Raw genomic sequence first — 123,472 nt, 5'->3', positions numbered from 1 at the left:
GGAGGAGACCCCAGTCGAAATTCTGTCCTTCCCCACAATACACAGGCAGGGAGGGCTTCCATGCAGACAAAACCTAGAGAGATTCTGTCCTCTCCTTAGTCCACGTCACCTTGGCTGTGCTTATCCCTGACTGCAGCTGCTGATGGTACCCTGGGCCCTGGCAGCCATGCTCTATGGTGCACTGTACACAGCCAGTGATGGCCTGGCCCTGACTCCCCACTTCTCCAAAATCTCCTTCACCCCCCCAGCACTGCTTTCCTTCACCTTCCCTGATCACTATGCAGTGTCATGGCTATTGGCCTGGTGTGCGTGCCCTCCTTTTCCACTGGGCTGACTTCTTTGTTCTTCACAACTCAACCTTAATAACACTACTTCCAGAAAGCCTTCCCTGATGTCCCCCAGATTGGGCAAGATGTCTCCCTCTGGTCTCCTGCAGCAGCAGGTCATTTTCTGCATGCGAGCTGTCACAACAGGCACTGAGTCTGTCATGGGGCCCAATGTACCCAGCACTCGGCCCAGGGCCTAGTTTAAGCAGTGCTAGAAAGCACTTGGTGAACAAAACAGACGTTCATGGACCTACTGTCTGTTGTTCACAAAGGACATCAGCCCTATAGGTGCTGACTGGGCCAGAATGTCACCCATGACCCCTCTACCTTTACACATGTTCCACATTGCAGCCCAGTCTACGCTGCAGTGTCTCAGAGGGACAAGTTTGGTCAACCCTCTCTCACCTGGTATGTCGAGGCCAGGGCCACAGCAAGTCTGATTGAGCCCCGAGGCTACTCCCTGTCACAGAGTTGTGGCCTAAGTTTCTCTGAGTGACCTTCATTCAGCCTGAAACCCTCCCCATTCTCCTTATCCCCCCCCCCCCCCCCCAGGCAGGCTTGACGGAGAGGCAGCAGTGCAGGAATGTTCCTGTGTGTCTGCTGCTGGAGACCCCTCTCACCAGCTCTCCTTTGACCCTTTGAGAAAGACCCAGTCAGCAAAACACTCTATATTGTTCAAGAGCTGGAATAAGAATGTTTACCCTGATGATTTGGGTTACTTCCTCTTAGCAAACAAATGAGATCACTTTCTGCTGTATCCTGGCTGCCAGGAAGCTCAGAGCAAAACTTTGAGCTGTGGCAGCTTCTCATACCCTGATGTCTCTGATTTAATTCTCCTCCTGCCTGGCTCTTTTCACTTCTTCTTATTCTTAGGGTTTTTGGTTTTATTTTCTGAATGCTTTTTATTTGTAAATTTGAGACTGGTGTCCTTATTTTAGAAGTAGTATTGGAACAGTTATAAATATTCTTAAAGTATGCTTTGTCTATGTAGTAATTAGGTGGAATCTTTGGAGTGTCTAACTATGAGCTCTGGACAGGAGAGGAGACCCTCAACTGCCTAGGGTTGGAAGCTCTTAGGAACAAACCCTTGCTTCTCCCTGGACTGGGGTCTCATCTTTGTCTTTCTTCCAGCGCTAGTTTCTTCATATTGCTGAGAGCAGACAGGCCTTTTCTGGAACATGGGTGTGAAAATCAAATTGTGGCATGCAAATTCTATTGCAAAGGGGCCTGAAAGTTTGCTAAGAGCCTACAAAGAACTTCCACCTAGTTTACTTTTTTTTTTTTTTTTTTAATCTTGATTCAAAGCTGGTTTTCACCAACTGAATGACCACAAAGCAAATTGAACCTCTGCTCCCAAGGAATATTCTGCTCTAGGCCCCTCTGGAGAGACATTTTAAATAATTAGTTTAATCTCTCTAAATCTTAATTTTCCTGCTTATAAAAGAAAGGGGCTGTGCTGAAAGCTTTCCTTGGGCCTTACTGACCACAGGTCTTTGTGAGGTTATCAGAGAATTTGCTGTTACATGAGGTTAAGTGTCCAGGGAGCGATTCTGAGGCCCTAGGATTTGGCCAGATGGAACCAGAGACGCTTACTTCCTGGGCTCACATCACCTTTTTTTATTTGTAATGAGTGGAAATCCTCTCCCCATCACTGTCTAGGCCTCACAGGCGGCCTTGGGGCCACAAGGTTGCAGCCTTCTGCGCACAGGTGGGTAACACAGCTAGTGGGCATAACTTCCCATCAGAACTATAGCTCCACAGTCCAGCAGGAAATCTCTGTGCCCGGCAGCCCCTCTTGGTAATCCAGCTTGGGTTTTCTAGAATGGATAGATAGACAAAAAGATGGGTGGTCAGCAAATCTCAGACGTAGTGGGAAGACAGAGAGACAGCTAGAGATAGGAATGTAGAGGGTGAAGAGTCCTGGGCCCCTTAGGTTTCCCTCCAGCACAGGCTGACCATGTCTGGTCACCTGAGGGGTCCGCGTCCTGTGTGGTCTCCAATATCCAGGGCTCTGAGAATCGGTGGTAGATGGGGTATTTCCTGTTGTCCCCAACTCACTCTAGTGATCCCTGGGATTCAAACTTCACCTGACTTTCCAGGCAATGATGGAGGAATGGGGACTCCCCAGAGCCCAGCTCCCAGTCTCCCAGCCCCCACCCTGGCCAGGCTCGGAGGCCCAGGGGTGCTGAGTCACCTGGTGGCAGTGCGGTCATGACCCTGAATGCTCAGTGTTCGCTTGCGGTTGTCATCTGCTGCTGGGGGCCCCCACAGCACGTTCTGGTAAAACTGGCCTGAGGTACAAAGGTGGGTCAGTGAGAGTAAAGATAGAGGGAGACTAGAGGGGCACACAGAGGATGCCCTGAGCCCAGACCATGGGCAGCATACCAAGGCTCCCTCCAACGTGGCTGGAGAAGCGATCAGTGTCCCGAAGGAGGAGCCGGAGCCCCTTTCCAGGGCCGTCCCAATACAGCAGGCCGATGGTCACTTTGTCTGGGTTGCTGAGCAGCAGGAGCCCTGCCTTGTCCATGGTCATCTTCAGGCTGTGGAGAAACCAGTGTGCTGAGCAGGAAGGCAGGCGCAGAGTAGGCCTGCATGCTCGTCCTCAGAAATTCCCAGTGGGAGCTTGGGGGCGAGTTCCTAGAATCGTCTAGGCCGCAGTTTCCTCGCTTGAAAGTTGCGACCACAGTTAACCTACTGATATCAAGTTATGCCAGCAGAAATAAAAAAAAAATAATGGTTCCTTTCCCTCTAGCCATCATAGATTTGGTTTCTCATTAATTCATTTCAAATTCATTTGAAATTCATTCATTTCACCCCTCCCTTTTGCTGTTATGGCTAGTGTCACTTTCGCTTGAAAATTAACGTTTAATCATGTGTTTTTATGTCTACAAGGACAAGTCCCTTCTCATCCTTTCCCCTGTTGTTTTAATCTTTTGAAATTCCTACCTTTCTGGTTTTGTTAGGAATCTTAGGTTCCTTCAAGCGTTTTGAGTAAGACTGCAGTTACTCTGAGGTTATTTTAAGTGGAACTGCCCTAAACAAACACTGCCCTCAAATCAATGTAAGAAACACAGTCTATTTTACTTTGTGGGTCTCTTCTGCAGCTCATGAGAGTATACTGCAAGTGTTAGGAATTTTTTATTCCACCTTCTGGTATATATATATATGTGCATTTATCGGGTGGATATTTGTGTATTTATCAGGTAGAGAGGAAACTAATCTATATTTTTAATGAAATTGAGAGGTTTTGGGCAAGCCCCTGGGCTTGTTAGGTGCACACTTGCTTGTCAAGTGGAAATGGGTCTCTGCCGAGCTGCTCAGTGAGAGGGCAGGCAAGCTCCCAGACTCAGGAAAGACAGGCTAAGGTCCCCACTGGGCATTGGATGCCCAGGTCCAAGAGGCCTGGCACCCTAAGCCCCTCTCCTAGGCCGCCTGTGACTTTAATGGGAGAGTTTTCTCTGGAAGGCACTGAGGTGGGGCTGCCTTACCTGGAGAGGTCTCCACTCATCCCCATTACCTACAGCTGCCAGATGGACTTGTCTCTCTCCTCTCTAGAGCGTCAAGCATTCATACCCTCCCCCAGTGGACAGTGCTGCCTAGCGTCTCATATTTTTACTTCCGCCACCAAGAGCGTGTGCTGGAGGGCACTGCACTGTCTCATGGCAAAGCCTCCTTGACCACATTCTCTTATTAGAGCCTCCCTCAGTCCTCTAGCTCAGGACTGGTGACTAGCTCTGGCTATTGAGAGGAAACCAAGGCACAGAGGACCTAAATGGTCCACCCAGAGTCACGCAACAGAGCTAGCTCCAAGCCATATTGCATGGGACATGACCTGGGTCAGGTATGAGGGTAGCCAGGTCCCCAGGACACCCCCTCTGTGCCCTCCAGAGCAGGAAGGGGATGGCACAGCTACCACTCTCATAGGTGCAGCCCACTGCAGAGAACTTGTGACAGGACGGGCCACCCCATCCCCAGGGTGGTGGCCTCAGGCCACCTGTCAGCAGTATCACCAGCCAACTTGGCCTGAGATGTCATGGTCGGTATCCAGGCTGGGGCTTACCCGGGCGTCACAGAGTACAGCGTTTCCTTCCACTTGTATGCAGAGTTTCTTCGGTTCCGAGTCACCACCACCTGCTCAGGGGATGCTCGGACCTGCAGCTGAAGGTTCTTGAAGTTCACCTCTATCCATGAAAACTGGGCCTTCTGTGTGTCATAGTCACCAGTCACCTCAACCCCTGAGAGGGCCAGGAATAGTGGTCAGAGCTGCGGCCTGAATGGGAGGGCTCCCTGCTTCTGTCCCTGGGAGTGCTCCTCACCAGCTCTCCCCTCACCCCCTTCCTCAGCATTCCCTTGCCCTGGGGGCCTGTTCCCACAATCTTGGTTTCACAGCCTTTGGAAGGGCCCTCAAATTCTCAGTGATGATTGCTCTGCAGGGTGGCAGGGGGGAGGAGGGGCTCATGAAGTTGAAATAGATTCATAAAGACCCTGTAGTGTACCCAGGCTTGAGCTAAGTGCATGACCAAAAGCATGATGGAAAACTGGTGGTCTCCACACTTAGGGACCAAATAAATTCCAGGCCTGGCATGATGAAGTGGGAGCCCATGGGGAACTGGGAGGAACGCGGGAGCTGTTCCAGCAGCCTGAGGGCCCTGCAGGTGTGTGTGTGAGCAGCCCCGAGTGCGATGTGTCCCACATCTGACCTGATATCTCAGCTTGACCAGGAAAACGCTTTTTTTTTGGGGGGGGGGCTATTTGTGACTGTCTGGCCAGCGCCCCTACCTCTTCTTACCACTCACTTCCTCCACACCCCATAATCCCATCAGCAGCTTGCAGGGCTCTGTGCTTCTCCCTACTCCTTCCTCTACCTAGTAGACCCCTGCTGTCTGCCAAGGCCCAGTCACTTCTGTATGACTTTGTTCAGCCTCCCTTAACATCAGACAGCTCGTGTCTCCTCCTCTGGACGCATCTCTAAGTCATTCTGGGCGCTGACAAAGGCCACCATGCTCCTCTGCTCTCAGGCCTGTCTGCCTACCCCCAGTGATGCCTTGGCATAAGCCCACACTGGTCAGCTAGGGTACCCAGGTCACACAGATCTGCACATGTGGGGCCCTGGGAAAGGTCTGCAGGGTGGGGGTGATTGCAAATGCAAATGTCCTGAGCCCACCGTGCTCAGGAGCATGACCATGTGGGACAGGCCAGCTCAGGCCAAGTCCGTACAGGTATGTCTCCATGGGCTGGGGTCCACTGTTGTCCCAGGGGGGTGGTGGTGGGGTGAATGGCTGGATGGCACCCCTTACCTTGGTCAGGGTCCGAGAGCAGGTTCATTGGTCCCTGAGCGTGCTTGATATCCACACAGAGCTGGTCCTCGCTCTGCCCAGGCAGGATGACGGGAGGAGCCTGGATGAGGTCTGGGACAGCAGGTGTTGTTCCAAGGGTAGATAGAGGAGGTTGGGGGTAAGAGTGAGGCGGGGTATGGAGTTGGCAACTTACCTGGGGGTGGGATTGTCACTGTTACTTCTGAAAGAAGAAAAGTCTGAGTTTAGGTAGCCCCTTCTTGGGGAGTTGGGAGGGCAGGAGTGCCCAGCGGATGGGTGTGTCCGGGGCCCCCACTCTGCTTCAACATTGAGATCCCAGGGACAAAGGTCTACCACAGGGGTTCTGGCCTGGTGAGCACCTTTGTCTAATAAATCCATGTCATGGAACACTTCAATAGGAGCAGCGGGTGCTGATGGCGCCGAAGCAGTGCAGGAACAGCCAGAAACAGAAAGGGAAAAGGCAGTCAGGGTTCAGAGCAATCAGCATGCTCTCCTGCCATCACTGCCATCTGCCACCCAACACACTCCAGTCCACAACCCCTGCCATGCTTAACCTCATCTAGGAGAGGCTTTACAAAGAGATTTTCAGATGAAGAACATGCTGTTAGGGAAAACGCTGAGGAGACAGGGTTAAGCCTGGCTCAACACTCTAGAGTTCAGATTTGGAAACTGGAAACTGTGGCTTTGTAAATGGAGGAATCTTTCCCTTTCTAGAAGTTTCCATCCTGAGTCAGGCCCCACAGTATAATGAATCCAATACAGGACAATAAAGGACACTTAATGATGTGGCCCACAGCAAGTCTTCCTGGTCTGTGCCCAGCCCTGTGCTTGGTGCTTTAGGTCCTCCAACTCTGGTCAACTCTAAGTGTCATCGTGGTCATTGTGAGGAGACTGAGGCCCTCAGAGGGGCAGACAGTGACTTACCTAACATCTCTTTCGTTAGCCTTGGCATCCAGTTCTTGCGGAAGGGAGAGAAGTGGGGAGGAGCAGGAGCAGCAGGAGGGCCAAGGAGTCCTGATCTCCTTACGTGGTCATATGCTTTGTTAGGAAATCCAGCTTTAAAAAAGTTGTCACACACAGTCTTCTCTCAAGCAGGGTCAGGTCCCCACCCGTGGGCCCCAGAACCCATTCCAGGAGAGGGATGTGAGGGGGCAGATGGCTCCCCTCCCCACACCTGCTACTCCTAGAGCCTTTCTCCCCATAGCTGAGAGAAATTCAAATCGGGAACTTCTCTCCACTGGAATATCAGGCTTGCCCACCCCACCCTATGGCAGTGTCCTCCACTTTGCCGTCAAACTTTTTTTTTTAAGTGAGGAGACAGGTAGTATAGCTGCCCCCTAATCAGACACATGTGGACTCAGTCATGGGCCCGCCACTGGCCAGACAGTCAAGCAAGTCTCGCCCTCTGCAGCCAGGGCACAGACTCCTCTGTAGTAGGGGACAGGGTTCTGTCAGCCTCCCCTCCCCCTCCCTCTGCCCCTTTGCTACCTTGTACTCTGGACATTCTGTTTGTGGTGGCTGAAGAGAGCATGGGGTATCTGAAGAGAGTATGACCTGGAAATCAGAGAGAGCTGGGTTTGCTTTTTGGATGCTCCTTTCTGAGTCTCCCAGACAAATGGGTACTATGCCCCAAAGCAGGGTACCATACGTGATGAACAGGTAATTAAGTCCACCAGCATGTTTAGGCAGAAGCCGCCCCCTGCTGATGGCAGGGTTGCGATGGAGAAGCCCTGGCCAGTGACCACCTGGGGCTGCTGCCCATGTCAGCTACCCTCACCCCAGTTAGTCTTTAAGGATATCAGGCCCCTTACCTGGGAAACTACTCCCGTGGTTTTGTTCTGGAGAGAGGGAGCGAGGGAGAGGAGAGAGAGGGGGAGAAAAAGAGATAGAGATCTCGATGAATGTGAAGTAGTTATACTTAACCTTACTCCCAATCTCAGCACCACTAGGTAACAGGTGCAGTGAATCGGGGTGGGGCGGGGGATTGGGAGTAAGGAGATGTGATCTCAGTTTCCTCATCAGTGATACAGGGTGAGTCTCCCAGGGTTCCTGGGAATCTGTGGGTGCCAGGGCTGGGGTCTTGGGCAGGATGCAGGGAAGGGTCTTGGGAGAATGCTGGTCCAGACTCTGCTACTGCGGAGTCTGGGACACCACTGTCAAACTCACTAGTTTCCACAGGCTTCTCCACAACATGAGACTGTTCTTGGTCTTCGGGTTTGGTGACCACCATAGATGTGAGGGGAGTGACAAAACTGTACTTGAGCGACAAGTTCAGAGCTTGGGCCTCAAGTGCTGGCTTCTCAGTATCTGATGCAGAAACTCTGCAGGTTGAAGACATTAACTCAGAGGACTTTGGATGCCTGGTCAGATTCTCCCTTCCTCCCAGACCTGCCAGAGTTCCCACTGACACAGTCTGGGGCTCAAATGTGACAATAGACCCCCCTTTCCAGGCCTAGGAGACCCCATGCCAGCTGCACTCGGCCGGGGAGGTGCTGAGGCTGTGCATGGCCACCCCAGCAAGCCCTCCAGGGTACAAGCCACCCACATCTGCTCCAGGAGTTGCTGGATGGTCAGGTACGCCCAGAGTCTCTCCATGAAGCCGTGGAAGATGTACTTGGGGCTCTGGAACACCTCCTCCTGCTCTGCCTTGCTGGACTCCATTTGGAAGGTGATATTCTGCAAGTGCTGCAACAGGGGGCCAAGTAGGGTAGGAGCAGTGAGAGCTAAGGTTCCCCACCTGGCTTGGTTCTTCTGAGCACACCAACAAGAAACCTGGTTGGATGTTGGCAGGCTCCAGGCCCTAAGCACCATATTTCCTTTGAGTGGAGCACAGGGAGGGAGCTTAGGGGTGCAAGGGGCTCAGCCACAGAGCCTCCAAATATGATGAAGAGATAAAAGGAGGTGGAGATAAAAGGTAGCAAACTATCCCAGGTGCACCATGGCAGCCAAGAGCCAAGAGTTCAAGTCAAATTATCAAGTTTGGGGGCCTCCCCGGTGGTGCAGTGGGTTGAGCGCTGCACTGTGAAGCTGTCCGCAGACTCTGCAGTGTGGGTTCGATTCCTGGCCGGCCAGGAGATTCCCACATGGTGCGGCAGACCTCTCCTGTTGTGCCTGCTGCTCCCCTCAGCAGTGTATTTCAGTCGTCTGCCTATTCTGCTCCCCGCTTTGTCTCTGGTGAATCCTCTCACCCTTCTGTGCCTCTGGCCTATACCCCAGCTCTTGTATAAAAATAAATCTTAAAATATATATATATATATATATATATATATATAAAATAAAACTGGATCCTTTAAAAAAAATTATCAAGATTGGGATAAAGGGAAATGAGGGAGGGATCTGAACCCTAAGCCAGTGTAGGCTGTGCCAGTGCTGTGTGGAGCAGAGAGGGTCCCTAGAGACAGCCCGCTCCAAAGACAGAGCCTCTGGGAGCAGGGAGGAAGAGCCTTCCCCAGCAGTCAGTGGTAGAGTTGAGAACTCAAGGGCCATAACCCTGATGGGGTTGGGGTCCCATCCACCCCAATGAGCTATCGCCTGCCCAAGTCGGTGTCCTCTCTTGGGTCACTGTGGGATGGGAAAGCAAGGTGAGTGCCTGCGCTCTGGGGGCACTGCCACGTCCCTCCCCAGGGAGGGGCCTCTAGTCTCAGGCTGACCTGGCAAATGGGTTGGGGGCAAAGGAAGCCTCACTCTTTCTCACACAGCTCTCCACAGCCACGGAACTTCTCAATCGCTGGGGATCAGATACTGCCACCCTGGCTGGAACTACCCTCCTGTCTCTTGGGTACAGGCCTCCCAGTTTTCCCACATGCAGGCCCTCTGCAAACTTTGTCCTCTCCACACATACAGCTATTGGATGGTTTCCCTTCAATGAATTTTAAATAGACTAAAACTTTTTATTTGACCTTGTTCCAAACAATAGCACCAGAGAAATATAAGGTCTGGGCTTTGGGTTGAGGCAGGCTGCGCCTCCCATGCTGTCTCTTGACATGGTCCGGGCATTGGGGGAGACTCCCGAGGAGAAGCGGGGAGTTCCTGTGCTTTCCCAAAGAGGGAAAGTTGTATTTCCCAGAAGAAGGGAGTTCTTGCACTTCCCAAAGATCTGAACTGGGAAGTCTCCATGGCAACGCCTGCTAATGCTCTCCTCTTTGTTCTTGGTTAATGCTGATGTAAGTTAGTTATAAATTGGCATGTGAAAACCTAATTCGGACCCAGGTGACAATTGGCTTATTGTTCTTAGGAATGAACAATCGCAAAAGAAGTAAAAATTGTTAAAGGTATAGTTAGGAAAGAAATGTTTTGGCCCTAAGAACTATGGAGAACAAGCTGCCCTGAACCAGCTGTGCTTGGAAACCATAGCCTAACCTGGGGGGGTACCTGTTTGTGGCAACAATACATTCCCTGGTGTATGCAAGAGGTCAACAGTTGGCAGGCCGTGTGGAGGTTAGGAATTTCTAGTTAAGAGTTAGACTTCAGTAGAACTTACATAGATTTGATGAGTTGTTTTAGACCACTTTAAATAATATATTAACCAAGTTAATTGACTGCTGGGAGATAGATTGATTTTAGTAATTGAATATAGAATAGGAATTTTACACCCACTTTGTAATTGAGAAAGTTTAATTGTTGCCAAATGTTGTGCTGTCTTGTATGATTGATCATGCTAGTCAATGAGCTGTACCTAGGAAACTGATTGTTCTTAGGTTACCAAAGAAATGGCCTACAGGTGTAAGGCCAAGGGAGTCTTTACATGATCATGAGAAAATATGTATTGATTGTCTCTGCTCTGCTTCAGTGCTTACGCTGATGTAATCCCACCAATCGCCTTAAGGTATAAATAGAGACCCGCTGAGACCCTCAGCAGGAGATACTTGCACCAGAGAGAGTGTCTGTGTCTACCTCACTTCTACCTCGCTCCACTTCCCCTCAGTCCTCCGAAAAAACTTCACCGACTCCGTCCTCTCCTTTCTCAGATCCCTGACACGACTTCTAGCTGGAGCTGGTCTCCAGCATTGGGTTATTTTTCAGAACCCACCTTAAAATAAAGACAGTAAAATAAAAGCATATTTGTTTGTGAACTACCCCAAGTCACAGTGGGTTCCACACTTAGGGAACCCCTGGCCTCAGGGATAACAGCAGCAGCTAACATGAAAGGACCAGGGTTAATCCTCCCCAGAGCTCTCCCGGTGGAAAGGTGAAAACAGGCACAAGGTGATTAAGTGACCTGCCCCAGCCTCCTCTCTGGGAAGTGGAATCAGGCAGGACAGGCACAGCTTGCCTCTCATGACATGTGGCTACTTCTGAGACAAGGTCCTCGCCCCACCGTGGCTTCCTGCTTTGCCCACCTGCCATTCTCCCCATGAAAGCTTCCTGCCTGCCACACAAGCCTGGAACATTCCTCCATCACTCTGCCATCTGATCTCTGCCACCTACTACTTATCCCTCAGTCTTAGCGGAGTCTCCTCCAGGAAGGTCTCCCTGAATGCCAGGCCAGGTTGGGGCTTTCAGTGCTTTTCTCCTGGGTCCCCAGGTTTATCCTGTCAGAGGTGTCCCAACCAATCTCTCTCTCCTGTGAAGCCAGAGGAGCTGGCACAGAGAAGGTGCACAGCTTCTTTTGGTGGAACAAGAGCAGCCCCTAGCACAGAGGCAGGAAGGCTGGGCAAGACAGGATACCTTGATGAGCCAGGTCATGGCTACACTGAGGCCCAGAGAAAGCTGCCTGCCTTCTCGCGGTTTCAGTTTGCTCATCTGTGAAATGGGAGCAGCCTTCCCATCCAAGAGCAACCTCAGAGGACTGGCATGAGCTTGGGAGGGGATGCCAATTGCCTGTGTCCTCAGGAGAGCAGTGTGTCTGACTGCTGAGTACCTACCGCATGCCAGACCGCACAGGTGTTCTCAGGTCACAACATTATCTCATCCGCCATAAGTCCACGTGATGGGGACCAGCGTCGTCCACAAGTGGCAGAGAGCACTTGGTGACTTGCTGAGGTCAACTAACTGAAACCTGGCAGGGCTGAGGTTTGAACCCAGCCCCTCTGGCTGCCTGCCCCTGCTGCCCTGCCCCTCCAGGATCACTGACCACACTCACCAGCTGCCCATTGACTTTGGCTGAGAGCACATCGGAGTTCTGTTTCTGGAGCTTCCCAGCCACTACCATCTCACTGCCCTTGAAGAGCAGTCGGAAGTTGTTCTGAGTGACCTCCTCCACAGCGTTGTCCGGGTATTCAAAGGTCACCCCAGTCAGCAGGGGGTTGGCCACCTCCTGGTAGAAGTCCTGCAGGGTGGGGAGTACCACAGGTGGGGCTGGGGTGGGTTCACTATCTCCGCCATCCCGTCCTCATGCAGCCCACCCAGGGCATGCCAGCACCTGGAGCTGCAGGGTGGAGTCTGAGTCCTCATAAATGCGCCGAGCCAGGCCGCCGTTGCTCAGTGCCAGCTTCTCCAGGAAGGGGTAGCTGACGTCAAAGCCGAAACCCAGGCAGAAGAGGCTGTACCGGCCACTTATAGCTTCCTGCACATTCTTTTGGATCTTCACAGGGTTGGTCTCCCCTGCCCAGCAGTTTGGAAATGGGGTAAGAAAACAGTAATTTTTTCAGAGCCAAGGGTCCCTAAGAGAATCCCCCTGCCACAGGTCCCACAGCAAGCCAGGGTGGAGCCCCAGTAGCTGCACCCAGGCAGCATGGCCTGGAGTTGCTGGTGGTGGCTCACCCACGGTGGGGTCGCCATCAGTGAGCAAGATGATGATGGAGACACTCTTGGCTGGCAGCAGCTCCTGTCGGTTGGCAGTTTCCAGCAGCTTCACGGCCATCAGCATCGCACTGTTGATGTTGGTCCCTGAGGGGCACACACTCAGGGTGGGTCCCAGCCTGGCACCCTGGATGCCCCTGGCCTGCATGCCTGCAGGGACACTCACCTCCCTGGGCCTGGATTTCAGCAGCATAGCCTTTGGCCTTGTTCACATTCTCTGCTGAGGCTGGCACCAGCAAGGGCTTCCACTGGGTGGCCTCTCCGCTGAAATCAACGAGGTTGAACTGGTCGTTGGCATTGAGGTCGCCCAGGATCTTGATTAGGGCTTCCCGGGTCTGGTCAGGGGGAGGGGAGACAAGGTGTGTATCTCAGTGGGGCCTCCTTGGGGGCTCATGTGTCCTTGGGCTGGCACTCCCAGACTCCTGTCAGGAGCGGGGACTTGATGAATGCTCTAGGGGCGGAACCTGCTACGGACTCTGACCCCAGAGATATCTCCATCCAGGACCTTGGAGAAGGGGGGATCTACCTGTAGACCTGAGTTTTCAGGTCCCTGCCCTGGCCCCCAGGACCCACCTGCTGGATTTTCCTGCCACTCATGGAGCCACTCCTGTCGATGACAAAGATCACATTCTTGGGTATGGTGGGCAGACCCTCAGGGGCAAAGTAGTGCACAAAATAGCCATTCTCGATCTGTAAACAGTGAGACCACCCAGGTAATGAGAGCTGCCGTCCTGCCCTGTCCCCAGCCAGGCCCTCTACCCTGAATCCTTGAGCTTTTGTTCCAAACCCCACTATCCCTGCCTACTGTTAACCTCCCCAAATGCCTGCCATCTGTTAGGACCCTTCCTACCTGGCCCATGGAACTCTACCCCTGTCTGCTTTGCCTCCTATTTGCTTTAGTATTTGAGGCATCTTATCCTTGAGATCCATTAAAAAGAGCAAAACCTCCAAATCGCATTCATCGAAAGAGTCAAGGGGAAGGGAAGTAGTGCCAAAAACTTGTGTGAAAAATACTACTTCAATTGAGCATAATGAGGCTGAACTGTGAACATTCTGGCAGCCAAGAAAATAAGAAAAAACAGGCAAGGCAACTCTTTAGCAGAAATGAACCATTTTTACTACTAAAAAGGAATCATTTCAAGGATAAAACAGCTACCCTGCTTTTTTTCTGTCTGTGTTGGCTCCTGGTTCACATTAATAAGTAGGGGTGGTTATTTTGTCTTTTCTTCTAGAATACCCAAGCTCAGGCCCTTGAAAGTGGCAGGATTCCCTGGTAACCCTGCTTTGGCCTAGAGCCCCTTCACCTGAATGGAGCCCCCGGAGAGGGTCCGGTCCACATCATAGCGGACGATGAAGTTGCCGTCCAGGACAGTCTCCTGCTCCTCAGGAGATTTTTGCTGCTGGGACAGTGTTGGCTTGAATTGAATGTGAGCCTGGAAAAGCAACAAGGGCAGCAAGGTCATGCTAACACTCCCCAGTCCACCTGCATAATGGGAAGTAAGAATTCTAGGAGGCAGAGGTAGGTCAGATTCCAGGGAATTTTCTTCCAGGTCAAGCTGTCATACTTATCAACACCCTCTATAGTGAGGTGGGGTGAGAGGGACCCCCTCCTCCAGTTGCTGTGTGAACACAGGCTGAGCTCAGGAGGTGTGGGATCCAGCTCACTCCTCTCGTTCTGGTCCTGGGGCCCTCACATCAGTGTCCACTCTATGTCCTTCAACCCCTATTTTAGGGTCAAACCAGCACTCTCTCTTCCCTAGGTCTTGCCCCTCCCCATCTGCTAAATGACAGCATAGTCACAGAAAGCTCAGAGTTCGGCCCAATAGCCCCACTCTCTGGAAACCCAGGCTCAGGGGTTGGCCCCATGACAGGCCCCTTGGTCCTCTGGCCTGGTCCCCTGGCAAGCCCACCTTGGTCTTATTCTGTGAGGTGATGAGGGCGTTCTCCAGTTCATTGGTCAAGAAGGAGCTTTCAGTCTCCAAGAAGCTGATGCCCTGAGGCTCGAAGATGTGAATGTCCATCTGGAGGGAAGATGTAGGTCATGCATGGGTCAGCGAGGGAGTCGGGGTTGGACTTGACCCGAGGTTGTGGGGGGAGGGGACCATCTGCAGCAGAGCACGTGTCATCCAGGGGGCCTCCTGTGAGAAGGCAGAGCCAGGTACCTGCAGGTGCTTGACCAGCTGCTGTGGCCGGACTTTCAGCAGCAGCTCATACGCTCCCAGATGCCGCATAAGCAGCTCCTCATATACCAGCTCAAAGGTGACCTTGGCAGAGGGAGCTACACTGACGGACACCTGGAACTGCTCTGTCTTTCTCCCGGTGGCCCTGGGGGAAGAAGGCATGAGGTCTACCCCTCCAGGCTAAGTGGGACATGGCCACTGGAGGTGTGAGGAAGAATAAAGGGTTGAAAGTGAGGGTGGAGGGCCAGGGGACCAAGGAGCCCCACCCCCACTGGGCTTCCTTCCCAAACCCCTTGAGCTCACTTGACTAGGCCAGCACTCTCTCCCCTTGCCACGGCCGCACTGTACTGCTCCTGGGCTGCCTTCTTCTCCTTGATGTTCCCTGGGTAGGTCACACCATCGATGATCCTGGGGCAGGAGGGAGGGAGTTGCAGAAAGACTGGCGGAGGGGCACTCCAAACTGCCTCCCCCAGGGAGACTTTTAGGGATCTGGTGTGCCTCTCGACAGAGTGACTCCCATCTTTGCACAAGCCCACTCCCGTTTATTATGTCCCTACGCTATACAAGACTGGGTAGGACCCCATGTGAGTGAGTGGGTACACCAGGCCCCAGACACACAGAATGTTAGCAGACACACATTTTACTGAGTGAGGAGAGGAGGGAGATTGCAGAAGAGTTGAGCGCTCAGTTGAGCGAGGTCATGGCCCCATATTCTAATTCAGCCCTTCCACCTCACAGACAGAGGAACCAGTAATGACCAACGAGAACTTTCTGAGTGGCATGTGCTCAGCCGTGTCCAGCTGTGTGGAGGATTGAGAAGCAGTGAAGTCATGGGGTAGAGAAGCTCTGACCCCTCTTGACCAGCTGCTGTGGCTGGACTGTGGCCTGTGACTACCCTTCTACCCCCGGCACAGAGCAGGAGATTAGCCTCCACACAGAGATTGGCCTCTGGGAAAGGAGGCTTTGGACAACTGATGGATGGACTCCTAGGGGTGTGGACACAATCCTCATGGTGTTTCTTTGAGGTCGAGAAAGACCTACTGGCCTGTTTTTCTGGAAAGTAAATGACTGCTGCAGACCACTGGTGGGGAGAGTCAGGCCATGTCAAGTCAACAGAGGCCTGCTTGTCTGGGGTGGCCCAAAAGTGTGGAAATGTGCTGGTGTGTGGTGGGGGTGCGGCCAGACTTCAGGACCAAGTGTCCCTCCTCCACACCTTCTTGGTCGTCTTTTAATTCTGGGGCAGGAATGGGGCCGGTGTGTGGGCCTCAGGCTTCCTCCTCCCAGGTACCCAGTGTGGCCTCCAGCAGGCTGCAGATCAGAGCAAGGTGCCCTGACCCGACTTCCCTACCTGATGCAGCAACAGGATCTGGGCCCAGAAAAGGGTGCCAGTCGCGAGTTCTGAGCAGATACAACAGAACCTTGTGACCTTTGCACCATGTGGGAGACCGGGCACAGCCTATGAGGCTCACCGTACAAGAAGGGCAACACAGGACCTGGGATCCCAGGTTAGGAAAGGTAGGGGCAACTGTGGGAGGTGGGGCAGGGAGAGAGGGAGGAGCCAACCACAGGGACTGTGCCTCCTCTGTAATTTTCCAGAAGTCACAGGCCACCATGTGGACCACGCCTGAGACACCAACTGTGCACCCCACAGCTCATCACCCTCCAGAGTCTCCAGGCTCAGCCTCTCTCTGGCCTGTGCTCCATCACTGCCTCTCCTGTGGGCTAGGGACAGAGTTCTCTTGTGGTTAGCAAACATTGCAAAACTGAGTTGGGAGGGGTGGGGGAGGACTGTGGAGGACAAGGTGAGGATGGTCACCAGCTCACAGTCCACAAAGAACATGGACACCTCCCAGCATGGCCTCAGACTGAGAAAGGACCCCAGTCAGGGGCAGGAGCTAGCCTGGCTTAGAGCTCCCTGTACAGAGGGCTCCCTCAGCTCAAGGTTTTGCCCTTTTGGGGAGCCGGTTAGGAAGCTTTGGTATGCTTGCCTTTGTTTTACTTTTCTGCATTCTGAGCTAGAGCCTGCCTTTTGGTGAGTCCCTCCTGTCTGTGCCTGACCTCAGGATGCCCAGTCTCTACTCCTCAAAGAGACACGGAGATGCCAGGGTCCCCACCTGCCATTTGGGCAGCACTTAGGGATGTAGATGGACAGGCAGAGGCAGGCAGGGAGGGAAGGGAGACAGACAGAGGGGTGGCGAGATTGAGGGAAGGATGGAGGGAGACAGGGAAGGAGGGAGGGGTGCAAAGGAAGGAGGGGAAGGAAGACTGGGGAGGACGGAGCAGGGATGGAGGGAGAGATGGGTGGAGGAAGGGCTGAGGGGAATGAGAGAGGAGGGGGAGAAGGGAGCAAGGAATAAAAGGATGGCGGGAGGGAGGAGGGATGGAAAGGCCTCTGAGGATGCGTGAAGTGGCCAGGTAAGTCCTGGTTACCTGTAGTGGAGCACACACACTAAGGGGTGCATCGTGGCACCCCTCACATGAAGGAGAGGGAGATGGTGCCTCAGTGCTGGATTGGGGGAGGGCGAGGAGAGAGGCTACCTACATGGAGAAGTTGGTGATGAAAGCTTTCTTGGGCAGCTCCATCTGGAAGATGGCCTCCTGCGCAGTGCTGGCCTTGTTGACCACCCGGCTGGTGACGACCGTGTGGGCAAATCGGGAGGAGACCTTGGAGTCCACGGTGAGGCTGTAGATGTCGATGTCATTCTGGAGCAGTGAAGGGGTGGGGGGTGGTCAGTGCCATCCCAGCTGGGACAACACTCTGCAAGGATGAGCCTCGGTCCCAGACCAAGCCCTGGTCCCCATCCAGATGGGCCCTCACTACCCAGACCTGAGGCTAAGCCCCCTGAAGTAAGCACTTCCTGTGTGAACATGTGCAGCTGCGTGCCTCCTTCCTGCCCTGCAGTGCCACAGGGCCCACAGTGCCCCTTGGGGACAAGCACATGTGTGGGCTGGCGTCCAAGCCCCAGTGTTTCTGGGAGGGACTCACACTTGTCCTTTGGGGGAAGGGGAGCGTCAGAGGGCCCTGGTGGGTGGGAAAGCTTCCTGTGCTGTTCGAGCCTTGCCCAGTGAAAGGGCAGTAGGCTTTTGACCTCTAGTGACTTTGGCCTCCTTAGAAACTGGGGAAAACAGCCCCCCAGTCTCTACCAGGGGCCTGCAGGTAACAAGGATGCAGTCTCCAAGAGGTGGGAATCTCCCTCTTTGCCTCCTTTCCCCATTACTCCCACCCAAGCCCACAGGGCATCCCAGCATCTGCTCTTGACCTCTCACCACAAGAGGAAGGCCACACGCGCACACACGGAGGCTCACACTCCCGCCTATGTAGCGCACTGTGCTCGCACTGGCTCTGCTCAGTGCACGTGCAGTTTAGCACAGAGTGTGGCCGGCCGAGAGGCTCGTTCACACGTTTACAGTGCCGGGCACTGGACTGAGCCCTTGTTAGATACAACAGGTTTGATCCTTATGATAAACTTCCCAATAGGTTCTATTATTATCCTGTTTCACAGAAGAGGAAACAGACACAGAAAACATAAGTTACTTTTTCTGGGTTGCAGGGCTGGGGAGGGGTAGCGGGAGATCCAGGCTCATAAAACCCATTCCCACCCACCCACCCACTGCTGGCTTCCAGGGACATCTTGCTAAGCTGCATTTCTTCACCTGTAACATGAGAATAGTGGGCTCACCCCTTCTGTTAAATGAGACAGTATCCATAAGCCTGGGGGAGTGCCTGGCAGATAGTGCCTTTCCTTTGCACACACCCTGCACTTACCTCTGTGTCTCTCACCACTCACACACCACACACACACACACACACACACACACACACACACACACACACACACAGGCACCCATGGATGCCTGCTACCTTCTGGGCAGTGGCGGTCTGGAGGACAAGCAGCAGTGAGATCAGGACCAGCCCGATGCCACGGGCACGGACAGGGGCTGGGGTCTTCATTTTGGCTCCAGTGCCTAGCAGGCTGCTTCTGAACTTGAGCGGAAGTGGGGAATGAATTAGTAACTTGCTTGAGGCCCCGCCCCTGCGGGGGCAGGTTCTGGGAAATTGGGATCCATAAGCCAAAAACTGCAGTGGCCTCCGATAAGCAGGCTAACTGGGAGTGTCCAGTGGACCTTGGCTGGGGCAGGACATGTACTGAGGACGGGCAGGCTGAGGTGGGAGTCGGGTATTGGAGCCCCTTCTGAAAGGTCCAGAAAGGCCCCAGGCTGCCACCCTTCAGATTAGCCATTCTACCAATAAGCTCCCCAGTGCTGGGGACACAAAGTGAGCCCCCCCACCTCTCCATTAGCCCCGCCTGGGGGAGACAGAGGGATGCCGAGGAAGAGTGCTAAAGGCAGCTTCTGGGGAGGGGGCCTGCGAGCCAGGTTAGTGTAACTGGACAGTGGGGACCCTAAAGGCACTGAGAAGCCCCTATGGGTGTGTGAGAGGGGCAAGAACTGCTGGGACCAAGGCAGGACAGATATGCCTTCTATCTAAGGTGAGAGGTGCTGAACCCAGCAGGCCCCCTTCTCTTGCCTGGGGTCCGAGGCTGCTGTTTGGGCCCCAGGGCTCTTGGGTCAGCTCCAGCAAGGCCCCTGAAACAAAACACATCCATTGGCAATACAAACTGAGTGACAAAGATGTCCATACCTGTGACCTGGAGGTCTCACTCCTGAGAATTTGAGAAAAAATTTATTTTTTTTGAGAATTTATTGAGAAGACAGAGCTTACCATGCAGAGATCCTGAGGGGGGATTGGGTGTGGTGTGTGTATGGGGAGGTCAGTTGTACTACACAACGGGGCCCAGGAATGTGGCTTGAGAGTGAGAGGGCAGCACATCCATTATCAGCACACCAAGGCAGTGCCCGTCATGTGCCCAGACCCGAGGGCCTAGATAGGATCACAGGTTGATTTTTTTCTAATTATCCTTTAATAAAGTTGAAACACTGTTTTTAAAATTCAGCAGTGAAGAGAAGAACTATTAAATGCTCTGAATGTAGCCAGTGCTGTGTCCCTGGGGGAAGTGTGTGCTGAGTCTATGGCCACAGGACGGGTAAACATGCTTCAGTGTGGCCAGGGGCCAAATCCTCAGTTGGGGAATACCTTGGGGACACAAGCCCAGGGCAGGTGCAAAGGGGCACACCAGGGGCCAATGCAGGGCTCTGGGGCAATTACTGGCTTCTGAAAGGCCAGGAAGGGGTCTCTTCAACAAGTTTAGCATCTGGCCCTGGGGAAAGGGCATTGTGGACTTTGGTGCCGTGTCTATGCTGCAAAGTTCCCCTCCTTAGCACGACTACAGCCTGAAGCCTCATCTCTGGGTACATCTATACAGTCTGGGCCTTTGGATTTTGATATGATTAGGAGTATACAGGACACACCCCTTCGGCAGTCCCCACAGAAGGTCTGTTCTCTTGGGGCTCAGAGAAACAGTCCAGCCTAGAAACAGCTAAATAAGGAGGCCAGGCTGTCCAGGGCCGTGGGAACGGCTCTCATCAGGCATCAGTCCTGAGCCAGGCACTGCCAGCCCAAGTGGTGCCAGTCCAGTCCCAGAGGAGCCACTGTCGGCCCATGGTCTTGCTGTCACAGCTGGACTGGCCGCTAGTCCCTGGAATGGCCTCTAGTCACTGGAATGGGACAGTTCCATGACACAGGGGACGGGACAATGAGGTCTGGAGGGAACATTTGCACATGAGCTGAGACCTCGTGTTTCCATATCTGAGGCCGAGTTGGGGTGGTTCACCCTGTTTGGGAGAAGAGTAGCTCAGGAAGTGGACTGCCACTGGCCAGAGAGGAGCCTCAGCCTGGCTTTCTCTTTGAGGGGATGCCAGCTGGCAAGGAGGCAGTGTGACCCGCAGTGCAGGGGAAAGGAGGCTCTGAGGTCCCAGGTTCCCATGGAGCATTGGGGTCGTTGGAAGAATCTCGGTTTCCGTAGAAGTGAGGGCTGAGCTCCAGCATCTGACTGGCTTTTCTCTGAGCAGTGTCACTGGGGCCTGTTTTATATAATAGGCTCCAGCTAAACTTGTCACATGAAAAGGGAAACCGAGGCACAGCAAAGGAGAGAAAGGTCTGAAATCACACAGGTCGGCGCCAGGACTCTACATCCCAGAATGGATGTGCCTTCTAGAATGTGGCAGTGGCCAAAATAGTATATTTGTTATCCTCTGGAACCCGCCCCCAAAGTTCATGAAGGGAACAGAACATGCCCTAACCCCCACCCCATACCCCCCACCCTGACACTTAAGTGAACACAGTTGGTGCCCAACCAACACCCTCCAAATGCTGGGCCACTTGGGTATCCTCTTTATTGGCATTTTCCAGGTGCAGGTGCGGAGTCCTAGGTTGTGGGGATGGCAGTCCCAGAGGTGGCATGTGAGAGGTACATACTGGCATAAAAAAAAGTTCTTGGGCAAGGCTCCTGTGTCTAAGCGTTGGCAGGTGCCAGGGGAATGGTATGTGCTTCTTAGCCAAAGACACTCTTGGGCGGTCCGGCTTTGGGCTTCTCGAAGACCGTCTCGGTGCCTGTCCTGGCACGGCTGAACACAGAGGGGGCAGTGCAGCCGGCTTGCTCTGTGGGGAGACAGGGAGGAGGTACGGTCAGGGGCCTGCAGGCTTCCTAGGGAGGGGAGGTCCATTTTGTGGGGAATGCCCTCCTGAGTCCTGGAGTCTGATCTCTCAGAAAAGCACCCAGGGGACTCCCCTTCGCTCCCCCTCCCAACACTGACACACATCCAAGCCCCTGCCCCACGGCCCTGGGGATCACTCACCACACTCCCGCATGACCTGGTAGGTCTTGGACTTGATCTCCTGGTTCTTGGTCAGGTTCCATCGAGCCCCCTTCAGGTCTTCCTCCTGCGCAGGAGGGCGCTTCTTCTTGATGGGAGCTTCCTGAGCCCCAGCCTTGGAGAGCCCAGAGCCTTATTTCACAACCTGAGGCCTCAATGCTGAGATCCCTTTCCAACCTCTGCGCTTTGGCCCCAGACCCCTTCCCTGTTCCCTGAACTCAAGCCAATTCAAGGCCCCACTCCTCTTCCAGGAAGCCTTCCAGCTATACTGATCCCCTAAACCCCCAAGTTTTTGCCCTTCTTTCAGACTGGGAGCTCTCTGAAGGTGGCTGCTGCAGCCTCATACTATCTCTCTGGCCAACTCAGGCCTGGGCATAATGGCATAGGGCTTTGAGGCTGAATCCAAGACTTTTGGTGAATCCAAGTCTCACTGGGTGACAGGGGTTCCCTTAGGGATGGCCCCTCCCCCTAAATTGTCAGTATTTACTTTGTTTTATGGTGGGAATGGGGTAAAAAAACCAATGTCCATGAAGTCACAGAAGCCCTGGGCACTCATGAGACTGGCGCCTTATTCCTTAAGCCCTGGGGGTAGGTGCAGGGACTCCCTGTTGTCAGCCTGGGCCAGGCTCCTCGGGCAACTCAGAGATACTTCCTGGTGAGGAGAAGCCAAGGCAGAGTGTTGTACACTTACAGCCAGTCTCGGTACATGCCACACATGGCTACAAACAACACAACTCCACACATCAAGTCATACAAGCAGCCCCCTCACACACATACAGAGGCACATGCCAAGGGATCTTGGAGTCACACGTTTCCCCTACCCTTCCTGAAAAACCAGGGAATACCACCCAACCCAAACTAAACAGGGTAAGCTGGGCTCTGAGGTGGTCCTCCCTGAAACCCCCACCTCCACCCCAGGGGTTGCAAAGCCTCCTGTTTATGCCTGGAGCTCAGCTCAGGTCGTACTTGCCAAAGATGGCAGTGTCCAGTTCTCCACCCTAACCCCTGGCACCACTGTGGCTTGTGTGGGGTTCTCCTACCTGGGACATGGTGGGTGCAGTACAGGGCTGCCCTGAAGGTCCTCGCTGGCAGGCAGGAGCTGGCAGGAGAGACTGAGCAGCGCCTGGCCCTCTGGAGCTTATATAGTCTGCTTGTCTGCGTGAGAAGTCACTCCCCTCTGACAGGCTCTCTGATGATTCAGGTCCACACAGCCACCGGCTTCAGAGTTTATTCTTGGAGATGACAGGGGCTCGCTGAGCGCTGTGCCTGGTGGGCTGCAGCCCTGGGGAAAGCAGACAGCTGGGGAGACTGTACCCTGGGAAACAGCTGCTCTATTTGCAGGTGGGAGGTGCTGGGACTGGCAGTAACTTGAGTGTTTATGAATGTGGGTCGTGGAATGTGTGTGGCGGGCTGAGCTGCCCGTCAGCAAGTGTGTGCAAGTGTGTGTGTGTGTTGGGGATAGGGTGTCCCTAAGGAAAGGGAGGGCTCTGAGCCAGATTGGACTGCTCTGAGCTTGTTTTCCTTCTCTTCGACCCCTCCTTGGATTCCAGCGGAAAGAGACTTTCCATTGCTGCGCAGCCGGGTTTCCTGTGTGGCGCTTGGGAACACTTGCTCTTGGGGAGCTCACTGAGACCTCGCAGTGGACTCAGAGCACTGGGGCTACTCCACTAGCTCACAGGTGGAAACAGTGAGGCCAAGGGAAACCTACGGAGCTATTCCCTCTGTGTTTTGACTGATGCACCCACCTCTGTCTGGTTCCCAGTGCAAATTCTAGCAAAGGGATGAAGAAGGCAGGGGGTAGAATAACCAGGAAGGATCGGAAGGAAACCAGGCAGTTTGGGGAAGGTGCTGTCAAGTTGAAAACACAAAACATACAGTGCCTGACTAGATGAGGTCGCTGGGAGGGTTCTGGCCTGAAGATAGGTTAGGCTGCTGACAGAGAGGCAAGAATGTGACCCGTTCCCAGTATGGAGCTGAGAGTGAAAGGCCCAAGGGCTCCCCTGAAAGGTGACATAGAAGCTCCGAACAGCCCAGCCTCGTCAGGGAAGACCCTGAGGCACAAAGCAGAGCTAAGCCTGGGATGAGTGTGGGGAGTGGATGTGGGACAAGGTCAGGCCCCGCCCTGTGGGGTGAGATATACTCTAGCTCCTCATCAGTTCATGACGGAGATTATTTTTATCCTTGAAGGCTCCAGGCAGACGGAACCCAACCAGGCACTGACATTCAGTTACCCCAAATGCCACTCTGCTGCTGTCATACCTCCGGTCCCCCACCCCCAGCCATGGTCCTTGGGGCCAGTACAAGGACTGCTAGGCTCTGAGAACAAATGCTGACATGAGGAATGCCTTGGAACAGCCCAGGTTTGTGGGCACAAACCCAGGGCTTGCAACAAGTCTGAGAGACAGCTGAGGGCAGCCCAGCCTGCTGCTGGCTCCCCGGATGCTTCAGCAATACCTATAGCTGGCCCTGCTCAGAGAGGACCTGCCGTCTAGCCCAGAGGTCTCCGGGACAAAGATGTGGGTTGTTCACTCCTTACTCTGCATGACCCCGGCACAACACGCTCTTCAGAGGGAGGCAGAGAAGCTTTTATGAACAGTAGCAGGGAAGTGGAAATGGCAAGAGCATGTTTGCTTTTTCCCTTGGTTGACTTTGGCCCTCACTTCTGCCAGGAGGCTGCGTCAAGGTTCACTTTTACCCTGCTTCCTGGGGAAAACCTTCCAACTAATTGGGGACTTTTTTGATCCCACTTAGCTGTTTCGCCACCACAGAACACACAACCAACAACCACAAAAGTGATGATTTCTTTTTTAAAAAATGGTAATAAGATGTCAATCTTTATTGTAAACCATTTTACAATGTAAGTACATCATCTTCCCTTTCATTTCAAAAATGCATTTCTGTGAATCACACCACCACTGATTAAACACCCCACCAGGAGGCAGCGGAAGTAGCCATGGTTTGCTCACATAGGTCTGACTTCTAATAAAGTTCATGAAAAGAGAAATCAAATCAAACCAACCCACCTACTCCCCCAGGAGCTCAAGGGGCTGCTAGCAGGTGAGACAGAAGTCCCTCATGAGAGCAATGCCACACATGCTGGCCTGGCCACAAAAAGGCCAGTGATCTTCATCTGGAGGGCAGAGTGGGGTCCCTCCAGGCTCCCGGGGCACCTTCAGATGGGGACTCTGGGCTGCAGTCCACATGTCTACATTGCCTAAGAGGAGTTACAACTTGAATTAGAGCCTTTATATACTTTCCCTTTAGAGGCAGGACAGGCCAACATTAACCCATGCCTCCCTGTTGCCAGGGAGGGGCACAGGTAAAGCTTGAGGCTAGCATCGCACCAAGGGCTAACTGACAGTCACAGACCTTCACCTTGCAGGTCTCTGGGCTGAGCGGACCACGGACTCACTGCTACCTCACCAACATCCTTCCTTGCCACTTTCAACATCCCAGTGAGAGTAAAAGGAAATAAGGGCAACAGTGATCTCTCCCAATCAGATATTACTGCTCTACGCCATCAGATTATTTCCATTAGTATAAGAAACTTGTTCACAGCTTTGACTTACAAATTTTCACCAACATCTAGATTTGGACAAATCAGATCAACAGTGCACAATATCCACTTGGTGTCCCATCGATTCTCAAGCACAGTGATGCTTACCATGTGGCCAGGTGAAGAGCTGCACCTTGTAAGGCACCTTAAAGCAGGTGGTGAGGAAACTCATCCCCAGGAAGGAGGACAGCTCGGGAGGAAATCCTGACCACAGCCCTCTATACTCACTCTCTAATGGGATACGGCACCGCAGAAAAGCCCCTAGTGACTGCAGCAAGCAAACCAGGGGATGCAAACAGACACACACACACACACACACACACACACACACACACACACACACACACACACACACACACACAGTCAAACACGCGAGCCCACGCTGTTCACACCTGCATACCATGAAGCCCTCTATGATCAGCACCTACTAGACAACCATCCCCTGGTTAACCCACTAAACAACTGTCATTTAGAAGCTAAAGCCCTTATTGAAAATTAGGATACAGGGAAAACCAGGCACTCACTCGTCACCTTTCTAGTTCCAAACCCACTGCCCAGAAGCAGCTGGGATGAGCCTCGCCATAGCAGATCATCTGAGGTCTATATAACGCGTACGTTCCATTTTTCATAGATTGTGGCTCCCCCAGCCCCATGTCACAGGTCTGGAAACATCAGGAACTCAAGACGGAAAGTGATATTCTAATTCTGAGCTTCAGGGAGGTGTGGGAATAGCTGTGAGCAAAGGTTATTCAAACCAAATGAAATATGAGGGATAAAAAAGGAGAGTGAGCAATGGCACGAGGGGCTGACGTCTACCAGGAACGCCAGCTCTGGTCTTCCCTATGGCCTTGCTCCAGTCACTCAGGGTTTCCAGTGGAGAGACACCCACTAGCACAGCAGATGGGAGGGGGCTGAAGAGAGTCAAATGAGAGCACAGTGATGTGTGAGTGGGGATGGAACCGAGTTCACACAAAGCCTGGTTTCACCTAATCACAGACACCTGCACTAACAGTCACTTCCTCCTGCAGTTAAGGTCTGGGGAGAACCTTCCAACCTTCTGTGGGGAGGAAGATGGGCTGAGGTCTCCCCACGTCCCAGAAGGTGGGACTGCAAGAGGTGGACAGGCCCAGGATGTGTGGTATAATAGCTTGTCTCACACACCATGATTAGACCCAACATGCTTAAGTGAAACACATTTTTATTTAGGTCTAAAAAGAAGGTTCTGGGTGAGGTGGCCTCCCTGCACCTGTCTCACTTCCAGCTCACACCTTCGAGGAGCAACTTCAGTTCCTAAACCTTCATGCTGCCTCTGGGCCATGATGAAGCACTGAGCCGCCCCACCCTGCTGCTTTCATAGCCAGACAGGTACCCAGGTCAGGCCCTTCCACTGTCAGTTGGCAGATTCCCCGAACACCAGGGCCCTGTGTCTATGCTAAGAGGTGGGGCTACTGTCCAAGGGGGGGCCCAAGCTTAGCAGCACTTAGTCCTGCCTGTGGACATAGAGAATGCGCTCTTTCACCTCCACCCACCTCACCCCATTACCCCACTGCTGTGTGGGGTGTGTGAAACAGGATCACTCGGCCAGGCAGGCGCACTCTAGACTGTTGTGCCATACAAGTGGCCAACACTGAGGTGACAGGCATGGGGGGCACCTGAGAGGCGGCAGCCAGAGGCTGGCTCTAAAGGCTGTGACTAGGCGGCCGAGATGGCACGTCGCGCGTTAGATTTGGATGCTCCAAAGACAGAGCGGGAACAGACAAGATGTCCTCAGGGTCTCCATTTCTCTGGACACAGAGACGCTGAGGATCCTTTCTTGGTCACATTTAACCAAGACCTCTAACCTGCCAGCAGACATGCCCGGGGGGCAGAGGCCCTCCTGGTCCACATGCCCCTGGGCCTGGGTCCACGCTCAGACCAGCTCCCTCGGGCTCAGGTCTGACCTTGACAGAGCCACTGGGTTTGCTGATTTCCGAGAGGATCATTTACCTCATCTTATTGCAGGAGATTACCTAACAATATTCCAAATAAAAAACTTTCAACTTTCTCCTCCCACCAGTTTGCATCCCACTAAAGGCAAACAAACCCATTTCTTTGGGGATTAAAAAGTTTTTAAATACAATAGTATGAAAATATAACTTAAAAATATAAAAGTCAACAGCGTACGGAAGACTTAAAAATCTATGTTTTGCCCATTAGTCCCATAGGAAATAAACACATACTTAAAAAACATTAACACTGTGACAGCTCATAAAACCGGCTTTAGAAATCAATAGTTACAAAAGCCATTTTGAGTAAGAAAGCATTGCGGTTCCAAGTTGGTCAATGAGTGACTTTTAGCCCCAAACATATTATGTCTCACACTCCCCGAGCCTTGAGGAAAGCTCCCCGGTCTAGGTGTGTCCCCTTCCTCAACGCCACCCCACCAGACACAGGATGGGCTCTGGGTCCCTCACAGCACAGTTCGGGACAACAACAAACAAACAAAATGCCTCGCTTGCATATTTGGTCAGTGTTTGTAGTGCAACTGAGTGGGGACCTCCGACTGCCACGACCCCTCGGCGCTGGCTCGTCATCCCTCTCTCGAGTCACAGTAGTCTGGGAGTGGGCAGAGACAGCAAGAGGAGTGGAGGTAGAAGAGGAGGGGCAGAGAGGAGGGAGGGACGACGCAGCAGAGCGGCCATCTGCTGACCCAGCAGCTGGCTGGTGCTGAACCTGACTCCCAGCATGGGAATGTGTCATACAGGCAGTCCAAAGCATTGCTTCTTTTTCTTCGCAGGCTTCAGGGGGGTCAGTCTGCGGAGGTCCTCCTCCATGTCGGACTCCTCCATCTCATCATCGGCTGAGATCAGGATCTGGGGTGGCAGAGAGGCGAGGCCTTGAGTCATCACCCGTGGAGCTTTCTCATTTGCCTTCCCTGGACACCGGTATTAGCTGCCAGTCCCTCTAGGAGGGCTCAAGTCTCACGTTTCTTTAGGAGAGGGTGTCGGGAGGGAGACCCCCCTTTATAACATGAAACAAGCTGGTCCACTCCAGACCTCAGTGACTCTAAGTTCATTTGCGGGCTACTGAAACCAGGGCTGAGCTGACATGATTCCCCTTAGCCAGTGCTCCCCTCTTGTCCATTCAATCTCCAGTTGGGGCTGAACCTGTCAGCAAACTTAGCAGGGATCCTGTCAAACACTCAATTTTTTTTTTTAATTTTTAAAAAGATTTATGTTTTTATGCATACAAGAACTGGGGTACAGGCCAGAGATGCATTGCGGGGTGGTGAGAGGACTGACCTGAGACAGAGTGGGGAACAGAACAGGCAGATTGACCAAAGTACACTGCTGAGGGGAGCAGCAGGCGAGATAAGAGAAGTCTGCTGCGCCATGTGGGTTTCTCCCTGACCCGCCGGGGATCGAACTCATGCTGCAGAGGCTTTGGATTGCTTCATAGTGCGGCGCTTAACCCCTTGTGCCACCAGGGAGGCCCCAAACACCCAATCTTGATACATGGAGTCCTTTGGGGTTGCTTTAAATGTTGTAAAAGCAAACTGTAAAGTTCCTTTCAAAAGAGAAAAACGGTGGAGCACACAAAAGGCCAGGAGATTTCAGAGCAACTGCCTTGGACCCACTTTGCAACTTCTGAGGATAAACAGCAGGCCTGTGCTTTCTTGAGCCCCTTGGAATGACTCAACCCCGTGGCAGAGGCATCCAGAGCAAACATGCCCTCCTGCAGAGGCACACACCTGGCTTCTCAGACCTAAGTACAGGAAAGTACGGGAAAACCCAAGTACGGGAGAACCCAAGCCAGGAAGTAAAAAACTAAGTATGGGAAAACCCAAGCCAGGAAGGAGAGGTCTGAAGTCTACCAGTGCAGGGGAACAGGGACTCATTCCTCTCCAGGGGCAGAGTGGTAACTACCTCTCCCTGGCCACTCCCCTGCAGGGCTGCAGGACTCCAGCTCAGACACTGGCTGACTACTGCCTGCACACGGACGCCCCTTTTTCTTAGCCTGGATCACAAAGCACCTGCCCATCTAGCTCAGACCTTTACTGATAGCTCATTTCTTGTCATTTCATCCTACCTTGCAGGATACATGCAGCTGTGTAGCAGATGCTTCTGCCTGTAGCACTGCCTGTCACTCACCCAATGCTCACGAGCTCTTACTCAAAGGCCTATGCCAGATACGGTCTTACCCGCGTTGCAGCTCATCAGGTCAGCTTTCCAGACTCCTTCCAGGATGCCTCCAGGAGTTAAAACAGACTGCCCCAGGGTTTGTCAGTGCTTCAAAACATTCTCAGAGTGTGATGATGAGCTGCTGAGGCTTTACCTACACCTCACCCACAAGTCTGCAGGCTTTTCAGGGAAGACATCACCTCGGCCATTTCCATAGCCCCTGCCTGTGGTGCAGAGCTCAGCATACCACCTGGCTGAATGCTCAGGAGACAATGCTGGCTCACTCCCAAGTATGGAAAGTGAGGGATGCGGGCTGTCTAAGACACACAGCCTTGTGTCCATGCTTAGTTTGTGGCCATCAATCTCCCATCAATCTCCAAACATTTCAACTTAGGAAACTTGAAAATAAAGGGAGGTGAGGCTCCCCTGAGAGATCTGGGTATCCCTACAACTCCAGAGTTTCCAGCTGGCTTAGCCAACAACACTTCCTTTGCTTGCTAGTGGTGGGCAAAGATTCAAACACCTTAATGCTTAAAGGTTAACCATCTGGTCTATGAGGATCATTGCCAGCTTCCCTGGAAGAAGGCACCTCCTCCCTTTCCTGTCTTTCCCCACTGACAGGAGGCTGATAAGGGCAAGATACGCCCACCAGATTGCCCCACAACCCCACCCTAGGGAGGCCTGTGGGACAGCAGCAATGGGTCCTGGCCAGGTGAGAGCTGTCGGTTTCCTCCCCGCTGGCTGGCATTGCATGAGACCAAAGACTCCACAGGAAGGTGGCCTGAGGCTCAGCCCTCAAAGTGAAGGCAGCCTTACCTCAGACTCTGACTCCTCATGGGATGCGGCCCTTCTGTAGCGGACCTTGCTCCCATTCCTCGAGTCCTGGTTGGCTCCTCTTTCTTCTAGTTTAGCTTTCGTCCTCCCTTTTCTCATGAGGAAATTGTCCACAACCCAAAACATCAAAGCCTGTGGGACGGAGAAGTGCAGGTTATTCTGGGATGAGCCATTTGTGAGGGTAAAGCAGAGCAACCCCTACCCCCTACCTTCCCACCCCCCATCATCCAGAACTAGGGAAAGAAAAACCTCACCTAGCCCCCCTGCTATCTCCCAGAGGCAGAGTGGGGCCTGGAACCCAGGTGTCTGCTCCTGGTCTAGGCTTCCCTCATGAGATTAGCGGGCACACTCTGCCATGTCTGTCACCCCAAGTTCCTCCTCAGTTTTTCTTGGAGCTCTATAATCAGGAATAAACAACTGCAGTAATTCCCAATGATCCTTGTCTAGAAGGTGCTGTTATACATGCGGGGGACTATTCAGGGGAAGGACCCCCAGCAGGGAGGCCCAGAGCAGGAAGCAATCCTGCCATTCCCAGGTCTATGGTGGGGGTGAGGAAGCAGTAAATGCTCACACAGAGGGACCCGAGGGCTATAAGGTATGTTTTCTCTCTGTCAGACTCAAAACTTTGACAGAACACCAGAAGGCAGGAAGTAAATTGGGGTAGGAAATGCAACATGGCACTGACATTGACAAAGAAGGGGACGATCAGCATGACGATGGCCAGTTTCAGGTCTGGGTTTTCAATGGGATTCAACAGGGCCACCTGTAAAGAGAAGCAGGCTTGGTGAGGTGGGAAAGACCACAGAGAAAGTACAGAGTGGAGTGAAGATGCAGTGGAAATCAACTGCACAGACCCCAGATTTGCCTGCTGGGAGGGACCCCCTCGGAGAACATGGCAGCATTTATTGCTGTAACTTTCCCCCTGAACATGGAAAGTGAAGGCCCTCCCTTCCATTGCCCAAGGAAGCACAGGGTGGAGTGTGGGCTCCAGGGAGCCAGAGGGAGTGCAGTCAGTAGACAATTATTACAGATACAAGCAATGAGGTGCCACAGACTACCTTCTAATGGAAACCCTGGACTCCAGCTGCCTCCTGAGGACAACAGCACCAGAAAGCCTTGTTTAATTTACTTAAAGCATAAATCCCAGGAATACTAAAACCTAAGGGAGGCCACGATCCGTGCCACTTGTTTCCGAAGGCTCTTTGGTGGCTTTCACGTGGGCATGGAGGAAAGAGGCAGTGGAGGCTTATATGGGCAGCACTGGGGGTGAGGAACCCTGGAACAGCTTGTGACCTGCACGCTGGTGGTCAGATTGGGCACCAAGAAGCTCTCTTAACCCTTTGGACCAGAGAGGTAATGTGAGGACAACAAATGGAGAACCCCCTCCTGACATTTAGTTTCCAGGCCTGAAGACTAGTACCAGATAGCATGCAACCTGAGGGCATGGTCTGTATTTTCATTAGCTTTATACGATCCCAGTTTTAATCTAGAGCAGATATTTGTATAATTGATTGGATGGATGCTAAGTAAAAAAATGACAAATGATTGCTCTTGAAAGGTAGCCAGTATCTGCTGCTAGACAGAATCGAGGGTACATTCATGGAATGGAGGGCTGGGGGAGGGGGAGAAGGGACTGTCCGGCTTAGCTTTGCAAGGAGCTGTTAACAAATTGACAAAAGGCAAACCTTTTTCCACTGAAGTATCAGGAGGACAATGAAGACGACAGATTTTTCAAAAATCATGATCACGATGTAAAGAGCGCACTGCCCAACCCAGGCTCCGCACTGCAGAGGGTCTCCTGCAGGGAGAGGTGGGTGCTTTTTAGTCACACGGGGCCAAACAGCCCTCACTCCTATGAGCTCTCACCCCCACCCCACACCAGAACCCTGGTTTCAGAGCTATTTAATGAGCCCCCAAAAATGACAAATCACCTCAGCTTCAACAGACAAATCTGGGTGTTTTAAACAAAGTCCAAAAAGTCCTAATTTGGAGATACCAGTGTGTTTTTTCTTTCAAGAGATTCTAAGATATAATTAAAAAGCACTACATTTAGTAAGAGCCCATTGCTGACACTGAGACAGGCTGGTTCTTTTCGTCTGCTGGCAGCAGAGCTGTGTTAAGCAAGACTGCTATTATTATTCATTGTTGATTATTCCAGTGACTATGGCACTATCCATACTTCTTCCCTCCATCAGTAAGCCGCCTGATGTTTTTGAACTATGAAGACCTCAACCGTCTTTGTTCTCTTGCCCCCATCCTTCTCACTCCCCCAGCCATTTTTGCAGCCCCAGCCCTGAAAAAAAGAAATCTAACTCTGGAGGAATTTCAATGGTCTGTATGGAGTACTCCAAACATCTTGGGTTGGGGACAAGGAAGAAATGAGAGAAGGCCTGAAGGTGAGGAGGTGGGAGTGACGAGTTGTGACAAAGGTGCACGTGTGACCCCACTGGTCACTATGCTTGACAAGCAGAGGAATCCAACAGTGGGACACATGGGTCCTGGAGGGCCAGCCCCTCCAGGGAACCATGTACTTCCTCAGTGACAGGCAGAATGCAGAGGGTGGCCCCTTGGGGAGAAGGGTGGGGGGAGGCAACCAGGGGCCTACTCTGGAAGCTCTACTGGAGCTGCCACACTACAGAGGGCTGGAAGGTGGGGGTGGAGAGTAACATTTCAGGGGAGGCAAAGGCCCCAATGAAGGCTGAGAAGAGAATTTGGCTCGAAGAGAAATTTCCAGCTTTTCATTTGATTCTATGTTTCCATAGCAATCCCTGTCCAGGCACCAGTGCTGGAGGCTCCAGGCCTGCCTGAGCCTGCCGGCACACAGTGGAAGTGCAAGCACAAGTGAATGCCTTAATGCAGCTGTAATGGACATAACACTAGGCCCTTATTCCCTTTTCTGGAAAACTTCAAGAGAAGCATGCAGAAAGCCTACAGAAAGCCGTCCTTGCGTCTTCTGAGGTTGTCCTATCTACTTTCACTTCTGGGATAAAGACACATTTGAGCCAAAACACATTTCAGAAGCACAAACTCTCCTAGTTAGATTTTAAATGGAGTTATGTAATCCTTTCCGTAAACTACCTGACCTTACTGAGAAAAGTTCTCAAAAACAACGGGTCAAAATATTTGTTAAAAACCATTAAGAAAGATTGGGGACAGTCAGGCAGAAAGTGCTAGTAGGAAATATCATGGAATTGGGAGTGGCATGTTTAAGAGTGAACAGAACACATGGCAACACTTATTATATTATCAAAAGAAAATCTCCTGGCTCGGAGTGTGCTTAACCGATCTGCTCTCAGGTTCTAAGTCACTCGTTGTTGCCTGGTGTTGCCCCACACCGCTCTGAGTTTCCACTCCATTACTTAGGTGCAGCTGCCTCTTTTTCCTTTTAAATGCCTTAATAAGTCTAAACAACATGGTGAAAAAGCTCAAGTGTACCCCCACACCTTTCCCTCCTGTGATCTGGACCCCACGGAGCCACAGGTGGAATGAGTGCACATGTGCCAGTTCGTTTTCCTGATCTCACTGGACAGTCTTTCTAATATTCCCAGATACCCCATCATCTGTCAAAGACAGACACGCTAGTTGTGTCCTACTTGGACATGCCAGTTGTGTCCATAATGGACACCTTCAGGTACAGAGGTGTTTTCTGTTTGTTGAATTATTTCCTCAGGATAAATGCAGGGATGGGGCCAACATGAGGGACCATGTCTGGTCTAGAGACTTGGGGGGGGGGGCAAGGACAGGGATGGGCAGCAGAGCCCACAAGTCACTGGTGCCTGTAGGACACAGACCTTGTTTCCAGGGCTTCTGCCAGGCTGAGAACAACCTGGTGATCACACGCAGACATCCCTTAACACCCTGGATGTTGTCTCATCTCTCAGAGGTGGTGGTTTATTCCCCCAAGTCCCATGTTCTTGTTAGCAATTTCATTCTCTCTCCCAGGGACAAAGGAAGCACCCAGAAAACCCTTCTTCTTCATTTACCGGATAAGAGAATTATGGAATCTACATGCAATTATTGCCTCAAATGGAAGGGCTGGTGAACAGGCCTCTCTGGAGATATTCACACCCTGATCCCTGAACCCTGGGAGTAAGTTAGGTAAGACGGCAGAGGGAAATTTAGCTGCAATTAGAATTAAGGCTGACAACCAGCTGACTCTACGATAGGAGGGTTACCTGGACGACCCAGGTGGACCTGATGTAATCACAAGGACTCTTCGTGGAAGGTGGCATAGGCAAGGGATATATCAGGAATACAACCTGTTGTGGCTTGGTACAAACCAAGGGATTTGAAACTGGAAAACTAGAAACTGGAAAAGGCAAAGAAACCAATTCTTCCCTAGAGACTCCAGAAGGAACTAGTCCTGCTGACACCTTGATTTTAGTCCGAGACCCTACTAGACTTCTGTACTGAATAATACAAATTTATATTGTTTGTGTTGTTTTGTGGCACTGGTTTTATGGGGGAATTGATTACAGCAGCAATAGAAAATAAAAGAAACAGATACAGAAAACAGGTAACTGAGGATACACACTATACTTCCTGGGAGGGTCCTTGATAAAGGGAAGTTTCTTCTGGAGATACCCTGGATTGAAGACTCTGGTTCCCAAAGGCAGTGTTAAGGACACAGGTCAGAGACAGTTCAAGTGGACAGAAGAGGCTGGCTTGGAAGCAAGTGGCTCAAACAACCACTGCCTTCTTCCTGTCAATCTTTTGGGGATGCAGATAAAACACACTTGGAACAGGTGTACCATGAGGCTGGATGAGTCAGGACTAGATCTGATCTCCACCCCCAGAAGACCCAGTGGCAAGTAACTGGCTGTAGGTGGATCTCCCACACAATGGACAGCTATGGAGTCAAGAGTTCTGCCTTCCAGGGGGCCTTACAACAAAGAAGTAGTTGTGAGCACCATTCCTGGAGGGGGTAGGAGGATTAGGTACCCCTAAATAGGAGGCATGAACCCCCTGAACTGTACAGGGGCTGGGTGCGCTTCCTGTGTAACTTAACCCCCTCCAGAATCCTATAATTGAGGATGATGCCACTGTGTCCTTCAAGCTGAGGAGGGGATGACTCGAAGCTTCTCAGAAGCTTTCCCTGGAGTCACAGGAGCACATGTCGTGGGCTGGACACTATCTTAAGCCAGTGACTCATCAGGCATCAACTAAAGGGGCTAAGAAAAGACCTCCCCTGAGCTCATCTCCCCTCAAAGGAGATAAACAATTACTTAAGATTTCTGGAAATACCCCAGGCACTAACAGCTGGCCCCACATGTCAGCTCCCCTTTTAAATGTCAGTCCCTGTGAGTCTTCAGCTATGCAGGAGTGAGCGGCCTTTAGGCCCAGAGCCATGAGTTCTTTGGGAGATACAACCAGGTAAGCAAAGTAGGGATCCAGCCACTTGCATTCCACTCCCTCCCTCTTGGCCCATGTACCCCATCATGGCTAAGGCTCCAGTGGTACTATTTCCCACTGAGAAGCAGAGCTGCTACCTCTGCACAGCAGGGGCCAGCTGTGGAGGTAGTGGGGGAGTGGCCGTCACACCATCCTGTGCTCTGAATCTCCAAAAGGTGGCAATGCCTGAAAGCACCTCTCACCAGGAGCCCTGATGAGGCCACATGCAGTCATTTCTCTGGAGGCAAAGAGTAAAAGCACATTTGTGCTCAGAGTCAGCATGAGCTGCTTCCCATGAGGTCTCGTGAGATGGGAGTTGGCTGTGGCAGGGCCAGGATCCACAGGGCACCTGTTTAAAGCTGTATCTCTGCGAGTGAGGCTAAACCCGGTGTCCCCAGTGACTGGTACATGCCAGCTGTGGGAAGGAGGGTCAGCTTATGGTGATGAACTTGGCAGTCCTGACCTTGTGAGCCCCAGTCATGGGAAGGCCAAATGATAGGACATGCACAGGCAGGCAGACAAAAGAATGGCAGGTGTGCCACCTCCCCGCAAAGAGCACCCCCATCTTTCCAACATGGTGGGAGTGATGTAAGCTTGGTGGGAAGCTCAGCAGAGCAAGGAGGCCTTCTGAACCGGCAGGTGGAATCACCGGTGCCCTCTGACAGAAGCAGCAAACGTTATGCTTATTCTGTGTTGGGGGTGTCTCCTGCCACTTTTCCTGCCACAAAGATGAGAACTGCCTCCAGGAAGCGGGCACCCATGTTTCAGAAGTCTAGCACTCTGACATTGGCAGGAGGGCAGTGCTCACACCCCAGACAGAGCCTCCGTGCCACAGAGGAGATAGCAACCAGCTCCTGAAACTTCTGATCCATCACCTGGAGGGACGCATGGACAAGGAATAGAGCCCCCACACCAGGAAGTTCCTTCTACATCCCCATTCAGTAGCCACGGGTATGTTACCATATTCGCCAAAACGCAGAGATTCCCACTGTTGCCACTCCACCAGGACGCTGACGGCACGCACGCCCACGTAGATGAGCAGCATGCCCACGGTGGCATCCAAGAGGAAATTGATGAGGTACCTGCAAGGGGAGGGCACAGCAACACGGTCAGGAAGAACCACCCAGGGGGGAAGAGTCACTGAGCTGGGTCCTGTGTCCTTACCAGGGCCAAGGTCAAGACTGATGACTGAGCACTTTGGCTTTGTTCTGGGGGGTTGAGAATCCTAAATGTGCCTGTGCGAGAGTGCTTTCTTCCAGGACCACCAGCAAAGCTTCCCCAAGACAGGGTACAGACACTTAATCCAAGGTGGAACAGCTGGAAGGAGGGGTGGTAAACCAAAAAGTCTCAAAAGGAGATTTGACACAAGACAGAGAGCCTGGAAGCAGCTGAGGAGGTCGGTAGGAAAACAGAACTTAACTGATAAGAAAAAGGCTGCTGTGATGCTGTTCACCCCCAACAATGCTGCTGCACTAGGGTGGTCTGGGAAGTGGCCTCTGGGTTTCTTAGTCCAAGAAGGGTCAGAAGAACATCCCTACACTGACCACAAGTTCCTATAAAGTCTGTTTCCATCTGGGTCCAAGCCATCTCTTTCTTCCCAAGAAAAGGCCCTTGCCCACTGGTCTTCCCCCAAAGGCTTGGACCCAGACCTCAGTAAGCAACACTGACCACAGGCTATAGCTCTTCAGACAAGCATGAGACAAGAAGGGCCAAGTACTAGTCCCCTGACATGACACATGGCTCAGAAAGCCCCAGATAAACTTTCTAATTCCACATGGACTCTGACATGAGGGAGCCTGCACTGCTCTGCTGTGATCTTAGCCCTGCCAGTACCCTGGAGCAGCCAGAAAACCAGAGGGAGAGGTAGTGTTTGCTCCTGCCTGCTCTTCCTCTTTAAGAGCACCAGGGGTCACCCTCAGACCAGAGATGGAAGAATAGGCACAGTCTCCAAGTTTACTGATGAGTGCTGGCCTTAAGCTAAGTTGCTCTTAAATCTAGGTGGTTTCCAGGGATTCTGCTGAGACCCATCATGAAAATAACAAGAACACCTGATGTACAAACATTTGTTAGTTCATTCACTCACTCACCCACCAAATATGTGAGCCAACTGTGTGTCAGATTTTGAGAATAAAGACAGAGAGCTCTATGCTCTGTAGCCAGCACAGGTGAGACGGGCAGAGAGCAGTGTCAGATGGACCCTAGAGGCTGAGGCTGGCTTCAAATCCCAGCTCCATCACTCCTGGGCTGCATGGACTCGATTACGTGATATGCTTTCTCTGTCCCTCAGTTCCCCAACTGTAAAATGATAAAGTATTTAAATTGCAGGACTGCTGTGAGGAACAATTTATCAAGACAGGTAAATTTCTTTATTTCAATATATGGAAACAGTGCCTACTATATAGTAAGCATGACACAAATTATGTTATTTAGAATCAGAGTCACAAAACCCTGGACATCATGAACTTTTAACTCCCACTCAAAGCAACATCCCCAGCACAGGGGAGCCTTGCAGCCACAGGAAGCAGTTCATTTTCCCTGTTTGTAAGTTTCTCCGCTTCCTGAGCTAGGCCTGCAGATGCCCAAGATGCTCCAGGTCCAGCCCATTCCCTTTCCCCCATCAGTAATAGGTCCCAGGACCTCTCCAGTTGGCAGCTCTTCAGTCCACTGCTGAGCTGTCATACCTTCTCTAAGCTTTAGCAACAATATGTTCCAACTGTACTAACATCTTCTTTGGTAGTACTCTATGGCTTCCAGATGGTGCTTATACTTGTCATCTCATGAAACCTCAGTAACCCTGGGGATCTGGCAGGACACACAGGGTTGAGAAAACAGACCCAAAGAAGGTAAGGTAAGCTCACGTCCCACAATCTGGCCTCTTGGTTAAAGCTCTGTTCACTACACCAAGCTCCATTTTGGGACATTTCTCCTCCAGGTTGAGCACTAGAAATCTGTCAACAGCCCCTTCTCCATCCTGGCTGTGTTTCAGTTTGTATTGAAGTGGGGCTGGGCAGTGGGGGCACTGCAAGGGATAGGCATGTGGCCAAGGCTGCACCAGCAATTAGGTTTCCTCACTGTGCTGCCTCCAGGGTAAGCAGCTGGCGCTCAGTCTATCTCAGGCAACATCGAGATGCTTCACTAGAAGATAACGTAGCTTCCCGCGGGACTCAAGGTTTGCAGGGGCAAGATACTTCCCTAACTATCTCCCTGTAAGGGACACCACCCTCCCAGTCCCCTGCTTTGGAACTATACCCAAATGTCCAAACAGACCACAATCTACTGGCTTAAGGAAAGACCCTGGGGAGGGAGACTTCACAACTCCCTTCTGAAAGCTGGACCTGAACTAAATCTCAAACTGGCACACTTGTCAAAAAAGAGCTTAAAGGAGCCTTCCAATTCTGCTCTCCCTCAGAGGTGGGGCACAGCAGAGCAAGGTCACTCCAGGCAGAGGGCAGTGTGAGCAATGGCACAGAGGCAGGAGACGCTTGGCAGGGCTGACTGGAGCAGGGAGCATGGCTGAAGTGCCTAATTTGAGCTAGGAAGGTAGGAGATGGAGCCACTCCATTTGCTACAAGAGGCACCGTTCAAGTGCTGGCAGCAAGGAGAACAGTGTATCCTGGCCCAAGTGAGGTTCCAAGGAGACTGTTCTGGGGGCCGTGTGAACAATGACAGTCGAACACAGCTTTGACCCACAATGGCTGATATCCCTGAGAAGCTCCATGTGCCCTGTCCCAGCACAGAGACATTTCTCCAGGGCACACCCTGCTCTGCCAGGGGCTGTTTGGAAATTGGGAGACATAAAGGTTCTAGAATGTCAAAGGACGGATCTTGGATTAATCAGCAAAGCCAGAGCACAGAGAAACTGCCTTCCAGAGAAGCCCTATGAACTGGCAGGAGAAGACAAGGTCAGCCTACCTTTTCAACAGAGCAAAGGGTGATGTTTGTATTCCAATATGGGTCACTTACAGTGAACAAGGGTCCTCCTCCGTGAGATCTGCCAGGTAAACGTTTGCAAAATGAATGAACAGCATTCCTATGGCTTGTTTGGAAGTGTCTAAAAACCTGTACAAAGTAGAATTCAGCACTTTGTCATCACCCTGACAGAAGTATAATGTCCAATCTGGGGAAAATAGTAAGTCTGAAGCAGGAAAAAAGCCCCCGGGAGACCCCAACTTCCAGTTACCAGTCACCTCTTTCTGGGATAGTCAGCATGACCTCAGGCTTGGTGTTTCAGCTACCTTTCAAAACCTTCACTGACAATGCATCAGAAATCCCTAATGGGGCCTCCCCGGTGGCGCAGCGGTTGAGCGCTGGGTTGCGAAACTGCTCACGGCCTCTGCGGCGCCGGTTCGATCCCCGGCTGCTCCCCGGCCACCGGAGGAGGGTCCCACATGGCGCGCAGACCTCTCCTGTCGCCCGCTGCTCCCCTCAGCAGTGTACTTCGGTCCTTCTGCCTGCTCTGCTCCCCGCTCTGGCTCTGGTGAATTCTCTCACCCTCCCGCGCTTCTGACTGTACCCAGTGCATGTATAAACAAAACAAACAAACCAGCAAACAAATAAATAAAGCATGCCTCTATTAAAAAAAAAAATAAAGTTTAAAAAAAAAAAAAAAAAAAAAAGAAATCCCTAATGGGCACTAATTAATAACACGTTTTAAATCTTTTTACTTTTACTGTTACTTCAAAATGAAATGCTTGAGGGCCTCCCTGGTGGCGCATGGGTTAAAGTCAGCACTATCAAGCCATCTACCAGCCACTGCAGCATGAGTTCGATCCCTGCCCAGGGAGCTCACCCACATGGCGTAGCAGACCTCTCCTGTCTCGCCTGCTGGGCCCATGAAACCTGTATCTCAGTAGATCTACCTATTCTGCTCCCTACTCTGTCTATGGTGAGTCCTCTCACCCCCGACCCCTGGCACCCCCTGGCCTACATCCCAGTTCTTGTATGCATAAACAAATAAAAATAAAACTTCAAAAAAAAATTCTCATGCACAGCTTTGTGATGAGGTCTGGTGCCTCTATTTTTAAAAGCTCCTATTGGACTTTGTTCACAATGAGCTGAATTATGTACAAGATTAACAAGAGCTGCACAAATCTACCACTTCAGCTTTCAGGTGCTGACATTTAAACAATGGGCTAGATTAGGAGTGGGGAAACTTGTCTCTGAAGGACTAGAGAATAAACATTTTAGGTTTCATGGGCCCATTGTTCTCTGTTGCTGCCAAGGTCACCAGAGCACTTTAGAGGGCCAGATCAGGCCTGTGGCTATAGTTTACCAACTCCTGGATTAGATGACAAGGGTTTCAAAAAAGAAGAAAGCAAGGTTGTTAGTCTTTGGGACACCTTGTCACTCCTGTCACATGACAGGAGAGTCACTCCTCTCACATGGCGGAGTTGACGTGGGGCTTTAGTTTCCCCTCTGCCCTCAATACCTGCAGACCACTTAAGGTTTGTGGTGGAGGAACTTTTGGATTGTGGCTATGTCTCTTGGCCCCCAAGACTGGGAATCCAGAGTTGGCCTGGCCACTGGAGGGATGATGAAGGGGTGCACAGACACGGAACCGCTTCATGGGGTTCAGGACCCTTAGAAACAATCCAGACCAGCCCTGCAACCAAGGCTGAAAAATCGATTCCTAAAATCTTGGCAAAGCAGGAGTCACAAAAGTGCAATGTATGCAAAACACAAAGAGCCCCAACGTCAGGTCCTCACCAGGTGCCCAGCCCTAGCTAAATGTGAGAAGAACCAACAGGGAGAAAATTCAATAGCACAGTGAAGATCAATCAAATATATGCTTGACATTTTATAAGGAGACTTTCATTACAGTGACTTCTTGGACGTTTTCTCTGGAGGGGAAATGGCTATTCTGTTAGGGCAGGTGCAAGTCTAAGGTTGCCCCAAAAAGATTCTTCTGTGGACACCATGTTGTCCTGAGGATCTGACTATCTCCTTCCAAGTGACTTACATTTTGGAGCCACTTCACAATATTGGAGCTACCATTTTTATGAAGGAAAATGGTAGCTGCCATTTTCCTGCCACCACAGGGTCAGGACCCAAAAAGACTAGTTTTGGGGACAGGAGCATTTACATGGTATATAACTACTGTCTAAAATTAAATTTTTTTTGCTTATACATAGACTGCAGAATTGAGGAATTTAACATAATCAAACAACAGGGAGACATAACTGAAGAAGTCCACAGCACAGACTAATCTGTTTTATTGCCCATCTTCTATAATTGGATAGCAGAGTGATAATAAAATAAAGGCAGGGTTCAAAAGTTAACTGGAGAAATATAAGTGCCTTCATAGCACACATTACTCCTGATAATTCAACTAAGAGATTCCAACACTTGATGTATAATTGCTCACATTTCACCCGCTAACCCCTCCCTTAACCCACTCCCAAATTAGTCCAAAGCACTCTAGGAGCAAGTTAATATTTAAATACGCACCATATCCTCCATGGCCGTCTTTCATGCTTTGGTTCTCTGAAACGTTTAACTGAAAGAAAAGAAAGATATTCAGTAGTTTTCACAGTGATAACAAGGCAAAATGCATATAAACAGCTGGGTTATCAGTACATTCATTGTTTACACTTCTAAGTTAAAGTACCTGTTCCAACAATGTATACAGTAAGTGGTGAGGGTCACAGAAGCCTGCACTGCTGCTAACCAGTATAGTTTCACAACTGGACACCTGGGAAGAATGATTTCTCAGGTGTGTGAAAGAGTATATATTTTTTCTTCTTTGTGACAAGGCTCTCCCAGAGAGGAACTTGAAGGTATAACGTGCGCTGTAGCTACTTTTAACTTCAGGGTATGTTCTACCCAACTACAAAGCCATCCTTCCACCCCAATAGAAGAGTTAAGCTGGAGACAGAGCAAAGGCACAGGAAAGGGTGACCAGCCCTGCTGGAGGAAGGGCACAAATCAGGAGAGGCTTCACTGGTGGGAGATGGCCAAGCCAGGTCCGAAAGGCTGGGTGAACAAACGGGCCAGAGAGGGACGAGATGGCAAACACCACAGGCTCATAGGTATAGGCGGATGTGGCAGAGTGTGTCTGGCATTGCTTCATAGACTTTCATACAGTAGGTGACAAGGGAGACAAACTGAGCAGGGGCCACATGAGGGAGGGTCTTGAACGCCAGGCTAAAAAGTTTGGAATGAATCCTGTAAGGAAGGAAAAGGAAGAGTCCTAAGTAAGTCAGAACATGCTTTAGAAAGCAGTTGTGTGGATGGAGGGCTTCCAGGGAGGAAGCTGACTGAGTCACCATACCAGGCAGCGGTACTCCCAGCTACACAGTCCTCAGTCACTCAGCAACGGTCCGAAGACCTCCAATGGCAAAGCTTCATCTCCAGTCGGCAGACATGCCACTGAACAAAAAGGAAACAAATGCCCACCCAAGCCCCAGCTGACTCTTTCCACAACACTCGTAAAATAAATGCTAAAGTGCTGCCCATGTGATGTCTTCCCACATGAGTAGTGAGAAAGAAACAGACGGGACACAAGCCCACAGAAGCTGCCTTACTACTACTGGTGACCAACTTCTGGCAGAGCCCTGAGCTACTGATGGGGGTGCAGGAAGAGAAGGAGGGAGAAAATGGTGCCCAAATCAATCCCCCTTACTTCTCTGGAGGAATACAGGCAGTCCAGGGCCTCCCTGGCGGTGCAGGGGTTAAATAAAGACAGTGCTATCAAGCTATCACCAGCCACTGTAGCATGAGTTGGATCCCTGGCCAGCCAGGAAGCAACCCACATGGTGCAGCAGACCTCTCCTGCCTCACCTGCTCCTCCCCTCAGCAGTGTATTTCAGTAGATCTGCCTGTTCTGCTCCCCACTCTCTCTGATGAATCCTCTAGCTTACAACCCAGTTCTTATATGCATAAATAAAGTTTAAAAAAATGAACATAGGCAGTTCACGTGTGCAAAGCAAGCACTGTCTTTTCAGAGAAATGAAATCAGTGTGGTATTTTCAGAGACATTTTCATAAAGACACCAAAGAGTGTGTAGAACTGTAAGGAGTCATTCCACTGACACATTACATCAACAATGCAAAAGAAGTCGAGGCCAAGAAGTGCTGCTCACCAAATGGCTCTGAAAGGTAAGGAGGTCTCCTTCCCGTAAGCATCCAAGTCTCACCAAGGGACTGGAGGCTCAAGAAGGAAAGGCTGAGAAAACTGGGCAGGGATAGAATGCCCTGGAGGGAAGCCCCAGGCAGGGTAAGGGCCACCTCATACTCATTTGTTTGGCATCTGGGGAATCTGTGCCCATGAGTATAAAATAAAGGACATCAAAACCAATCCCACCAAGAGCATCCTCATTCCTAGGAGACATGCTGAAATACCAGAACAGCTGCACTTTTAAATGGCTTAGGGGGAAAAAATTATACTTTATATGTAATAATTACATATAATTATTATATAAAAATGGTATATTACAAGTAATACAATTAATTATACAATAAATCTATTACTTATAATTATATTTAATGTGATACATAATACATAAAAAGCAAAGGTGGTGTTATGGGCCAAATTGTGACATTTCAGGAAATGGTTCCCCTCACAGGATACAGGGATTCGGTCAGGCTCCTGGTTGGGACCATGAAGCCAGCCATCCTTGTGTGAGCCCACCTCTCAGGGTAGCGGAGTTCCAGAGACTATGAGCTGGTCAGAAGTTTGAGTGCTTTCTTGTTCAACTCTGGGAAACAATACAAAACCCCCATAGTATGGAACCTTCCCAGAGGCACAATGCTGACCTGGACCATTCTCCTGAGAGCTTCTTTTCTCAAGCCTCCACTAACCAGGTGCAATAAAGGCTTCCGCCCGGGAAACCCACTCTGTGCCAGGGCCAATGGCTAGCAGCCACCCCAGGTCCACAGCAAGGCAGCTGCCAGGAATCCATTCATAAACTAGGCAGTGTTTCTAGGCAGGATTCTAAGTCAGAGCCAGAAAGGCCCTTGAGGGAGCTTCATCACAAGATGAAGTGATGGCTTAGTGCTGGGTTCAAAATCTTAACCTCACCATGTACATGGGGCCCACAGGAAGTTGCTTAACCTCTCTGGGCCGCAATGTGCCCCTCATAAAATGGAAGAAATTACAGTAGCTACACCTCAGAGAAGAATTAATGAGTATATATTCAGAGTCCTTAAAACTGTGCTTTGTTCTTTTCAACTACCGTACACATTTTGGCCATGTGGCAGGGCACTCCACAGTCTGAACAGTCCAGGACAGGAAGGTCTCAACCTCCAGCCTCACTCTCAGCAGAGCAGGGTGCATAAGAGATGCTCGGGGAACAGTGAAGGACTGACAGGAAAGAGGAAAGACCAAGTGCTTAAGGCTTAGAAGATGACCGGTCAAGATCAGGGACTGGTTCTCTTCCAGACACCTCGTGCTGCTCTCAGCAGATGACCGCAGACACAGTGATGGCAGTAGGACCCATAGGCCTTCTGTCCAGGCATCCAACACACAACAAGCTCCAAGCTGGCCCAGCACCTGTGGCTCGTGCTGCACCTTCTGTCTGGAACATTCTTCTCACAGTTTGCCAAGTGGTGGGATCTCCCTTTTCATTCCTGCTCGGCGCTCAGGTAATCATCTAGCAAGCCTCTCCCAACCACTTTGCTTAGGTGTGCACATCTTTTCTTCTTCCATCACTCACTCATTCCCTGCTTTATTTTCCTCGCGGCACTAACCCCTTTCATTACAGAAATTCTTAAGTCTTTTCTTGACCACTCTCCTCTCCCCACTAGGAAATAGGCACTGTGAGACCAGGAGCCTCTGCCCTGGAGCCTCTCCTACCACATTCCTAGCACATGTACAGGGTGCCTGGCTTGTAACAGGCAGCCAAACAAGATTTGTTGAACAAAGAAATTCATTTTGTCTGTCATGTAAAACACATTTATTGATGTCCAGGTATTTATTTTAAATTCAATAAGCTCCATGAATTTGAATCATGGGTTCTCCAGGACACTTAGTTTGAAAGCCATTAATTCTACAACAGGACTCAGATCACTTAGTTCTTTCTGGTTTTGGACAAAGAAAGCTACCAGCGAGATTTTCAGCAAACAACTACGAAAAACCTTTCTCCTAACCAACCACAGGACAGGATGAACTGGCCCACCAAGGTCTCCCTCACCATATTTGGCCTTAGACCCCAAAATCAGACAGTGTGGGTTTGAAATTGGTTTAAAATTGGTTGGAAAGGACTCAGCTGTTTCTTGACCAGAGGAAGACCAGGTTCCAAGTTAGCTGGCATCAGTCCTCCTACATGGAAGGTCTTCCAAAGGCTGTGGGAAAAAGGTTAAACTGTCTAGCAAATAAATATGCTTACTTTCCCTTAGAAGCACAGCTTCCCTGGGGAGCAGGCCATAGTGCCATCTGCTAACAATGATGATCCCAACAAGGGTGAGGGGTGTTGTTCCTGGGTGGTTCCCCAGGGAATTGCCTCACACAGAGAGATATGAACAGCTAGTAAACACCTAAGATTTGCAACATCACTAATGACAATTTTTACATTGTGATTTACAGTGTCATTTTACAGCAGAAGGAGAGGTATGTGAAGAGTGTCTTCCAGCACTACCTGTAAGAGTAGAAGATTTCAGAACCATCTAGATGCCCATTAGTAGGGGAGGGGTCAAATGTAAGTTACACAATGGAATTCAACTAGTAAAAAGTGAGATTGAAATGGTACTTTTTTTTTTTTAAAAAAGATTTATTTATTTATTTATTTATCAAGCACTGGGCATAGTCAGACGCACAGGAGGGTGAGAGAATTCATGAGAGCCAGAGCGGGGAGCAGAACAGGCAGAAGGACCGAAGCCCACTGCTGAGGGGAGCAGCGGGCGGCAGGAGAGGTCTGCGCGCCATGTGGGACCCTCCTCCGGTGGCCGGGGAGCAGCCGGGGATCGAACAGGTGCTGCAGAGGCTGCGGGCAGCTTCGCAACCCAGTGCTCAACCGCTGCACCACCGGGGAGGCCCTGAAATGGTACTTTTTATGGGTGAATTTTATGGCATATAAATTATATTTCAATAAAGTTCAAAAAGAGAGGTAGATTTGCATTATATGGAAAAATGCCCATGTTAAATGAGACAAAAGAGCAAGTCACCAAAACAATAATGTAGCTGTTGTATGAGCCTTTTTTTTTTTTTTTTTAATGGTGTATACATAAGGAAACCTGGCAACACACAATAAGCTGTGGACCATGGTTAACTCTCTGGAAGATGGAATGAATGGGAACTTTCACTTTTTATGCTATGCATTTCCTAAAGTTTAGGTTATTTATAACAAGCATGTATTATTTTTATAGATAGGAAAATGTGCCTTAAAAAGGCTATGTGGGAAAAAAGCTTCTGCTAAAAAGAATAACTGAAAAATTACAAAAGTACGATTTCGCACAGTAGGTAATTAATAGCCTTTCTTAAACCTAACTCATTTAGAACATTTCACTCTGAGAGAAGGAACTCACAAGAGATGGAAGACACGTCTCTTTAGCCCATGTAGTCCACACAAAGCAAGGTCTAGCATTGTGCTGTACTATTATCCCTGGTGGACAAAATGTCCCACCGTGCTCCTGACAGCCAGGTCAGGAGCTCCCCTCACACCTGGTGCGGACAGTTAAAATGTCTATGGGTCACATAGACTAACTCTGACAGAGCATGGGAGAAGACTAAACAAGAATATCAGAAAAAAACATTACTGAGGTGTGTCGGGAGACTGACTGCCACATTTGCATTGTAAGTTCTCAGGAAATCCTTGCCAGAATTTATCAGTAGTTCATTCTTTTTCACATGCATTCCACTAACTATATTGACATACTACAATGTATTCATCCATTCATGGTTTGATGGAACACATGAACAGTTTCAAGGGGAAACTTGAAGCTGTTGCTTTCAATCTCAGCTGACACTCATGCTCTCTGCCACCCTACTTAGCTAACAGCCCCCCAAGACAGAAGAACAAGGCACGGAAGCAGTCACCAGTGTTTTTTATTCATCCTTACAGAGGCTTTTCCTTCCCCTATTCTTTTCCAACAACCAAAATGGTGTTTTACACCAAATTCAGTTTCTCATTTATCCAAACAAGAGGCATCCCATTAATGTAATGAAGTCTGACAAGGGCATTATGGACTCTAAAGATGCCATATCAGGATATCAAGGAGGTCTTAGGGATTGGCACTTACAGCATGTCCCAGCAGAGTGGGGGAGGGTGGAGGAACTCATAATAAATAGGAGGCACTGGGATCACATGACTTTCCAGAATCGTGTCTAGGAGCACAGACACGTAGTTGCATTGCTTTTTTAGCGTGATGACAATAGTTTTCAAAGGTAGGAAAGCGACTCATTTTCTCCCCAGATTAAATAATAATGTCATCATCAGACTTACCTCTTGAGACTATAACTCAAGATGACAAAACTTGTAAAAGGGTTCAGGATCTGGGTTGGTATGGCAGTATATAAGGACTGAAATCACTTGCTTTGGGTAAGAGAGAATCAAAGCGCCCTCAAAAAACTTTTTCCCTGGGGCCTCCCCTGGTGGTGCAGGCTGTTGAGCACTGTGCTATAAAGCTGTCTGCAGCCTCTGCAGCGCCAGTTCAATCCCGGCTGGCCGGTGAGGGTCTCACATGGCGTGGCAGACCTTTCCTGTCGCGCCAGCTGTTCCCCTCAGGAGTATATTTCGTCAGTTTGCCTGTTCTGTTGCCCACTCTGTCTCTGGTGAATCCTCTCACCCTCCCGTGCATCTGGCCTGTACCCTGGTTCTTGTATAAAATAAATAAATCTTTAAAAAAAAAAACAAAACAACTTTTCCCCTGCCTTCATTTTGAAGACAAGATTTAGAATCTTAAATTGACATGTTCTTACTTCCAGTACTTTAAATATGTTGTTCTATTGTCTTCTGGCTTGAAATAATTCAATGAAAATTCTGCATTATTCTTTCATTTACTTACCTATATATTATGACTTTACTTGGTTGCTTTTACAATTTCTTTTCACCATTGTTTTTGGCAATTTGATGTGTCTTACTGTGGTTGACTTGTTGTTTGTCCTGCTTGAAGGTTATTAAACTTCTAGAATCTGTGTGTTTATAGTTTTCATCAACTCTGGAAAATGTCCACACATTAAACCTCAATTATTTTTTCTGCCCTTTCTTCTCCCATCTCTTTTAGAAATCCAATTACATGTTAGACTGTTGCTATTTTCCCATGGGTCACTGAGGCTGTTTATTTTTTTTTTTAACCTTTCCTTTCCCTGTGCTTCAATTTGTAAAGCTTTTTATTGCTATATTTTCAAGTTCATTGATCTATTCTTCTGTAGAGTCTAATTTTCTACTAAGCCCATCCAGTAAATTTTTTAGAAATTGCATTTTTAGTTCTAGACATTCCATTTGGCTTACTTTCATACCTTCCACTGTGCTCATCATTATGATCCAGTCTTTCTTTAAAATCTTCAGCATATGCACCAACTGTTATAATGCCCTTTTCAGGTGATTTTATCACCTCTGTAATTTCTTCATCTATTTATATTGAATGAACTTCCTCCCAAATACAGGTCACAACTTCCTGCTTCTTCACATGTCTAGTAATTTTTGGCAAGAAGCTATACATGCTTGCTACACACTGTTAGTTGTCTGGATTTTGTTGTCTTCCTTTAAGAAGTATAAAGTTTGGATACAGGGCCTCCCTGGTGGTACAAGAGGTTAAGCACTGCACTAGGGGGCAATCTGCAGCCTCTGATCCCTGGCGGCCAGGGAGCAACACACATGGCACAGCAGACCTCTCCTGACTCACCTGCTGCTCCCCTCAGCAGTGTACTTCGGTCAGTCTGCCTGTTCTGTTCCCCGCTCTGTCTCTGGTGAAACCTCTCACACCCCCCTGTCCCCACTGCATCTCTGGCCTGTACCCCAGCTCTTATATGCATGAATGACTAAATCTTTAAAAAAATAATAAATTAAGTTTGGATACACAGTAAAGTTTGTATGGTTTGGTCATTTCAAGGCTTTCCCCCTTTTCTTTTGTAAATAATTTTCAGGTATAATTTACATACCAAAATGTACTCATTAAACATACAGTTCAACAAGTTTTGAGAAATATGTACAATAATACAACCCTCACTACAATCAAGATGTAGTATTTCTACCACCCCCAAAAATTCCCGTTTCCTTTGCAATTGGTCCTACCCCTATCACCTCAAGTCAACCTTTAAGCTGCTTTTTGTTTCTATCGCTGTCCAATTTTGAGAATTTAAATGGAGTCAGAGTGTGCATTCTTTTTATATAGATTCTCCTGCTCAACATTTTCAACAAGATTCAACCATGTATCAGTAGTTCATTCTTTTTCACATGCATTCCACTAACTATATTGACATACTACAATATATTCATCCATTCATGTGTTGATGGGACATATGGACTGTTAATTATGCAATTATGAATAAATTATGCAATTATGAATAAGTTGCTATGAATATTCATGTGTAAACCCTTTTGTGGCTGTATGTTTTCTTCTCTTACAGAAATATCTAGGGGTAAAATTGCTGGGTTGTATGGTCAATTTAATTTTCTTTATAAGAAACTTTCAGTTTTCCAAAGTGGTTGTACCATTTTACATTTCCACTAGCAATGTAAGAGTTCCAAAGTTCACATTCTCTTCAGCTCTTGGTATTGCCAATCTTTTTAATTTTAGCCATTCTTGTGGGTGTACAGTGGTATCCATCATTATTTAATTTGCATTTCCCTGATGACTAATAATATTGAGCACCTTTTCATGTGCTTACTGGTCATCTGTATTATCTTCTTTAGTGAAATATTTATTCAGATTCTCTGCCTATTTTTAAATTGTGGTTTTTTTTTTTACTGAGTTGTAAGAATTCTTTACATATTCATACTGCAAATTTTTTTCCTGGTCTGTGATCTGACCTTTTATTTTCTTAACAGAATGATGTGAAGACAAGAAATTCTTAATTTAGATGAAGTCAAATTTATCATTTTATTTAATGGCTCCATCTTTCAATGTCCTTAGAAATCTCTGCCAAGCCTAAGGTCACAAAGATTTTCATCTGTTTTTTCTTCCAGACATGTTACAGTTTTCACTTTTACATTTAGATCTGTGATTTATTTCTAGCCAATTTTTGTGTATAGCATCAAGGTTTGTTTTTAAGCTATATACCCTTTTCTCTAGGGCTAGATAAAGCATGCCTCTTTTGAGGTATCTATGGAACGCTCCAGGTGTTCAATAAAGTCTCTCACTATAACTGGAAAGAAAAATATCTCCCAGTCCTAGAATAGTTCACCCCATGCACACATAGATTCAGAAAACAATCAAAGAAACCCCTATGCAAAAGTTGAGAGCTTTCTTTTGACATAGTTATTTTTTTGTCATATTGACCCCTGCAAGTCTGACTGCTTTGGTTTCCTCAAATTTGTCTTCTCAACTCAGCCAGGCAGCTAGACTCTACTTGGGCTTCAGCTCATAGTTTGATATCAGGAATTGCTCCCAGCAGGAAGTTGGGAGGAAGACCACAGGGTTCACCTTATTTTCTTTCCCTCAAGGATCATTATGCTGAGATGCCACTTGTCCAAAGCTTGTAAGCAGTTGTCTCATGTATTTTGGGCTGATTTCTGGTTGCTTATAAAAGAGGGTCAAGTTCTATATCGGCTGATCCTTCAGTGGCAAAGTCTCTTCATCCACTTTTGTACAGGCTCAAATGTTAGATTACCCCATATAGGAAAGATTCCTCTGGCTTCAACGATAAGTCCTACCAGATTCTAGTCTCAAAATGAATGGCCTTTTTGCTTTTCCCTGGTCCACCTATCACATCTAGAAAAATGTGCAGTGAGTCTCAGTGCAAAGCCAAGAAGATGAGGGGGCCTCCCTGGTGGCACAAGGGGTTAAGACACAACCTATGAAGCTATCTGTAGCCACTGCAGCATGAGTTTGAACCCCGGCCAGGGAGCTTCCTACATGGCGCAGCAAATCTCTCCTAACTCGCCTGCTGCTCCCCTCAGTAGAGTATTTCAGTCAATCCGCCTGTTCTGTTCTCCACTCTGTCTCTGATGAATCCTCTCACCCCTGCACCTCTGGCCTGTACCCCAGTTCTTGTATGCATAAATAAATAAATCCTTAAAAAAAAACAACAAGAAGATGAGGAACAGTAGGAACTAAATGATGTTGAAGAATAGACTGGAAGTCCACAGACATTAGAGATGTGTGTCCCTGTGTCATAAAACACGTATGAACACAGCAGGCAGGGAGAAGAGTAGAAAGCATTGAAATAAAGTGAGGCCTATGGGGTGTGAATTCCAGCATTTCACTTAGTGACCAAGAGGAACTGCCTCCTTCACCAAGTCATCAAAGAGAACTTCACCAACACAGATAAACCAACAGCAGGTGCCTCACGTACTGACATGGTGAGGAGGAGGCCACAATGTCCATCACAGCATCCATGCCAAAAACATATAACCTGAATGAAATCATGAGAAAACATCAGACAAACCCAATCTGAGACAATCTGGCAAAACCAGTGGTCTCCCCCAAGGGGCTGCTGTAGATGGCAAAAGGGCAGGTCCTGGGGCTAGACGATCAAGGTCATCTCCTGGGTACCTGTGACCATCACAGCCAAGCAAGTGCTGCTGAGCTGGAAGGTGTTCTTGTGCTATGAGGACATCAACATTTCTGGCAATTTCTTTTTTTTTTAGGTTTATTTTATTTATTTATGCATACAAGAGCTGGGGTACAGGCCAGAGATGGGGCAGGGGTGAGAGGATTCACCAGAGACAGAGTAGGGAGCAGAATAGGCAGATCCATTGAAATACACTGCTGAGGTGAGCAGTGGGAGAGACAGGAGAGGTCTGCTGTGCCATGTGGGTTAGCTCCCTGGCTGGGGATTGAACTTGTGCTGCAGTGGCTGGCGATAGCTTGATAGTGCTGAAACTCTAACCCCTGCACCATCAGGGAGGCCCATTTCTGGCAATTTCTACAGAAAGAAGTTGAAGTACCTGGCCTTCCTCTGTAAGTGTATGAACACCATCTTGTGGCCCCTGCCACTTAAGGGGCCTGCGGCTGCATCTTTTGGCAGACTATACATAGCATGCTGCCCCACAAGACCAAGTGAGGCCAGGCCGCCGTGGACCGGCTCTTAGCGTCTGATGGGATCCCATCACCCTATGACAAGAAGTGGATGGTGGTTCCTGCTGCCCTCCAAGTCATGCCTCTGAATCCTACCAAGAAGTCTGCCTCCCTAGGTGCCTGACTCATGAGGTTGGCTGGAAGTACCAGGCAGTAATAGCACCTTGGAGAAGAGGAAGGAGAAAGCCAAGATCCATTACCAGAAGAAGAAGCTGCTTCTGAGGCTACAAAAACAGGCTGAAAAGAACATGGAGAAGAAAATTAACAAGTTCACAGAGGTCCTCAAGACCCATGGACTCCTGGTCTGAGCCCAAACTGACTGATAATGTCTCAAAAAAATAATCTGTACTCTTCAAAGTGTCAAGGCTACAAAAGACAAAGAAAGGTTGAGGGACTGTTTCAGACTAAGGGAGTCTAAGAAGGGCTGTGACAACTGAATACAAAGCATGACCCTGGGTGAGCTAATAGCCGAAAAAGACAGTATTCAGATGAAACCTGAATATGAACCGTGGAGTGATAACATTGCATTTCCTAAGTTTTCTTAATTGTACTGTGGTTATAAAAGAGAACATGTGTGTCCTTAGAAAATGCACAGGGGGGCCTCCCCTTGTGGCGCAGAGGTTGAACGCTGGTCTCCGGAGCTGCCCGCAGCCTCTGTAGCGCTAGTTCGATTCCAGGCCACTGGCGAGGGTCCCACATGGCGCGCAGACCTCTCCTGCGGCGCCTGCTGCTCCCCTCAGCAGTGTATTTCGTCACTCTGCCTGTTCTGTTCCCTGCTCTGGCTTTGGTGAATTCTCTCACCCTCCCGCGCTTCTGACTGTACCCAGTGCTTGTATAAATAAATAAATAAATCTTAAAAAAAAAAAAGAGAGAGAGAGAAAATGCACCAGGAACTCTTTAGCAAGTAGGAGAGAGAAATTGCACAGTCTCCCCCATCTCTTACGTTGTGTTGCTCTCTTAACAACCAGCTTCCCTGTAGACAGCGCAGTGCTGCCTCTGGGCTTGAGCACACAGCCAGAGCCCCACCAGCTGCCAGCACCTACTTGGCAGGTCAGTCAGATCAGGCCCGAGGGAGGCAGAACCACATCATCTTTCATATATTAAGCAAAAGTGTCTTCTAAGAAAACAGAAAAGCTTTGAGAAAGGCACATAAATTTAAAAAAAAAAAAAATCAGGTTGGTCCCACACATGTCCCAACCTGCATGCAACTTTGTCTGTATAAAAGAAAAATGAAAAAAAGTAAGAAAAAGCATATAAGCTCTTGACACCAATCACTGGTTGGTGACAAGAAAGGCCACGGGGACTCCCCTGGTGGCGCAGTAGTTGAGCACTGGCCTGCGAAGCTGCCGCAGCCTCTGCAGCGCCAGTTCAATCCCCAGCCACCGGCGTGGGTCCCACATGGCGCACAGACCTCTCCTGCCACCCGCTGCCCCCCTCAGCAGTGTATTTCGTAGGTCTGCCTGTTCTGTTCCCCGCTCTGGCTCTGGTGAATTCGCTCACCCTCCCGCGCTTCTGACTGTACCCAGTGCTTGTATAAATAAATAAATACATATTTTTTTTTTAAAAGAAAGGCCACAAATACTGGACACCACATTGAAACAGAGATAAGAAAAACACTGGTTGTGTGCCCCCAGCTTTCTGTTTTTCCTCTATTATCATGCCCTTGCTGCAAGTCAGCCCCTGTACCCCAACCACCACTCCCAGGTGAAAGTATACACTAGGTAAGGCTGAACCTCACTTGCTCCGGCCTCTTCCCGCTGTTAAGCGGCTTGAGTGGAACCCAACTCTGGCTCAAAGTGCCCTTCTGAATGCAGAATTCACTCTAAATCAAGTAGAAGAGGAGTCGGGGAGGGCACGTCCAGTGACAAGATGGGATTGCAGTAGGTCAAGTGAGAAATCTTTTGCTCACAGGCACAAAGGTCAATCCGGCAGTTGATAATCCCACTATGGTAGCTACAGGATTTCTAGAAGGTATTGACAACTGGAGTTCTCATAAGATGTGTTTGTTAGCAAAGTCCAACCCCACCAAAGTCTGGGAGCATGCTCATAGGGTGGACTAAAGCATCCTAGAATTCGCCCACCCTGGCATTAGTCTCCGGGACCATGCCTGAAAACTGTTCAGAACTGATGCTGAAACTAACAATCCAGCAATAGAAGTATCTCGCTTTCTCTAACTGACATGGAATGTGGTGAACAGTCAATAAAAGCTAGCTAACAACAAAGAACTGCTTCACCTATTTATTAGTAAAAGCAGTGACTCCAGAGCCAGACTGCCTGATTCTACCATTTATTGGCTGTGCAACCTCAAGTAGGTTACTCAACTTTTCTGTGACTATATTTCCTTATCTATAAAATGGAGATAATATTGGCACCTACTCTCTCAGGGAGACTGTGAGGATCAAATGGGCTAATAGGGCCTCCCTGGTGGCGCAAGGGGTTAAGCACCGCACTATGACGCAATCCACAGCCTCTGCAGCATGAGTTTGATCCCCAGCCAGCCAGGGAGCAACCCACATGGCGCAGCAGACTTCTCCTGCTCCCTGCTGCTCCCCTCAGCAGTGTATTTCAATCAGTCTGCCTGTTCTGCTCCCCACTCTGTCTCTGGTGGATCCTCTCATCCCCTGCATCTCTGGCCTATACCCCAGCTCTTGTATGCATAAATAAATAAATCTTAAAAAAAAAAAAAAAAAAGGAATTGTATCTCAGAAAGAAAGTTGGAAAAAAAAAAAGGTGGAAATCTTTAAAAAATAAATAAACAAATGGGCTAATACATGAAGCTTGGTGAAGCAAGTACCCAGGCATGGCACATCATCACAGCCTCTTGTTCAGCAGGCACTGCGAACAGGACAGGGAGCTGGGAGGTCACTGGGTCCCTGTTTCTTCTCCCGCAGCAACAAGCATACGAACAGCTGACATTCCTCAGAAGACCCCATGAGATTTCAAAAAGGCGGCGCTGTGATAAACTGCTTCCTAAGAAAGGTTCCCGGAGAGGTAATCCAGAGAACATGGGGTAAATGAAGAACCCAACTTGCCACCCAAAAATTTATTCCACCAAGCTTTTTAAGCACAGGCTATAGAAAAGAGGCCTGAAAATTGAATAAGAAAAGCTCTCTGGAACCCCTACAAGCTCACTGCCTCTTCTAGGAAGCCTCTGCCCCCACACTGTCCTACCCCTAGAACTGTCAGCCATGCCCACGATCTCCTATGAGGGTCTTTGCTCCCCACAATCCTATATGGAGTGCCTGCCCCCCTTGCACCTGCTTTCACTCCAGTATTGTGCTCAAGTGGAACTTCCTAACAGATGCTTCCCCCAAGTCTCCAGGCAGAATCCCTTATCCCTCCTCTCAAGGTTGTTCCAGCTTCTAACACACTCTTCAAACTGCACTGCAGTTATCTGTCAGCACACCCACAGCCCACTCTTACTGTGAGCCCCTCAAGGAGTGGGACCTAGGTCCTTATAAATCCTGAGTCTTCCACACTGATCTTCTAAATCTGTTCCACTAGAGCTCATGAGAGATTACTCTGCTGAGTGATCTGCAAAATGAACAAAGTAGTTCTTAGTCTCAACAGGGGTGGTTCTGTCCTCCTGCCCCCAGGAAAGCTGGCTAAATCTGGAGATATTTTTAGAGTGTGGTGGTAGAAGGTAGAAGCCATGGGGCTGTTAAAAAATCCTACCACACACAGGATTGCCTTTAAAACAAGAATGATCCTGCCTCAAAGATCAGCAGTGCCAAACTGAGAAAGCCTGGCTTAGAGGGTTAACTTTTGAGTAGTTGAATAATCTAAAACAGATTCAAGGACCACTTCTACACATACATGAGGGAAAGGATGACTCGTAAGGGTTACTTTCCCTATAGTCACAGAGCACCAGGAAAACAAGTTCTGGGAAAAACAGCAGGTAACCTGAAACCACAGAGAGCCCTGGAAATCCCTCCCTACCAGTTCCTAGAAGGATACTGCCCTCCCACCTCTGCTGCTTGGGGGAGGCTCTGTTTCAGACACTGTTCTAGGGTAGACCACCATCCCCACATGGCCAAGGAAAACATTCAGCAAAGTTTAGGCCAGAAAATTAAACTTAAGATGTAATTCGTGTAGGCACAGAATGGTTGGTACATCATATCAAATAAATGGGCTAATACATGACATTTCTATTTTAAAATGTTATCACTAGTCATGAAATAATCTGAAGGTCCAAATGATATTCTGGGTCTAAGAAAGAAAATCATAATTGCTTAAATAGGAAAAAAATTAGGTGAAGTAGCTAGAGATACAGAGTAGTCAGAAAGTGACTATTTGGAAGAGGGGTAAAAAAGGCAGAGCAGAGGAAGTGGCTGAGAGCTCTTGGAGCATTTGATAAATAACCCTTCCTTCAGGGATTCCTCTGAGGTACACCAAGTGCTGAGCACAAGCGCTGGCACACTGGGCATGGAGCTGCAGGAAAGGAGCCAGCCCTAACACAGTTCTACCACCTGCTACCCTGGGGACAATAAAGCCAGGGACTCAGCCTTTGGTCCATGACCTGTGAGTGGGCTGCTCCTATTTACCCACTATCTTTTTTTTTTTTTAAAGATTTATTTATTTATTTATACAAGCATTGGGTACAGTCAGAAGCGTGGGAGGGTGAGAGAATTCACTAGAGCCAGGGCAGGGAGCAGAACAGGCAGAAGGACCAAAGTACACTGCTGAGAGGAGCAGCGGGCAGCAGGACAGGTCTGCACACCATGTGGGACCCTCGCAGGCGGCCTGGGATCAAACTGGCGCTGCAGAGGCTGCAGGCAGCTTTGCAGGCCAGCGCTCAACCACTGCGCCACCAGGGGAGGCCCTTACCCACTATCTTTATAAGACCCAGGGGAGAAGAATCTAGGTGAAAACACAAGAAAGGGTTAGGTGAAGGAGAGAAAGTATTTTACCTATGGAAAGCCACCTGGTTTGGTATTCATAATCATCTGCTGGCTTTTTTTCTTTTTACTCCTATGTATATAGTCAATGAAAGAAGGGTTAAAGGTAAAAATGTGCAAACAGACCTTACAGGACATGTTTAACTTAATTCAGAATACAAGTTACTCAAGCACTTGTAAATGTTCAATAGGATTTGTGAGTGCAAACACTGCAGTAACAATGAGGATGACAGCCTCGTCTGCCAACCTCTCAGACGACCCAACATATGCCTCACATTGATCCAGCTTCCTCGCTGGCATTCTAATCCTCAAAGTCTCAGAAAAATTATTTACATCTTACTGGGGAGGAAACTGAAGCTTCAAGAAATACATAGGTTGTTCAAGGGTACTCTGTGGCAGAAACAAATAGAAGGCAGGTCAGATTGGTTTCAGAATCAAGGATCCTGCTATTTTAAACCACTTATAAAACTTCAGTGCCTTCATCTTCATGTAAACATTATACTAATTGCGAAGGATTTTAAACAGATCATTAAAGCAGTAAAGATTTGATAAGCCTCTATCAAAGGAAAAAAAATTGACATTTAAAAGGCTAAAGAATACATTTCATTACATTATTCCACAACTCAGATCATCCCCTAATTCAGACAACTCCCTCTTATAGAGATTATATTCCAAATTAATGAAGTTTTATTATAAATAATGCAGAAAACCACCATGAAGGGTAAATGTCACTAGATAAATCAGTACTTGGAAAACCTGAACATTTTCTAAAACTCACGACCAGTCACCCTGCTAAGGATGGGTACAATACTTCTACTTGTACCCTCTTGGGTATAATATTACTACTGCTAGCCTGGAACAGAAAAAGGGATGTTCTTCCTTTGCCTTGGCCGCCACTCCAGAGGGAAGCAAGGAAAACAACACTTACTAAGCATGTGTTGGATGCAAGCCTGAGGGACAGGTGCCTTCACTCATGAGTTCAATCCCCAGCCAGGGAGCTAACTCACATGGTGCAGCAGACCTCTCCTGTCTCGCCCACTGCTCCCCTCTGCAGTGTATTTTAGTAGATCTGCCTGTTCTGCTCCCCACTCTGTCTCTGGTGAATCCTCTCACCCCCAACAACTTATATGCATAAATAAATAAAACCTTTATTAAAAAAAAAACAAAGTATGATCACTACAGAGATAATTTATTAATTGCAAAAGGGAAAATATACCCTTTATATTGGAAAGAGGACTACAGATCGAGTTCCTGCTGCCCATCCCGCCCCGCCCCAAGTAATAAACCTTATTATCACTAACAGTGGGATTGCTTGAAGTCAGGACCTCCAGATGTGAAGTAACGCACACACAGCACCGCTTACGGAATGTGCTTGTTGTAACAACGGTTATCTGAATCTAATGGCTCCTCCAGACCAAACTTAGGAAACACCTGGCTCAGTGAAACAGCTCAAATGTCACAACAAGGAAACACCCAGACAGCTGCAGAATATGGGACGTTTCTGAATCTAGGTGGAGGCAGACAGGTATCTGTTCATTGTATTCTTTTTCATCATTTCTGATAGTTTGGGTAGAGGTGAGCCTGGGAGAGGCTGACCCAACAGGAGTTTGTACAGAATGCACAGGGAGCCCAGGTCACCAAGAGAGAAAACACCAGGGACTCTCATTTAAGATTTCAAAGCTGGGTGCCTCCCTGGTGGATCAAGGGGTTAAGCACAGCACTATGAAGCTATCCGCAGCCTTTGCAGCATGTGTTAGATCCCCAGACGGCCAGGGAGCTACCCACATGGCGCAGAAGACCTCTCCTGACTCGCCTGCTGCTCCACTCAGCAGTGTACTTCGGTCAATCTGCCTTTTCTGTTCCCTACTCTGTCTCTGGTGAATCCTCTCACCACCAACCCCCCCCCCACTCCTCCACATACACACACCCCCGGCCCCACATCTCTGGCCTGTACCCCAGCTCTTATATGCATGAATGAATAAATCTTAAAAAAAAAAAAAAAAGATTTCAAAGCTGGGTGAACTGGTTTGTGCTGTTACTTTGGGCCACAGGAAAAAAGTTATCATTTCTCAAAGCCAGCAGCGTTTTTGTAAAACCATGACACCTTCCCCTAAATGACTGATCCTCATTTCTGTTAACAATAAAACTGGCAAATTTACCCTAGCTCTCAAAATGCTCATTTTATCAGAAACCAATTCCATTTACAGCCAGAACTCTGAGTCTTTGAGGTGAAGGAGAGTTGCTTTGCATTACAGTTTCTGAGAGTAAATATCCCAGTGCCAACATTCAACTGGCCAATACTTACCATTGGCTACTGCCCTGCACTGGAACAGTGTACTGGGCTCCAGGACAGCTCAGCTCTGTTCAGCTGTGATTCTAATCTGAATGACCTATCTAGTCAGAGACTACAGAGAAGCCACCAGAAGAAGAGGAATTACTCAGCAGGCTGATCATAACAAAGCCCCTTATTTAAAGCATTTCTTTCTAGGGCCTCCACGGTGGTGCAGGGGTTAAAGTCTTAAGAGCTATCTAGCTATCACCAGCCACTGTGGCATGAGATCGATCCCTAGCCAGAGAGCTCACCCACATGGCACAGCAGACCTCTCCTGTCTCACCTGCTGCTCCCCTCAGCAGTGTATTTCAGTCAATCCACCTGTTCTGCTCTCCACTTTGTCTCTGGTGAATCCTCTCAGCCCCTGCACCTCTGGCTTACACCCCAGTTCTTATATACATAAATTAAAAAAAAAAAAAAAAGCATTTCTTTCTACTCAGACATACTATGCCTTTCAATGAAATCCCAGAAAACCCAGAGTGGGTTTTATAATTGTGCCTGTAAGTTTGCCTAGTTTCCTGAAATACAGAGGGCACCTCAGCTGGAGCCTCTGGAAGGCTTATCCACTTAATAAGGTGGTGGTGCTGAGACTGGAACACACCCACAGATGGTGGCCTGTAATAGTCTGTAGGCTTATATTGTGTGAAAAATTGTATACCTATTTATCACTTGGCACAGAAACTCTCAACTGCCTGCACTTAGATGTCTGAGAACCCCCACACAGAGAGGTGAGGCAAGCTCCAGGAAGAGAAATCCTTGTGAAAACCAAATTTCTCCCCTGAAACATTAATAAAGGAGAAGTCTTCCTTCAGGACAAAACCCTCCAGATAAAAAACACAGCAACTTATAAATGTAGAAAAAAGTGATTTTTTTTCTGGGTAGAAAAGGAAACCCGGGCCTCCCCGGTGGCGCAGTGGTTGAGCACTGGGTTGCGAAGCTGCCCGCAGCCTCTGCGGCGCCGGTTCGATCCCCGGCTGCTCCCCGGACACCGGAGGAGGGTACCACATGACGCGTAGACCTCTCCTGCAGCCCGCTGCTCCCCTCAGCAGTGTGCTTTGGTCCTTCTGCCTGCTCTGCTCCCCACTCTGGCTCTGGTGAACCCTCTCACCCTCCCGCGCTTCTGACTGTACCCAGTGCTTGTAGAAATAAATAAATAAATATTTTTAAAAAAAAAAAAGAAAAGGAAACCTAAAGACAGTGGTCTAAGGAGTCACTATAATTAGGGATGTGAAGTGATGAAAAATACCTCACAGCTTGGCTGGCAGAAAAGTGGGTCCATTCTATAGAACAGAGCTGGTGCAACAGGGAAATTGGGAATTGTTGAAGAGAGGACCCATTTCTACCAGTTTTATCCATGTCAAGTCATCCACTGAAAAAGAAAATCCTTTTTACCCCAGTCTCCACATACAGAAAGTACCAATTTGCAAATGCTCTCACCCTGCAGATTAAGTAAAGGCCTAAGTATGTCCCTGAAGACTGGCAGGGTGAGCACCATCACTCTCAACACATTCAAATTGGCACACCTCTCAACTTCAAGCAACTCTGTCTGCCCTGTGATAATCACATTTGTCCCTCTGAATCACAAGTGTCAATCAAACCCAAGGGTTTATGTCAGGTTATTAGTATCAATCAAACCCACTAAAATATCCTGAGCTAGGCTAAGAAATCTTTACTTAGGGAACAAAATAAAAACTAAGCCTGTAGTTTCTTTAGAGAAAAGGGAAGGTCAGCTAGGAAGCGGGAAATGGAAGGGGAGCAGAGACTTGGCACGATGTTGTGAAGGAACATGCATACAATTCATGCACCCAAGTCAGCAACTGATTTTGGCAAAGTCATCACAAATTATTACCGTGAGAACAAGTGGGTATTTGTTCAGCAGGGAAAATGGAAAAGCAAGTAGAGACTAACAAGAGAAGAAAAAGTGGCAAACATCAAGACAGGCACCTGCTGTGAGACTTGTCATGGCCAGGCAACCAGAAGAAAGTGGTGTCAAAGAACAGCTTATTCACAGTTACCTAAAACCTGGAAGAATCCACCCAAATAAGGCTTGGGTTATAAACAAGTAAAATTGCAACTCTAGCACCTGGACGCTGCAAGATGCATTCACACAGAGATGAGTGACACATCCCTGGAGCAGAGGGGCAGTTTCTGCAGGAGCTTTTCTCTCTGCCAGGTAAACACAATAGCAAGTTTTAAGAACAAGTCATTTTGTAATTGATGCTTCTGGACAGATAGTTATATCCTCCCTTCCCCCCATATCACACCTCGCCTACAAACCATGCAAGTTTTCTGTTACTTTAATAAAAGGAAAGATGTGTAGTAAGAAAACAACCCAACTCCCCTCTCCCTACCCCTACTCACACTCAGCACATATGACAACAGGGTGGAACTTCTAATTTTCCAGAAGAGTCATTTGGGTGTTTCTTCTCTGTTACAAAACTCTCAAGGAAAGTCCCCTGTGACTTAGCACAGGGATTCAGAGACCTCCCCCAGACCTTCTAAGTTTCCTTCTCCATTAAACCACTAGGTTTCTCCCAGTGTCATGGAAAGGAAGGAAACTTTAAATATAAATAATAAATGTGGACTAGGAAAAGGAACAGCTAGAGGAGGCTTGGTACACAAGCTAGTAAAGAAAACGTGGGGCAGAGATGTAACAGGTGGAATATTCAGGAAGAAAAGAGATGAAAGAAAATGGGAGGGGTGAGGGGAGCCGATCTGGGTGGGTCCTTCTCTGACCGAAAAAGAAAATAACGCTGAGAAGAGAGGGGCTGTCGGGGAGAACAGCACTGGAAACCGAATGCATACACTAACAGTCCAGGTTAAGAAAGACAGCGGGGTTTAAATAGAACGGGATGTAGCAAATCTCTGAGTAAAGGTGCAGGAAAAAAGCTTAGCATCCGACAGAGGATATTACCATGCGGTCCAAGTCGCAAAGGGGAGGGTAAGAAGCAGCTCGAACAACGGGCAGAAAGGAGTACCCAACTGTAAAGCGGCGTAACCTTAATTTGCGATGACAGGTGGTAGAGGGCGAGGTTTGGGAGAGGCGCACCGGCAGGTAGGAGAGGGGCAGGGGCGACGACGTGCTGGAAGCTGCAGAGATAAGGAGTGGGCTCAGGACCCCGGGTCGGGGGCCAGGGCTCCCCCTATTCTGGAAATGCCCAGTAGGGGCTCCTGGGAAGAAGGCGCCTCCGCCGAGGGGCCCGGGTCCCAGGCCTCAACTCCTCCGCAGGAGCGCCCCGGGGGCGCGGGGCCTCGGGAGGGGCGGGGGTCCCGCACTCACGCATCAACGTGCTGAAGGCCACGACGCCGAGCAGCCCCTGCAGGAAGATGCCGAAACTGTGCATGAGCGCGCCGCTCTCGCAGCGGCCCGCCCCGGGCGCCACGGTGGAGGGCGGCCCGCCCGGCAGTCCGCGGCTCGCGTTCCCAGCGGGGCCCTGCATGGCGGGCCTGGCGGGGGGGGCGCGGGCCGCCGCGGCCCGCCCGGCCTCGCTGCCTTCTGGGGCCGCGCCGCCGAGCCCCGCGCTGGAGCCCGAGCCCGAGCCCGGAGCCGGTACCTCCGCCCGGCGGCCGACTCCGCGCGGCGCGTAACCCGACGTCTGAGATCGCAACGCCTGATTGGCCCCGCCCGGCGTGGGGGCGGGCCTCGCGCGCTCCGGTTCTTGCCTCCCCGCAAGGGGCGGGGCTCCGTCCGGGCGAGGGGGCGGGGCCGGGATTCCGACCGCAGGTAGCACAGACCAGGTAGGTGAGCCTGTTGCGCAGACGCGAGAGTAAGCACCGCTTGCCCAAGCTGCTGGTATAGAGGGCAAGAGAATGGAAGGTCCGTGACTGTTTTTCTCGCCAAGATAAATTCCTGCATAATTTATTTCAAATACTCCTGGATTCCAACCTCAAATTCCAGTTCAGTAGTTCTGACACGGGGCCCAACAATATGCATTTTTAGCGAACAGTCTAGATTCTAAAGCAGGTGTTTGAAAAACAGTTTCTGTACACAAGGCATATTCCTACCCACCCAGTCGTTCAGTCCTTCTACTTTCCTCATTAGTACCAATATCCTGTTCCAAAGACTTTGATTCATTAATCAGGCCCAAATGGACTTTTCTCCCCTAATCGTAATTTATTATTATTTTTAAAGATTTATTTTTATTGTTTTTTAAAGATTTATTTATTTATTTATTTATTTATTTATTTATTTATTTATTTATTTATACAAGCACTGGGTACAGTCAGAAGCGCGGGAGGGTGAGAGAATTCACCAGAGCCGAGCGGGGAACAGAACAGGCAGACCGCCGAAATACACTGCTGAGGGGAGCAGCGGGTGCGGCAGGAGAGGTCTGCGTGCCATGTGGGACCCTCACCGGTGGCCGGGGATCGAACCGGCGCTGCAGAGACTGCAGGCAGCTTCGCAGGCCAGCGCTCAACCGCTGTGCCACCAGGGGAGGCCCAAGATTTATTTATTTTTACACAAGAGCTGGGGGACAGGCAAGAGGCGCGGGAGGGTGAGAGGATTCACCAGAGACAGAGCGGGAAGCAGAACAGGCAGATGGACAGAAATACACTGCTGAGGGGAGCAGCCGGCAAGCCAGGAGAGGTCTGCCGCACCATGCAGTTAATCTCCCTGGCCAAGGAATCAAACCCGCGCTGTAGAGGCTGAGGATAGCTTCACAGCACTGGGCCACCAGGGAGGCCCCCACAATTGTAATTTAAATGGACGTTTCGACCCAATAGCCTTCTTTAGAATTTATACTGAAAACACATGAACATATCCCACTTTTGCTCATTTTGGACGTGATTGATAAAAGCCTAATTGTTGGTATTTGATAGTCTCCAACACCTCCACCACACACACACATTTACTTCCACTTAACCCTTTCTGATTCCTCGAAACCTGCTCTTTGCCCCTATCAGGGCCTCTGGTCTCCATTCTCTCTTCTACCCTCCCAGCTGCCTCTGGCCTCTCTCCAGACACCTCCATAGTGCTCTAGATACCCAGTCAGATTACATCCACTTAGTGCCAGTGTACATATGGTATCATTTCAGTAGACACTGGGCTATATTTGTTGAACAATAAATACCCTATTTAGGGAAATTTTTCCTTAGAAACTGCCACCAAGACATTCTTGTTAAAGGGTTAAGTGCTATCCTAAAGCTTTCCTGGTTAACAGGAATATTAATCTGATTGTCCAGAGGAAAAAAATGCTATTGCCTCTCTAAAGCCAATTCTCTGGCCCTTCTCTTAAAATATACTCCTCTAGGCCTTTAAATGGCATTCTAGTTGTACGGAATCCTGTTCCCTTCTCCCTGCTCCATGAGTGCTTACTAATGTTTTAAAGCCCATCTGACCTTCCTTTCCCCACCTTGCTTTCACATTACTTTGTGTGTATTGCTCAACTGTAACTTTTCAGGCAAAATTATACAGCTGTACACACGTCTCTCACAGCTGAGTGTGAACTTTCAGGGCAGGAACTGGTTTTTATTCACCCTTGAATCCAACATAGTGCCTAGCAAAGAGAACATGCAACAAAATGCTTTTTAAATTAAACTGAATTTTAATTTATAAAATTTAAAACTCTCCACAAGTATTGACCATGGGAAAATACACAAAATCAAGTCAAGAAAATAAACAGGTAAGGGAAAATTGTATTACTACCTTTAAGTCTAAGAAGGTCTCTTATGGGGATGCTCAACAGTTACAGTCCATGTTCAGAGAGAACCAAACAACAAGCTATGTACTTAAAGCAGAAGAGATTAATGTTGGGTAGAAGGAAAACTATTAATTGCTTGAGAACACAAACAGCTTAGAGAAAATTGCACATAGAGCTTTCGTCAAAGCGCTGCTCTGCATATTCAGATGCAAAGAATCCTTAAGGCCCATTGCTGCTGCACCAAGGAAGGCAAATGTAGATCAACAAGAAGCAGTCTTCAGAGATCAGGGCAGAATCCCTAAGGCCAGTAGCAAGGTCACTGTGAGGAAATTCTGCTCTTCCTATAATACTTAAACTAGAATCAAAAATTACCTAATCCAGAGGGATAATTCTGGAAAGGTTTATTAAGGTAGGAGAAACTTTCTCCATTCATAGATATGTCTGAGGCTCCACCGTAAAGAGTTTTGATGAATTTACTCTGGCTAAGATGCCTCCTTGCTGTCAAATGAAGTTGGACACAGTTTAAGACCGGTTTTAAATTTTCTTACAACCACTTAAAATTATAATATACCACACGTTTATGTGCACTCTTATTTACCAATAAGCAAAAGCAAAAACTAAGCAAACTATCCATCCAAAATAGTTATTTTTTAATCCCTTGAAGTTGTACCAACAACTTGATAGGAGTTAATAGGTTTAATATTTTAATAGGTATTCTTGTGCATATTACTCCTTAATTATACTTTATCCTCAATGCATAATTTTTTCAACTAAGAGAAAAACAAGCAGGAAAGATACAATGCAATATGCATTTCATTTTGTTCCAAACAGCAGCTTTAAAATAAAAAAAGGGACAAAATATATTAAACAAAGTGCATCAGTCCCAATGAACTAGTATTAGAAAGAAGCCTAAGGACTTAAGGACAATGCTGGAACCAGCCAGAAGTCCTGCCTAGACAGGCCTCTTGATTGTCTTTAGAGAATATTCAACCAAAAAGAGGAAGGAAGAGGAAAAGAAACTAGCACTTTAAAAATCTCAAGGGAAACATTCTCTCCTAGAAATTTCCTGTAAAAAAGCACTAAGGAACTGCCCAGCTTTAACTCTTTGTAACTGCCCTGTTATCTGCTTTGTGACTTGACTTGCCCCAAAAGCTTAGCCATATTCTTTCAACACTGTCCACCTTCATTCTGCCAACTTAGACATACAGTTAGATTGAATAAACCATGTAGATACGCTTAGAACTGAGTTTCTACACATGCTGAGAACAGGCACTACCAACAGAATGGCATCATTTCGCTGGTATGCTTTGCTTCTAGAAGTAGTTGCAGACACTTGCCTCCCATGGCACGAGTCTGCACTTTACTGCTGGCGTTGAAGACATGTCCAGTTGTGGCTGTTTCCCTTTAAAAACAGTCCTTTCTGATAAGCCATGCACCAGGACACCCCCAAATAGTGTTAAGTCAGAAAAAACATGGGGGAGGGAGTTTTAGGCCTGTCTCTCCATTCCCCCAACTCCAGCTCCTGGTTTTGTTGGTTCTTGTGAAAATTAAGACTTCTGAAACATCAGAATCAAGAAAATCAATCTCCAGTACATTTACTGCCTACCACATTTTATACCATCATCCCTAAGGCTGTCCTCAGACACAAAGCTACCTGTGTGTCTGCAACAAGTATTGAGGAAAATACCCCCCAAGTGAGCAGGTTTGGAACAGACCCATTTGGACTAGGATTTGAATGGAGAACACTTCTTTTAAAACTCCCAATTTGAATTTGGAAATTCAAATTTCCAAAGTATCACATTCACAGACAGTGGACGGAAGTCATCAAAATTCACTAGCAAAATGTTGTAAAGTAGTAATTATAATTGCATAAGTGCCTCTTTTTGGCTTTGCAGGAGAACCTGTCCTAGTTTCTGAGCCAATACATGACCATGATACATGGTTACTTATAATGAACCCAGAACCAAAGATACTTCAATTTTAAAGGTCCCCACTGAGATTTATACTTTATTCCTCTTAGTGATGTTGTTTCCATCTTCATTCAATAAGGCTAACTGATACACACAATACTTTTGAACTCACGCACACAACACCCGCGCCCCCCCCCCCCCCCCCGTCCACAAGACCAGGTTCAAACCTAGTGTGTGTTTCCAATGTTTAATCTGAATGAACAACTCTTGAGTTTCTGTGGGAATCAATTAAACCAGTCTTTGATTGTATGTGCTAAGTAAATATAAATGCCTATGACAGTCTTCCCAATGTCCCCATCTAGATAAATCTTATGTAACAATAACAATTCCTTTATGTCCTCTAGAAATATTTTTTGGCTTCAGATAGGGGAATGGTTCTGAGCACTATCCTACCAAAAGCCTCCTAAAGCTTTTAATCTGTATTTAGGCACCACATTAGTGACTGAGCTGATGCAAGCAAGTAAAATATATTTAAGTCCTTAGGAAGCCATGGTCCAAAGTCCTCTCTCTTGTAGTGAGGATAATTTTACTTCCAGGAGAAGAGGCATATAAAGGCCAGGTTTTGAGCTAGTTTTCCATGTCTGCCTTTAACATAATTTAATAAATATTTACCAAGCCCATTTCTTCCAGGGGTTGATAAATACCCCTCCCTAATCTTGATTGCCTATTTGTCCATGCATCTATGTATCTATGTATCTATCTACCTGTAACAGAGATGCTCGGAGGCACCTATAAACAGAAAAGAAATGCAGATAGGGTAAAAAAAAGTCCCTGCATTCCCTGCATTAGCCACCTACTTCAACTCTGCTTCAAATGAGAAGGTAGTTTATGAGGGAAAAAACATTTTCTCAGAAGTCCATAATACACAGTCAAAATGTCAGCAAATCTTCACGTGCAGTAAAAGGGTTTCCCTAACACACTAACATCATAGTAATACGTTAATATTGATCAGCCAACTTCAAGGTTGAGGAGGATGATAAAGTCCATTCACTTGTTTCCAAGCTGTCAATTGAGGATCAAAAATGGATAACGGAAAACTTTCTGATCTCAAGCAGGCTGTATGGCCAGCTCAAGTGAAATCCAGGCAAATGCAGTCCTTTCACAATGTACCTCTCATAAATTTAAGAGGCTGGTATCTTTTTAAAAAACAGAGTTCACACACCTAAGCATGACACACAAACTTTTAACCCCAATCTGGTGGTAGATTTCAGTATGAAACTAGATTTCAGTATGAAAATGCAAGAAATATTAAGAGAAACCCTATTTACTTGTCTAAGTTAGAGTCAGCCTCTCTAAGAAAAAGCTGAGCTTGAATAGTCATGGTGCAGAAAGACAAGAAGGTTGGGCCCAGACTCTCTCTGGGACTGCTTAGGACCATGTGTTTCACCTTTCAGGGACTTTGCCCCTTTCACTGGTGAAGGACAGTGGTTCTAAATTCGGTGGTATCTGGAGAAGTCAGAAGAGAGACAATATAACATGATTCCTATATTTGGTAAATTTCCTTTTATAGGAAATAAATTTCATTTTCCTGAATAACACAACAATGTTAATTCCAGAAGTTTTTTGTTCCACTGATCATCTTCAATGAACCTTCTTTGCCTTAGCGTCTAGACTACTGAGCTCACAGAAATGTTATAAGATACAACCTTTTCAAAAGAGTATCTGCTAATTCACAAACATCTTATATATGCTCCTCTTTCATGGGCACAGAATAAATCAAATTTTAAAAATTTGGATCTCAAAGAAGTTAGTTCAAACATTAACTTTTACTTAAGTGAAGCTCCTTCCAGGTGTATCTGGTAGTAACCTAAGCAAAGAGTTGATGCTTTAATATATATTATTTGATTGGAGGGCTTAAAGTGGTTTATAAATTACCCAGTGAAGTCTACAGAATGTCTATAAAAGCAGGTGTGTGTGCTAGGGGTGGAAATGGTAAGGAAAGGAAAATCACAGTCAGTTTAAATAATATTATATTTATATAGTTGATTAGAATTTACTCAGTTTGTAGTTTTAAGACATTTTCAAATCTTGAAGAGGAATGATTTGGTTATAAATTTACAGGTGACTAAGATAATTTTAAAAGAACACACTCAGTAAAACTAACCATTTAATGAAAACTGTATCTTTCCTCATCTCATGGCTCAAATAGTACAGCTAATGCTATCATTCTACAACAGCTAGCAGCACAATCATAAGTGAAATCTGCCTAGAGTTTCACATCAACTTGAGTTGGGTCAAAGGAAATAACTAAAAGAAAACCAAGTTGTTGAGTGGGAAACCTCACACTTTAGAATATATTTAATTTAAAGGTTTAAAGGAAGAAAAGTGTAAACATGACTAGGCAAAGAGTTTTCCACAATCCTTAACCACCTCTCAATCTTTATCAATCACTGAAGATGCAGAAACTCCATGCTCTGCATCACCCTTCAAAACATTTTCTGTTGTGCTTCCTTACTATATGCTTGTAGATACAAGGGGGGGGGGGCGGGGGCATAGGCTTTACTGTGGCTTAGTGATTTTTACCCAAATGACTCTAGAAATGAAAGAAAAACAACTGAGGAGAAAAATAAACACAAAATGAAAGACTCTAAGAACCAGCTGGGGATGGGGAAGAGTAATTAAAAAGAAATACCAACAATCTCTGAAATATTACTTGAAGCAGACAGCCTAAGCTAGGTCAAGATGGAAAATAATGACTGCAAAGTCCCTAGACCAGGTAAGTTATGGGATAGTATAAGTGTTCACACAATGTTTTTTAAGACAGCAAACTTATTTTCCTCCACCTTTTATCATTGTCTTAGTGTTTGTGTTGCTTAAAAATGGAATCATACAAAAAACCTCATACATGGCTGTAAGCTCAATTAGCAACAGAGGTAGTAAAACCAAGGAACTCCTAAGAATAGATTTTTAAAATGGATCAAAGTGTGACTGTACATTCAAAACCCTAGAGTCACAAAATCATCCCCCAAATGAACTGTTTTAATTTAAGAAAGCTTAAAAACACAATGACAAAGCAGCACTGATGTGCCTTAGGCACTGTCCCAAATCAGTGCTGACTTAAAGCTAGGTCCTCTCTTTCTAAGAAAGAGAAAGCACAGAACAAAGTTCAATCTACAATGGGAAGGAACAGAATAAAAAGAAAACCAAAAGGGTTCTTTCCAACAGCCTAGATTATTCCTTCTTTTCAGGCCACACCAAAGGAAATCCTTATTCTTCTTATGTAGAGTCCTTTCTTCACAACCTTTTTTTTTCTTCTTTTTTTTTTTTAATGGCAATCTGCTGAACAAGAGATGCCCGCATGTTCACTGGCAGGAGAGCCACTTCTGTGCAGATTTTGCTTCCTCAGTGTGGATCCTCCTTCCCTGAAAGTGCAAAGAGAGCAAGCCGACACCCATTGGGCCCAGAGCCCCAGGACTATTTCAGCTCCACTTGTAGAGCAGGTGAAGGATTTGCTGCATTTGTGCTTCAAAGACACAGCTCACTTTGGTTGTTCTCCTTAGTTGGCAAACTGCTCATAAAAAGCAAACTTGATCCTCTCTATGTGGTGGCAAAGTTTGATGGCAGGGCCCAATTTTAAGTCCATACACTCTTGAACAGTGGGAAGGGTAAGGAGCAACAGGGCCTGCCCATCAATTTCCTGTTAAAGCATAAAATACAAATTATCTATGATGTACACATGAATGGCAACTCAGATCATGATAGCTCTGTTCACTTAGGCTTTATCAAAATCAGAGTCCTTGTGCTTTTCTTTCATTATGTTTTATCATCCATGTCCTTTAAAATGTGTCTCATAGACCTTCACACTAATGAATCTTCAGAATTAGTAATCAAGTTTTATGATGAATAACAATTCATTCTAGTAAACCAACTAGACTTACAGTTGGCAAGAAAATGTGCCAAAAGAAATGTCTTTTTTAGAGGACTCTTTGAAAATCTGAAAGAAAATATAAATTGTAAACTCAATTTTTCCTACTCTGTAGGAATGTAATATTTATAAAACACTGATAAGTTCTTCAAAAAGATTTTTAACTCACCAATTAACAAAACAAACTTATTTCATACTTATTTAAGGCCACAGAACTATTTCAGAAAACTTGCCTTAAAATTAATCATCCCTTTATAGCCAAACAAATTACATATGTTATTTTTTTAAACAAACAAATCACTATTTTGGAAATTATTAAGCCTGGCATGCCTGATTTTAACCTTTTAAATATTTGGGGGATGGAAACAAATTCTAAGAAAAATAGGAATGCGCTGATGATCTGCTTTAGCTTTCAAGGAAGTCAGATATGTAAAACCATCTTTCTAATAAAAGGAAACTAAAGTAATTTTCTTTTGGATAGAAATACTTCTCCTAAGACTTGCTATTACATCCAAAGTCCTTTGCTAAAGAGACATATTAACTAAAAAGTAAAGATCTCTGTGATTACCTGGTCTAAGAATATTCTTGCTAAAGGAGCACAATCAGTTGATCTGATGAACCGCACAACATCTGCCACACTCCACTTCAGGGGGTTACTGTCCAGATGAAGCCTTTCAGCAACTTCAATCCTTATTTCCTTCATGCCCCACAACAAAATCAAACCAAATGGTGTAAGAACTATTTTATTCTAAAAACATCCCTAGAAACATTAGGTACTCAGAAATGCTTGCCTTTTATAATAAGAATTATCAGTGGGGGGTGGAGGGAAGTGGAGATTTATCTCAAAGTTTCAGCACATATAATTTGAACAATTCAACAGAAAAAAAAAGTTTCTAAATCTTCTATTTGCTCCTTGGTGTATTTCAACACACTCTCTGGTAGGGAGTTAAGTGGGATGGTATTTCTAAAGAGACAGTTTAACTAAATTATCAGGAGAAATTAGTATTTCTGTTCATAGAATATATTTAAACAGCAATCCAGTTTTAAGACACTAACTTAATTATCATTCTTTCAGTATATGTGTGTTATATAACATTAGAAAAAATAGTTTAAGGAGAATCAAAAGGATAATTTCTACCAAACCATATTACGAAAAACACTTAGAAAAAGAATTTTTCCAAAACTCAGTAACAGGCTACAAATAAACTAGCAATGCAAACATTGCTAATACTTAAAACTATTAGCCACTCTGAGAGGCCTTCCTCCTTAAGAAGCACCTGATTTCCAAACAATCCTTGAGACACAAATATATCAGTGATTTTGTAATCATTTACAAAGACCCAGGAAATTCACCTATAGTCTATACTGAAATAAATGGAATGCTGACATCATTAACAACTGGTTCTAGTGGGAAATTCTAACATGAGAAAAAAAAAAAACACTGTTTTTTAAAATGGGTACCTTTGGTGAAGGAGGTTTATTTTCATCATCAGAAAATGAAAAAGTACGAAGCTCTCTTTTTCTCCTTTGTCTATCTGGAGGCAGCGATGTAGATATCTCACTTTGGGTGGGAGAGGAGGAGCATGACTTTTTTTCTGACATTTCTGACTCCTCCTGCAGCTCATCTTGCTGCTCAGATGTACTGCCCTCACTTAGGGAGTCGTCATCCCCTTCATCTGGGTCATCCTCCTCTTCACCCCCACTTCCCTAGAGGAAAAGGGAAACATTCATTGAAATTCGGGACAAACCAGTTCCTGGGTCACAAAACCATCTATTAGGTCAAGACATCTAAATTATAAAGACCTGCGGCATTCTTTCTGTGTCTGTATGGGAAAGCAGTGATCTACTGGCTTCTAGATATTACAGATTACATCACAGATCAGATTACATCACAGATCTCTCTCCTTTAAATCATATAAAGATACCTGGGGAGATCCTGCTGGAGTATTATCAACAGATGCAGAAGAGCGTTTCTTCTTATGAACAAAAACATTTTTCCTCCTCTTTCTCCTTTTACTGGCTTTTTTCAGGGCACAGGCTAAATTACTGTGCCCACCAGGTGGCCTCCCAATTCTTTTATTTTTCTTCTTTCCATAATAGTGTGCTAAATGTGAATGACAAAGAAAAAGTAGTTTCACTGTTTCTGGGTACCTCAAAATCACAAGAATTCTAATAGCATAGCAAAAAACTGTTATACTTCATGTGAGTAAAGTTTAAATACCAGATCTTAAACATAGTTTGATTAGCGACAAATGAATAAACCTGAATAACCTTCCCCCATCAAGATGTAGAACATTTCCATCAACCCAGAAAGCTCCACTCTTCCTTCCAAGTTAGTCCCCCTCACCAAAAGCAACCACTCTTCTGATTTCCATCACTAAGAATAGTTCTGCCTCATCTCTGGAACCATTTGGTGGTATGTTTTGGGGCATGGCTTCTTTCATTTGGTATGTTTTTGAGTTTTATCTATGCTGTTGTGTGTATGAGTAGTTTTTTCATTTATATTAATAAATAGCTTTCTATTATATAATGACACCAGTTTAGTCTTCTGTTTATGAGCAGTTGCGCTTTTTTTCAGGTTTTTCAACATTAACTATGTTGCAATGAACATTCTTGCAAAAGGCTTTCAGTAGACATATTTTCCTGGGACAGCAACATATGAATGTTATTGCGGGACCAGGGATGGGCAGGTGTATGATTCACTTTTAAAAAACTACTGAACAGAGACAATAACAAAAACAAAGAGAAACCCCACCAACTGGGAGAACATTTTTGCACCCAACACTAATGATAAAGGACTGATCACAAAAATCTGCAAAGAGCTGATGAGACTCAACAACAACAAAGAAAATAATCCAGTCAAAAAATGGACAGAAGAGCTAAAAAGAAACTTCTCTGAAGAGGAAATGCAAATGGCCAACAGGCATATGAAAAAATGTTCAACATCACTTGCCATCAGGGAAATGCAAATCAAAACTACCATGAGATACCATCTTACACCAGTGAGAATGGCACATATTAAAAAAACTAGCAACAACAAATGCTGGCGAGGGTGTGGAGAAAAAGGAACTCTTCTGCACTGTTGGTGGGAGTGCAAACTGGTCCAACCACTGTGGAGAGCTGTGTGGAGATTTCTGGACCTACTAAACATAGAGCTTCCATATGATCCAGCAATTCCACTCCTAGGTATTTACCCAAAGGACACAGAAACATCAATTCCAAAGAACACCTGCACCCCTATGTTTATAGCAGCACTGTTTACAATAGCTAAGCTTTGGAAACAACCCAAATGCCCAAAAATAGATGACTGGATCAAGAAGATGTGGTACAGGTACATATATACCATGGAATATTACTCAGCATTCAAAAAAGATAAACACATGCAATTTGCAGCAACATGGATGGCGCTGGAAGGGATCATGCTCAGCAAAATAAGCCAAAAAGAAAAAGAAAAATACCGGATGGTCTCACTCATAGCAGGAATCTAGAAAACTTAAATAAGGGACCAGGAATAATGAATAACTATAAGAAAGTGAAAATCAAAATCAACAGAAAACTATGAACCAGAGACACTTTTAGGGGGGCGGGGGCGGGAGGGGAGGGATTGGGGTCAGAATGGGGGGGCTGCAATTGTATGGGGAATATAACAATAAAATTTATTAAAAAAAAAAAAAACTACTGAACAGTTTTCTAAAAGGGAGGTGAATTTTATACTCTGACCAGTAATGAATGAAAAATCTAGTTGTTTACTATCTTTGCCAACAAATGGGATTGTCAGTCTTTTTTATTTTAGCCAATCTAGTGGGGGAGTAGTAACTTCTCTTTGCAGTTTTAATTTACATTTCCCTGATAACTAATAATACCGAACACCACTTTTTCATGTGCTTGTTATTGGCAATTTGCCTATCTTTTTTTGTCAAGTGTCCAAGTCTTTTATTCATTTGCTAAAGCTGTTTTGTTTTGCATTTTTAAAAGATTTTATTTATGCATGCATGTAAGAACTGGGGTCCAGGCCAGAGGTGTGGGGGGAGGTGGTAAGAGGATTCACCAGAGACAGAGTGGGGAGCAGAACAGGTGGATAGACTGAAGTACACTGCTGAGGGGAGCAGCGGGCGAGTCAGGAGAGGTCTGCTGTGTCAGGAATTGAACTCACGCAGCAATGTGGCTAGATAATGGATAGCTTGATAGTGCTGAGACTTTAACCCCTACACCACCAGGGAGGCCCTTGTTTTGCATTTTTTGAGATATAATTCTCATAACATAAAATTCATCATTTTATTTTTTTTTTTAAAGATTTATTTATGCATACAAGAGCTGGGGTACAGGCCAGAGATGCGAGGACTGAGTGGAGAACAGAACAGGCAGATTGACTGAAATACACTGCTGAGGGGAGCAGCGGGCAAGTCAGGAGAGGTCTGCTGCACGATGTGGCTCTCTCCCTGGCAGGCAGTTGGGGATTGAACTCATGCTGCAGAGGCTGTGTATTGCTTTACAGTGTGGTGTTTAACCCCTTGCACCACCACGGAGGCCCAAAATTCATCATTTTAAAGTGTACATATTCACTGGGTTTTAGTGCACATTTTAGTATATGTTATACAACCATTACTACTATCTAATTCCAGAACATTCTGATTCTTTTTTTGAATTGAGGCAAAATTCACATAACCATTTTTAAATGAACAGTTTAGTGGTTTTAATGTATTCACAATGTTGTACAGATACCAGCTTTCTCTAACTTCAAAAATTCTTATTGTGTTGTGAGAGTTTTTAATATATTCTGGGGATAAGTTCTTTGTTGGATATATACACATATATGAAACAATACATATATATGTATATACAGGATACAGTGTATATAATTTTTATTTGTTAGATATATAGCAAGAACATTTTCTCCAAGACAGTGACTTGTCTTTTCCATTTTATAAACAGTATTATTAAAAAGCAGATTTTTAATTTTGGTGATGTTTATTAATTTTTCCCTTTATGTTGGTGTCTTGAGGATATCCTTGTTTTCTTCTAGAAGCTTAATAGCTTTAGCTTTTATATTAGGTCTATGATACATCTTGATTTTTGTAGAAAGTGAGGTACAAGCCAAGGAATTTTGTTTTTTTGATTTGGATAGCAAATTGTATTACTGCCATTTGTTTAAAGAATTTCCTTTCTCCATTAATTTTTTTTGTCATCTCTGATGACAATCATTTAACCACATAAGTTGTTTCACATTTTTTGGCTCTATTTCTGAACTCTCTATTCTGTGCCATCACGCTGACTACTGGGTCAGCAATACCCCACACTCTTAATTACTATAGCTTTCTTGTAAAATTTGAAGTCCTCCAATTTTAATCTTTTCTAGAATTGTTTTGGCAATTCTAGATCCTTCACATATTTATATATCGAGTAGAATACAGAGACTATTAAAGAAATGAGACATATATTTTAGCTGAGTTAGATATTGAAATATAATTTTTGCAGAAAAAACCTAAGTTCTTCTAAAGGATGTATATAGAACATACATCCATTTGACGTTACTCAAATTACTAATTAAGAAAAATTACAAAGACTGTCTCCTAAAATCTAAGCTAGTTTCAATGTATCATTGTTAAAACAGAAAAAAAAAAGGCATAACAAAATCCATGCATCTTCCAAAGGCTCGAAGTGGTGTGCTAAATATGGACTTACATGAACAGGGTATTTCACTTAGCTACTAAAAGTTTGCAAAGTAAGTGCTAACTCTGACATAGTAAACTAAGATAATCTGTGCCTTTAAGGAGTTAACAATCCAATAAATAGAAACTAGAAGGTTACATTCTTACATGAATTTGTAATATTTATTAGAAAGTTCATTTTGCTAAAGTGGATCTTGGAACTAAAACATCAACATCTTGTATCTTATTGAAAATGCAGACACTTTGGTCACAGACACCCTCAGATCTGATGAGTCAGGACCCCTATTTTAACAAGACCCTCAGGTGATTTGCATACATAAAACTTATGAGGCACAGAATTAGAAATCCCTATTCTGCATTATATTGTGGGATTTAAGAAAAGGTTGAACAAAATTTTGTCTTTTGGTAACAATACCTTGAAGAGGCTCTGAATTGGAAATTTCAACCTGTATGACTTTTTTCCTTTTTGCCATTTCACAAGGAAGAGAAGCAATGAGAAGGAACAGGTGACGGTTTGGTTCAGAGGTTTCCCATTACCTGCTCCACACCCTCCTACCTCCTCAACCACTCCTGCTCTTTGCTGCTTTTTAAAGGGGCCTCCCCGGTGGCGCAGACGCAGAGGGTTGAGCACAGTGCTGTGAAGCTGTCCACCACCTCCGCAGTGCCACCGGTTTGATTTGGTTCAATTCCCGCTCTGCAAGGGAGATTCCCACATGGTTCGACAGACCTCCCCTGTCGAGCCCGCTGCTCCCCTCAGCATTGTATTTCAGTCCTTCTGCCTGTTCTGCTCCCCAGTCTGTCTCTGGTGGATTCTCTCACCCTCCAGCCTCTGGCCTGTACCCCAGTGCTTGTATATATAAATAAATCTTAAAAAAAAAGAACTTATAATAAAAAATAAAGACACTAAGCATGTTCTTTCTTGCCACATGCCTGTGCTCCTGCTGCCCTACCAAGAACAGTCTCACCCACATGTCTGCACACAGTTGGCTCTCTTGCTTCAGATTGTTACCTATCAGGAAGACAGTCCTGACCATCTGTATAAACTTCGCCCAACCTCCCTGTCTTCCTCACACTCCTACTTTACTTGCTTATTTTATTTCATTTTTCTCCATAGTACTTACCTCTCTATATTTGTTCACTTGTTTATTATCTGTCTTCCACATAAAAATGTAAACTCAATGAAGAAAGGGATTTTTTTCTTTACTCCTGTATGCCATGCCAATGCTCCTATAACAGTGGTGGCACACAGCGGACACATAAAATATACTTGCAGATTATGTGAATGAATTATATATTATTATATATCCCATTACATGCTTTATATACAATGCTCATATTATTATATTACATTACAGTATATTTGTGTGTGTATATTAGCAAACTAGGTTCTGTGGGCCAAATGTAGCCCACGGCCTGCGTTGGTATGGTACTCAAGCTAAAAATGGTTTTTACATTTTTAAAGGTGTTCTTTAAACAGTGAAAACAAAAAATAAATATACAAAAAAGATCATATGACCTGCAGCCCAAAATATTTACTATTAGGTCCTTTACAGACAAAGTTTGTATATCTCTGCACTAAGTGAATGCCTGTGAAATAAAAACTTACCAGGATAAAAGGTACAGGTAACAAATATGAAAAAATGACTCACTATATTTGGTCTTTGTAAGTACAGAACAGTTCTCAGAACATTTATCCAGAACCATCCGTGGACCGAAAAGATTAGGACAGCACTCCAGTTTGATACAGGTCTGCCGGCAGAATTCAGTTACCCGATCTGCTGTTTTCACTATTTCAACAGTAGCGCGATAACTCTTTCCTTTGTATCTGCCATTGGAAGACACCAGATACTAAGTTTAATGGGCCAGTTAATAACCACAGAAAAATCAACTATATTAACAGACGTAAACTTTTTTTTTTACTACTTAGAATATTCTTTAAAGTTTAAGAACACTGAAAACAAGTTTATGCACATTGTAAGTAAATTTATAATTTAGTAAGCTATGATAATTAAAAGCTGGGGTATTTAAATTAGCAAAATATAGTTCTTGCTTTTGGTTCCTAAGTTTAAGTTTCAAATAGTAACTTCTACACTAACTACTGAAAGAACAATGACTTTTAGTAAATCTTTCTTTACCCTATGATAGTGACCCACAGTGTATGACCCATGGACCAGCATAACCTTCCAAGTGTCACCCATCCACGACAAAATCAGGTCAGGTAATAAGAGTAAACGTTTATAAAACTTTCATAGTAGTTTGCGAAAGTAATTTTATATTGCTCTCAAATTTAATAACAAAAATTGTTCTCATATTTTTGTGTCTTTCAAATTTCTTATTTCTTATAACTAATTTTTATCATATTTAATAAAAATATTGGCTCATGGCAGTATGGAAACTTAAAAAAGAAAACAACTGCTCCTTCATAAATAGCTGAAAAACTAACCAACAGAATGTAAGTATTCTAATATTATCCAAGAAGACCTGATTCCATGACCTGTTAGGGACAAATAAGAATAAAGTGCAGAACCTACTCACTTGGCTTTAAGGACTTCCCCACATCCATGCCATACAGAGTCTTTGTCCAGCTGCAGTTCCCGAAGGACTCGACTGGGTTTATAGGCTGCATTGATAAGTAAAGTGAGGACCTGAATTCCATTTTTTTAAAACCAAAACAAGAGTTGGGAAGGAAAAAAAAAATAGACCATTAGAACCCTAGAATGTCAATTAGGAGATCAATGCTAGCAATATTAATAAATATTAACAAAATAATAATGGTGAAGATGAGGCAGAGGGCCAAAGTTGGAAATAAGAAAGTAACCAGATCCTTCTTCAATATTCAAAACATTTTAGTGAAAAAGAAACAGGTACCATGAATTAAAAATCACTTTAATATATGCTTCTAAATCCTTTCCAAGTCAGTCACATCACACACACAAAAAAACTGTATTTGTTTGGGACACTTTGTAGGCAGCTGAGTCTTCTTGTTGCTGCAAGTATCTGTCCCAGAAGGCTCCAAGCTCCCACAGCATGCCTTTCTACTTTAATGACTAAGAGGTATAATACCCCTCACATATATTACTGATAGTATAGCACTGGCTGGGAAGTTCTGAAAGGCCAATGGATGTGTAGCTTTTTCAGGGTTAACACCACACAGTCTCTCAAGAACTAAAGTAAAACTGCATATTTTCTTTCATAGTTCTCATGTGGACTCTGACATTTGTGTTGACAGAAGTGAACCTGTTGTGTGTAGAACTGCTTAGGTGAATGACTTCTAGGGATCAGAAATAATTAAGTGCCCAATTTTCTTATCCAAAACATGAGAAAAGTTAGTCACTTTAAAACATATTTATTTATTTATTTTACATCATTCTTCATTTTTGTACAATGTATGCTTTCTCATCTCAGTTATAGTGCCCATGAAATTCTCACCACCAATTCACCTGTGAACCATCACCCTAGTCCTTTGTGCTCTTCCCTCCCGTTTCGATTCTACCCCCTTCTCTCCCCTGGCAGAATGTCTCTGGTTTATAGTTGCCTGTTGATTTTGATTTTTACTTTAATAACTTTTTCCCCCCTTAATCCCTGATGTGGATCCCCTACATCCCTCCTATAAGTGAAACCATGCAGTATTTTTCTTTTTCTTTCTGGCTTATTTCACTGAGCATGATCCCTTCTAGCTCCATCCATGTTGGTAGAGTTGTCACATCTATGACATACAGATCCTTGTATGAGTAAATCTACAAGACTGCTGTGAAATTTCCAAGTTCCTTTGCTCTAGGCAAGAACCTTACCTCTCTGAGGACTAGGACACAGTTTCCAGGTCCTACACATTGAGGAAGCTCAGCAATTCTGCCTTTGTTAAGATATGGCCCTGAGAAACAACGGTGGTTGAAGTATATCTTTGGACAGCAATATTTTCCATTAATCATAACTGGGAAATGAAAAAAACAAATATTCAGAACAAAGTCATTGTCTACCTTTTGTTTCCAAAGATGAATGGGGAAGTGACTGGGAAACAAGAAGTCTATTTACCATCATATAAAGTTAGGAATTACATATTTTGAAGCTTAACACATTGTCTGAGAATACCCTTCTGGGTAGTGCAAGGGGTTGAGCACCGCACTGTGAAGTGATCCACGGCCTTTGCAGCACGAGTTCAATCCCTGGCCGGCCAGGGAGAAACCTGCATGGCAAGGCGGACCTCTCCTGTCTCGCCCGCTGGTCCCCTCAGCAGTGTATTTTGGTCAGTCTGCCTGTTCTGTTCCCCACTCTGTCTCTGGTGAATCCTCTCACCACCACCCTACCCCCGGCATCTCTGGCCTGTACCCCAGCTCTTGTATGCATAAATAAATAAATCTAAAAAAAACCCCAAAACAACCCTATGGTGGCTTCCCTTAAAAAAAAGAAATACTGATAACTATTTATAGATTCATCTGCTAATATCAAACAACATACTGAATTATGTGCAGATTAACTCCTGGGTAAATGCAATAATGTTCCAGGGGCCTGTATTTTTAGCACTAAAGGAAGTAGAGGATTTACTTTAAGAAGGCATGATGCTTCCTGATTGCCAATTATTCAATAATCTATTCTGAAATATTTCTAAGGGCTGAGACTACATTGTGACCACATCTCTAAGTTTTTCTTTTTAAAGATTTATTTATTTGCATACAAGAACTAGGGTGCAGGCTGGGGGCGGGGGTGGGTGAGAGGATTCACCAGAGACAGTGGGAACAGAACAGGCACAGTGACTGAAAAACACTGTTGAGGGGAGCAGCTGGTGACATAAGAGAGGTCTGCTGCTGCGACATGTGGGTTAGCTGCCTGGCCTGGGGTTAGGGGATGGGGCAGGTGTCAAACTTGTCCTGCATTGGCTGACAACAGCTTGATAGTGCTGTGTCTTTAACCCCAGCGCCACCAGGGAGGCCCCCATATCTCTAAGTCTTTTTGGCATTATGGAATGTACCTAAGCCTTCAACTATTTTTCAGTATGAATACTGTACTGCAATGTAACTTTTTCATCTATCTCATAGTGGTTGGAAGTTAGCTAATAAATATAAAAAATTCAAAGGCACTAAAACATCTTCATTTTCATATAGAGCAGACAAACTCTTCTGATGATACTGCCCTATTAATCCAATGTTAAGGAAAGGAAATATGTATACATTGCCCACATTGCCCTGAAGTACACAGTATTCACTCTTTCATTAAGAATGTAGTCTTGGGCCTCCCTGGTGGCGCAGCAGTTGAGCTCTGGGTTGCGAAGCTGCCCACAGCCTCTGCAGCACCAGTTCAATCCCCGGCTGCTCCCCGGCCACTGGAGGAGGGTCCCACATGGCGTGCAGACCTCTCCTGCCGCCCACTGCTCCCCTCAGCAGTGTACTTCGGTCCTTCTGCCTGCTCTGCTCCCCGCTCTGGCTCTGGTGAATTCTCTCACCCTCCCACGCTTCTGACTGTACCCAATGCTTGTATAAATAAATAAATAAATCTTAAAAAAAAAAAAAAAGTAGTCTTTGGGCCTCCCTGGTGGCCTAGGGGATAAGTGTCAGCACTATCCCCTCTATGGCCTGAGTCTGATGCCCTGCCAGAGAGATAACCCACATGGTGCAGCAGACCTCTCCTGTTTCGCCCGCTGCTCCCCTCAACAGTGCCTTTCAGTCAGTCTGCCTGCTCTGCTCCCCAATCTGCCTCTGGTGAATCCTCTCACCCCCTTACCCCCACCCTGCACCTCTTGCCTATACCCTATGCATAAATAAATAAAACAAATCTTTAAAAAAATAAAAGAATGTAGTCTCAGCACAGTGGTTATTATGTCTGTGTCCACTTACCCATTTGAACTCTGCCACCCAGATCCCTCTCTTTGGAATTAAGGTAGTTAGGCTCCCTGCTGCTGGGAATGGTGATTGTAAAACTGTTCTGCAATTATCCTCAGTCAGGGTGTGATCTCAATAGAAAAGAGCCACTCTGCCCAAGGTTCTACCCTATGTGACGTGGAAAGGGAGCAGCAGCCAATTTTTAACAAGTAACCAATAAGGAATTACAAAGGTATAGCCACCACTCTTCAGGCAAGGGTGACTCAGAGTGGCTATCCCAGTTTCCTGTATGACTGGTGGTAACTTCTGTTACAAATGGACTATAGTTGAACTTTCCCCTCTGCCCAATACTGCTTTCTTTACCCTGCCAGGAACTAGTCCCAAAAGCACTCCCCAATGAAACACCTGTATGTAAGTATCAGAGTCTCAGAATATGTTCCCAGGGTACACTGACCTATGACAAAACCTAGCCCACACAAACTTGGTAGAGGTCACAACAGGAGATGTATATGCCTTAATTCTGTAGTTTCAGTTGGCATTAGTATAGTTAACATTAAAAAACTGTTTTCTTGTAATTTTTAAAATTTCTCTTACCCTTTGATAGCAAATCAAAACCACTATGAGAAGGTGATGTCTCATCTATTAGAATAGTGATTATCAAAAAGACAAGAAAGTGTTGAAAAGGATGTGGAAAAAAGGGAACCCTTGTGCACTGTTTGTAAGAATGCAAATTGGTGCAGCCACTATGGAAAATAGTATGGAGGTTCCTCAAAAACTTAAACCAAAATTACAACATGAGACCCAAAAAGTCCCACTTTTGGGTATTTATCTGAATGAAATAAAAACACTAACTTGAAAAGATCTATGCACCCCTATGTTCAATGCAGCATTATTTACAATAGCCAAGACATGGAAGTCATCAATGGATGTATGGATAAAGAAAATACGGTATAAATATATTTGAATATTAGTCAATGAAATATTATTTAGCCACAAAAAGGAAATCCTGCCATTCATGACAAGCATGGACCTTGAAGGAAGTATGCTAAGTGAAATAACTCAGAAAAGGACAAAAACCCTATGATCTCACTTACATGTACAAAATGTGAAAAAACAAACAAAAAACCCATCTCATAGACACAGAGAACACATGGTGACTACTGGGGCAGAGGGGGGTGGTGGTGACAGAGGTGGAAGAGACAGGGCAATGGGCGAAATGCGTAAAAGTGACCAAAAGGTACAATAACTTCCAGCTATAAATAAGTCTTGGGGATGTAACCTGCAACATGGCAGCTATGGTTAATGATACTATATTATATACTTGAAAGTTGCTTAAGAGAGTACTTTTTTTTTTTTTTAAAAGATTTCATTATTTACCCATACAAGAACTGGGGTTCAAGTCAGAGGTGCTAGGGTTGGGGGTGAGAGGATTCACTATTCAGAGATAGAGTGGGGAACAGAACAGGCAGACTGACTGAAATACACTGCTGAGGGGAACAGTGGGCGAGACAGGAGAGGGCTGCTGCACCAACCATATGGGTCAGCTCCCTGGCCAGGGATGTAACTCCAAGTGTACATCTTAAAAGTTCTCCTCTGGGGCCTCCCTGGTGGCGCAAGGGGTTAAACACAGCACTGTGAAGCTATCTGCAGCCTCTGCAGCATGATTTTGAGCCCCGGCCGGCCAGAGAGCTACCCACATGGTGTAGCAGACCTCTCCTGACTTGCCCGCTGCTCTCCTCAGCAGTGTATTTCAGTTGATCTGCCTTTTCTGTTCCCTGCTCAGTCTCTGCTGAATTCTCTCCCCCTCCACACCTCTGGCCACACCCCAGTTCTTTGTATGCATAAATAAATAAATCTTTAAAAAAAAAAAGTTTTCCTCTGAGGGGGAAAAATGTAAATAGGTATGGTGATGTTAATTAGATGTATTGTGATTATCTATAAAATGTACAAATGTCAAATCACTGTATTGTACATCTGAAATTAATATATCAATTATACAGCAACTTTTAAAAGGGTAGTTGCAAAAGAGAAATTAGTACTAATGCTATTCTGCTGAGCATGCAAAAGACATGGTCAAGTAAGAATTATGATCAAGTGAGAGCTACCCCAGGAAGGCAAGGATGGTTTAACATTTAAAAAATTCTCCCAATGAAATTCACATTATAAACTTGAAAAATCGTATGATCATTCAATGCTGAAAAATATTTATTTTGTAAATATGAATGTATAAATGCTGAAGAAAAATTATTTTGTAAACATATACATACAAAAATGTTTCTGAACAAGGTTCACAGAAAACTAGAAGTATAGGGAAACTTCTTTAGCAGTTACGTATCAGTCAGCTATTTATATTAGAGAAAGTTTAGGGCTTTCCCTTTAATGTCATGAAAGTGCCACTACCACCCTATGTGTTAAATGCACTAAAAGTTCTGTAAAAAACTATAAGGAAATAAAAATAAACAAATAAAATTGTTATTCTAATAAAGGTAACTATTAAAAAAGTAAATGTGTTAAAACAGCTCAGATTCTGTTTAAGTGATATAATGAAAAGGCAGTGGGAAGAAGAGAGAAAAGTACTTTGAACTTGAGAAAAATTTGAGGTCCATTTTGACCCTACCAGCCATAGATTGTGTGACCACTGTGAACTCTGGTTTCTTTTCTTTTCTAGGCAACTACTAAATACCTTCCAAATAAATATCGGTACAAGAATACACAGTCAAGATGGTAAGTGCTATACAACCAGCAAAGGTCGTCAATAACAGTTCTAGGGAAAAAAACCTTTGGGTAAAAAAAAAAAAAAAAAAAAAACCATGATTTTTGTCTCATTTATCAGGCATTCCCTCTGGAATAATCTGTTTTCCCAATGACTATTATGACTATTTTTTTAACTGTAAAATACACACACACACACACACACACGGGGAGAGAGAGAGAGAGAAAGAGAGAATGTTTATATCATTTTAAAAAAGGGTTTAAAAATGAGTAAATATCCATGTTTCAACTACTCAGCTTAAGAAAGACTATTGCCTGAAAAGCCTCAGGTTGTTTAAACTCAGTGATGGTAATACTGCCTCGAGACACTGATAAGTGATCAGTAAAAAATAGCTATAATTATTATAAATAACAGAAACTGCTTAGAGATAATTGTTAAACTAAATACATGTCTTACAGTTACTATTCTAAAACACAATTAAGACACCCCTCTATGAAGCTACAGCCTATAATCAAATGTGTTCTTCAATCTATTTTTGGAAAAATCCATTAAAAGAAACTAAAGTTCCTCTTTTTCATAAGATTATATGTACTTTTACCTGAGTCTGCGGAGTTCAGCTCCTGATTCTTCAGGCCCTCATGGAGAGTCCTTGAAGATGGTATTCTGGGTCAAGAAAACACACAAAATCATGAGATAACCCTTAAGGTCAGTAAAGTCTAACAGCTAATTTCCCTCAAATCTAAGAAAGCAAATGTGGTAGGTTACAAAATTTGTAAGGGAAGGTGCTTCCCTCGATTTTACTTTAAAAAAAAAAAAATTGTTTTTTAAAACTATGAACATGTTCCAACTTCTAACATTCTAGTTCTAAGAGCCAACAGTCTGCAGAAAATGCTGTGATACTACAAGTTCAAGTCAATTTTCTTTCATTTATATGAGCAACAAAGTATAGAATTCCTTGTGGGTTTCTTAATTCACAAGTAAACTTATTTTAAGCAAAAACCAAAATATTTTTTACACAGGATCTGTTTTCTTTAGTTTCAAAACTGAAGACAAATTATGTAAAAAAAAAAAAACAACAACAACAACAATACAACACAACCTAGATTTACTGTGTATGTAGCAAGGCCAAAGTATTATTATCTTCTTAGAGTATGCCCTAACTAAGCATTAGCTCAGTCTTGATAATTCAGTCAATGAAAAACCCAAGGCCAGTTTTCATTATTGCTATCTCACACCTGTACCTGGGAAACAATACTGTGTTTTTTTCCTCCCACTTGTATTTTCATTTTTCTACTTAAAAGTAGCTACAAATTACATAGAATTTGCTATATACTAAATTGTGTACACTTTAGTTTCATTTGTTGAAACCCCAACACCCAGTATATGTTTGGAGATAGGGCTTTTAGGTAAATAAGGGTGAGGCTATAGTTTAATACGACTGGTGGCCATATAGTAAGAAAAAGGGAAAAAGATATCCCTAGCTTCTGCTTCCTGTCTGCGCCATGTGCAGACACAGCTTCCAAGCAAGCTAGGAAGAGAGCCCTGACCAGGAACCTAATTTGGTATCTTGATCTTGGACTATTAGCCTCCAAAACTATGAGAAAATAAATTTCTGTTGTTTAAACCACCCAGTCTGTGTTACTTTGTTATGAGAGCCCAAGCAGACCAATACAGAATTGAAAACCCAATGTTTAAACACACAAACATACACACAGAAACCCTTGTATTTTTATGGCACTGCTAAATCTTTCTCAAAAGCCATGTATGAAGGTATTCTACTAAGGGTTTCTCAATGGGATACGAAGGCTCTCCTCTTGGTATGTCTTTTTTTTTAAGAGTTATCTTCTAATGCAAGTTTTCTTTCCCCCCACTGTGACAGATCATATTCTGATTTTCAATTTTTTAAAAGATTTATTTTATTTATGCATACAATGACTGGGATATAGGCCAGAGGTGCGGGGGTGAGAGGATTCACCAGAGACAGAGTGGGGAACAGAACAGGTGGATCTACTGAAAGACACTGCTGAGGGGAGCAGCAGGCAAGACAGGAGAGGTCTGCTGCACCATGTGGGTCAGCTCCCTGGCCTAGGATTGAACTCTTGCAGCAGTGGCTTATTAGTGACAGCTTATTAGTGCTGATACTTTAACCCCTGCACCACCAAGAGGCCCCTGATTTATAATTTTTGCTCTTCCTTAACAAATACGGCAGAAAGACTCCATTTCCTCTCTTTAATTCAAATAGCCTCAGGCTCTAATAGCCAAATCTCAACTCAGGGAGTATCATACAACCTCATTTTACCCTTTTGTATATATAATGCCACTTTAGAAAATGTGTGCATCTATAAGAAGTATTCTGAGGACCTCCCCGGCAGTGCAAGGGGTAAGATGCAACCCATAAAGCTGTCCGCAGCCTCTGCAGCACAAGTTTGATCCTCCAGCCTGGCCAGGGAGCAACCCACACGGCTCAGCAGACCTTTTCTGACTTGCCCACTGCTCCCCTCAGCAGTGTACTTCGGTCAATCTGCCTGCTCTGTTCCCCACTCTGTCTTTGGTGAATCCTCTCACCCCCCTCTGGCCTGTATCCCAGCTCTTGTATGGAAAAATAAATCTTTTTAAAAAAAAAAAGTATTCTGAATTGAAGGAGTATGTTCCCATCTGAGAAAATAACATATGAAGAGATATACTCTATTGAAATAGTTATTTGTTTTTCTAGAGATTCTCATTTTTAAGTGTCAACTATACAAAATATTTGTTATATTACTTACTGTTTTTCTGGTTGAACCACTGCAATTTTCCTCTGTTTGTGTACTACAAGAACAAAACAAAAATATAAATGTCAAGAAAAATTTTTTAAAAAATTAAATATGTATTATATTAACAGCCTATTTAAAATCTGGTTCTGTGTATATTTAACTAGTAAATACTACAAATTAGTGCTACCTCTAAATATCCAGACTAAGGCACATTTTCTGTGTAGGAGTCTTTAAACAAAGACCAAAAATATTTTCAGGGTTCCCTGGGTCAATCAACTCTTATGAATATTTCCTAAGCAGGATACTTCCTAAGCAGGATATTCAAAATAACAGATATTCAAAAGAAAAACTGATTGTGACAAGGTGCCAAGACCATTCAACGGAGAAAGTAATTTTTTCCACAAATGGTGCTGGGAAAAGGGAATACCACCTAAATTCTTAACTTCCACCAAATACAAAAATAAACTCAAATGGATCAAAAATGTAAACATAAGAGCTGAAGCTATAAAACTCTTAGAAGAAAACAAAGGGAAACATCTTCATGATAATGAATTTGGTAATGATTTTTTGGCTATGATACCAAAAACACAGGAAACAAAAGAAGGAATAAATTGGACTTCATTAAAAATAAAACCGATGTCCAAAGGACACAGTCAAGAGAGGGAAAGCCACAGAATGGGAGAAAGTATCTACAAATCATCTATCTGGTAAGGGATTAATATCTAAACTATATAAAGAATCTTAAAACTCAATAATTATAAAAATTAAAAAGATGGGTAAGGACTTATTAGGCATTTCTCCAAAGAAGATATAATAATGGCCAATAAGCACATGAAATGATGTTCAACGTAACAATTAGGGAAATGCAAATTAAAACCATAGTAAGATATCATCTCATACCCTCCAAAATGGCTATTACCCCAAAAAAGCCAACTAGCCTACTAGAAACCTTCCAGAAAACAGCAAGTGCTGGGGAGAATGTAAAACTTTTGGGTTGTAGGAAAAGTCATGATGCATTTTTGCTTGAAAAACATAGAAAAAAATAAGTCATGACTTTTCCGACAACCCACATAACATGAATGAACTCTGAAAACATTATCCTAAGTAAGAGAAGTCAGTCACAAAAAACTACATATTATATGATTCCATTTATAGAGTTCATTTACACAAATGTACAGATCAGGTAAATCTATAGAGATGGAAAGGAGATTAGTAGCTGCCATGGGCTAGGGAAGAATGGAGAGATGATTACTAAGGGGTATGATGAAGCTGTTCTTAAAAGGGGGTGGGGTGGATGTCACTTTTAAGGTTAGATTATAAAAACATTCTGACTTCTTAAAGATAGCCAACTACAATGCTGTGAGCTGGCCTATGAAGAGGCCCTCAGTCCAAAAACCCACACAGAAATGAATTCTTGCCAGTAATTACCTGAATAAACTCAGGAGCAGAGCCTCCCCCAGTTGCACCATAGATGACTAGAGTCATCTTGATTGCAGCTTTGTGAGACACCTGGATCCAGAGGACCCAGCTAAGTTGTGTCCAAATTTCTGACCCACAAAAACACAGATGATGTTTGTTTCAGTAAATAATAACCATTTTATTTTTCTCTGAAATGTCCAGATTCATCCTGATGTTTGTAGTCACACAACAAATAATTTATCAATCAACCCCTGACACAGAAATACATAGCTACCGCGTGCTCGCCGAGGAGCGCTGAGGGGGTGGCCGTTGGTTTCACACCAACCCAAAGGAAATATGTCCATGGACTCCACACTCACAATACATTCAGGTATGGGCTTCTTAGAACCTGTTTAGATTTAAAAAATTATTTGTCAATTAAAAACCCCCTAAATTACTTCCTAGTTAATGTCCTACTATTTCAATAAAACAGTCTGTAATACTTTTACACAAAAAACCTACTTTTTCATGTGTGACAAACACTAAGGAAAAAAGGAAAGCTGTCCCCCATGCATAAATGCTTAAAAACCAAAATGGACAGTGAATGTACCGGGTGATTCTCAGCTAGGGAACACCAAAAAGCAACTAGAATTACTAGTAGTCGTATTCAGATGTTTTGTTTTGTTTTATAGAGCCCATCACAAATGTGCATGTCATCCTTGTGCAAGGAGCCATGCTAATCTTCTCTTTATGGTTTCAATTTTAGTGTATGTGCTATTGAAGTGAGAATAGCATTCAGATGTTAACAAAAGTCAGTCAACTCCAAGAAACAACTAGAAATCAAAGGGCAAAAGTAACTGTTCTACTCAATGAGAACATTAGGTATTCAGGAATACGCCAGGAGGTACACCAGTGAATTCAAAGTGACATAGGCAAGATACTCAGTAGGCATTGTGTAGAAGTCTATATTCAATACAAGTCCTGGAAATCTGCACTCAATGCTAACTCTATAAACTGGAAACAGTAAATACTGAGTCAGTCAAATAAAAAAGAAATCTAGGCCATATATAGTTACTGCCACACTGAGTACTCACACTATGCTTTCCATTCACAAACTAGTCCAACCCTTGAATATTACTTTTAGTATATCTTCTCTATTATACATACCTTTTGGTTCTATAAATTGGGGACAGCCAAAATATTATTTCTTGAATGAGCCAGGTGTAAAAATGTTCATGCTCATTTATATTTTCGTCACATCAAAATATATGCCATTTAACTTACACTTTTTTTCTCTTCAAGAAAATAGAGGACTCTATAGTTGATGTTTTTTATTTACAGTCATTTCCTCAAACTTGAAAGTCAAGGACAGGAAGATAAATTTTTAGAATTTACCTTAGAAATCTTGTATCACAAATTAGTATCTTGAATCGCAAATTAGCAGTCTCTGAATAAAACCCCTACATAGCTAATCATATTACAGAGGTAACAGGAAAAGCAAAGGATAGTGGTCACAGGTAGGCTTCTAAGGAATGTTAGCCCTTACCCTCTAGCTGGAGCCATAGATAGGAGCCTCTCACTGCAGTAATGGTAGCAACACACACTTCTTCAGGGAGAAGAGGGTTCACTGCCTCAAGCTTCATGTTTTCCTTAAATTCATGCTCAAAAATTGACTAGAAAATAAATTAATCAAACACAAAGAGAAAAACTCAGTATTAACTCATGTGCTCATCTGAGAACTTTTCCAACATTTTATATTTTTAAAATTAATATTCAATCCTAGAGTAACTCTTTAAAACTATAGCTTTATTTTGCTTTGTTTCTTAATGATGCAAAAGAAAAATGTCTCATTTGGTGTTATAGGAAGTATGGTTTTTGAGTTCTGATATACCTGTGTTCTTGCTATCTATTTGAGCCTGCTCAAGCTGTGCAAACTCTCTTTGCCTCAATTTCCTCATCTATTAGATGACACAGAGATCAAAAAAGACAAACATCTTGGAGAAAACTGACTTTGCTAGAAGAAAACTTCCCCAAAGGTAGGGAGAAGTAACATACCCTGAACGATAAAACATAACCAAACAAAAAACTCTTCTTACAACCAGACTAGTATGCTATTTAAAAAAAATTCACGTAACATTAATAGTTCTGGAAAATCAAAACCTGGTATCAAAAATTAAAAACTCAAACAAAGACCAAGCAAACAAAGACCAAGAAACAGAAAACAAGAGAAAAAAAGATAAGTAGAGGATCCTGGTTCAGAGGATCCTCTGATTGAGAGGATCAACACAAATAAAAGAAATTCCAGAAAGAGAAAAGAAAAAAATGAAAGGATGGAAATCAAAGAAGAGACTCAAGCAACTTCTGGGCAGAGAAAGATACAAGTATCAAGAGAGAACATGCTCACTGAGCAGCCTGCCACACCGATGGAGAGAAACTACACTAATACATCACTGTGAAATGTGGTGACAAAGATAGTCCATCCATAACCTGCCAGGAAGGGAGAAAAAGGAAAGTCACCTATGTAAGATCAAGTACAAGAATATTTTTCAATTTCTGAAAGCAACACAGAAAGGTAGAAAAAAATTGAGAAATACTTTAAAAGTTGTAAAACAACATAACTTCTGCTTAAAATTCCACATTGAGCCAAACTATTAGTCAAGTTAGTAGAATGAAGACATTCTCAGACATGCAATAGCTATAAAAATTTACTTCCTTAGCAGCCCATTCCAAAAAACTGAAACAGGTTCTATTAAAAGAAGTAAGTAGAAAGAAGAGGTCTTAAGAAATATAAAACAGGAATCCCAACTCCTAACAACAGGAAGAGGCAATTCCTTAATGACACTGAAAGGTGATTTCCAGGATTGAAGCTACATGGCAAGCCCAGTGAGCGACCACCGAGGGGAAGAGAGGGCAAGGAGCCCTGCTAGAACGGCTGTCATCTCAAAGGAAAATGTTACAAAGACAGATTTCCTTTGTAGAAATAGTTATGAGAGGTTGCTGAAAGGTATGGCAAGAGATAGCAATAAAACAAAGAAATTAATCTATGAAAAACACGGCAATTATTAACTTGAGGATAAATTAAAAAGGGAAACTTAATACACTACAGTGCTCAGCTATAAATAATATCTGAATGTATATGATAATGTAAACACTCAATTCATATTTAACCAAAAATTGTAATATTAACTCTAAAGGGAAAAAGGGGCAAGATAGAGGAGAAACATAATATGAAATAGGTAACTCATGTTCATTTGCCATTAATAAGGAACCAAAAGACATGTCTAAAATTAATGACTCAAAAGACAGCAGCATATTATTTTGAAAATGAAGAAGTATACTTGTCAGAATAATTGTGAAAAGAACAAGAAGTAAATAATTCTTGGAAGGGAGACCTTGGAAATGGATAAGTAGGGAACTATTGTTTTTTAAGCTTTTTACTGCTGTTTGGCTTTTTAGTATCTTTAAAATTAAGTAATTTTAAAAATTAAGTAAACTTAATTTTTCTTCACTTAATATTTCATATTTTGAACAATCAAAAAATAATGAACTCAAATTTTTTAATTCACATGATTTTAGTTAATAAGAAAATAGAAACTTTTAAAAACTAACTACCTTAACAAATTTACTTCTGTAGTAAGTGAAAATTTCCTTGGACCATTTTATTCACTCATTTATTTATTTTTTAAGATTTTATTTATTTATTAATATAAGACTGGGGTACAGGTCAGAAGCACGGGAGGGTGAGAGAATTCACCAGAGCGGAGAGCAAAACAGGCAGACGGACTGAAGACACTGCTGAGGGGAGCAGCAGGCTAGACAGGAGATTTCTGCTGTGCCATGTGGGGTTCTCCCTGGCTGGCAGGGAATCGAACCGGTGTTGCAGAGGCTGTGGACAGCTTTGTAGCATGGCGCTCAACCGCTGCGCTACCGGGGAGGCCCTTATTTTTTTTTAAAGATTTATTTTATTTATTTATGCATACAAGAACTGGGGTGTAGGCAGTGGGGAGGGGGAGGGGGGTTACTCAAAACCACGCTGTCCTTCACCCAAGTGGTCCCTCAATCACCGTCCCTGCCTGAGACAGGCTCTACATTTCACTCTGCTGACGCTCAATTCCTCATAGCAAACTTCCATTTCCAATTACATGAGAGGATTCACCTAAGATAAAGTGGGGAGCAGAACAGGTAGATCTACTGAAATACACTGCTGAAGGGAGCAGTGGCGAGACAGGAGGGGTCTGCTGTGCCATATGGGTCAGCTGCCTGGCTGGGGATCGATCTTGTGCTGCAGTGGCTGCAGATAGCTTCATAGTGCTGAGACTTAAACCCCTTGCACCATGAGGGAGGTCCATGGACCATTTTATTTATTTTTTTTTATAGAGGCATGTTTTCTTTCTTTCTTTATTTGTTTGTTTGTTTTTTGTTTATACATGCACTGGGTACAGTCAGAAGCATGGGAGGGTGAGAGAATTCACCAGAGCCAGAGCGGGGAGCAGAACAGGCAGAAGGACCGAAGTACACTGCTGAGGGGAGCAGCGGGCGGCAGGAGAGGTCTGCGCGCCATGCGGGACCCTCCTCCGGTGGCCGGGAAGCAGCCGGGGATCGAACCGGCGCCGCAGAGGCCACGGGCAGCTTCGCAACCCAGCGCTCAACCGCTGCGCCACCGGGGAGGCCCCCATGGACCATTTTAGTACAATCAACAAGATGCTTATTTAGCTTAAGTGAAAAGACTGACTTCAGAGTAATAATCATAAAAAGCATGGAAAGCATAGCAGTCTTGGCAGCCTCAAAACAGTGCCCATGAGAGAATAGGAGTTCTCACCGGAGGGAAGCACCTCTGAGGAGCAGCTTCAGCACCACACTGTTTGAGGTAGTCAGCCCAATCAAAGTCCTGGCTGGGGTAGCCTAGTTAGGGACAAAAGAACAATGAGTCACACCACACATGTCTGCTGGTTTTACCATTCTGCCAGGTGTCCACTCACAAGTCCTAATTTTTTTCAGTTGAGGACTTGATCATTTTAGAGGGGGAAAAACACGTATAAATCCAAGGCATTAATTTTATAAAATAAAGCAATGTGGTCAAACTATTAACAAAATTCTTTGGATACACTTTAAAACTTTCAAGTTTCAAACTAGGTAATCTATTTTGAACAATATTTTATATGATTTAGTTGCTGGCTATTTACCAAAAGAATTTAATACAGTTATAATAACAGGATTTGGTTTGTACCAATAAATACTATCTTATTAATAACTCTATTATGACTTTGACTCTAAACATAAAGAGACAGAAATAATCCAGAACACTATTTACTCAGTAAAGAATTTTCTTTCATAAATATCTTTCCTTAAACATGTCTTGGCTACTACTGATAGAATATCAGAACTGCTTTCAGATTCATGTTCCATATGCACTTATAATCTGAATCATGAATTCCTCTCCAAAAAAAAGAAGTTGGGTCTAGCACCCTGCTTAAATATACTGAGGTTCTTGGAAGCACCCCCTCCAATCTAATAACCTGACAGTACCACCTGTGTGTAAGCAGCTAGAACAGGCCCTGTTGTCTCTGAGCTGCTCTCTGTCCCACAGAGCGTAGAATCTCACAAGGGTTTGAGGCTACTCAAAACCCTGCTGTCCTTCACCCAACTGGTCCCTCAATCATCACCTCTGCCTAACTGAGACATGCACTACATTTTCATTCTGCTGATGCTCAATTCCTCATAGTAAATTGTATTCCATTTCCAATTACATGACCTACTACTTTACTTCTATTTACAAATACAGTTGCCCAATAACAATGCCGAAAGATCTAAGACTTGTAATAGTTGTTTATTCCTTTTTCATAAAGAGAGCAGGCAGAATAAAGTGTTTGGGATGTCTAGATCCTTCCTGCAAAGCAAGAACTTCCTCCTCTAGAGGTATCCCCTACCAACATTATCACCAGGCAGACATCCCTACTCTTGTGTTCACTGATGAAGGAGAACATAAGAGGTTCCCTTTTGCTCATTGAAGCACTGCATACAGTTTTTTGACTCTCCAGTGACAAGCCCAATACCTGTCTCATAGCAAATGTTCCATAAATGTTTATTGAATGAATAAAGCCTGGATGAAAGGCAAAGGCAAAGGTTCTGAGTTTTCATCTTTTGTTAATACAAAAGTGCACTTCTAGGCTAGTGTTTTAGCAGTTACCAGTCAGAAAGTGAAGTTGTGCTGTATCAAAAGTCTATAGTATAGACTGACAACCAAATAATCTGATATTTGACAACCAAATAATCTGATCAGATGGAAAACATCAACATTTCTGGACACTCAAAGTTAAAAAACAGTAAAGTTTCAATCAAGCTCAACTAAGTCCTATTTTAAGAGACTTAATTTAAAGGTCAAAGATTACATTTTGCAAAGTTGCAAACACCAGGAAAATGAACTGCTACTTTCCTACCTATAGGCTCTCCAGGTCCTACTCTTGACCATAAACCTCTTTAGTCTGAAGTCTCCCCTTCCAAAATGGGGCCTAGAAACCTAAAAGTCATCAGTAATCTACCTCCTAGCTATGACTCTAAAGTCTCTTCTCCTAAACCAGCTCCCAAAATTGTGCATCCTGTCCCCCACCCCATCTGTGACCTGCCAACAGATACAAGATAGACTGAATTAAGGGATCCATATGGAACCCCAGGTTGTTTTGAAGATACATTTGTCAAGGAAGGAGGACAGATCTTTATTTAGTAGTTTTTCAGTTGAATTTATAACTTTCAAATATGCAAATATGTGCAATCTACACCTTCATTTACACTTGCCGTGGGTCCTTAAAATGTTAAGGACAAGTGAGGGTATGAGGATAGAGAGGACAAAAGACCCAGGCAGTGCCATCTGATAAACCTCATTTTAAAGGAAAAGTTCCCAATGAACAATTCAGAACAGAACAAATGCACACCAGGAGGCGGGCTGATGTGTAAACCATTCTTGAGACTCCACTGCACGGGAAAAATACCAGGACTGTCGACATGACACACAAAAGATCGCCGGGCATGATTCTCTGGTCGTAAGTCATCCATTTCCACCAGAAAGTACTTCTCATCAAAAACCTGTAGACACCATTAACAGATAAAACAGACAAATGGTTTTATGTATATGTATATATAAACACACATGTCATTTCCTCGGCATAACCAAACATGTTACAAACTTCATAGCTACAGTGCATAATGATAATACTACTATGCACTCAAAAAAATATATCTTGTGTCATGCAATGTTTCAATTAAATGCTTTTCATGCATTAATTCAGTTTTAACATTCCTAACAATCTAAAGAGTTAGGTACCACTATCAGCCCCAGTGCAGATATGGAAACTGAGTTTAAAAAGAGGTTAGGGCCTCCCCGGTGGCACAGCGGTTGAGCGCTGGCTTGCGAAGCTGCCTGCAGCCTCCGCAGCGCCTGTTTGATCCCCGGGCGGTGGGCGAGGGTCACACATGGCGCGCAGATCTCTCCTGCCGCCCGCTGCTCCCCTCAGCAGTGTACTTCATCCATCTGCCTGTTCTGTTCCCTGCTCTGGCTCTGGTGAATTCTCTCACCCTCCCACGCTTCTGACTGTACCCAGTGCTTGTATAAATAAATAAAAAATAACATAACAAAACAAAACAAAATAAAATAGAGGTTAAATAATTTGCTCCATGTTGCATAGTCACAAAGAAACAGAACATGGATTCAGATCCAAATATTTGGATTCCAAACAAAATTTAGTTTAGGCTAAATTTGTTCGAGTTCCTGATCTTAGCCTAGTTTCTAATGCCTAAGAGAAGGTTTTATGCACCTCCTATGGCTCCTTCAGACTCCAGACGACGCCTTTTGGACCCACTGCAGTTCAGCGTTCCTCCTTGGTATAAGAATTATATTCTTGCAGGGCAAGGATAATTTAAATCTCAACAGACAAGATGAGTCAGCATCTTGTATTCCTCAAGTCACACTTGATTTTGTCTCTATTTTTCAGTAGAGAGGCTTCTGCACTAGTCCTCAACTCAAATTCTTGCCCTCATTCCTCAGTTTTAGTAAATGAGTAAACAGGAACTTGACAACTTGTCCAGCTCTTGTAGCTACTCTTATAAAAAAAAGTCTTCTTTTAGGGCCTCCCTGGTGGCACAGGTGGTTGAGCGCAGCGCTGTGAAGCTGTCGGCAGCCTCTACAGTGCCGGTTCGAACCCCGCCGGCCTCAGAGCAACCCACATGAGCAGACCTCTCCAGCCTCGCCTGCTGCTCCCCTCAGCAGTGTATTTCAGTCAGCCTGCCTGTTCTGTTCCCCACTCTGTTTCTGGTGAATCCTTTCACCCTCCCGCACATCCGGCCTGTACCCCAGTTCTTGTATAAATAAAATAAATCTTTAAAAAAAAAAGTCTTCTTTTAGCATTCTTCCAAAAGATTAAAGTCTGAATTTAGAATTCATGGCTGGAGCAAACCTACTGACAGATCTTATGACACCAATCACCCGTTCCTCACGTATCTCCACACCCTGACTTCCCTGGGACCTGGTGGGCATTGATGACAATGCTTGCCTCCATACTTTCAGATGCCATGGCCGACCCACTGAATGGTTAAATCTCCTTTAGTTATATATACCTAAGCCTGCCCCAAAGAATATGCCCTCTGCAACTGTGGTGCCCAAGCCCCAATCTGCTTTTACTGACTGGTACTACTGGGACTACCAAGCACTGAAGAAGGAATGAGTCACGGGGAACTGGAACACATAAATACAAAGTGTGCATAGAACTAATTCTAGCCTTAGAGTTTAGGAGAAGCAATGGGTTGGATGAGTAGAGCCTGAAGATTAAAAACCCACCAATTTCCTAAACCAGTCACCCTGACAGGAATTCTTACCAAAAGAATTGCCCCCATTTTACCTTAACAATTGTAGCAGGAGAGATCCCAAAAGGAGACCAGGGGTCCACAGCTTCCAATTTCATATTTACAGAGAATGAATGAGTGCTAATCACTTGTTTATCCTGAAATACAAACACCAAGATGGAGAATGTAGTATTTTCACATTAACTTTATGCTCATATATAGCTGAAGATGCCTCCTAATTAAAATAATGGAACTGTTCAGCTTCTGCTAAATAATCTAATCCTGTAATTTTCTTTCCTGGAAAAAAAATTATCCAGGTTGGGGGGCGGGGGGAACACAGGAAGTACTGCCACAATCTTTATTCAAAACAAAAGCCATATGGAGGAAAAAACAAGTTTATAAACATGTTAGTGCTGTGTAGTGAAGAACAGAAAAAAACTCAAAATGCTTTAAGAGGGCACTCAGAAAACCTATACTATTTTTACAAGTAAAAAAGGATGATCACAGTACTCTCGCTAACTTCAGGGACTACTTAATGTTTTGCAGGTCCCCCAAATTGCTTTACTCTACTCTGAGGAGATATTCCAATCACACATTTTTATTTTTACCTTAAATAAGTAAGATGGTAATGGCTCTTCCTCCTCCTCTTTCACTTTGGCCAAGATCTCTTGCCACTCAATTTCATTTTTCAGATGTCTGATGGCTTTAGTAAAACCAGACAGGATACTTTAAATGAGAAAACTTACACATTTTGTAACTGTTCTGAAAGCATTCACATAAACAAAAAAGTAACTTTCCACTGGAAATGTAAAAGGTTCAAGCCCATCTTCAAAGAACTTAACACTTCAGTTCTTGCACCTACACTTCAGTATAGTTTTATGAAAATACTTCTAGTAAGATCATAAGCATTGCTATAATCCACAAAAAAAAAAATAACAATCAAATTGGGGCATGAAATAGTAAGTAAAAATTCATTTAAACAGTAACTCCAGTTTTTAGTATTATTGGAACGTCTTTTAATCAACAACCATTGTGAACCCCAAGACCTGTCCTATTCCTAAGCGTATCTGAATGTTACCTAGAGAATTTTCCTTTAACTCTGTAAGGGGTTATTAGTATGAGTTAGGGCAAAAGTCTTCAAGGTATATCAGTACGTGTGACAAATTATGAAAGCAACAGAACCATATAATCTTTTTTTTGGGGGGAGCAATATCTCTGTTAACATGCAAAACAGGGCCTCCCTGGTGGCTCAAGGCATAGGCGGTTGAGTGCAGCGCTGTGAAGCTATCCACAGCCTCTGCAGTGCTGGTTCGATCCCCGCCGGCAGCAGAGCAACCCACATGGCGTGGCAGACCTCTCCTGCCTCGCCTGCTGCTCCCCTCAGCAGGGTAGTTGGGTCAGTCTGCCTGTTCTGTTCCCCGCTCTGTCTCTGATGAATCCTCTCACCCTTCCACACATCTGGCCTACACCCTGGTACTTGTATAAATAAATAAATCTTTGAAAAAAATAACCATGCAAAACAACACATTTTTCAATCATATATATAAATAAAAACATAAAACAATAATGTAATGATACAAGAAAATGTTACATTATTCTTCACCTAATGGGGGCTGAAGTTCATATCCTTGTTGAGCAGCCCAACCAACATGATGAAGAAACGGATCCAAATAATACAACCAATGCTCAAAATTGTCAGAATGTTCCAGTCCTTCATAGCGCAGCTTCAGCCTTCCCCCAATGTTTTCTACTACAGTAACAATCCAAGTGCTTAAAGAATCCCGGAAAGCTTGACATTCTAATCTGGAACCTGGAGCAATGAGATCTAAAGGATTCCTTCCATTACGGAGCTATAGGTAAAAAAAAGTAAAATGACTAAATAAGAGAATTTTAAATTTTTTTTAAAAGTCAAATTCTAAATGATCTCAAATAAGCTTTTATAAAATTTTTATCCACTCAAAGTCAGTAACACCAGTTACCTAATATCATATAATTCTCCATAGTATTGCTTCTAGGTGATAAGAAAATGCTTATCAAGAAGAAAATCTACCTATAATAAAACTATTTTAAAAGATCTCTACTTGTAGGGTTGTTATTTAGTTTCATCTACTAAGAATTTTAAAAATGCCCTCATTTAGTCTGTTTTAAAAGCAAATTAAAAGTAAAAATTCAAAGAAAAGTTAAGTTACCACCAAGAAAGAACCAGGCTACACAGTCTGTCATACGTTTGTTCAGATCGGATTTTCTACACACAAATCAACATTCACCGGTCTGTCTCCCTGTCTATCTCACTCTCTCTCGTGTTTTTTGACAAATGGGAGCACACTGTATATTGTTTTCCAATGTGCACTTGTAAATATATCATCACTATCTTTCTACTATAGCACATATAAATCTTCTTTCTTTTAAAACCTCTTTGTTTTATTGCTGATCTATATAAGGGCAGTAATTTATCCACTTATCTACCAATGGCATTTCAGTTGTTTCTGATCTTTTACTCATTCTACAACAGTACTCTTATGAACACAGTATTTTGATTACACTGATGGAAAGCAAAGTATCACTATATAGACATGTATTAAAAGATACAAAAAAGGATGCTTGATTCCAACATCACCACTTACTCATTTCCTAATATTCAAACTTACATTTTCCCCTAATAAGAACTGTTCTGTGATACTTACATATTCATTCAAAACATATGCAAAAGAATATATGAAAAAATGGAAGAACACATTCACAGGTAAAGATCAGGATGGTGGAATTAAGGAAAATGCATAATAGGATGTTTAACAAGTCATACGTTCATGAGTTCATGAGTTCATTCAAATTTTACTCAGTGTTTAGTATGTGCCAGTTCAAGCATAACGTAATGAGCCATGGTATAAAATATAAAGATCAACATAAAAAAATGTTCTGTGAATGAATCACAGAATTAAATGTAAGAGCTAAAATTATACAACACTTAGAAGAAAACATAGGAATAAATCTTTGGGACTTGGGGGTAAGGAAGGTTTTGTTAAATACGACAAAGCACAAGCAACAAAAGAAAAAATACACTAACTGGATTATATCAAAATAAAAAAAATTTGTGCTGCAAATAATATCATCCAGAAAGTGAAAAGGGATTCCCTGTTCACAGAATAGAATATGGGAAATTATATATTTGGATCTGGATTTATAACCAGATTTATAAGGAACTCTTAACAGCTCAGTAATAAAAAAGACAACACAATTTAAAAATGGACCATGTCAATTAGCAAAAGTATATACACAAAAAATCACTAAGCACATAAAAAGATACAAAACAAGATAGTCATTAGGGAAATGTAAATCAAAGTGAGACAATACTTCACACCCACTAAGGCAGTTAAACCTAAAAAGAGAGCAACAAGTGTTGGCAAAGATGTAGAGAAATTGGAAGCTACAACACATTGCATTTCACATTTGCCAGAAGATTGCTAGTGTTATGGCAAAAAGTGACAACATATAATGTAGAAATGTCATAATCAAATAGACTTCACAAAACAAGAAATCTATATTCACTAACAATCTCAAACATCACATTAGCTTAAAAGGACTGCTGAAAGCAGATAGGTGGTTGGAACATAATAGGTCTAGTGTCTTCTGAATGAAAGAAAAAAGGGTACAAGTCACCTGGTGCAAGAGTTACAAATGACCATCCTACTTAGAACTGACCCCTGTTCAGTTCAAAAACGTTACATTCTCCAACTCATGAAATAATCCAGAAAACTAGATTTTTGTGTTAGCAACTCATTTAGAACATTTTAAACACTAAATAAGCCATTAGTTTGCAACCTCTGAAATTAAAGTTAAACCTCCCTAAAACCCACGCCTATGTCTGCAATAATGCCAAATTTGCCTTGGAGAGGTAAAGAAGCAACCAATTTTAAGATTCCTTGAACAGGAAATATCACTGAAGATTAAATGGGTTTTCCTCATTAATTCTGCAAGTAGTAATACTCACGCCCTCTAGCAGTGGAACAGGAGGACTACATGCTCCCATCAGGGTCTGCTGCAGAAACTCATCCCAATCAGACACTTTATCTCTGAGGCCTAGATGAGGGAATAAATGACTGATTATTCATGTTAGTCAAAGAGCACAGGTTAAACTAAAAAGAGTATAAACTAAATCAGTGAAAATGGTTTAGAGATAAATTTTTCATTTTAATATTTAAGAGTACAACAGTTAGGGCTTCTTTGAGAACTTAAAAATGTTCCTCTAGATAGTTTAAAAAAAAAAATTGTATACCAGAGCCTCCCTGGTGGTGGAGGGGTTAAGTCTCAGTGCTATCAAGCTATTGCCAGTCTCTGCTGCGTGAGTTTGATCTTGATCACCAGCCATGGAGCTGACCCATAGGGTGCAGCAGACCTCTCCTGTCTCAGCAGTGTATTTCAGTAGATCCTCCTGTTCTACTCCCCACTCTGTCTCTGGTGAGTTCCCCACTCTGTCTCACTCCCCATACCTCTGGCCTACACCTCAGTTCTTACATATATAAATAAAATCTTTTTAAAAATATTGTGCTATTCTATCACCTCTTCATTTACTAACCAAAATACTTCCTTAAATTTTTTTTCTCTTCTTCAACTATTTGATTACTCTGTGAAGTATAGCTAACAAAAAGAAGGAAGGATATATATGCTTGAGTTTCTTCATTCTTTCCCTGTATTTTACCAGTCTTCAAAATTATCAGTTGAAAGAAGTATATAAAAATAAAGAGAAAAAGAAGGAAAAAAAACAAAAGAAGAAAAACTATCAGTGGGGTTCTCTAGCATTCTCCAGAGGCAACCAATGAGGGTTTTGTTTCACTGTGAAGTTATAGGTAAAATCACATATACTATATGTCTCAAGTCATTGTATCTATTGTTCTGCTGATAACAGAAAACTATCCTATCTGTTAAGTAGAGGAAGTGTCTTCAAGTTGGTCCTGAGTCTCTTTTGCTAAGACCCTAGTAAATAGTCACTGATACCTTTTTCTCCTTTTGTTATGAAAAGATGTTCCAGGCTCGCCTTACACGCTTACTGTCCTGGAATAGAAATAAGCTAAAGGAGCCCTAATTTGTCTCCAGGAAAATGGTATTTAGCGATCATAACTGGGGGGCAGAAGGACTCATTGCTACTGAGTGTGTTTCAGGGTGTTCAAATTGTTTAGATGTAGGGGCCTCCCTGGTGCCACAGGTGGCTGAGCGCAGTGCTGTGAAGCTGTCCGCAGCCTTTGCAGTGCCGGTTCAATCCCTGCCGGCCTTGGAGCAACCCACATGGCGAGCAGACCTCTCCTGTCTTGCCTGCTGCTCCCCTCAGCAGTGTACTTCAGACAGTCTACCTGTTCTGTTCCCTACTCTGTCTCTGGTGAATCCTCTCACCCTCTCGTGCATCTGGCCTGTACACTGGCTCTTGTATAAATAAAATAAAATCTTTAAAAAAAAATTGTTTAGATATACTAAATGCCCTTTTTAAAAAAAAAAAAAGATGAATCACATCAGGTGTTCATATTGATAATTCCAATCCAAATTCAGGAAGGTACTTAACTTCATCTAAGCTGTTTCTTTTCTCTCATGCTGAAAATCCTAGATCTCAATTACACATTTAATTTTTTTTTTAAGATTTATTTTTATTTATTTATACAAGCACTGGGTACAGTCAGAAGCGCGGGAGGGTGAGAGAATTCACCAGAACGAGAGCGGGGAGCGGAGCAGGCAGAAGACCGAAGTACACTGCTGAGGGGAGCAGCGGGCAGCAGGAGAGGTCTGTGCGCCATGTGGGACCCTCCTCAGGTGGCCGGGGAGCAGCCAGGGATCGAACCGGTGCTGCAGAGGCTGTGGGCAGCTTCGCAACCCAGCACTCAACCGCTACGCCACCGGGGAGGCCCTACACATTTAATTTACTTTGTTCCACAATACATAAATAACTATTTCAAAATAACATCAACACCACCACTAACAATATGATAACTTTCTTTGATCCTTATGGTATGGCCCTCCTAGGGACATACATTTAAATTACTATATTTGAAAAGCACTGAAATAGTTCTCTGTGTAGTTATTTTACAAGTTCCGTATAGTTAGGGTTTTTTTGTTATATTTTGCTTTTTAGAAATTGCTTTTTAATTCTGCCTTATATTTATATAAAATATTTACATGGTCCAAAATTCAAATCCATAAAATAAAGCGCATTCAGAAAACTTAGCTTCCATTCTATCCCTGCCCACTTCAGTCTACCCCTTCTTTCCTTACATGTAACTTTTAAAAATGATTTCTTTTACTCTTTAAAAAAATGAAGTTCACACACACATATACACATCATGTTTTTCTTCTCCCTAATTCTGAACCTATTTTTCTTTTGCTTCCCTAACAAGACATGCTAGATAATACTCCTTGACTATGTACAGAGGGCCCCTACTTTTTACTACTAACTGGAGGTTTTGCTATTATAAAGTACCCTTTTTTGTCTCTTGTAATGCTTTCTGATCTGAATTCTACCTTTGTCAGATCTTAGACTGAGGCCTGTTTTCTACTTGCCTTTTGTCTATGTATCTGTTAATCCTTCTATTTTTACAGAATCTCTCCATTTGGGTAGGCATCCTATACATACCAAAGAAGTAGGTTTTTCTCAAATTGAGTTAACCTGGATTATTTTTTACATTTACTAGAAGAGTAAGCCCATTAACATTTACTGATATTATCAATATGTATGGTCTCACTTCTGTCATATTATTAAATTAAAAAGCAATGTTATTAAAAATTACATATGTATTAAATAATGCATATGTATTGAACAACGTATTTAATAATTGCTAAATGATATATGTGTATGTATACAGTCTTACCCTATGTGATCTACTTTATTTGCATGTACACCTTTTCATTTTAAAATGAAAAGGTATTTCTTTGGTATTTATAAAAGTTTGTGTTTTTGTTCTACTAGTTATCATTATACAAAACTTTTAAGTCCTCTATTTTGGGACTATTTTCTATTTCATTTTTCTATTAAACAATGCTAAAGTTAGTTATAACCTCTTTTTTCTCCTCTCCAGCATTTTATTTCAGAAAATATCCCTTTAACAGTAAACACTTAAAAGACAATTAGTTAAATTAACTTGGCAATAAAGCTGGTTAAAGAAAGGCAATAGTAGGGCCTCCCCGGTGGCACAGCGGTTGAGCGCTGGGTTGCAAAGCTGCCCGCGGCCTCTGCGGGGCCAGTTCGATCCCCAGCTGCTCCCCGGCCACCGGAGGAGGGTCCCACATGGTGCGCAGACCTCTCCTGCCGCCCTCTGCTCCCCTCAGCAGTGTACTTCGGTCCTTCTGCCTGCTCTGCTCCCCACTCTGGCTCTGGTGAATTCTCTCACCCTCCCGCGCTTCTGACTGTACCCAGTGCATGTATAAACAAAACAAACAAACAAACAAATGAATAAAATACATGCCTCTAAAAAAAAAAAAAAAAAGAAAGGCAATAGTGGGCCTCCCCTGGTGGCGCAGCAGCTAAGCGCTGGGCTGTGAGGCTGCCCGCAGCCTCCGTAGCGCCGGTTCGTTCCCTGGCCACCAGCGAGGGTCCCACAAAAAAAAAAAAAAAAAAAAAAAAAAAGGGCAATAGCGAGTTTCTATCACAATATTCCACCAATGTCCCATATTTTCGGTAATCATGCTGTATTTACATTGTCAGCGCAAGTAGCCATTATACACTATATTGTCTCCCTTATTACCATCATTTAGTTCTAAGTTCTACAGCTATATCTACTTATATTTAATGTTTTACTAACAGTTCTTATGCAAAATTTCTTCATTAGTTTTCTGAAGCTCATTCTCTAACAGATCTCTTAGGAAGGGCTCATGGGAACAATATTCCTTGAATGCTTAATTTTGCATGAAAGTTTGTAAATGGCCTCTATACCTGAAGACATATAATCTTGACTAAACCTTAAATATCTGGCTTAGGGCCTCCATGGTGGCGCAGCGGTTGAGCACTGGGTTGCGAAGCTGCCCGCAGCCTCTGCAGCACCAGTTCGATCCCCGGCTGCTCCCCGGCCACTGGAGGAGGGTCCCACATGGCGCACAGACCTCTCCTGCTGCCTGCTGCTCCTCTCAGCAGTGTACTTCGTCAGTCTGCCTGCTCTGCTCTCCCCTCTGGCTTTGGTGAATTATCTCACCCTCCCGCGCTTCTGACTGTACCCAGTGCTTGTATAAATAAATAAATAAATAAATCTTAAAAAAAAATCTGGCTTGTATTTTCTTTCATTGAATTTCTGAAATGTTACCTTACTGTCTTTTGCATAAAGCATATTGTCAATTTGTCTGATTATAATCTTGTTTCCTTTCTTTACAAGAACTTAGTCTCTCTGCCTAAATAACCAAGGGATTATCTTTTGCTTTAAAGTTTAATCATTTCCTTAGAACAAATCATGATATAACTGTGACTTCATTTTCCCATGTACACAGTGAACCCTTTCAATATGTAATTCGAGTCCTGTTTTATTTCATCAATTTTATTGAATTATCATTTATAGTATTTTATTTGATTTTCTTCTTCAGAGATTTTTATTTTATGAATATTAAATCATTTTAATGAATCTATGTATCTTCTCCCAAGTCCATTTTATTTTTTTTTGATTTTAAATTTTTATCTTTTTCATTTTATATTTTTCTCCAGGTGTTACACAGGATGATTTGTTCCTGTGTTCATTTTAACTTAGTTTTCATTTCTAATATTTTTAAATTTCCAGTTCTTGCCTAATTTCTTTTTTTCTGCTTTTTTGTTATAGCATTTTTTTTGTTTTTCTTGATTTTAAAAATTTTTTAATTGCATTTTTTGAGGTACTGTTAGTTTACAACATTGTATATAACTTAGAAATATAGATGCACAACTCTGCAGACTTATGTTACCATACCACACTCACCACCAAAGCACTCCATAATCCTCTCTCCCTCTTTTACTCCTCCCATCTCCCCCACCTCTTAGTCTCAATTCTACAATCCGATTTCTAGTCTCACAGTCTTACAGGATAAAATACACAACTGATGCTGCCTGTGAGGTTTTATAAGCACAGAAAATAATTTTAGAAGACATGCGCACTATTCATTATAAATAATCCACTCAAAATGCTAAGCCCACCAAGTCTGGGAAAAGCCAAAATTTCCCCACAATAATTTATCATGTCTTGATAGCAAGTATTTTATTACCTTCTGGGGCTTCAAGGGTCTTCTTATTCTGCTCACACCACCCAATGGGGTAGAGGTCAGCCTTCCTGATGTCACACCAGAAGTCCGCTGTTCGGTCCTCTCCATAGCCATCATAGCGGAGGAGCAGCAATTGCTCACAGGTGGTAATGATGGTGGCAACCCAGTAGGTTTCAGGATCCGTTTTCACAACCACCTCCAGTTTCATCCCAGGAGCAAAGCCATTTTGCAAACGTGTGTCCACCTGAACAGGGAATTTATAAACCATTAGTCAAGTAACTTGACTGCGTATTTCTTTGGCCAATATTATTTTTTCTTTACTTACAATGGTTCAGAGCATTAAAATGCAAGAAAATCTCCTCAAGAGAAACCTGAGAAATTCCCATTCTAACTCACAAGAACAATCCAAACAAAAGAGGGAACAGCAAAGCTGCTCTGTTCCATTTGACTACAATGGAATTTTAAGAAACTCAGTATTTTCACCAAAGCAGTCTATTATGATTACAGAAAATGTTATCTGCTAAGTACATCAATCCCTAAGTGTTCACCATTTTAACAGTCTTCATTCAACACATAAAATTTTCAAGAGTGATTTCTAGATCATTCAAAAGAAAATTTAGGAAGTCAGTAAAAGGACAAAAGATAAAACGATAATAAATAGTATAGTATGCACCACATGTACATATTTTAAGTGTCTATATTATGTGTTATATGTATGTTATAGATTATATATTATTACATATTATTCCAGTTTTTCTGAAATAGCTTATGTTTAAACCTATTAACCTTGAGTAAATTAATAATACCCATTTTCTCTCTCAAAAGTACTCTAATTTAGATGATAAATTTCATGGCTGCAAAGGTATAAGCTAGCAATTCTGGAACTATTTATTGTGTGTGTACACCAAGATTATAAATAAATAAATAAATAAATAAATGGTGGATGACTCAGAATCATGTTTCTACTGTGGAAGAAATAAGTAAAAATAAGACTAGAGGAAGTCTAGAATAAACCTTGTGGTAATGAACTGGAATTGAAGGTATCAGCATGAGGTCATGATTACAGATAGAGACAAGAATGATATGGGCCTCCCCGGTGGCGCAGCGGTTGAGCGCTGGGTTGCGAAGCTGCCCGCAGCCTCTGTGGCGCCGGTTCGATCCCCGGCTGCTCCCCGGCCACCGGAGGAGGGTCCCACATGGCGCACAGACCTCTCCTGCCGCCCACTGCTCCCCTCAGCAGTGTACTTCGGTCCTTCTGCCTGCTCTGCTCCCCGCTCTGGCTCTGGTGAATTCTCTCACCCTCCCGCGCTTCTGACTGTACCCAGTGCATGTATAAACAAAACAAACAAATAAATAAATAAAACATGCCTCTAGAAAATTAAAAAAAAAAAAAAAAGAGAGCGAGAGAAGGGCAATAAATCTCCCTTAAGAGTAGACAATCAGGGCCTCCCCTGGTGGCGCAGCGGTTGAGCACTGGGCTGAGAAGCTGTCTGCAGCCTCTGCAGCCCTGGCTTGATCCCTGGCCACAGGCGAGGGTCCCACATGGCGTGACAGACCTCTCCTGCCGCGCCCGCTGCTCCCCTCAGCAGTGTATTTCATCACTCTGCCTGTTCTGTTCCCTGCTCTGGCTCTGGTGAATTCTCTCACCCTCCCGTGCTTCTGACTGTACCCAGTGCTTGTATAAATAAATAAATAAATCTTTTTTTAAAAAAAGGAAAAAGAGTAGATAATCACCATTATACAAACACCACAGAAGTAAATATTGCAAGCAAAAATCATGGGACTATGCTAAAAATGACTTTAATGACTATGATACATAATCTCAAAGGGTCTCCTTCTAAGACTCCTATTAATTGCAAAGGGTAATATAATGAAGAAACCTGGCAGATATCACCTTAATTAAATTATGATCAATGTTAATACCACTGTTTCTAAAACATCAATATCATATAATCTTGATATCAATCAAAAAAACCACAACATCATTTCTATGACATTCTTCCCAAGTATGCATAAACTCAAATTAATCAAGAGAAAAAACATACCCAAATTGAGGAATATTCTAAAAAATTGTGATATCTATGCAATATGCCCTTCAAAAGTGTCAAGGTCATGAAAAACAAAGAATGAGGAACAGTCCTACAACTGGAAGGTCATGGAAACATGTCAACTAAATGCAATGTGGCCATCACAAAAAGTGAGAGGAATCCTGCAAAGGAGTCAGAGGGAAAATTCCACATTTTGTGTAAAACTCTTCCTCCTTATCACTACCCTGTTAGACTTCTGAAAAGTAATCACTATGCTGAATTACAACATTATGGTTAAATAGTGCCTTTTTAATACTAAGTCAGACAATAATGCAGTACAAATGTTTTTCTATGTGGGGCACTTCTTGCCCAACATTGCTTCTGAATTTGTTTATGTTATATGTAAGCTTCTTTCCACTGCTTTACAGTATTCCAATATACAAATATGCCATTATTTATCCATTCTAATGTTTCAAGTAGTAGGTGTTTTGGGTAGTCCACAACTAAAAAGTTTATTTTTTAAAGATTAATTTCATTTATTTATTTATGCATATAAGAACCAGAGTATAGGCCAGAGGTATGGGGTGGGGGCGGGGCAGGGCGGGAAGGGTTGCGGTGAGCGGATTCACCAGAGACAGAGTAGGGAGCAGAACAGGCAGATCTACTGAAATACACTACTGAAGGCAACAGCTGGAGAGACAGGAGAGGTCTGCTGCGCCATGTGGGTCAGCTCCCTGGCCGGGGATCGAACTCATGTCGCAGTGTTTGGTGGTTGCTTGATAATGCTGAGACGTAATCCCTTGCACCACCAGCGAGGCTCCCCACAACTAAAAAGTTTAAAACAGAAGTATGATGATATACTGAACACACTATGCTAAGTGAACACACCAGACATAAAAGGACAATAACTGTTTTATTCCAATTATGTAAAATAGGTAGATTCGTAGAAAGTATACAAAGGTGACTATGGGAATCTGACCCAGGAGGAGCTAGTTGGGAATTATTTTTCAATGGCTACAGGAATATTCTACTTTCTGATACAGGGGGGAGCCTGTATTAAATTCTTTCTGCCCTATGAACTTCCTTTAGGCACGGTTTCCCATCAGTTGCTGACCTTGTACCACAATCATGGTCAAGGTTATAGAGTTGCCCAGCTTGCACATCAACACAAGCACGCTAGCTCAGTGCATCAACTGGCTGGTCTGCTTCATCAGAAGGCTGGGAAAGATTCATTCCATTGGAAAAAGGTTTATTCTTTCAAATGGACATGGAAAACATGGAATCACTCAATTGATGGAGTCCCTTGATGAAAAAATCTCTGGAAGAATTGGAAAAGTAATGGCCAAGGTAACCGTTATGTGTGCAACTTATGTTTTAAAAGGTAACATAACCATCCTTTTGATCTTCGACTTTCCAATGAAACTGTGAAAATTACCCATGAGTTCCCTCAGTTTTTTCCTATGGGGGTTGTACAACATGACTGATCTTGATGAAATTTTTATGAATGCAAATGAGCAACATTGTAATTATTAAAGGAGAGTCCTATGATCTTCATATGGAGAGATTCCTGTGACTTTTTAATATTTAATTTGTTCTCTTTAATTTCATTTACCTAACTTTATTAGACATACTGATATGTCATTTTTGATGGAATTGGTATATTGACAGTTTTTACCTAAGTTCTTATAAAAAGAAGAAATTTTCACATCACCAGTATATATAATCAAATCAGCTGCAAGAACAAGTATTTGCTTCAGTTTAGTCTTTTTATTAATAAGTTACAATAGTTAAAAAAGAACCTTTCTTAGTATTTTCATAACATTACCTATTTAATTATATTAATATTTTTGTATTGCTTTCAATTTTTGTCTCTTAAACAAGTCTATATTTCTCCTTCATTTTGGGAAGAAATTTCTACTGGGTTTACAAATATTTACAAATATTTCCTACACCTGACAATGAAGAAGTAGGTATTTATCTTCATTCTCCTTATTGCTTTATCATCCAAAGAGGAAAAGATGGCATGTTTCTTTAAAACACGATTCTTTGGATCAAATTTCAGTAAAGGGATTTGTTTTCCTTTTGCATCTTAGTATAAATAAATATACTTCTTTTTTTTTAATTTTATTTATTTATTTATTTAATAGAGGCATGTTTTTATTTATTTGTTTGTTTGTTTTGTTTATACATGCACTGGGTACAGTCAGAAGTGCAGGAGGGTGAGAGAATTCACCAGAGCCAGGGCTGGGAGCAGAGCAGGCAGAAGGACCGAAGCACATCGCTGAGGGGAGCAGCGGGCGGCAGGAGAGGTCTGCGCGCCATGTGGGACCCTCCTCCGGTGGCCGGGGAGCAGCCGGGGATCGAACCGGCGCCGCAGAGGCTGCGGGCAGCTTCGCAACCCAGCGCTCAACCGCTGCGCCACCGGGGAGGCCCCTAAATAAATATACTTCTATAAATACATACCAGAATAATAACATTACAAATCAGAATTCAAAGATATTAAATAACCACTAGCAGATTTTCCAGTTTAAAAAAACCTGAAAAAAGTTAAAGATTAACAAATGCAATATAAAATGATATCCTTGTCTAGTATGTACAATTTCCACCACTTCAACTTGAGACATAACTAAGAAAAAAGCAAAAAGGACAACCATGATGACTGAGTTTTTATATATGAATAAACTAAAAACAGCAGGACAGTTTGGCTTTTAAAGACCTAAGGGAATATGGTCCAACTCCATAAATCATAAACAATACTAAGTAACAACTAGTCTCTTGAAAATCCCAGAATAAGGGAACTATGGCCTGCTACACATTGCTATGGACTGAAGTGAGTTCCCTCCAAATTCATATGTTCAAACCCTAACTTTTGTATTTGAAAACAGGGACTTATGGAGGGTAATTATGGTTACGAGGGCATATGGGTGAGCCCAGATCCAAAGGGGTTGAGTGCTCTTATAGAAGAGACCCCAGAGAGTTTGTTCTCTCTCACTCCTCCACCCTGTGAGGACACAAGAAGGTGGTTAGCTGTCTTTTAATACCAGAAAAAGAGCCCTCACTGGAATTCAACCGACGGTAACCTGGTTCTCAGACTCCCAATCTCCGGAACTGTGAGAAAATAAACTTGTGTTGTTTAAATTGCCTAGTCTACAGTATTTTGCTATGTTTGCTCAAGATGACTTAGACAAATACGAAAAAAAAGCAGTTTTAGGATCAAATTGTGTGTGTTTTATGAGTGCAGGATTTAGGAACAGGTGGAAAATTAGGCCTAAATATAAATTATTAATAAAATTTGCAGTACTTTCTTCCATTCCAAAGATAATTCACATAAAACACTGTTAAACACAGGAAATACACCATTTTCTTCAATTAATGAGCTGGTTTTTTTTTTTTTTGACAAAAATAAATATTGATGACCAGTCAAAAACACAAGTCCTACACTGAGGGTCAGAAAATATACAAAACAAAAAATATTAGAATATATCAAATTTTCTTAATGGGGGTGGCAAAGAGAGGGAAAAAGCACTATAATTCTTCCAGGTGCCCAAACTTAAAATAACACTAAAGTCTCTAATAATGGTATAGTGAGTCAAAGGAAAGAGTTTGTCAGTAAAGCAAATAGTTTCTGCTTACATGTTTAAAAGATCCATAGGGAACAGCTGTGGACCCTGTCTCTTCTAGATAATCTTCCCAGCTTAATTCCACTTCTTCCACACCAGATCCAGCATCTGGATTTAAAAACAAAATAAAACAGAAACAAGTGAGTTCCAATTAAAGAAAACTCAAAGTACAAAATCAAAAGCTTAGGAAACCGGGCCTCCCCGGTGGCGCAGCGGTTGAGCGCTGGGTTGCGAAGCTGCCCGCGGCCTCTGCAGCGCCGGTTCGATCCCCGGCTGCTCCCCGGCCACCCGGAGGAGGGTCCCACATGGCGCGCAGACCTCTCCTGCCGCCCGCTGCTCCCCTCAGCAGTGTACTTCGGTCCTTCTGCCTGCTCTGCTCCCCGCTCTGGCTCTGATGAATTCTCTCACCCTCCCGCACTTCTGACTGTACCCAGTGCATGTATAAACGAAACAAACAAACAGACCAGCAAACAAATAAATAAAGCATGCCTCTATACAAAAAAAAAAAAAAATGTTCTAAAAAAGCTTAGGAAACCTAACTTACAATTTAGTTCTAAACAAAATCATTTATTTATACACAAAATAATTGTTTTTTAAATGGTAGGTTCCCTTTGTGCAGTGACTGCCAATGAACCTCAACAGCATATCAGTGTGACAGACTTTCCTTTTGGGATCTATCTGGGGTTCACTCCAAATGGATCAGATAACCTGGTAAGAATAACTACCACAATTACTTTGAAGTGTAATTTATTATTTAATATATGAATTATCTGAGATTGTGAACATGCACTTCAAGCTTAAATTTTCTTTATTTTTTTTTAAAGATTTATTTATTTATTTATTTATTTATACAAGCACTGGGTACAGTCAGAAGCGCGGGAGGGTGAGAGAATTCACCAGAGCCAGAGCAGGGAGCAGAACAGGCAGAAGGACCAAAGTACACTGCTGAGGGGAGCAGGGGGCGGCAGGAGAGGTCTGCAGGCCATGTGGGACCCTTGCCCGTGGCCGGGGATTGAACCAGAGCTGCAGAGGCTGCAAGCAGCTTCGCAACCCAGCGCTCAACCACTGCGCCACCAGGGAGGCCCCAAACTTAAATTTTCAATCTGATTCTTAGTACTCTCCAACTGAATAAAAGATACCACTAATGAATAGTTTGGCTCAATCAAAAAATGTGCAGTCTGTTGGTGGGAATGCAAACTGGTCCAACCACTATGGAGAGCTGTGTGGAGATTTCTGGACCTACTAAACATAGAGATTCCATATGATCCAGCAATTCCACTCCTAGGTATTTACCCAAAGGACACAGAAACATCAATTCCAAAGAACACCTGCACCCCTATGTTTATAGCAGCACTATTTACAATAGCTAAGCTTTGGAAACAGCCCAAATGCCCAAAAATAGATGACTGGATCAAGAAGATGTGGTACATATATACCATGGAATATTACTCAGCATTCAAAAAAGATAAACACATGCAATTTGCAGCAACATGGATGGCGCTGGAAGGGATCATGCTCAGCGAAATAAGCCAAAAAGAAAAAGAAAAATACCGGATGGTCTCACTCATAGCAGGAATCTAGAAAACTTAAATAAGGGATCAGGAAAATGAATAACTATAAGAAAGTGAAAATCAAAATCAACAAAAAACTATGAACCAGAGACACTTTTTGGGGGGTGGGGGCCGGGAGGGGAGGGATTGGGGTCAGAATGGGGCATGTGCAGTTGTATGGGGGAATATAAAAATAAAATTTATTATTTAAAAAAATGTAGATTAAATAAAAGTTAAATTAAATATAAAAAAATTAAAATAAAATAAAATAAAATAAAATCCTGCAAATTCTAAAAAAAAAAAAAATGTGCAGTTATTCTTGCTTTCCTCCTTTTCCTTCACATCTTATATCTAATCTTCAGAAATTTGTGTAGATACTACCTTTAAGACATTCCTTAAATCTAATCACTTCCCATAATATATTGTTATTTCTCTACCCAAAGGTCTAACCACAATACCTTTCACCATTTAATCATATTCATAATAAAATCTGAAGTCTTTGGAAGACTGTAAAGGTAACATGATCCAACACCTAGCTACCTATCTTGTCACTTCATGCCCAACCAGCCTCTGTTCACAACACACAGTGACACTGAGTTTATTGCCAGTTTTCTTTAATCATGTTCTTTCCGCAATGGCTCTGCATTTACTATGTCCTCAGCTCAAAGACTCATTCCTCAGTATCATTCACAGCTTCACTTCACTCAAGTTTCAACTACAGGAAGGCTGTCCATTCGGACCCATCTAAAGTAGAAACTTCCAGGTTTTGTTTTTATCTTCATGGAATTTACACCTACTTGATAGTATACCTAAGCCTTTTTATCTGCCCCATTTCATAATAACCTCCATGAAAATAGGAACTTTACTTTAGTCACACCTATATCTCTGTTGTAGAAGATACTGAATAAGTATTTATTAAGTGAGAAAATATTCAAACACCCCATAAAATAATAATCCCACTTCACATAAATTCCTGAAGAAAAAGGGTTTTTTCACCAATGTAGTCTCTCTCACTGCCCAAAACAATGCCTGGCATCGGCAAGATCACAACAGTCACTGAATGAGTACTTTAGGAGAGCCCTGGCATTACACAAACAGAAGGCAGCAAGTGCAAGTATGCTTACCATGTAGTCTGTAATACCAAAAGACAGAAGCAACTGGTAGGAGAAGAGATAAATTATGGCAATGTAACAATGTAGTACTGCCAGGTATCAGCTGAAATGAATGAACTAGTATTGCTATAGCTAAATCTTTAAACACACACACACATACAGAGCAAGCAAAGATGGTAGGTGCAGAATGAAAGCACAGCAAGGTACAATTTAGGTTTCAAAACAAAGCTATAATGTTTATTAGTAGTATAATGTTTATAAATACACACATAATAATATGAGTACAAAAAACAAGAATGGGAAAAATACCCTTCAACTTCAACAGTGCTACTTTTGGGGGTGGAGAGAAGAAAACAGAATTAGAAGTACCAAAGAAGCTTAAAATGTATTATGCCTTACTTTTCTTTCTAAATGATCATATAACATGAAAACATGTTCAACATCATTAGAGAAATGTGAATCAAAACCACAATGAGCTATCTATCACCTCACATCCATGAAGATGATTATTATCAAAAAAAGCACAAAATAAGTGTTGGTAAAGAAATTGGCATATGGTACACTGTTAGTCTAAGAATGTAAAATGGACAAGTATACAATGGTTCCTCAAAAAATTAAAAATAATTACTGTATGACTCAGAAATTCCACTTCTGAGCATAAATCCAGAAGAAGTGAAAGCAGTGATTCAAATGTACAGATATCTGTACATAAATGTTCATAACATCATTAGTCACAATAACCGAAAGGTACAACAACAGATGAAGGGGTAAACAAAATGTGGTATATATATACACTAAGAAACATTATTCAGTTTTAAAAAGGAAATTGATACATGCTACAACATGAGTATATTACACTAAGTGAAATAAGTCAGTTACAAAAGGTCAAACACTGTATGGTTCCGCTCGTATGAGGTAGCCAAACTCACAGACACAGAAAAATGGTGGTGATGGGAGCTGAAGAGAGGGGAGTTAGTTTAATGGGCACAGAGTTTCATGTTGGGAAGATGAAAAAAGCTCTGTAGATGGACTGTGGTGATGGCTGGACAACAATGTGAATGTATTTATTAATGTCACTTAACTGTATTTTCAAAAATGGCAAATTGTGCTGTGGATGCTTTACATATAAAAAATGGAAAAATTCCTATGGAAATAAAATTTGCCGTATTTTCTTACTGCAATATTTGAGGCAATATTTGAGGCATTTTTTTTCTTGAGGCAATATTTATTAAATCTTCAAGTATGTTTATGAGTGGTTGTTACACTGTTTCATTTGCTTTTATGCATTTGAAATTTCTTTAGATATACAAGCCAACAAAAACTGCATTGCGAGCATTCTAGAAGTGTATACAGGCCAAGGAAGGTTGATTTCCATAACTAAAACATGACAGGGCTGGCATTAAAAAAAAAAAAAAAGATGATTAAAATCTCTTATACATTAAAACTACTCAACTGAGAACAAGGCTAATCATCTAATTAAAAAAAATAAGCAAAATACATGAAAAGTTTATCAAAAAGAAATGCAAACAGTCCTTAAACATATGAAAAGATGTGCAAATTTACTCATTTTAAGAGAAATGCAAATTAAAACTATACTTGAATATCAGAACAAGAGAAATTCCAAAGTTTGACAACACGGTCTATGGTGAAACTAAAGCATAGTGACACAATCCTGGTCAAGAGAAACTGGCAGTATCACATGTATATTTATCTTTTGATTCAGCAATCCTACTTCTAGGAATCTATCTCAAAGATAAAATGACAAAATACAAAAAGACATACATACAAAGCTACTCACTGAAGCATAATTTGTAATACCAAGTCTGTAAAGATCCAAAAGTCCACTGGTAATGAACTGCTGAATAAAATATTATATACACATCTAATACTATATAGCTATAAAAAGGAATGAGAAGGACTTTTATATATTCATGTGGAATAGCCTCAAGCATAAAGTGAAAAAGCAAGCTAAAGAGCATTTTTTACTATATCTCTACTTTTTGTGTAAGATGAGTGAGATTAATGTAAATATATGTATATACTCACACATATGAACAATGAAGTAAGTTAAAAAATAGTAAAACTTTATGTATATGGAGGAGAAAAAGGGTGAATAGTATTAAGTTGAAACTGGGAACACTGTTATGTAATTTTGACTTTATATATGCACAGATACTTTATACAATTTAGAAACATTTACTAAATTGAAAGAAAAAGCTCTAAAAATTGTAGTGCCTCAGACTATACCTCTTCTATCCAAGTAATAGACACATTCAATAATGTTTAAAATAAATCAACTTCCCAAATGGCAGGGTATCATTTCAGTGAATCTACTCTCCTAGAAAAAGGGCAAAATACTTTTTCAGTGACCATCGTGAGTATCTCTAGTCCAGGTTCTCTGCACTGCACACACTCAAGTCTTCAAAGAGCTTCCAGTCTAGTGGTAGAAGGACAAGTCAGCCAATGCAACACAGTGAGTAATGTAATTCCACACTCTGAAGAATAAATTCTGCTCAGCAAAACCAATACCTGCATCGAGCTGCTGTTCCCCGTTCATTTCCACAGCACACAGGCTATCACACCTCCACACGAAGGACAGGACTTAGCGTTCTTGTGCTATGATCAGAAGATCACTTGCAGGTCTCAAGCATCTGTTCAATGGGCATTTAACTGTCCAGATGAAAAGTGCTAAAAAAACAAAAAGAATACATTAATAGTCTGAAAGCCAAGTGTGTTTACTCACTCATAAGACATGGTACTCAAATAGGTTAAGGGGACAAATATAAAACATACAGGCAGAATCTATGGGATTAGGAAAAAAACAATGACACCTTATCTAATTTTGAAGGCTGTGCATGTGTGTATTTGTGTGTAGTGTATGCTAACGAGATCTTGAGATCCAAAAATCACAACAAATTAACAAGTATATGAAACACAACCTTTAAACTTAGATTATAATAATTAAGCACCATGATTCCTAGCCACAAAAACTTGTATTCCTTGATTTTCTGTGGGGGAACTGAGGTTGGGAGGATCAGAATTAGCATTCAATCTGCTGTCTTACACAATGAATAAGATTCAGGACAGGGCCTCCCCAGTGGTACAGTGGGTTGAGCATAGCATTGTGAGGCTGTCTGCAGCCTCTGCAGCATGGGTTCAATTCCCGGCCAGCCAGGGAGATTCCCACCATGGCACAGCAGACCTCTCCTGTCTCACCCACTGTTCCCCTCAGCAGTACTTTCGGTCTGTCTGCCTATTCTGCTCCCTGCTCTGTCTCTGGTGAATCCTTTCATCCTCCCATGCCTCTGCCTGTACCCCAGCTATTGTATAAATAAAAAATAAATCTTTTTTAAAAAAAGATTCAGGACATATTAATTTATTTAGTTTTCCATTCTATTTACCTAGAATGGATTATTATGCAGAACCAAAAGTTTCCATTATATTATTCTACAATTACACTAATTAAGAGAATCCCTCTAAAATAAGCTGACTCCACTTTTTAACAACTTCAATAGGGTTCATTTCAAATACCAAAATTTCCCATTTTAAGTATACAATTCAATAATTTTTAGAAAATTTACAGCTGTACAACCATCACCATAATCCAATTTTTCTTTGAGTAAAATATCTAGTCAATCTACATTTAAAAATCAGAGTTAATATTTAGAAAATGTACTCAATCTAATTAGTGAGGAAAGTAAGAATTTTTAAACACATACTATTTTTTCCACCTTTCAAATTGGAAAGAATTTTGAAACTAAAATGTCTGGCATTGGCAAAGAACGTGGAAGAACGTGAGAACTTATGACCACAAATCGGCATCATTTTTTTTTGGAGATGAACCTGATGACATTTTAACCTATAAAGATTTAAAAGATACAAATTCTCCAGCAACAATTTCACTATTAAAAATTTTTCATACAAAATATGGGTAGAAAGCTGTATAATTAATGTTCATCACAGTATTATTAATAGCAGAGCGAAATCAAAGACAACCTATACATCCACCAAATGAAAGAGATGACTACAGACGGCAAGATACACCACACTAGGAAATACCCTGTAATCATTGGAAGAATTTGGGTAAATTTATAAAAGTAGCTGAGAATACTGTCTATAATGCTGTGTGGAGAAAAAAGTAAATAATATAAAGATGTTATCTACATTAACTTTTAAAAATCCTGTGTCCATTTTTTGCTTGACCATGTGACTTCTAAGAATTGACTAATTTGTGTCCATCGCCTCATTTTGATTTTTTCTAAGATTTATTTATTTATACAAGAACTGGGGTACAGGCCAGATGCATGGGAGGGTGAGAGGATTCACCAGAGACAGAGCGGGGAACAGAACAGGCAGACTGACGAAATACACTGCTGAGGGGAGCAGCAGGCAAGACAGGAGAGGTCTGCAGTGCCATGTGGGATTCTCGCCAGCCAGCAGGGATCTAACCGGCGCTACAGAGGGTGAGGGCAGCTTCGCAGCCCAACGCTCAACTCCTGCACCACCAAGGGAGGCCCAATGAGCTAATTTTAAAATGTTTCTAAAAGAAAAATTGTACAACCCAACTAACATTTTTAGTAAAAGATGACAGATGAGGCAAGTTCCTTCTATCAAAATGTTAAAATGATGTGATATTAGTGCAAGAAAAGACAAATACATCAGTAATGTAGAATGAGGATGGGAAATAGATCCATTTACACAAGTATAGTTTATGATAAAACAGCACTTCATACCAACTGTAAAAGAAAAAAGTGAAATCCTTACTTCATGCTGCCATGTAAATTCCAGGTAAGTTAGAAGCATAAAACATGAAAACCAAGACTCCAAACAAATGAAAAAAACCTAAGACACTCAAGTTCCAACTCTGGGACAGCATGGACTTCCTGAAGGAAGGAAACCATAAAATGGATACATCTGACGACATAAACATTAAAACTTCTGATTGACAAAAGTACTATAAACAACTTAAAAAGTCAAACTATACATAGATAGAAGAAAATATTTCCAGGATATACAAGAGACAAAGGATTAATAGCCATAATCCAGAATGAGACTATTAATCAATTAAGGGAAAAAAGACCAGAATAGAGGAAAGTGGTGGCAGAGTACAGGTGGAGGTTAGCCTCCTCCGTATGTTCACAACTAAATTACAACAGAAGAAAGGAAACAGCCCCTGAAAGATAACCAACTGAACCAGGGATTATTTATAAATTCATTAGCATGACTTTATGTGTGACTACTGCACAAATCAGGAGCAAAGGTGCAGAGAAAAAAAGCCGGAAAGCTGCAATTAAACTGCTTGCAGCAATTAGGAGATAATACAACCCACAAGAGATGGGCAGCTGCTGTATGGAACCCCTCTGCTTTTGTTAACTTGGGAATATGGCCACATCAACACTACCCTGGAGAAGGGGGTATAGAGTTGGCATGCTGGATCATGCTGAGAACTAGAGGAGTAGGGGTGCAGAGTGGTGATAACTAAATGTGGGGTGTGAGGTATAGCAGTATCTGGATGGACTTCCTTCCTTTCCAACCTCATACTACAATGAGGTCGGAAATTTCATGCCAATGAATTTATAAATAATCCCTGGTTCACAGTTGAAATTTATAAGCTATTTTCCTTTGTTATGCTTCATGTAAGCATAACAAAACTCTTTAAGCTAGTTACAACAGGTTCAATTCTTATTTTACATCTTGGGAACGTTCCCTTTTTGTCAACTTCAATCCCACTCCATTTCACCTTTTCTAGGTTTACTCATCATACATGAAGGCATCGATTTCTTCATAACAATTCAGTAATTTATGCTGTCTCATTGTTTACAACCCCAATTCCAATACCCACAAATTTTCCAGGAAAAGTACTTCAAGGTCAATTTTTAAGCCTTCTTTAGTATGTGTCTTTCAAAAATTTTAAGGCATAATTTTAAAAAACTAATTCATACTATAATGAGGTTGGAAATTTCATGTTAATGAAATTATAAAAAATCCCTGGTTCAGTTGTAAGTATGGTCATTTCACAGCCCTGTTTCCTTAGCACTTACTAATTAGTACCCAAGTATTGAGCACCTACTCTATGCCAGAAACCAAGATTACTAAATCACAGTTCTGAAATAATCTTTCAATGAACCAAAATATGACAGCAGCATTTAAAAATAATTTCTTTATCCTTAAATTATCTTTTAGAGTTCAAACACTGACGTATTTTTTATTGATTGCAGACTTTGTTTGTAGAAGCAAACAAGTACATGAGCCTGTGTTGAACCAGTCAATATGTCTTTGTTCTGATTAAATTGGGAGGTATTTGATTCACGAACATAAACACTGCCAATTTCCAAGGTATTATAAAAGCAACATTCTAAACTCAGTTATGAAAGTCTTGAAACCATTCTGTAATTTAATGGTTGATATTTCTCAGTTTTCTCATATCAGCAAACAGATTAGAAACTTCATTCCAATTAAAGAAGCACTAGTTAACCATTTATCAAAAAAAAAAGTAAATATTATTTGAGGACCTACTATGTATGTGCCTGACACCTATATTTGTGTCATACAGTACATAAAATAATGCCCAACAACACATTGTAAGTAAAATGTAAGTGATAACTATCTAAGTTATATCTTATTTAAACCTACCAGTCTACTTATCCTATATATATAGATATCATATATATGCATCCTGTATGTATATATCAGATAAATATGTATTCTCACCCTCTTAGACTTCCTCTGAAACACGTTTTAGTTTATCCATATTACAACAACAACAAAATAAAAACTGGCAATGAGTTTGATTTCACTTTACACATTTATGTGACCAGGTAAAATATCTCAAAAATAAGTTTATGCAATTAATTAGATTTTGATATCAAGAGCTTGATAAGCAGTCTTGATGGAATAAATAACTGTTCCTTCTGGGGCCTCCCCGGTGGACAGGGAGAATCCCACATGGCGCGGCAGACCTCTTCTGTCTCGTCCACTGCCCCCCTCAGTGTCTTTGGTCCGGCTGCCTGTTCTGCTCCCCACTCTGTCTCTGGTGAATTCTCTCACCCTCCTGCACCTCTGACCTATACCCCTGTTCTTGTATAAATAAATCTTTTTTAAAAATTAAAAATACAACTACCATATGATCCAGCAATTCCACTTCTATGCATATATCCAAAATGAAAAAAAAATCAGTCTCAAAGACAATGACCCCCATTTTTATCCCAGAATTATTTACAATAATGGAAAAAATCTAAGTGTTCAGCGACAGATGAATGGATTTTTAAAAAGTGATACACCCACACATATACATAGATGCAATGATATATTATTCAGCCATAAAAAGAGGGGGGAAACAGCAATTTGTGACCTGGGCGGCCTTTGGGGCATTAGGCTAAATAAGTCAAAGAAAGACAAATACCACAGAGAACCACCTGTATGTATAATCTTAAAAAAATGAATTTGCAAATATATAAAATAGACTGCCAGAGGCAAGGGGTAGAGAAAACAGGTGAAAGTAACCAAAAGGTACAAACTTCAAGTTATAGATAAGTAAGTCCTAGGGCTATAATGTACTGCATGGTGAATGTAGTTAACAGTACTGTATTGTATTAAATATTTGAAAGTTGCTGAGAGTTAATCTCCAAAGTTCTCATGAGATGAAAAAATATGTGTTAACTGTGTGATAATGGATGCTAACAGCTTATTGTAGTC

General features: G+C 43.8%; 4 protein-coding genes and 1 pseudogene across 5 annotated transcripts; 1 reads left to right on the top strand and 4 right to left on the bottom strand.

The window, feature by feature from the left end:
- Nucleotides 1-1,963: 1,963 nt before the first annotated feature.
- On the bottom strand, nucleotides 1,964-18,529 carry ITIH4 (inter-alpha-trypsin inhibitor heavy chain 4). The gene is made up of 18 exons (XM_084247753.1): nucleotides 18,425-18,529; nucleotides 17,105-17,265; nucleotides 14,866-14,970; nucleotides 14,545-14,707; nucleotides 14,293-14,403; nucleotides 13,687-13,815; nucleotides 12,956-13,072; nucleotides 12,549-12,717; nucleotides 12,344-12,469; nucleotides 12,003-12,184; nucleotides 11,724-11,909; nucleotides 8,187-8,326; nucleotides 7,670-7,962; nucleotides 5,624-5,734; nucleotides 4,387-4,561; nucleotides 2,712-2,866; nucleotides 2,521-2,617; nucleotides 1,964-2,143 (listed from the first exon to the last, which is right to left on the bottom strand). The coding sequence occupies exons 1-18, from the start codon at nucleotides 18,512-18,514 to the stop codon at nucleotides 2,074-2,076; spliced, it is 2,580 nt and encodes an 859-aa protein (XP_084103879.1). The 5' UTR covers nucleotides 18,515-18,529; the 3' UTR covers nucleotides 1,964-2,073.
- A 2,302-nt stretch (nucleotides 18,530-20,831) lies between these two features.
- MUSTN1 (musculoskeletal, embryonic nuclear protein 1) lies at nucleotides 20,832-22,462 on the bottom strand. Its single transcript, XM_084248377.1, has 3 exons — nucleotides 22,377-22,462; nucleotides 21,319-21,451; nucleotides 20,832-21,121 (listed from the first exon to the last, which is right to left on the bottom strand). Exons 1-3 carry the CDS (start codon nucleotides 22,383-22,385, stop codon nucleotides 21,015-21,017), a joined length of 249 nt encoding a protein of 82 aa, XP_084104503.1. The 5' UTR covers nucleotides 22,386-22,462; the 3' UTR covers nucleotides 20,832-21,014.
- A 5,165-nt stretch (nucleotides 22,463-27,627) lies between these two features.
- On the bottom strand, nucleotides 27,628-63,061 carry LOC311180492 (store-operated calcium entry regulator STIMATE; the record flags this gene model as incomplete). The annotated part of the gene is made up of 8 exons (XM_084248376.1): nucleotides 27,628-27,744; nucleotides 29,869-30,018; nucleotides 30,572-30,649; nucleotides 31,572-31,684; nucleotides 36,238-36,359; nucleotides 39,241-39,336; nucleotides 41,725-41,773; nucleotides 62,902-63,061. 8 exons carry the CDS (start codon nucleotides 63,059-63,061, stop codon nucleotides 27,628-27,630), a joined length of 885 nt encoding a protein of 294 aa, XP_084104502.1.
- Nucleotides 51,814-52,699, top strand: LOC311179362 (large ribosomal subunit protein uL13-like; annotated as a pseudogene). Its single transcript has 2 exons — nucleotides 51,814-51,941; nucleotides 52,218-52,699. The product of its transcript is annotated as a large ribosomal subunit protein uL13-like (transcript).
- A 7,668-nt stretch (nucleotides 63,062-70,729) lies between the features above and the next one.
- On the bottom strand, nucleotides 70,730-118,370 carry SFMBT1 (Scm like with four mbt domains 1; the record flags this gene model as incomplete). The annotated part of the gene is made up of 20 exons (XM_084248154.1): nucleotides 118,307-118,370; nucleotides 113,129-113,223; nucleotides 107,472-107,712; nucleotides 102,265-102,353; nucleotides 99,880-100,126; nucleotides 98,885-98,979; nucleotides 98,333-98,434; nucleotides 96,374-96,524; nucleotides 94,264-94,346; nucleotides 90,991-91,117; nucleotides 89,740-89,853; nucleotides 88,059-88,101; nucleotides 85,892-85,956; nucleotides 80,559-80,698; nucleotides 79,303-79,412; nucleotides 78,417-78,592; nucleotides 73,024-73,202; nucleotides 72,560-72,805; nucleotides 71,667-71,795; nucleotides 70,730-70,870 (listed from the first exon to the last, which is right to left on the bottom strand). Exons 1-20 carry the CDS (start codon nucleotides 118,332-118,334, stop codon nucleotides 70,730-70,732), a joined length of 2,601 nt encoding a protein of 866 aa, XP_084104280.1. The 5' UTR covers nucleotides 118,335-118,370.
- Between the last annotated feature and the right edge of the window lie 5,102 nt (nucleotides 118,371-123,472).

Source organism: Talpa europaea, assembly GCF_964194135.1.
Source record: "Talpa europaea genome assembly, chromosome: 11".
Classification (NCBI taxonomy): Eukaryota; Metazoa; Chordata; class Mammalia; order Eulipotyphla; family Talpidae; genus Talpa; species Talpa europaea.
The sequence above is the reverse complement of the archived record's forward strand: the minus strand, read 5'-3'. Positions and strand labels throughout refer to the sequence as shown.

Bases quoted from the DNA above. Each gene is read 5' to 3' on its own strand.
- ITIH4 (XM_084247753.1), bottom strand. From the start codon at position 18,514: ATGAAGACCCCAGCCCCTGTCCGTGCCCGTGGCATCGGGCTGGTCCTG. The intron at 14,404-14,544 runs GTACCTGGCTCT...TCTTCCCTCCAG, and splicing joins AGCTGGTCAAGCACCTGCAG to ATGGACATTCACATCTTCGA. The intron at 13,816-14,292 runs GTGGGCTTGCCA...TTGCTTTTCCAG, and splicing joins CCTCACAGAATAAGACCAAG to GCTCACATTCAATTCAAGCC.
- MUSTN1 (XM_084248377.1), bottom strand. The intron at 21,122-21,318 runs GTGAGTGATCCC...GTCTCCCCACAG, and splicing joins CCAGGTCATGCGGGAGTGTG to AGCAAGCCGGCTGCACTGCC.